This window comes from Accipiter gentilis, chromosome 24 (genome assembly GCF_929443795.1).
Source record: "Accipiter gentilis chromosome 24, bAccGen1.1, whole genome shotgun sequence".
In the NCBI taxonomy this organism is placed as follows: Eukaryota; Metazoa; Chordata; class Aves; order Accipitriformes; family Accipitridae; genus Astur; species Astur gentilis.
This window is the reverse complement of record NC_064903.1, coordinates 23,104,982-23,231,240: the sequence shown is the minus strand read 5'-3', so window position 1 is coordinate 23,231,240 and position 126,259 is coordinate 23,104,982. Positions and strand designations below refer to the sequence as shown.

Below are 126,259 nucleotides of genomic sequence, written 5' to 3'. Positions count from 1 at the left end.
CAGCTGAAGGACTGGCATTTATACTGTTTATTTAGAAATATACAGAGAAGAAGAAAACCTGCCCAGCATGCTGCAAACCTTCATTTGTTTCCGAACAAGCACACCCCCACCAGCGTGTGCTCAGCTCAGACAGAGCTGTGACACAGGTAGGACTGATGCAGATCCCAAACACAACCTTCTGTGCAGACCTTCCTGAAGCCACCCCCCAAAACCAAAGTGGAAAAAATTGGCCTCAGAACTCTCTGCTGAGCTGGCCCTGAGCTATTACAGACTTGGAAGAAGTGAGCCCTACCTCAGGGGTCATGCCAAGATGCCTGTTCCCTGCACCCTATATTTCTGTATCAGAATTGGACCTGTTTGTATAGAGTGTTTTTCCCTAACCGTGGAAATGAGACAGACAGTTTTGCCTTAAACAACAACAAAAAACCCAGACCCTGAATTGTGCAGTCAGACCAACAAAACAAGGCTTAATGTCCATAGTCTGCAAACTCCTGCAGTTTGGCCACCTGAAGCAGCAAACCACTGCCTGTACCAGCACTGGCGCTTCACACACAAGTGCTTCCATGGGCTCCACCTTCAGGGCTGAGTGCTGACAACATAGTTCTCGCCCTCCAAAAACTCAACACTTAAATCTAGCAGTGGGAAGGAGGCAGCTGGGCATTACTCCACTGTGAATATCCAGGTGTGCTGGGTTTCTCTTCAGGTGGCCAGTCATCCTACCATGGCCACGTGGTGCTAAACCACAGCCAACACATTCGATTTCATGTTACAGCTCTTGAGAACAGCTGTGCAATTATTTCAAAACATCAAGAATTCAGTTTACAGGTAATGTCAGCAGTTCCCTTTGGTCTTTGAAGCTCTGATGCACATTTCAAGTGAGAACTGAGGTTAGGATACCTGGCTGGTACAGGGCCCAGGGCCATTTCCGAGTACACTCCCAGCTGCCTTCCCCAGTTGTCCTAAGTGTCACTGGGATGACTCATCAGACACCGTGACAAACAAAACCACAGAGTATGCCATCTCAAAGTAAAACTTTAGAACATGAAACATCTTTTTCTTTCAGCTTTCATAAACAATAAAAACATGGGATACATTGGTTAGTTGGCTTGAATGCTTCTATTTAATTAAGAAGTAGAGGAGGTAGAGCTTGAAGTCATAGATTCATAGAAACATTTAGGTTGGAAAAGACCTTCAAGATCATCGAGTCCAACCGTTAACCATGCCCACTAAACCATGTCCTGAAGTACCCTGTCCACTCACTTTAATATCTCCAGAGATGGCGACTCAACCACTTACCTGGGCAGCCCATTCCAATGTTTGACAACCCTCTCAGTAAAAATTTTTATCCTAACATCTAACCTAAATCTCCCTTGCCTCAACTTGAGGCCATTCCCTCTTGTCCTATCTCCAGCCACCTGACAGAAGAGACCAACACACACCTCACTACAACCTCCTTTCAAGTAGTTGTAGAGAACGATAAGGTCTCCCCTCAGCCTCCTCTTCTCTAGACTAAACAGCCCCAGTTCCCTCAGCCGCTCCTCATAAGACTTGTGCTCCAGGCCCCTCACCAACTTGGTTGCCCTTCTCTGAACATGCTCCAGCAACTCAATGTCTTTCCTGTAGTGAGGAGCCCAAAACTGAACACAGGACTCAAGGTGCGGCCTCACCAGTGCCCAGTACAGGGGAACAGCCACCTCCCTATTCCTGCTGGCCACACTATTTCTGATACAGGCCAGGATGCGATTGGCCTTCTTGGCCACCTGGGCACACTGCTCCCATGACCCCAGGGGAATGGAGGATGCAAGGAACAACAGAGATGAAAAGGGGACATGCAGACAACTGGGAGAAGGACATGAGGGGGCAAGATGGGCTTGGACAAATAAAAAGAGGTAAAGCGGAAAGAAAGCTATAAGGACTAGAGGGAAGGCGAGAGCTAGAGAGCAGACATAATGGGGCAGAAGAGGGAGGTGATGTAGGACAGATAGGAAAGAAAAACCCAGAATGTAAAGCATGAAACGGGAAGATAAGTTAAACCAGCATGAGTCACTTTTTTATAGCTCCCCATCTATCATGTGCTGAAACTGCCTCTCTCAGGCACTACAAAGAAAAGGGTAGAGACTCCTAAGTCAAGCAGCACTGATGTCATCAACCCCTACACCAAAGTTTCCCAGCCCAAAAAGGATCCACACCACCAGCTCATCCTGTTTTTTCTACAGAAATGAGTATGTTAGTGTAAGAAGTCAGGAAGAACACACACATCATTGCTACCGCCAAGAAAGCCAGCAAGGTACAACTGCTTTGAGACCCGCCCCCCCCATGCCATGATACTACTGGGCTAAGAGGGCATGCAATTGCCTCCTCACCACTATATGCACATAAACAATAATTCCTAAATAATTACCAGGCACAAGACAGTGAGATTCCTTAACAGCTTTCTGTTGAGCAGAATTTGTTATTACTACAAGTTGACTTTACAACACCCCTTCCCATCAAACTGATCAAGGCCTCAGACTCCCTGTGGTGAGTGCTCCACAGAGCTTACAGATTACCCTGGAAGGCAACTATTATTAATTTACTATACGAGTTGCTCAGAAATCACCCAGGACCAAGGCACCTTCTTTGCTCAGCACCTGACACCAGTTTCTGCAGAAAGCCTTTTTCTGGAGACTTGCTGGAACCCCTTTGCTGTGCAGCAGCACAAGCCCTATCCTAACTGCAAACAGATCTCCATCCTGGACCTGTTAGGAGAGCTCTGATAACCAAAGATGGGTGGGTGACTTGACACCCCCACTCAAACTGCATCCTCCTTGCAGCTCTCCAAGATCTCTGAAGCACCCAGAGGGCTGTTTGTATAGTGGGAGGGCTGCTCTCTAGCACCCAGCTCCTGCCGGTCCCCATCTCCAAGGTTTTCTTGCTGCCTTTTCAGTAGGTGAGAAGTCATAATTTCACTGGTACTGTTTGAAGACAGACCAGATTCCAATTTCACAAATCCCTCCCCACTGTGTGTGCTGCAGTCTTCAGATAAGATGTGCACCAATCCTAGATTTGGAAAAATAGGGATTTTCAGGGATATGTCTTGTGTTTTACTGCAAATCACATAAGCTCCTGTTCTCTGTGTCCACTGTCATATTTAATTTGCAGATTATATAGTTACATGAAAAATTAACATCAAGACTTAGAAATCAGGAGAACTGTTTCTGAGACCCCTTTTAGCAATGCCAATAAGTTTTTGGCGAGTTTCAGTTAATTCTTCTTTCCCACCAATGAGACCTGGAAGTTGGCCAAAGCTACGTGGGAGCACTGATGCTTTGTATAGCTATGTGGGAGCACTGATGCTTTGTTTGTCTTAATTCCCAGAACGCACAAGTGACTTGTCTCCTCTCCCGATCATCCTGCTGCAGGAACGCCATGTCAATACTCTCCACAGGAAACGTCTGGGAATGACTTGTAGTTTTGCACTTACTGCCATTAGGACTAGGGCCTCTTCAATTAACCTATTCAGGGTTGAAACTGCTTTGATAAGACTTGCTTCCAACATCCTTGGGTCTTCAGGACTTGGGGTGCCTCTCCCAAAGACAGTATAGACCATGCACAAATTCCTGCTTTTTTTTCCCCCCCAAAAAAAGGGCTATCCCCAAAGGATAGCCCTCAGAACTCTGCTGGCCTCTCCCTTTTTTAAGGTAGGCTTTGTAAAAGTCTGACCCTTGAAGGTGGTAAAGGATGCTTCTCAATTTTACACATCTAATTATTTGAGTTCTGTGTACAAGGAGAGCATTCTCCAATGATTGCATCCACATGGTCAGTTCTTCTCTGGCACTCAGAAAAGTGAGAATATACTCTTTTATTCTCTGCCTTTGCGCATGAGCAGCTATCCAAGGCACAAGCCCTGTGCAATAGATGGGTTCCCTCTGCATCTCTTTGAGCTTCCCTACTCCACAGAAGACATCCACAAGCTTCCTTTTCATGAATAGGCTCTTAATTAGACTAGGGTTTTGACATATTTTAAATCCAGTAACAGTTTGTTTTCCCACACTTCTGCTAGAAAGCATTATTTATTCATACAGTTAGGTACATATATGCATTCAGCAAGAAAATTCTCACTTTTAAGCCTTGAATTCCACATGCTTGCTGCCTTCTGCCTCTTATTTCAGTCATCTTCAATTCTAGCTCCACATCTGGCTTGTGCATTTATATCTTCTTTACAGTAAGCAAGTGTTTGGCTTTCCTGAGGGCAGTGCAGCCACACCTTTGGAGTGCAGTCCAGTACTGCCCAGTTTTGTAGCTTGGTAAAGTTAACCAAGAGCCTAATGAAGCTATTAAAGAGAGCAAGGGCCTGCGGAAATAGCAAGTTTCTCAAAATTTTCTTGTCCCTGTTCTCCACTGGTTAGAAACAGACTAATTCACAACTTAAGCCATCTATGTTCCAGACAGCAGCTCCTTTTTCTTTTCAAAAATTAAAAGAAGCCTATTTACAGCAGGTCTGTGTTGCTCAGATGTCTCTGAGCTAAGCAGTACAATAGGTCTGTTCTGCTCCATGTCAGGATTTACCTGGTCTCCAGTTAAACTTAAGCCTCAGGTCAGCCCAGCAGCCTGCTCCAGAGCATCTCTTACAGACCAGAGAAGCCCTTACAGACTGCCCACACCATTAGTAGTTCCAGAAAGCTTGAAAGAGTAAATACAAGGTGCTTCCAAATTACTTAATTTGATTGCCTGGCCTGCCAGACCAAAAAAGTTGTCCCACACAAGGGAATAGGCATAGATGGTTTCGGTTGCTACAAAAATAGAGAAAAGAACTATTTCTTATGTTTTTCTTGTGTGAAGTTCTCCTTGTATCACAGACAAAACTGTTATATACGTCAAACATAACAAGAGACATCAAATCAGATGGCGCATCAAGGACAGAGAGGTGCAGAAACTGTGAAGCATTTAGTGAAGAACACAAATATAGTTGTAAGAAATTACCTTTTAGGGAAAAGTCATCTAACAAAATTAGGGTAGTGTCTAATTAGTGTCTGTATTAGAGGTTGTTAGTTTAAGCCTGGTCCTAGATCATACCCTGAAATGCAGTAATGGTAAAAGATAAGCAACATGAAACAATCAAGGCTACAAAGTCTGTATGCAAATCTGCTTAATGACAACCAGAAACCTGATCTGGGCCAGTCCCATTACAGAGCCCCAGCAACACCGGAGGGCAGCAGTGGGACACAAAAGGGAGGTGTAATTAGAAGCTCACAAGAATCGGTAAAATACGTCAGCATGAGAGTTGCCTTCCATAAATTCATCTACTGACAGAGAAAATTGAGGGATTTTTTGAGGAAAAAGATGTTGCCACCCACATGACCCCCATAAGTAGAAGAAAGATAAGGAAAGAAGAAATTCATAAGCACCCTTCAAAAACAGCTAAAAAAAAATAAATCTAAAAGCTGCTTATCCAAGCTGGCCTGAGACACTCCAAATCCTCATGGCGTATGTTCACAGCAAGAATTTCTCCCCCTACAACTGCTTCTGAAGGTCGTCTTCCTCAGAGCTGCCTTTTTATTCCAACAGATTCCTTTGATGAAATGTTTGTTACTCCAATGCCAGAAATTTCTTTTCCCTTTGCACTGACCCGAGGCTAGAGATTGACCAATCAATAAAATCCCCAAACTTGTGTTATCTACACAAGAGAAGCACCATCTTCCACAAACTCCATTGTGATTCAAAGGAATAGGACACAGCACCACGAGAAAATTCAGCAATATTAGGAATAAGGGCAGAACTGAAAGGAGAAGAAAAAGGAATGGAGTGCCGTTTTATAAAGGAAAGGAAGATGAGATATTTAGGCTTGGGGGAATAAACACTTCTTTCATCTCTTACAAACTACAGTAAAGGAAAGGATTAGAAGTTTGTATTCAGTCATTTTCAAAATTAAATATTGTAACTAGTGCTTAAAGCATGTACTGCCATCACGCGTTCAGAAAGAAAAACACAAGGTGAGAAGGAACCAACCTAAGCAGCTTAGAGGGGAGGGTGAGAACACCGCTGCTTTGCAAACCATCACATAATAACATCAGCTACTCCTAGGCATTACTGTTCGGTTCCGATATACTGCTCCAAGCAGCTTAGCTCAGTTGCCCAAATAAGCTCTAAAATACACCTGTAGAAATAATGTTTCTTCCTGACAACACTGCATATACTTTTTTTCTGTGTACTTACTGGCATGCAACAAAACAGTCCCCTCAAATCAGGCAAAAGGATGGTGAGAGTAGGAGAAAAAAAACCCACAACACCAAAACAGAGCTAATTTAAATCAAACTATTCAACCAGCTCGTCACACAAACCTGCCCTCTCCTGCCTTTCCCATCCTGGTTGAGACCTGGGGACGAGGCTCAGGTGGGGAGCAAACCCCAGCTATGCATGTTTTCTAGCTTTCCTCCCACTGCCCCCACCTTCCATCCTTGCCACGAGAAATTGCCATGGATTATCAAATCAGTCTCCGACCTGCAGTTCAGAGTCACCCATTGGCAATAACACTCAGTATTGTGATGGCAGAGCCACCATTCTGCAGGCAGCGGTATGCAAATGCTGGAAATTAGCAGCGTGAGACTCTTGCAATACAAGTACCAAGTAAACATTCTGATGACTTTCCTTACTAATCCTGATCCAGAGTGTTGACACCCGCAGAGGGAACTTGGTCATTATAGCAGATTTTTCAAACAATTCTAAAAGGCTTATTGCAACAAGATGGACAACCAAGTATCTGTTACCCAAGAAGGCCAAACTACTGATATCTTCATAATGGCATAGTTGATCAGGAATATTGCTAGCAGAGACAACGTGAAAGACCCTCACCTTCCCATGAAAAGCTGATGTGAAACTGGCCAACCTTCAAAGCAGACACAGATGAAGTGGTTGAAACGAGAAAAAAAAATAATCCACCTGTTAAAGTGTAAACCTAGGCCAAGTAATTTCTCCTTTGAGGTTTACAAGAACAAAGCTCTTCTTGCTCCCCACTTTCACACCTCTTAGAAAGTCATTTAATTCCAAATTGAAAGCACTGGTGCTTTACTTGGACCCACCATAATGTCACTCTGCCAGATGGCAGGTTTTCTTTTTCCTTTTCTAATGAAGCACAGACACAGTCCTGAGCAACTCTGAGCACTGACCCAGCTCAGTTCCATCCTGTTGCTCTACTCATGCACATGTTCAAGTGCTTTTGCAGTTTACCAGAAACTTAAAGGACAAGATCAGCTGGCATGGCTCTTTCCAGGAAAGCAGGAGCTAAATGTCAGCAACCAAAAATATTTTTTTGTAACAAAGCTAGATGTTCAAGATAGAAGTCTGGGAGATGACTTGTGACAGTGATGTTTGGAGAGAGGTCAATTATTTATTAACATCAACTAATTGTTAAGGATTCTTTTGAGAAGGTGTCTCCATTCCTTAAACAACCCAACAGAAAAAAGCTGAAGCATATGAAAACCCTAATGAAGATATGGCCATTGTTTGCTGCTTTCCACACACATTAGGCTGTCGAGTCATGAATTTCCAACAAGTTTAAGTGATGTGACAGCTATAGCAATATCAGATGACAGATACAATCTCTATGCTATCTCCTGCGATTAAAAAGGATCAAGTGGCAAGCTTGGAAAAGTAGAGTAAGGACTACACTGAACTGGAGCAGGCATCTGGCTGTCCTGATGTTGTAACTCAGACGAAGGGAGGTGGGCCAGAAGCACCGGAGGGGATCACTTTGCACATTGCACAGCATCGGCAAAGATTTTCTATTTGTGAGATTATCCAGAGATGAGGTGTAGAGGGAGAACAGAAGCGAATGAAGGACAGAGTCTGATAGGAAACCTAAAAAAAGTCAGGGAGGAAGATGTATTCTGAAAAAAAGGACTAGAGACCTATCAGGAAAACCAGGAGACTATGGAGTTCTCGACAAAAGACAGAACTCTGGATTTGGGATTAACACAGAGAAGCAGAATTGCCAAGTACACCACCACAATTTCTGAGAAAGAAATCACATGTACACTGGAGAAAGGCAATGGCATTCTTGCCAGCTATACATGTAACCAGAGGAAGGGTGTGGGATGAAAGGCAGAGCCTGGAGTTGTCAGGCTGGACCATGCAACACAATGAAGGAGCAAAAATGCAAGATGAATCATTGAAGTCACAAAGGGCAAGAGGAGGAGACTGCAAAGGGAAGACAAGAAACATGAGCTGACATTGGAGAATTTGGCCAAGTGAAGATCCCCATCAACAACAAGGAGGTGGAGAAGAAGAGAAAGGGTGTGGGGTGCACAGAGGTGTGTGAAAGTGGGGTGGGAGGCAGAAGCAAGGGAAGTGAAAAGGGACACTGTCAAAGGCAGGAGCAGTGCCTGGAGGACCGACATATGAGGAGGCTGTGAGGGATGGAGACTATTCTAGAGACAGAAAAGGAAAAGCTAGGGGAGGAGTAATGAAAATTAAGCAGGAAATTAATTAAATGACAGCCAGGTTGGCAGAAATAGTAGTGGAAACAAGCATAGGAGATGTAAAGATAAAAAAGGTGATCTGCCTGCATAAGAAAAAGTCTCCAGAACTGAGAAGGACAAGGAGACAAAAGTACTGGTGAGAAAGAGAAAGCAATGAGAACAGAGAGGGGATTTTATGAGTGTGGATGGAGGGAGGATAGGAGAAAAAGCCAGATGAGAGGAGGAAAGCAGAAAGTCAGGACATCTTTACTGTCAGGAGAGTTACACAGAGGGCAGAAGCGATGCCCAGGGCTGTTAGGCTTGTGCGGACAGATAAAAATCAGAAGTGTTTCTGGGTTCAGTTAACGGAAACCAGCACTGAGACGTGACGAGGGGTGCCAGAAGGGACAGGACCACCAGCAGCCCTCACCACAGACACCCAGCTGCTTCCTCTCCACCACAGGGCTCTGCCAAGATGACGGCACTGGCTCTGCCCCAACAGAGCTTCTCCCCTCACGGGAGCAGGGCCGCTGCCAGCTTATGGCAGCGTGAAGCCGAAACGCTCTGCGCTGGTGCTTACAGCACCTGCAGGGAAGCATGGCTGGCTGCGGCCGGAGGGGTCATGGCGCCTGCTTGCCCACCCCTGGCACCTCGGGGAGGGCGAGTGACATGGCTCTGTGCTTCTCTGTTATCGCTTCTTTAGTCCATCCTACACAGGAGAAAAAATGCACACCAAAAAAAAGAAAAAAAAAACCAGCGTAAACACCCTGAGGAGGATATCTGATGAAGACCAAGTGCTTGCCACAGCACCCGCTCTGTGAGGCAACAACCCACGGGTTCCCTCACGCATCCTGCACGGCCTCAAGGCGCTGTCACAACTCCCAGGGCCAAGAGATGCCCAAGAGCAAACCATCCCGGGATGGCGTCCTGCTCCTGGATGTGCGCAGAAAGCGACGGCGATTCACCTCTCGCTGCTGGAGGCAGCCCCTCTGCCGCCATTTCCTCTGTCTCCACAGCTAACGGCACCGCGGGGCCTTCCTTGGCCGCCATTTCCTGTGAGGCATCCTCAGGGACAGGGGGGATGCGCTGCGCCAGCAACAGGCGAGATTTTGTTATTGGTGCCCATCTAGCTATATATATATGTACATATATATTTTTTTTTTAAGTAAAAAAACCAGCAGCTGCACAGAGTAAGAAACAAGGGGGGAATGAAGTAACAGGAAGATGAAGCGCTTGCTGAGGTGAAACTTCGCTTAAAGCCTTCAGGCGCGTTATTTACTGCTAAAATAAAGTTCGGTTTAATGGAAGTGTCTGTCAGACCAGAAGTGGTCGAAGTGCTTTTTATCAAAACGTTGTAAGGTTCTTTGAAACAAAGAAATATCTTTTCCTCATTTCAAGTTTTCTCAGTAACAGGGAAACAGTCTTCTGCTTTCCCAACACCTACAGGATTTTTTTCACTCTTGTTTTCGTTTCAGCCAGAAAACATTTAAAGCTCATTTTAAATTACCTTAAGTGTTTTTTAGAAGTCAACATTTTCTTGTATTGCTCTACATACATTGTATTTCCAACTCCATATCCCTAGACTTCTGCACAAACAATTCAAGACAGGGCCCAACCTTTAATAACACCACATTTTCAATGTTTTATATGTACAAATTCCTTCATTTCATTGTGTTTCAGTAGTAGATACCTTACAGCCTGGGGCAAATAAATGCTTACAGAAATTTTACTATCTAAAGTGGAACTGAAGCTTATTGTTACAAACAGTCACATAATTAGGTTAAAAGGGACATAAATCTTCACAAAGTCAAGTTCCTTCCTGCTCTGAAGGCACATTTTCAGCAAGGCAAAGTAAATTTAGCCAGATCTTGAAGCTGAAAAATAAACTTAAAATAGCAAGTAAGCCCCAGAAGCTAATAAGTCATAGTTATAAAATCATTTACCCTGTAAATACGGTTGTCTGAAATTGAAATAAACTCCAAGCCATGACTGCCAGAGAGCAAGAAATGGGTCACAGAACCTGGCAGGGAAGAAGGGGGACTACATGGCCCCATTACCAGTGGTTTCACAGTTGAAAGGAAGAAAAAGCATTTCAGCAGCTGGAAAGGCACTAGGTTGAAGGAAAAGGGGCCCCAGCTCCTGCTTTGACCTTTGTGCCAGGTGTGCCAAGCTAGATCCAAAAAGGATTTTGGCAGCTCACGTAAGTGACATTTGGGAGCTTAAATCCCAAGCTGACACGCTACAGTTTCTCATACTTTTATCTGAACTCTGTAGGGCATGTCTGATCCCAACCTTTTCATAGCTCCAGATACTGGGCATGGGACACAACTTGCATAATCTTAGGTGCTAATTAGTCATCTTGACTTCCCTTTAGTCACTGGAGAAAAATAGGCACTTAAATGGCAACATTTGACTTCTTCTAGAATAGGTATCTAAAACAATCACACCCTAACCATACCCATTTCTTCTTGGTAAATAAAGGAGGAGCCCGGCAGGAGTAGCTCACAGCATAGTGGTCACTTGTGCCCCAGCAAGGTCCCTACAGACTCTCCGGAGAGGCTGAACCCAACAGACATCCTCTGTTTATACCCTCCCAATAGCAAGAGCTATCAGATCTCCAACACAGGCAGCCTTTTCTTTAGGAATAAAAGCAAAAAACGGTCCCTGGACTCAGTGCTCCTTATGAGCAGGCTGCTGCAGATCCCACTTTAAGATGCTTTACTTTTCCCTGGGAACACATGGGAAGCACCAACACCGTATCAAGTTCCACATCCATTCCAAACCCTAAAATTAGCCACTATAACACTGACCTTGAAGCCTGCAAGCCCTTTATTTGCAAGGAAGCAGCTATTCAGGCATTCTCAGGAAGTTATGTACAAGCTCAGGCTAAACAGTCAGGGAGCACAAGGGCGGCTGCTCCTTAAGACAGGGACTTGGGAGCCAAGGGTGATCCCAGCACAGGCAGTGTCCTCACCCACTGGCTAGGGCCCACCCAGGAGCAGGCAGCTCATCCCACCAGCAGTCCCAGTCAGGTCCAGTGTCCATCCAGGCAGGAGCAAAGGGAAACAGAAGCAGTGCTGGAGACCAGGCTGCAACACAGCTCTAAAGCCTCCCCTCCAAGAGCCAGAGTCAAAGCCCAGGCTGGAAACAAACTACAACGTGCACCCAGGGGTCCAGCCCAGAGACAAGTTACCTGCATGCCTGAGGTCCATCCCAGAGGCAGGGGCAGAGACAAGCACACCTGCACTGAGGCACCCTGAGCTTAAAATGGTGCTGTGGGCAGGGGCAGAGGAGCCCCAGGTGAGGCTGCTCAGGGCCATTAGGAGGTATTGAGGCTAGCAAAGATTTAGTAGCTGGATGTAGCAGCTGCCTTAACATGACTGCTATGAGATTGTTGTCTGTGGAGCCCTGCAGCCTTCCAGACTTTTCTGCAATAAGACACTGAGTCACTCTCCCACCAGCTTCCTTTCAGCAGCCCCTAAAAAACCTTCTTCCTTCTCCAGTAAACCTTCTTCCTTCTCCAGCCCTGTCTGCACGGTAGAGGCCTCTTTCCTCTCTTCGCCACTGCTGTAACTGCTGAATGCAGCGTGGGAATGTGCTCTCCTGAATCCAGGATTGATCTTTTCCCCTCGGCAGGTCTCTGCTGGCCTCCTCCGAGCACAAAGACAGGACGTGCCTGGTGATGGTCTTCCCTTCCCATCCATCCTGCTCTGTTGTAGACCCTGCGTGCCCTGCCTGCCCCACGACTCCGTGGGAGGACCCTGCAGAAACAGAGAGAGGCTCCGAGAAGCATGAATTGCCACTGCAGAAGCCATCGGCCACAGCTTTGGCAGAGGCCCTAGGTGATGGGAGCAGCCTTGTCTGATGTGATAAAAGAAAACCAATACAGCTGTCAGGCAACGTGCACCGAACAGGAACAGCCTCCTGCTGCGCTGTACCCAGAGTGCTCGTTGCAATTCTATATCCATCTGCCTTTGCCCACATTACCGCTTTCAGAGTCTTTTCCAGGACTGCTTAGAAAAAAGATCTAGACAAAGTGCCACACCAGCAAGTAAATAGAAAGGATGGCACAACCTGAAAGCCAGCGCCAGTGACTGTGAAGTTTGGGGTAGCAAGCACAGAAATAAGGAGAGCTATCAGTCCTGTGATGCGAGACGCGTGTGCTAATGGCACAGTGGCTGCCTCACTCTCTAGATGGAACAGTGAAAGGATTGATGCTGCTGTTTCCAAAGGGAGTGATTTGAGACTGCCACGGTCTGTTGGACGCATTCTAGTCTTTAGGAAGGCTAAAAGGCCCTAAAAGCTGCAAGGATCTTTTTGGAGGGCTGTGGGCTGGCCAGCTGGTTTGGCATGGTTGCATCCATTAGCAAAGCTGCAGTACGAATGAACCTCTGCACACGGAGATGTCTCATTAGGACAGGCAGCTATAAAGGCAGAAGCAAATGAACACTGACTCAAAGCCCTCTGGATAAAGGGACCGAGACCAACATGAGAAGTCAGAAGCTTTTTGTCTTAGCCCTTGCTATTTCTTGGTCACCTTTCTGTGAAACAGAGCTAATACCACTGCCTTTACTAGTAGGCTGAACACCTTAAAGGCCACAAGGCGCTCAAATAATTAACCAGGGAAGTTATACAAATACACAAACATTCGTCTATGCTTCACCTCATAGCTCGGGGGCCTTCAGACCTGCTGACTAGGGAACTAATAACAGTTTGGCCACAGCTGTACGAAACAGTGTGGGCTATGAAGCTGCCCACAAGGCTGCATAAATACCCAGACAGTTCATGCAACGAACTGTGCTATTACAGCCACGCTGCTCAGTGCTGGAGCGAAACGGTCTGAGGGTAAAGCATTCTGCAGCAACTGCAGCACAGGGAGACGTGGGGATTTGTGCACCATGGGATTATCCAACAGGCCAGAGTTGGATTTGGATTCCGGTCGGGGCAGTCACACTTCAGTCAAAGAAATCAGGACAAGCAGTGGGGAGTACAGGACAAATTTATGCAAGAGGACAGACAGTTCCCAAGCATGCCACTCCAAAGTGAAAATTTCATGAATGAATGTGAAACCTCAGTGAATTCAGCCAAGTCAATGCTGCATGTCATCCAGCTGCATGGCCAGTGTTCCAGTATTAGCAGCCTTTTGCCCAAGTTTACTCTCTTGCTGAGAAAAGGGCTGTAAAAAAAGCATTTTTTCCTCAAAGCTTTCTTTGGTGACCTACCTGGGGGAATCTTTTGATTGTCTTCCCTGGTAATCAGCTTTCCGTCAGCAAGCACACTCCCGAACACTCAAGCTGAGGTTGAACAAAGGACTTGGGATTCTTAAAAGTGGTTTTAGTAAGACAGAGGTACCAAAACTGCAGTCACAGGCAGCCAGAAGTGCCCTGGATGTGCCCAAGTGCTTCAGACACTTTGCATTTCCACTTGTGCTACAGAAGGTGCCTGGAATTGTGCCACCCACCTGGAGCTCTGCTGCCCAGAGCTGTTCAACACCAAACTCCTGCCTCAAACTGGCATGAATCCAGGAAAAAGCTATTCCAACTCGTGTCACCCAGTCCCTGTGCTCAAGGCACACTTACACTGACAGGATCAGGCTCCTCACAAGGTGCAGTTGCAGGGGTGCTTAAAATAAACAAACCGAAACCAAATGCCTGGCAGTTGCGGTGGTGCTACTGCTGTCCTTTGTAATTTCCACGTGGCTGGAGGAGCCGCTCGGCTCAGTGCTGGCATTCAAGGTGGGTTCCCACCCATGTCAAGGTGGGTTCCCACCTCAAGGGAGACTGCCCTAACTACCGCACTTGTCAATTAATCCTTGTAAAAAGGAAGGGTGCCTTTCCACCCTTCCTTTCTCAGCTCTTCCACCTGTGCAGCCAAGATTCAAGACTCACTGAGCCAAAAGAGGGAGGGAAAGGTCATGTACCCATCGGCTCAGCTCCTCCTCTGAGCTCCCTGCTTGCAGCACTCGCCCCTCTTTCTCGGAGCCTACCTCTCCCAGTGCTGGAAGAGAAACCCCTGAGCTGCATACAAGCCTCTGCAGTGGCTTAAATGTCCAAACATCAGGCGTGGGAGTGCTTATTGTTCAAGGATATGCAGATTCAGTGGGTCTAGCCCCAACATATACGAGCAGAAAGCTCGTACTGCTCTGAGCCAGTTTCAGATGGAAGTTATATATAGCCTTGTCTGAAGAAGTAGCTATGAGATGAAAGGAAGCTGAGTTTGGGGCTTAAACACGTAGTTTTTAAAATACAGCTGTAATGGAAGAGGCTGCTAAGCTATGTGCGATGAGTTCACACCTTAATGTGAAAACGGTCATGTTTAAACAGCACCATGATAGGATTTTAATGCCCTCTCTCCATCTTCTGGTAATCTTTTCTCAACGGAGAGGATTGAATGAGGACAGAAAAACGACGAGTTCCCTCAGCTGCAGAGCTCCTCTTACTTCTGCAACGGCTCTAATCTCTGTTTTAGGAAGCAAAAATATATTTTGTTGCCATCACTCATTCACTCCTCACAAGAACAGGATTAATTACTTTTACCAGTTTTAACAAGAAATCATACTGCCAGCAAATAATGAACATTTCCTGCTTGCACTTTTGGCCTGACTCCATGTGAAATCAGTTCTGTTTCTCTCTCGCTGCTCTGCAGTGCCTATTCTACAGTTCAAAGGTGTCTGTGCCTGACACCATCTCAGTGCCAGACTGTATGTGGTCAGTCTCCCTTCCTCCTCCTGCAAGGTAGTCCATGGACTGCTCAGGACATGCTTATCCCTTTCTGTTTCCTACACCTCTCCCATGGCACCATCCTTCAGGGCACAGGCACTTCTTACTTGCCTGAGTTGTCTAAACACGCACCAGCCAGAGCACAGCTGCAGTAAGAGTGGTTAAACACTGCTCAGCCCTTGCGATAGCCCTCACATGCTCTCGCCGGAATTTCCCTCCTGCTCTAATACACGCTGTCTCACTGCTGCACACACTGTGGAAGGCATCTCTCTCCTTCCTCCGAAGCATCTGTTAAGACTGCTGACGAAAGCCAGGATATTGCTCTGATGAAGTCTGATGTCTTTTGCTCTGCCGCAATCTAATAAATACATGTTAATAGAGCTAACTTGAAATCCCTGATATGGTGACTGTTCAGTGCTTCTTCCAGACATTAGTTCTCTTTCCAGTTAGAAAGTAAGAAAGAAAAAAAAAGGCATCACCATAGCTGATCTTTGAACCTTGTCACCATTATTCAATTGAGTAAAAGTCTCACATCACTGTGCATGTCTTGACCACAAACCATTGGCTTCTTTTTTTTTTTCTAACTGCACAATTGTTCTCAGAAAAAATGATTGCGCCATGAATTTGTGAGATGCAGCTATCCAAGACGATGTATTTTGTCATTTACTGTGGCTAAAAATGTTTTTTTTACCTAGATGCAAAGATGCTGAGACGTCCTGGGAAAAGTGGAGATGGGGTTGACATTGATGGGGAAGAGGAACCTGAGAATTACTAACAGATCTGGGAAACATCTGTATTCTGCTTAGCAAGAATAAACAGGAAAAAAAAACCCAAACCCAAAGTGTTTTATGAAAGCTCAGCAAGCCAAAAAAACCCCCACCAAAAACAAAAAAAACCCCACAAACAAAAAACCCCAAACCCAATAACCCAGCCTGAAATGAGAAATTGTAGAGTCCAGCTCTAGTCCAAAGGCAGCTATAATTTCTCAGTCAGAGCACAATCCAAACTTCAGTTAGCTATTGCTTGATTAGCTATGGCTTCATTCTTCCAGTGATTTCAGGGAGGAGGGAAAATAAGGAACTTTGCTTTTAGTCTGAAATTAGACTTTTTAAGAAGCCAATTCAGAACTTTTTCTCTCTTTGACTATTCATTGGGATGTTCTACACTTGGAGCCCCCCAGACCATAATCTTCAGTTTCTCAACAGGTTTTAAAGACAGAGGCATTATCCCAATCTCAGCCCTAGAAATGATGTGGAAAGTTTGCATGGGATTTTGCCAGTTAAAGCTTGGATTTAAGCCCTTACAAATAGGTAGGAGTCGTGGTACTGGTTCAAGGGGAGTGCAACTGCTGGTTGCACTTTCACTCTCCAAGTACAACTGTAATATAGGGGGAAAAATAAATTTAGACTGACTCAAAGGCAACAAATGTTCCTTCTTCTAGCTCATTAATCCTATATGTGATCATATATAGTTAGAAACATCAACTTAGAGTCAAATCCCTTAAGGCAACTGATACCCCAGCTTCAGAAATACCATTTAAGTAATCGGTAGTTTGATACAATCCACATTATGGATAGAAAACTAAATAGGTGAGAAGCTAAAAAAAGTGAGAAAAAAGGTAAGAAAAATAAGATGTAGCTTAACCATTGTGTCACCCCAGAATCTGAAGGATGCTTTCTGCTTGAAACATGGCAAAACCACAGAATGCTGCAGGCGTAATTAAGATACCGTTGTGTTGCATTTCCTCCCCAGGTGTCAGAGGAAAACAGTGACTGACGAGTGAAAGACAAATTTGAAAGAGAAAATAGAAAAAAGGGGACAACCTAAATACAGAGATGCTGGAGAAATCGTCAAAAGGAGAAGTAGTGACTGAAAAAACCAACAGGGCCAGTGAATTATCATTGCCAAGGAAACCTTGACTCCTCTGTCCAAATGAACTGCCTGTAATAGTAAAGACTTGCTCATTCCTTCCAACACATAGCTAGTTTTAACAGTCCTCATGGGATGCAAGCAAGGGACAGCATTCTCCAAAATGGGAAGCAGGCCCCAGGTCCGACATGCAGTCCCGCTGGCTCCTGCTCTGCTCCCTCCCACCAGTTGCAGAAGACCAAATCCACCTTTCTGTGGGATGCCACAGCTCGTTTCCAGGCCTCTTCCCAGCTCTCCTTTGCCTATTTGCCTAGAACTTGCTGTACTGTAGGCCTTCAACTGTAGCTCTGTCCATACCCACAGGAAGGCACAAACTTGGCGTTCATAATTGGTTGTGTTCGTCTTCAGTGGAGTCCTCTAAGCACAGTAAGGCACTTAGTGCAAGAATGATAGCTTACAAAATTCTTTATAAGCAAAAAAAACCCCAAACCTCCAAACAGATTATGCTTAGCTAATGTTTCTCAGGAAGGGCTGAGATAAAGCTGCTCTATCTACATGTACATACATCCCTGAGACTCTGCTTTTGGGCAGGGAAATTAAACCAGCTCCCAAGACTTTACCCTGCTCTGTTAGCATGGAAAGTAGTGATAGGAGCAAAACCTTCTCGTGACTGTTCATTGTTCCAATGAACCAGTGAAATCCTTGTTGCAGATGCTTTGAGCAAACAGCCAGTGCTGTTTCTGATCTTAATGAAATGATAAAATGATTGTTTCATGAGCCTGTTTTCTCCCATGAATCATTCTCCTTGTAGTCCTTTACCAGACAGGAGCTACCCAAAGTAGACCTGAAATACGACTTTTGCTGTTGATCTCTTTGTGCTAGTCGTTGATGTCATCGAACTCATTTTTTGTCTCTGAACAGGTTTACATCTTGATACCTAGGCACATGCCTAGCCCTGTGTTCATGCTCCTAAGACACCTTGTTTGTCCTACATGGCACGTGACAGGCCTTTTACCGCACCAATCCATCATGATGTTGTCAGCTCTGCACAATTTCTGGGGATGCAGACACCTGCTAACCTCCCTTGGGAAATATCCCATTTGTAGCACAGTCTTGTCCTACAGAGCATACATAGAAGGTGTTTCCATTGCAGTCCCACTGTTCTCTGTTCCCGTATCTCTTAGCCCTTCTGCACCCTCTTGGCCTCTTAGTAAAGAGGTCTGGACGCTGGGGATCACTTTCCAGCCTGGATTCCTGGCCTGCCAGCAGCACGTACAGCTGCTTGGGCCTCAGCCCACACACTGCTGGCTGCACGCACTTGATTATTACTTTGAAGAACGGCCAATGAAGTTGCGAAGGATTTCATCTTCCTTCAGCTGCAGTTGGCTTTGGTTTAGGGCAAAAGATATGAAAGGGACTTACAGGGGATTAGCTTTAGTGCCAAGCCCCTACCAGTACTTCAGTATGTTGAGTTTAGTTGACTTGCTTTGACTTTTGCTCTTGTATAGTTCTGTCTGTGCACCAGTCTCACTTGTATATGTTAGCAGTCTGACCTCATTCTTGTCAGGTTGTTCCTAGTTTTTAAATTTGATTAAGTTCTTGGTTTGCTGAAACCTTTGCTGCTGTCTACCCAGATGAAGTGAAAGAGGAAGCACAGCCTTATGAAGCAAATGTGATGAAGAACATGAGTGGAAGTTGCTCATATTTATTAGGAGGGTGTTTTCCAGTCTTGGGAATCCCCCGTGGAGTGGATTTCATTGCTTTTTGTGTTCCAGTTCACATGAAAATGCTTGCCCTTCACTTTGCAGGCATCGTGCGCAGAGTGCAGCAACCTGTAACATCACAGACGATATTTGAGACATTGGCACACCAATGGCTTTTGAAGCAGCCTCATGTTCCCCCTGGCCTCCCTGGTGCCCCCTTCTCTGCCCCTCCACATGTGTGCAATCACGACGTGTGCTCCTATGCTGATAAGCAATGTTGCATAACGGGTGGGAACTCCTTCAGTCTGCTGAGAGGAAGTACTGCAAACATGTAAATACCTGAACTCAGAACCGTGGATCTTCCCACACCAGTTTCATGAGCTTTCCCCTGCTGACCCAGGCACTACCGCACTTAACAGTTACCGTATCTGCTGGCTTAGGCAGGAGGGTGAGCTGAGGGCATGGGAATGCTGCAAGGGTTCCAATACAGGTTGAAAATCTCATTTCCTGAAAGCCAGCTATTATATTTCAGGTAGGTTCCCAATGGCAACAACCTGAGGATGTACAAGTTCACACCACTATCGCAGACTTTCATTACCCTTACTCTCATAATTGGCTTGCCAATACAAGAGGGGTTAGTCACCAGCATGTAAGAGTTGACATCACTCTAGCAGATAGTTTCTAAGCTGATTTTGGTTCCCTTAGTATGATGATCTGACACTAGAAGACCCTTACACAGAGAGCCCTAAAGGCTGTTAATTGTATAACCTTTACATTTAGTTGGATCTCACCGGATTGTGCCAGTCTTTCTCCTCCAGGAACACTGCGTGTAAAGGATGTGCTCAATACACTGTGCAGATAAGAAAAAGGAATCACTTGTGCGGGCTTGCAGCAGCTGCTACAGGGTTACTCACGGCTATATAGACCCCCTTGGAAAGAGAACTTTTTCAAGCCTCTTGGACAAACTGGGCAAAGAAATTAAAGTCACCACCAACAAAAATAAGCACGCATTCCCCCCCAGGTCCCTCCCCCACAAAATTTTCTTTTATCTGCTCCAGAAGGCCATAGATTACTGGATTCTGTGTGTCAAGGGATTCTGAACTGTAAAGAATGGCAAAGAAGTTTTAGCAAAGACAACCGATGAAGCTATTTTTAGTATTAGCTGCATGGAAAAGACTTCTCAGAGGCGATGGTGTGTTAAGAGTAGAAGACATATTTCCTCCTTTTTAGTTTCTGCTGAAAAGCAGAACTTTGGAAGTAAATAACAATAACAAAAGAGCAATGGTTCTGATGGGTAAGTACTTGCGGCTGGTATTGGCAAGCCCCTAATCTCCCATGAGAAAATCTTCTCAGAGTTTCACCGAGTTCCAGAGATTCAAGGTGCTCAGCTGGTCTGAATAAAATCTGGGGTGAGCTTCCAAGGTTTTGGGCACCCCAGACTCCAAAACATTCTAAGATTTCCTTTCTCTTTCTGCTGTCAGAGAGGAATATTTTTATTACTGTAGAAACACTTGGATATGAATGTTTTCAGCTCATTGTCTATTCACAGTTTCAAGAGCCCACGGAAGGGAGGGACTGTCGTGGGATGTAGTCAGTGATGAACTAAGACAGAACTAGCAGGGTTCTCTATTAGGAAATGCTCCTGTTTTGAATTAAAAACCTATCTATTTCAAACAGAATCTGCCTCTCTTTTGGGCAAAAGTAATGTGTGCATCTGTACTAGGACCAGAGGAAATTATTAACAACGTGTTTTAACTATGTTATGTAACTGTAGCTCTGCAACAGCAAAAGAGTCACTAATGAGCAATAATATTTCAGTTGCCATAAAAATGCAGGCAGGTAATTAGAAATGATTTCTCACAGTACACCGAGGTTTTACCTTTTCAATATACCTGCTTTTTCTTTTCTTTTTTTTTTTTTTTTTTTTTTTTCAAGGGAAAAAATGATTACCATCTGGGGGCCCAAATACATAGATAAAAGTACAGAATTCTGAAATGTTTGCCATTCTGTGTTCCTCTTTTTGTTATGATTTATAGCATGTGAGAGGATTTTAGAATAAACAACACATTTATGTACTTTAATCTGCATATATGCTTTCCACTTTCTATCATAAGTCATTGTACTCCTTTAAATAAGCCCATATAGTTCTCCATAAGAAGACAGACCATCAGGATACAAATATTTACTTTCTGTTTGTCATAGTACAACTTTTGACCAAACTCATATAACTTTTTGGCAGTATCTTTCACTGAATATCTGCTTTTCCGTACTATGAAGGCTTGGCTCAACAACAAAATAAATTTGCTCTCCATACTACGACATGATAACTCTTAAGTCTTTATTTCAGGCAAACATTAATAATTATATATTAGTGACACTAATAATTCAGACATGTAATTGTTTTTCCCCTGGTTCCTGCTAAGGGGCTGTAATTTGTTTCATTAGAGCTTGATTTTTTTCCTCCTGTGACTCCTTCCCTTGAACATGTGGAAAACACACATATCTGAAAGAACTGCTTCAAATATTCTGTGAGCTAAAAGGCATTGATGCTGTTACTGCCGGCAAGACACATAGTCGCAACCTAATTTTGGATTCTGGAAAAGAACTCAGAACGGAAACAGAAGCATGAAAAAGGCACAGTAACACGTTTCTACATGTGTTCATTCTCGCACGTTGAAACAAGCTTCCTAGCAGACAAACAGGCAAATTTGGACTTTTTTTTTTTTTTTCCTGCATTAAAGCCATGAGAGCGTGTATTGCTCAATTATTCATTAACTAACGGCGGCAGCGCTGGCACTGGCACGCCACGGCAGCTAACGTCAGGCTGCTGCTGCGGTCAAACCCCCACGCTTCCCACACCGGCAGGTAGGCTCTGCCGACGGCAGCCTGGGGCATCCTCTTACCGGGGAGCTGGCTCCACACGGGCTTCTCGTCTCTACCGTGGAGGACACAAAAGTCACGCTGCAGACCACCCCGGGCTGAACTCCACAAGTAACCAACCCAGAACGACACAAATATAGCTGAGGTCAAGCCCCTTCTCTGAACGCCAGGAAATGCTGCCCATGCTGTTTTGCAGGAGCCAAGCTCTCCTCTAATACAGGTAATTATGGTAGCGAATATTTCTGGCAAGCTCATTATTCTGGTAAGCAAAAAACAAGAGTGGGAACAGCCTTTGGCATCTTATGCAAAAAAAAATTTTTACCTACAGAATCAGGACAAATAGATCTATAGGGAAAGTACATCTGTAACCAGTGTAACTGTCTGAAAAATCCCTAGAGTGAGTTCAGTTTTATCAGCAGAAAAAATCCACTTCCTCACTCCCTGCCTGCAGGATAACTGATACGCAATACTGGCAAGCAAGGTTCAAATCCTCCAGACTGGCGATGCCAAAGTCCTCTTCCAGTACCAAGGGTGCTTGGTCCTGGACAGGTCACAGAAGTTTTTTGAATGTATGTAATCTTCTAGCTGAGTCTCACGAAAGTCCAGGCAGCAAACATCCACATTCAGATATGAAAAATGTTATTCCCACTTTGCAACTGGGTAAACTGAAGCACAAAGAAATTCGGCAGAACTATTCTGCAGGTTTTATATGACTTGTGCCTTTAAATCTCTGTCTTGTTCCTACACTTACTGTATAACAATCTGCCCTAAACCAGGCTGCCAGAACAATTTATGTGCATGAGTATAGAGCAGCAACAGTAGCTGCATCTCTTCTGTAAGTAGACCTGTTCTTAAGCATACAGTGTATTTTCACAAGCACCCTTTTTTATTGTTACAGTTTACTTTTGTAACTGCGATGCTTCACCTACCGACAGGTACAAGCACAGCTATGATTAACTTCATCTCTCCTTTCTACAAGGATTGTGGCTTTTGCTCAAATCACTCAGGTCTATTAGTGACAACTGAGTGGGGATGAAAGCGTTACAGATGGAAGTTCATGCAGACAAGAGAGCATCTGCGGAAGAGTTGATAACGTTTGTTTTCCAGAAATGCTAGTCGGGTCAATCAGTGAACTGTTTCTGAATTGCTGTTTCCAAATGAGGCTCTGCTTAGCTTGCCAGGCTATGGAGTATCGTGCTGTGATTTAATGTTAAAGACAACTTTGTGGTTGAATAAATTCCAGCAAATATGTTCCCATTGCTGATGAACAACTTAAAAAATCAGCTAAACAGGATGTACTGATAAACACTGCAACATCGGCCAAAAGCTCACTATTTCTTTTCGTGAAGCCCATATAAATAATTTTAAAATAAACATCTGACAGTCTCCCAACTTCTACCAACGTCCTTTGACAATTCATGGAAATAGGAATGTCTGTAAAGCACAGCGCTGCATTTTGGGGGGGTGTTCATTGTGAGGCATTCTTATTTGAATCAGAGCCACTAGGTTTGGGTTTCTGAGGTTTCTGAGCAGTCAGACATCAATGTCTATGTTGTCTCCAAGACAGGCAGTAGCTGCAGTGATGTTCTACTTCACACACTTAAACCATGGCAGAGCAGAGAGTTAAACTGCTGAGCTACAGGGACAGTCGTGTACTGAAAGCCAGAGGCCGACCCAGAAGAGGCAAAGCAGGGCAGATTCCCGGTGGCTTTCTGAAAATCCAGACAATTAGATCCCCTAAGGGGGTAAGGTCCTAGCCTCACTAATGCATCTACCCCCCCGGGATAAGGGTGAGGCTGGATTTCACCCCGTTGCTTGAAACAATTTAAGAAGTGCCACTGTTTGACATTGCTGGCAGGGAACTCCAGCAAGCGTAAACTGAGCTGCCTGCTTATTTAGTTCAAGAGAAATGTCAACCAAGGCTCAGGCGAGTGCTATAAAAAGCCGTTGGGAAGTTGGACTTCATCAGCAAGAGGACTTAGCACTAGGTGAAACAGAGCAACCACCAGCCGAGGCTCACGCACGGCTATGACCGACCACAGCCCCGCCATCAGGAGGTAAGAGCAAAGCCGAACTTCGCAGGGAGGAGCAAGCAGAAACCTCAGATGTGTTTCCATGGTCAGCTCGGAGCTCTGCTTGAAGAGGAAGAAGAGTGGGAGAGGAGGAAGGGGTGCCCTGCACGGAGCAGCACCCAGCTCCGCTCAGGACCTTCTCCCCCAGCAGCCCCGGGGGGGTGCCAAGCCATCGCGGCGGGAGAGAAAACCACCGAGGACGAAGGCACGTGAACCTGATTTTGGGACAACCCCGCGTATGCCCGGCCGGGACTCAGCTCAGCAGGGCTGGGAACCCAGCGCGCGAGTCCCCCCGATGCAGGTGGGGGCTGCGAGCCAGCAGCAGCCGCAGCAGGCAGCCGCAGGCAAAGCAGCACCTTGCAGCACCCCGTGATGTCATTCAGGTCGCCGTGCACATGTAAACACCACGGCTGGCGCGGTGCAGCCAGGACACTCCACTTCCTCCCACCAGCACAGTTGCGCTTAGCTGGGTTTCTGCCTGAAAAGGTAAGGCTGCTTTTAAGCTCTCTCTTTGCGACCTAGAACCCTGGTTCACGAGCCTATGCTGTTTCTTACGAAAAAAAGTTGAGCTCCTCGGGCTTTTTCTTAGGGGTTGGCTCTTGCCGGGAGGAGATTTGTGGCACTTTTGAGGCTTGAAAAAACCAGCAGCCCTCCTTGCACGCCAATCCTCTGTATGAACACATGGAGGAGTTGAAACAGCGGCTGCATGAAGTTGCTGTTGCTAGAGAAAGCAAAATGCTAGAGCGTGGGCAATTAGTGGGTCTCCAACTGTTCTCCAGTGTCATTGCTAGGTACAATTTCCTTCTTTTGCCTGATTTCTCAGGGAACATCTTTTATTTTAAAATCATACTTGACAGTAAGGGAAACTTGCAAATCTGTTTTTTCTAACGGTGATTTATATTACCATAAAAAAAATCCACATGCCGCCTGTCTTTGTGGCATCCAATGCTCTTTGACTGAATTGCAACAGTAGGAAATTAATTAATATTAGTCAGTGGGACACAATATGGCAAAAATAGCAAGATTGCTTGGGCTTGTTTTTCTTAACGAGAACCCTGAGGCAGTTTTAATTCATAATTCAGACTGCAGTCACTGGTCTGGATTAACACTTAACTTACTTCAGGGACTGAAGCTTTTAAACTCTACTTTGTAAAAGGTGGTTTACTGATGGGCTTGTATTCACTTGCACCGGCAGCTCACCTCTGACGGGAGCACGGCAATATAGCGCATATGCAATTTGGCACTTACAGACAGGATTCATAGTGGGTGGCTCCTGAATCTGAAATTTCTTAAAGTAAATCAAAAGGGAACCGCACCAAAGGTGAGTCAGTATGTCAAATCTGGCTTCCCGCACATTTATGTAGGAGAGGACTTCAGCAGCAGGCTGGAGCAGTAGGATGTGTGAAGTAAGAGTGTGATTTTTGTTCAAGGGCATGTTTTCTGGGTCAAGTGAAAGTGCTGGGAGCCTGGCTCCAGTGCAAACATCACCAGCCAGGGGAACTGCATCCATGATGGAAGTCCATCCGTGGGACAGCCCTCGTCAGCCTGGAGCAAGAGCTCCAAGAGGGCTGCCGGGCATCCTGCTGCGTGTGCGTGTCCTGCTTCTTCAGCTGCCGGAGCTGCAGAAGTGAGAATTAGTTTAGTGTTGCAAAACGAAAACATCTCATCACAACAGATCAAACAACCCCGATCTGCTCTTTTATTGTGGAAGAAGAAACCCAGAAAAAGTACCCTTAACTGTAGAACTTTCCACTTCTGACTGCAGAGGTTTCATACCGAAGTGTGAGTGCAATAGCGTGAGACATTCACGGCCATGCAATGAGGGCAGAGTGTAGAGGCATTTGTGTCTTAATCAAATCAATTAACCTGTCTGCTGATGGGCATGCCAGAAAGATCCAGGACTCTGGAACGATATTTCTGTGCTTCTCAGTCCTGTCAAGATGAACATCTTTTTCCTAGAAATGCCATGTTTAGCTTCCAAACATCCAGCTACAAGTAATGATGTGCATACTTCATTATGTCCTTACTGCAACAGCCTCAGAAATACAGACTCTATTTAAAATGTAAAAAACAGTAGTTAGATAAAAGTCTATTTATTTAGTACAATTTTTTTTTTTTAATTTCATATTCTGAAAACAATGTTGCAGTAGGAGCTGTCTCCCTGCAATATGTAAATAAGCATCAATAAAATCTGATGGAGATTTTCAGCCTTCTACCTTTGCTGTACACACATCATGCAGCAAATGACTCTGCTTTCTTTACAGCTTTGGAGGCTAATTTCGGACATTCAGTGGTATCTCTGTGTGCCTGCTTTTGTGCACAGGTGGGAAGATAAGGAGACAGTGTGGGATTAAGCTTCAGTCTGAACAAGTGGGAGGAAGGGCTGAAATGCAATCATTTTGTAGTCCCCTGTGCATATGCCTGGGTGCATTTTGTCCAAAGAGATGGTTTAATCTCATTATATTTTTATGACACTGTAATGAAGTCATTTATTCTCAGAAAGTGCCCTGTTCTCATGAGCCAGCAGGCATCACCCATGTATGTGTTAATTGTATTAATGCTTTTGCACTGCCAGCCAGGTCATCCTGCTCAGTCCACTTCATTATAAACGGCCTGACCCCAAGTTCATTGAATGCAAAGGAGAGGCTTTTCCTGACTCCGCGGACCGTACCTTTCCTGTTCGTCAATCACGGTGTAACATTTGCTCGGGGTGGTGGGGATGGGACGTCACCTGCATTTCCACAGGTTGGGTTTTATCACCTTTTGGCTCCAAGGTTCAAAGCGGCTCCCTGACCTCCATCAAAATGCAGCTTTTCAGGTGTCTTCTGCCTGTAAATACCAGCAATATAAGGACTACTCCTGGGGCCATTTTTTTTCCTAGTATCAGTTATTCAGCACCACGAGAGTTTTTCAATTTGGGATCACCCTAGAAAATAGCAACATGAACTCATGAGACCATAGTCACACCACCGCCTCTGCCTCCTGCCACTCAGACAGCCCTAGTCCCTGGGGGACAGAAAAATATTTTAAAGAGGAGGGCAAAGAAACGAAATCTTGATTAACTCTGACACCTTGTGGACAATTAGCAGATGAAGATAAAGGCTGCTGGGGGAAATCTCTCCTTGCTTTGGGCTCCACCATGGTCTCAGGCACGCTGCAGCCTTTGCAGCCCAGCGCTGTGCTCGTCTGGGTGCCTGGGCACAGTTTGCTGCAATCAGAAAGTAAAGGGTGATTTCTGGTATCAAGCATGTGCATTCAGTATCAACTTTGTGTTACAGCATACGCATCCTCGACACGTCGGTTTACCCTAAATGGCTCCATTCAGAGGCCAGTTTGAGTCAGCAGCCTGAACTTGATTATTCTGATTGCTGACGTTGAGGTTCAGTCCTTAGCTGTCACATGAAATGTAAATAAGGGCTAACTGTAGCTAGGGACCTCAGTAAGCAAACTGACTGTTATGACTCATTGGAACTGAAGAACACAGGTCCATTGGCCAGCATTTAAATATAAGTGTGTCCTTAAAGTAGAACATTTTGCAAATGTACCTGATCCTCCATGATTTCAATGGCCATTTAGCACTTGTGTTTTGGAGGGGCACCAGGCAGTCAGCCTAACCTTGACATCCAAGGGAAACCAGGCAGCTAGTAACTTTCAAAGTGGCTCTTTAATGGCTTCTTGGGAAAGTGGGAGGTCACCTGAAGGGACAGAAATTGGGTGTAGTGAGCGGTGCTCTTACCGGAGGCAAGGGCAGCAGACAACATGTCCAGCTAGAGCTGCAGATGAACCAGATGGAAAGAGAACACAAACCTCCAGAGCACCAGAAATTCACAGCCCTCTCAAGAAATGGGATGGAACCCCAATTTACCTCTCTGAGAAGCAATGCCCTGACCGAACACCCCAGTGCTCAACTCCATGCCCTGTCCACTCCCTGCCTCAGTGTCCTTAGGAGCACCAGAAAGGAGAGTGGGAGGCCTCCAGTGTTGCTTCTCAGACCATTGCATTCAACGTTGCTTATCTCCTCTCCTCGTGGAGTTAAGGGCATGGGCCAGATGCATCTTTCCCCCTTGTTTCCAGCACCCTTTGAGCCTCTTCCCTCCTCATGGGCACGTTATGGCCTCGTGATAGGAGCAAGGCTGTGGTGTCCTGGGATGGGGACAGTTGGGGACCCCCACAACAGAGCACAGCATCTCGTCTCAGAGCTGCCCTGGGGTGAGGGTTACTGGGAGCGAATGGCAGACTGGAGGGATTGTGCTGGAGGGAAAAAACCAGCCTGGGAGGTACATGTACTCGTGCCATCTTGGTGAAGGAAGGGGATTAGAGAGAGAGTTTCTTGACTGCAGCACTTCTTTGATGTTTGGTGCAACTGAAGGATGTAGCCCAGCTGCTAAAGCGAGGGTGTTGCAGGAGATAAACATGCAGACCTTGCTTTTTGAAGACTGTGAGAAAATGAAAGACAAGTTTAAAATGAAAAGCAAGAAAGTTGGCGGCAGCATCTGTCTGGGGAGCCTGCAGGAGCAGTGGTTAGGTGGAGCTGCTCACCGTCAGCATCAGCCAGAGCCACTGCACCCGCGGTGAGGGTGGCCCGTGGCCCGTGCTGGGACCTTGCCACATTTGGGCATTTCTGGGGCCTGAATTACAACCCTTCCATTGCAGCCTTGAACAGTGTCTGTATGAGCTGCCAAGTCCAAGTACCGCAACGATTAACAAGCTGAAAAAACAGCTATTTGTGTTCTTTGTCACTTGAGAGCTCTAAGTGCTACTCTTTTTTTGTAACATGAAGGAAAAAAACATTAGTAACAGGGTACGAGTTACTAATATCTACCTACAGAGACTTTTTCTGGCAAATGCCCCTTGCCAGTGGTGCAGGAAATGAGTCAGAAGGAATGAATCAGTGTCTGCAGTGCCACATGAAATAGGAAGCTGATATTCAATTTTAACTGTTACATTAGACAAGGAGGGAATTGCTGTAATGAGAATTATAATGTTATGGGGAAATACCTGATAAAACCAACTGGCCTTACTGAAGACAAGTCCCAGTTACAAAAGCTGACAAAAGAAAAGATGGCCCAACAGTTCAACATGTGACATATTGCCATCCCTACTCATCTGAATCAAAGGAGAGGCAGAAATTGGAAGTATCTAAAAAGCAATTTATCTGATGGAAAAAAGTATTAAACTGAGGCTGTTGGGGTGATGAGAAATGGAAGTTGGTGATCTGATTAGGTCTCTGCCTGTTACATTAGCTTAAACACACTGCACCACTGACTGCATTTATAACAGTCAAACTTTTCAAGCCCACTCCCTGCTACCCTTTTCCACATGGCCTGTCCCCCTCATGCCAGAGAAAGTGGGTACATGAGGTCCACCGATGGGGTCAGGAGACATGCCACCTGCCCAATGCCTAATGTATAACTTAACAGCAGGTGTGATTCGGTGGTTGGCACCCACATTTTGATCGTTGAGCCACGTGGTTGCTCACGCACAGAAGCTGGGCTATGGCACATCTTTCCTCCACGTATTCCTCCCCTGCTACCCAGAGACCAAACCACAGACAATCTCAAGGAGATGGCCAAAAGGATAGGCAGCTTCTCCTGCTCCTCTATTAGCAGTATGGCACAGCTTCACCCGTGCTTATGGCACTCGGACAGCCCAGCAAGGAGATTGACACGACAGGAATGGTCCCTCACGCCTGCATGAATAGTCTCTGAAAGGGCAGCTTTGAAGAAGATAGCAGGTTGGTTTATACAGAAGACATTTCCAAACCTCTACTTTGCACTGAATAGCCAAATAGGAAATGCAAATGTGAATATTGACAACTCTTGCAGTGCCTTTGCCTTTACAGCCCCTGTTTTTGTTCTCTGCAGGAATGACCCACCCACCCTATACCACGACAGATGTCTCCAGCAGCCCAGTCATGACGCAGAGCAACCAGACCTGCTCCAGTCACAATATAACGTTCAAAAACAGCCTGTACGCAACCACGTACACCATCATATTCATCCCCGGCCTCCTGGCAAACAGCGCTGCCTTATGGGTCTTGTGCCGCTTCATCAGCAAGAAGAACAAAGCCGTCATCTTCATGATCAACCTGGCCATGGCCGACCTGGCTCATGTCCTTGCGCTGCCACTGCGAATATACTATTATATTAACTCCACGTGGCCTTTTGGGAGATTCCTTTGCTTACTGTGTTTCTACCTGAAGTACCTCAACATGTACGCCAGCATTTGTTTCCTCACCTGCATTAGCATTCAGAGGTATTTTTTCCTGTATCAGCCGTTCAAAGCCAAGGACTGGAAGCGGCGGTACGACGTAGCCATCAGCACCGCGGTGTGGCTCTTCGTTGGGGTGGCATGCTTGCCGTTCCCCATCATGCGCAGCTACGGCCTGGCCAAAAACACGAATACCTGCTTTGCAGACCTTCAAGTCCGGCAGATCGACAGCAAGGTGGCCACCGTGCTGATGACAGGCACGGCAGAGCTCTTTGGGTTCATCGGCCCACTCATCATTATTTTATTCTGTACTTGGAAAACAAAAGACTCTCTTCGGGGCTTCCAGATACCTCTGCAAAATAGCAGCGAGAGGCAGAAGGCTTTAAGGATGGTTTCCATGTGTGCCATTGTGTTCTGCGTGTGTTTTGCACCATACCACATCAACTTCTTTTTCTACATGTTGGTGAAAGAAAACGTCATTACAGACTGCTTCCTGAGTACCATTACACTCTATACCCAACCCTTTTGCTTAAGTCTTGCGAGCCTGGACTGCTGTTTGGATCCAATCCTGTATTTCTTTATGACTTCAGAGTTTCAGGACCAGATATCAAGGCACAGCAGCATGGTCATCAGGAGTCGGCTCATGAGCAAAGAGAGCGCCTCATCAATTAAGGAATGACAAGAAAGCCAGCTTAAAAGAATGAAGATATTTCACATGAAATCTGAAACTGTTCTGTGATACCCAGTTACCAACTCTTTTGTGGAAGATCCTGCGAGTTTATTCAGGGGAGTTTGTGGCAGTGGAAATCTGTCGATATATAGAACTCTGTTTAAGACCGATGTGTTGGAAGCTGATGAGCGACCCAACTGGCATGACTACACCTACCGCTGTGCCACCCACACCTGACCTAGCTGGACTAGAAAATTTACAGGAGGGAGTGACAAAGCTTTTGCTAGGAAATGGTGGAAACGTCCCAGGAGCTTTTCTTCTATTTTCCCACCTCCATGGCTCTATGATCAAGCCAAAGACAATCCCACATCTATACACTGACATTCGCTGTAGTGTCTTCTCTGCTAAAAACAGACAACACATACAAGAACCTGAAAATGGCCAGTAACAATAAATGGCAGTTTTGGTCTCCGCACTCAGGGCTGCAGACACGTGAAGGTTGGCAGCTTGCTTCACCACAGCAATCCCGGCTTGCCGTGGCCCACGCATCCCACTGGTCACCACGCTTTCCTCTGCTTCACCTTTCCCGCACTCCCCCTCCCACAGTTCATTTTCCCCCCCTCACCCAGCCCTAAGTCTGCTCCTTAATTGCTGACACATCCCGTAACTTGCACCTACAGCTGGTGCAAGACCCTCTAAGACAAATTCTCCCAACGGCTCCTCAAACACTCCCGAGAGTGGGACCTGCCCCTGGTGTGAGTGACTTTCTTCCCCTCCAAGCTGCCCCCATTGGCACTGGGGGGGGCATCAGCACAGGGTCTTTGCCTTTGGACCCTGAGGCGCAGGACCACTGGGAGCGTGCCGCAGGCTGGGCACGGCCGGATTCGGCACCGGCATGGGTGGATTTGTCGATGCTGGGGGTATTGCTCAGGTCCTCGCTCTCTTCTGCATGTGGCTTCTTCGGCCCAGAGGTATCTGCGATGGATCTGCCCCACAAAACCTTGGCTCAATGGGTTCAACTGACACATCTTTTAAAAAAGAGAGGTGTCCTTGCCAAGGTGTTTTCACTTTATAATCGGCTATGAAGATATGAAAAGCAGTGACAAGAAAGGATGCCATTTACCCCTTATTTTAAATTAGTGACAGCTCTTTGGCCAAGTTCACCAACTTTGTGTAACTTCAAGGGTATCCTCGTGATACCTGGGGATTGTTTTGGCTGAACACAGGCACTGATTTATTGCCTTTGAAAACCTGTGTTTTTTCAAAAGGAATTCTCAGTAACCACCAGCATCTTACATGTTGCTACAAAAATAGAGGAAATACCAGAAACATTTACTAAGTGTATTTTAAATCTAACTACTCAATTCCACGTAATTACATTTTAACTCAGCCAAAAATTTTCTGCATATTATGTTTTCCTACTTGACTGTTTTACAATAAAATGGGAAAAAGCAAACAATAGCCAGGTTGAAATCACCATTGCGCTGGAGTTCCTCTAAAAGGCAGCAAAGTCATAATGATTAAATAGAGTAAACTCTCATAGTTCTCCTCGCATTTGTGAGAAGATGATTATGGGCCACAGTACATGAACTTGATCTTACATATAGATAAGTGAAAATACCAAAATATGCCTATCTGAAGGAAGTAACTGTCACAGAGAGGTATTATTGCAGGCTTCTCATTTTCTGGTGAGAAAGCTGCAGAGTAGACAAACAGTCCATCTCCCACTGAAGTCAATGGAAATGTTTTCCCAGATTAAACTAGCAGTTCATTATGCCAACGATATACATACATGTTTACACACTGCAAGGTGTCCCTCTAAAAATGTGAGCAGAGGTTGATGCTCAGGTACACAGTTAAGCACGCATAATGATTTTTTTTGTCAATTTAGCAGTTTTTTCTTAAGCTAGACACTGTGTAATATTGCCAGTGAAGGAGACTTTAGTTTCAATGGTTATTTTGAGGATTTTTATGGACCTTGACCAGCTAGCATGTGACTGGGAGCTGTTTACAGGGATTTCTTTCTCATACAACTCTTCATTTTTCAGGTGAAACCAAGCTGAAGGCGCTGTTATGGTAACTATGTAGCTTGTCCTACATTTTTCTTTCAAAAAACTGATGCTTAAAAAATAAACGCATTTTTGCAAACATAAGCTGATTTTTTTCTAGGTATAAGTGTTAACTATAACTGAATGGGATCAGTTCCTCCTTGAATCAAAGAGTTCAAGTGATGGAGTGCATTGACTTTTATTATTCTTAAACAGATTGCTCGCTTGTCTACAGAAAGGTTTTCACCCCACTCTAATATGACTGCTGTTTATTTGTTATTATTATTTTTTTAAACTAAAACACTTATATTGGATTTAGAGGTATTTTGGGGAGAGAGAGGTCCTCTGTGGGAATAGCTGTGCTGCAGATTGTGTGTGACGCATGACTGCTTTCATCCTTACGTGCAGGCAGGACCGCAGAAACCATCTCTCTATCTCATCCAACAATCATGCTGCAGATCCAAATCTATTCGGCTTAAAAAAAGCACTCACCATTTACAAGATGACTGGTAAAGCAGAAATTGGTAACTATAGTCCCCTACATACTGAAAGTTATAATGTGGACCTGGCAGGGGAATATCTGCTCCAGCATCTGAATGTCCGAAGAGTGATGGTGGTTCTCCCAACCTTAACATTAACAATTAATTTGCTGGATGCATGAGAGATAACATTTCCCGTCACTGTGACGGCATCCCCAAGCACCTCGGCTGCTCACACTCCCCCCCGTCTTCTTGCCTCACTTGCCCTCTGAACTCCCTTAGACTCCCCCAAACTGTCCTTTTTCTATACTGCAGCCCCAGCCTATGAGGAAAAGTCACACACTCAACGCTTTCAGCCTTTCAAGTCAAATCGCTTTGACGTGCAGGAGGTTAGACAGCTTGGTCTAACGTTCTCTTCTGGCATGTGGGAAAGCATACTGGTTTTGGCTGGGATAGAGTTAAATTGGCTGTGTGGTGCTTAGATGCCAGGTGGGGTTAAACCATGACGCAAAGTTTGCCGAGATGGTCATGATGGTGAGCTAGCCTAGAGAGCAACAATTCAAAGCAAAAAAAGAGATCAAGGAAAACTTGGAATTTTCTGAAAGCACGTAGAAAGTCAAAGACCATCAGTTTGGCCTCCACAAACCTGCAGGTGAAACTCAAAGCCTTTAGTTCGAGTCCTCCAAAACCTCAGCAGTGTGTGTCAGGAGAAGAATAGATGAATCCAGCCTTACTGCCGAGGTCAACAGCATTTCGGCTGCCTTCATGGCTGGGAGGTGCTGGATCCGACACAAGACCTGGGGCTGCAGGTTTTGGCTTTGCCTGCCAGCACTCTCACACTTTCAAAGGCACAACGTGCCCAGCTCCAGTTCCTGTAATTCACCCCGTTTCCTGTGACCAATAAAGATGTTTATTATTTTGACAAAAGGAAATATAATTTCATGATACTGCTCCTGAATTATCTCTTGTGCTGGTCCCACTGCCCAGACTCACCAGCTATAAAAAGAAGACATCTTCAACCTTCTTGGGCAGACACAAAAAAAGGTCTTTCAAGAGAGATGCCACAGAAAGGCAGAAGTTAACCAAGTCAAGAGGCTGGGTACAGCTTTACCTATTTGTGAAGGATGGATCTGAAGGGCTCCGCTGGCACCTGGTGCCGGAGTCACCCTACATCAAGCTTCACCCTGATGGGAACTGCTCAGGGTGGAAACATGGTGAGGTCTCCAAGCCACCTACACTGACAGCAGTGCACGTCCCCCGACGGCACGGCCCTGGGCAAAACCGCGGCATGACATATTCTTCTCTAGCACGAGCCGTTCGCCTGTTAGCAAAAGAAAATGTGTTTCTTTGCAGTGCCAGCAAAAAACCATCCCATCTGAAACTGGTATCAGAGGTCTGGTAATTCCTCTCCTGCTTGAGAAAGGGCCCTCCTGCGCTTGACAGCGAACGCATTTGGAAAGAAACCCCATGGGATTTAATGTCTTTCTGCAGCCTCAGGTTCCGAGCTGCAGGATCTTGCAAGTACCTCAGCTTCATTTTCTTTCCTTAAATGAAACTACCAGCGCTCTATGCAGAGAAAAAACAAAATATGCTGTAAATGCAGGATAACAGCTCAACAACTAGGAGACAGCTCAAAAACATGAAAACCCTTCATTGCATTTAACAGATTTCAGGGCTATGGCTGGTGCATTTTGACCAAAAATGCTGGGTCTATGGCTTACACAAGGGCTTAGCCTGAAAAGGTAGGGAGCGACCGACAATTATTTGCTGTAAAAATAAGTCAAAGCTTCCTAAAAACGCTGCCGCTGTAGAGACCGCTGTGCAGTGGCAAGAAAAACTATGTGTCACAGGGCACCAGGGACTCTCCCAGCCCCACGGGCTGTGGCCGACAGCTCCGGTCAAGCCACAGCAAGTCTCTGTACAAGGGGGAGTTGCTTTGTGTGAATGAGGTCTCCTCCTCCTCCTGAATGGCCCACTGTTTTTCATACATCCTTCAGGTGCATCCTGTCAGATATTTCTAAATGCTGAGTACTTAAAGAGGTGCTGATCATATACATTTGGCCTTCTGCCCACAGGATACCAGGCTAAAGGTGAAGGTGACCTTTATCTGGAGGCCTTAGATAAAGTCTCACAGTTATTTAAAAATTCCTTTGTGTCATCTGCCTTTGAAAATATAACATTGCATAGAGTAAAATGCACGTTTAGTAGCCGTAACGAGCCAGAAGAGCAAAAATGCTAAACAAAAATATGCATTCCATTGAAAGAAGAATGGAGAGGTTGATTAATATATGTTAAAGGAAGAGTCTTGAGGCTTGTCAATCTGCCAGCCTTTCATGACCAGGAGGGTTGTGATCTTCTGCAAAAGTGTTCCAAAATTCTGATGAGCAGAGGAAGGACTCGACATGGCTATGAACCCCAAAGTATAAGTCTGACCCTCGCTATGGTCTGACACCCACTGACCTCTCCTTCCCCAGCAGCCCTGCCATAAACACGTACCTAAAAATAAGGCTCAGAGATAGCTGGATAGGGCGCTGGGTATGTGCTGTGGACACAGAAGTAGGATGTCCTAGGGAGGATATCCTGATAAAACAGCCACTTCACTTTGGGGTAAACCTTTACCCTCCGGAGAGGGATGGGGCACAGCGCCAGCCCCCCTTCTGCAAATTTGTGAATGTTTTGCAAATACATCGGTGCTGTTCTTTCTTCTAAGGATCAGCATCAGCTGCTGAAAAAGTTGCACAAGAAGAAAACCTGGACTGATAAGCAGCTCTCACCTTCCAAATCACATTGCTGTCAGCTGAGATGAGAAACATGGGGCTTCACGGGCACTTATTTGCTAGCAGGCTATGTTTATGTGATGGATAAGCAAGCGGTAATGAAGAAGTCCATAGATATGTCTTTAAAGGCTGGTACATAAACTGTATATAAACTGGTCTTGCCTTTGCCTTCAGGAGGATGTTGATTACAGATTTGAGTAACTGCATCTCCACTGACCACAGGACACTTCAGGTCAAGGATCCTTTTCTCCATTCTCTACACGACCGTGGTGAAGCACCACTTCACAGCACGGGGCGCACTCAGGTCCCGTGGTCAGCGTCGCTGCCAGCGCGGAGAAACCCTGGCAATCGCCCAGCCGGTGGGCTCAGCTGCTGTGGGGAAAGATGCACACTTGATCCCAGACCCTGAGCTGGTGACTTACTCTACAATTAAAGGTTATAATAACTTCCTTCTTTCATTTCTCTTCCACAGTCATGTTTCTGTTAATATAGCAGGGTCATAGGACCAATTACAGAAAATAGATGAGTAGAGCAACAATAGTTCTATTTATACATTACCTACAGTAGGAAAGATGCCAACAGCCATATTATCTTCGCAAGCCCTGGGCCACAAGATGTGACACTGTATATCAAGTAAAACTGTTCAGCTGGAAATGAGGCAGCTCATAATAAGTTACACTACAATATATGCCTGCCAGTTTTCAGCAGTTCAGAAGGAAGAAGGTCATGCTTAGCAAGCAGTAAAAGAACAAAAAATTATATATATGTGTGTGTATATATATATGCAAAAGGAATTAAAGGAGGCAAAAAAAAAAAGAAACTGGGAATGATGCATATTATGGTTTTTTTTAAACAATAGTATTTTGGGAAAATCTCCACCTTAAACCATCATATTTCACAAATAAAGTCCAAACCCTTAGCTTTAGCCTATAGCCTTGATAGTCTGAGGCTAACCAACCTCCCAAGAAAATGAAGGAAAATTACTACCTTCCAATAGCTTACACTGGCAGTTTTCAGTTTTCCTTTAGCAAGCACTTACTGGAAGGGTTTTGCTTCTGTATTTTATAGTTTTTAGCAAGCAAACGGCAAGTGACTGTGGATAAAAGCAGAAGCAGCTCAACTGAAGGACAGTGTCACCTAACACACTTCTGTGCAGAAAAAAGGAAAGAAATCCGTATCCAAGGTCTTCATTGCATGGCAGTTGGATCTAACGACGTCATCGCCTTCCAGTTGTTTTAACGTCATTAGCTGTATACGTTTTCTGTGGTGAAGAGAAACAAAATACAGGATTTCCTGTTCTGCAGCCACTGTACTGGGCTGCAGATGCCGGCAGGATTCCAGCTCTCCAAAAACATGTGGAAGTTTAACGAGGAGTAGCTGGGACTGGGATTGCTGTGAAAATCCGTAGGAAATAAAAGCAGAAGGCTCACTCCTCCTGCTCTCTAGCATGGATGTCACCCCCCGAAGGATGGGAGTCATAGGAAGGTAAGCTTGATTTCTGCTGCGTGTTTTCTTCAGTAGATTGAAGCTATCGCAGTTCTGAGCAGTGTTATCACTTTTTTTTTCAGTTGTTCTTCAAGAGATTTTATCAGGCAGAAGCTGGTGCACATCCTCAGCACTTTGACTGTGCCCATATATTTCTGTCTCGCTCGGCTCCACGGGGTGGGTGAGCGGAGCTCTGTGCATCCGAGCAGACTGCTGTGTGTGGCAGTCCGCAGAGAAAGCCTGTTTTACCCCAAAAACTTCAATTTTGCCACGACTGACAGAAGCTGCCATAACCGATCAGCTCTGTTTACAGGTTTCCTATTAGTGCCTAGATTAAACAACCATAATTAATGCTTAAAACACAAGTGCTAGAAAGCCCCTGCTACTTCAAATCAGGAGCTTACTTCAAGCCAAAAGTGGATATTTTTTATTTTTTTTTTTTTCTTTTTTCCTAGACTGCTTTTCCTGCCAGCATCCCAGGCTTGAGCAGGGTTGTAGGGAGGCAGCTCTGCCCCAGTCCCCCAGCTCCGGGGCTCCTGAAGCCGGGGGCTCACCCCAGCGGCGCCTGGAGGGCAGCTTTAGCCTGGTTTGTCCAACCAACCCATGGAAAAGATGAGGGCCAGTTTGCCAGTGAATCTGGGAGTAGTAAATGCAATACCGCAGCAATGTAGGGCTGGGTGGGGTGCACAGTGATTCAGAGTAGCCAGGCAATTTCCAATAACGACAGCCACATACGCCTCCAGGAACAGATACTGCTAATATTCTCAGAAAAAGAAACGCGGGTCTTTTAATAGCTGCCTTAACCTCCTAATTAATTGCAAAGTTACTTGATGTTTAATGAATTGCAGCGTTACATCCACAACCAGTGGTCTTACTCCTTTGGCAGTGACACTGGTCACCCCTCTGTAATTTCAAGCATGCAACTGGGTAAAAATCAACTTTGCTGCTTAAAAAAAAGCGCCGACCCCCCCCCCGCTCCTACCCTTGTATAAATCCACATGTGGATGAAATAGGAAAACAATCAAGGAATGGCAGGGAGTATTTCGTACAAGCTTTATAAAGTTGCTGAACAAAGCCCATGGGAGAATCTGCCCTGACACCGGCAGCAAAACACGGGGGGAGCTGGAGGGGCTTGGGGCAAGGCGCAGGCGGGAGGGAAGGCGAAAACTGAAAAACAATAATAAATAAGAAATTTGACCCTTTCAGGAAGCGTTGTAGGGAATGAGCACTGGCCTGAAGCCAGACCAGCGGGGGCTCAGCCAGGAGCTCCCTGCTGCTTTCTTGCCAGGTGCCCTGACAAGCGCTGTCACCTCAAAACCAAAAATGTCAGCTACCAGGAGTGACATCTGGCCCTCCCGCTGAGAAATCTCCTAGGGAAAGCCAAAAAGTGGAGAAAACTGGCAAGGAGGGTCCCCACGGTCATGCCTGCAGGGACAAGGTTTAGGATTTGGGCTGAGATGCATGGCAGGGAGGAGAGGACAGGAGAGGGATATGGGGCACCCTGTAATCCTTTTCACAAACCCAGAGCGGCAAGTGCCACTGCTTTCACTGGAAGGCTGTGACAAGAGCTGGGAATAGCCGCATTCCCCACACTCCCTGGCAGTTTTCCCTCCCTATTTTTTGCAGAGATGGGAAGACAAGGTGTCCTGCCACCGCTTTTCCCAGGTTGAACAGACACGGTGCCAAGGGCACCGGCTAAGCACGAGCCCCCCGTGGGTTTTCAGGCAGGTGAGGTGCACACGGGGATGCTGCGGGGACCAAAGGGTTTCATCTCCCACTGTCCCCTCGTGACAGATATCCCCATTCCCCTGCCTTGTCCCTGCTTTGTGGAAAAGTCAGAAACATCCAACCCAGGGCTACTGGCTCAAGCCCCATCAGCTGCCAAAAGGTGCACTAGCCCAGCAGCCTGCCTGCAGCCAGGGTTTCACATCAGCCTTGGTTTTTGGGGTTGGTTTTTTTTTTTTTTTTTGCAGCCAAACCCTAGAGAAATAAAAAACGGGAAAGGCAGTTTGGCAAGGGCTCAGTTCAGAAAGCAGGGCGTAAGCACCGCACGTGCGCAGAAATGGGGGTAAATGCACTGACCCTTCCTTCTCGCATCAGAGGTGTGGGCAGCCAGCCAAGAGGCTGCTGGCTCTATTTTATATATATGTAACTGTATATAGATGCGCTATATATGTTTATATAAATATATAACCTTCCTCCTGTATCTGAAAACGTGGCAACCCCTCTGAAGAGCTGCCTAGGTGAGGAAGAACAGGGCAGATGAGCCTTCACCCTGTGCCTCAAAGCAATGCTAGTCTCTGCGCAGAAATCCAGTCCCCGCTGCAAGCGATTAGCTTTTAGAAATCCATCCCTGTGGCAAACGCCAGGCTCAGGGCTGCGGGAAACAGCACCACTGGCTGCTTTTTAATTAAATACCACTGTTGAAGGGCTCGGTGGTAACAGTAAGAGGTGCTCGGGGCTCTGCCAGATTAGGCTCTGGTCTCCTGGAAGGGAAAAGCAGGCTGCCTGACACCTTGCAGGCAGCTACAGGCTCCATTTCCAAGGGGAAAATTGCACTGTTTTGTTGCAGATGATGCTACAGGCCCTTGGTTTGTAACCTGCTGCTGCTGAATTGCCTCTTCCCGAAAGAACAGACCGTTTCCTCACGGGCTCTGCTCGCGAATGGCAAAATCCATCACCCCTCCGGAGAGCTGCACGAGTACCTGTGAACTCCCCGTGACCCACTAATATCCTCAGCGCTGGCTGGATGAGGTGAAATGGGTAAATGGATGAAAAGGATTTCTACTCTAACTAAAAGACAGATGTATTCTTCTTCTTTCATGTCCTGAACTGTTGCTGGAGGATAATTTCTGTTGCTACAACACGATGCCTGCACAATGTGCCATGAGTGCCGGAATTGAGTTAGCAGGACTGGCAGAGCAACTGGCATGTGTTCGACCAGCTATTAGTTTATAAATCCAGCCTTAAATCTGGAGCCAGAGCTCCGATAGATCTGTCTGCACCTCTCCCACTGGCCTCTGCTCAGGTCAGCTGCCTGCCAGCACCATCGTTTGCTGATGCTATTTATTGCCCTCACTGACGATTTGCATTGGATCTTTACATAGATCTGAAAAGACAGTGTCTAGATCCATTTAAAGTCCCTATTTATTTACAGTCTCACTGAAATTGCTTGTAGACATATCAGTGAGCACCAATGTGATGGGAGTTTGACAGAAAACTATATGCAAAAGTGATTCCGAAAAACCCCAGGGAGCTGCAGAAGCTCTCTGGCATTAGCAATAAAGAGATTAATGCTACAGAGCTCGACTGAAATGTCACTGTAATTGTGGCATCGCCTTAGGGGGTGGCAGAGTATGAAACCCTGCAGAGCATATCTGACAGGAGCTGCGTGGAAGATCCCAGGATCGCTGCCTGTAAGCAGGGTCTGGCTCTGCACCCTTCCCAACACACACACACACACCAACTTGCACATACACGCTGTGCACACACCTCCACAGAACTTACTCTTCTGTGCTGAAGTGCATTTACTCCATGTGGGGAAATACTGGAGAGTTTTTGGCTTTACAGCATCTGGTTTTACTCCCTACAGGAACCGTCCACCCACCTTGATCGCCCCATGAGCAAAGAGACTCAGGTGAGATGGAGAGCAACGTGTCCTCCGGGAACTGTACCGATCCCCAGATGTCCTTCCAGTCCACCCTGTACGCAACCACGTACACCATCATATTCATCCCCGGCCTCCTGGCAAACAGCGCTGCCTTATGGGTCTTGTGTCGCTTCATCAGCAAGAAGAGCAAAGCCGTCATCTTCATGATCAACCTGGCCGTGGCCGACCTGGCTCACGTCCTCTCGCTGCCCTTACGGATGTATTACTACATAAACCACACGTGGCCGTTTGGAAGTTTTCTTTGCCAGGTTTGCTTCTACTTGAAATATCTCAACATGTACGCCAGCATTTGCTTCCTCACCTGCATCAGCATCCAGCGGTACCTCTTCCTCCTCCATCCCTTCAAAGCCAAGGACTGGAAGCAGCGGTACGACGCAGCCATCAGCGCTGCCGTCTGGCTCTTCGTCGGGGCAGCGTGCCTACCGCTGCTCATAGTGAGGAGCCCAGCCTTGTCCAACAGCACAAACACGTGCTTCTCAGACCTGGGGGTGAAGCAGCTGAGCCCAGGAGCCTCCATTGCGCTGGTGACGGTAGCGGAGCTGTTTGGGTTTGTCATCCCCTTCGGCATCATCGCCTGCTGCACTTGGAAGATGTGGCAGTCGCTGCGGGAGTGTCCAACGCAGCTGCAAAACACTAGCGAGAAGCAGAAGGCTTTGCGCATGGTCTTGATGTGCGCGGCCGTCTTCTTCATCTGCTTCACCCCCTACCACATCAACTTCCCGTTCTTCATGATGGTGATAGAGAACATCATCCAGGACTGTGCCGTCCACAGGAGCACGCTCCGCTTCCACCCTGTCTCCCTCTGCCTGGCCAGCCTTAACTGCTGCCTGGATCCGGTCCTCTACTACTTCATGACCTCCGAGTTCCAGGACCAGCTGCTGCACCACAGCTGTGCTGCCCTGCGGGCTTGCTTCACGCGCCACAGGAGCAGGCTCTCCATCACCGAAACCAGCCACGACATTCGTATGAAGAGGAGAAATCTGCCGCGCTTTAAGTTTTGGTCTCTTCCCAAGTTCTTCGGCCGAATAAACAGCATGGAAATCCCCCCCATGCCACCCGACGAGCTTCTGCTGGAGTCCATCTCCTGAAACATAAGCCATTTCTGTCCATGTACGTGCTTCTTATAGCTTGAGTGAAGATTGCGTTAGGTCTCCAGATAAGTCTTGAATTACCCTTGTGTGCAACAGATGCCAGGATCTGACCTAAAGGGACATCTCGATGCAAAAAGACTGGCTGGTTCTGTTCTTGCTGCTGGGGACTGTTTGCCTTACAGCGTTCTCCATCATGATGTTGTTAAAATACCCCAAACAGCTGTCACTGATGCCCATACTTCTCCTGTGCTGAACTGCAGCTGGGTTCAGGTCCCTCGCATTCCTGTTGTTTCAGTGCTTCTACATATTTGTCATTTTTGAAAGTCCTTCCGAATGCTTAGGTGTAAGCCTGCGGCTCGGCCTCAGCACGGCTCAGGCAGGCACCACCAGGGGAGTTTCAGCTCCAACCACAGCTACCTGTTGCCCATGATGACTTACAGCCTCTGACACACTCGTGTGAGGCTCTAGATCGGGACAGTTAGTTATCTCCATGTAAACTGAACCTATTTCCACCGCAAAAGTCAATCATCTGGACCTAAGCTAGCCTAATCCGGACTGCAAGACTGTAACTTTACCAACATATATCAAGCAAAAAGTATTAACCTATATCCACATCAGTGTTAAAGGGAGTTTTCAAATGAACTGGGCTCAGCTCACACTACTGAAAAAGGTACCCAGAGCTGAGCAAGGAGTCTGCTTGGCTCCTGGGAGCTGCGGGATGCTCAACTGATTATGAGGGGATGAACTCTTGGAAAACAGACTGTGACTGGATATGCCACAAGCAAAGAGGAAAGATGAAGGACATCTCCCAGGGCACATTTACTCACAGAGACCCGGCACAAGCAGCAGAAGGGAGGACTAGTATTTGGCCTTGCCTTGTGTTATTAGGAGTCTTGTGTTATTTGGCATTTTGCCAAAGCCTGTGGTTGCAGATTAAGATGTTATCCAAGCCTCTCGGTTTTGCTTTAAAAAAAAAATCAGAAAAGGTCCCAGCCCTCACTAGGTACCGAGAAAAGTTTACAAAACTGACCAAAGTGCATCCTTAAAGCTTCAAACTCGGGAGGAAATAAAATGATCTCAACACATATTTTACTATCATGGGTATTATTTTAAGTGCTTGTAAATAGTCTCATTATGCACCGTGTCTGCTCTCAGAGCAACGGTAAAATCTGCAGAGGGGGGACCCCAGTTTGGGGCTCCGAGAGGTCCCATTGCCACCACAGCCCCTCGCACCGTGGCCAGCATGTGGACTGCGAGGTTTCCTCCTTGTGGGCTAACACATCGATGACGGCAATGCCAAAAAACCCTCGGGGAATTATATAAGTAAACGTAGGCAGAGGGGTTTGATAGAAAACAGCTTTGCCGATGATTGGATGCACATTTCCAACCCATACAGCATTTCTGGGAAGCACAGAGTGGGCAGTGGTTTACCCTTGCGTTGCCAAGGCCACTCTTAGAAAGATTAGGGGAGATCCAGACAACCTGGAGGGATTTGCTTTGGTACTTAGTGTGCCAGAGATGGGCAGAAAACATGCTGCCCTGCAGCTCACTGTCCCAAATCTCCTCTTCCTCTCAAAAAAACCCAAACAAAAGCCAAAAAAACCCAACCAACAAAATGACACGTTTTCCTTGTTTGCTTGGGGGCAGGAGGGAAAAAAAAAAAAAAAAAAGACTTTTCAGGGCTGAAAAAAACTGGCACAAACCCAGCAACCTGTGCAGGCAAAACAGGAAACCCAAGCAAAACTCACCGATGCCGTGGCTGGCAAGACCTGGTTCCAGGCAGCTGCCACAGACACAAGTCACACCACCAGCACCTTAACCAGGACTGTGGTTTTAGCCTGTAAGTGTCTTTCGGGAATGGTATAACCCTGAGTAGCTGGGGTGGACATCCAGGTAGCCCTCAATAACCACAGCTAGATATTTATAAGTCCTGCTGACTGACTGCATAGCCCGTATTTTGGCTCTGACCTTACTGGCAGCACCAGCTCCAGGTTTCCCAGTAGTCTCAGTTACCACTGAGACTTTGCCAGCTTGTTTTCAGATTGCACAGCTTTTCTGAAGTTTGTGCAATGCAGCTTCCCCCTTCCAAAAAAAAAAAAAAAAAACAAAACAGGAAAGAGAAAGCAAACCAAAAGCTCTCACTAATCCGTCACGTGAAAATACAACAGCAACCCTTACTCAGGCTGCCTCTGCCGCCCCTCGGGCTTGTCTGCACCACAGGTTGCGTTAGAAATACAGCAGAAAAATCCCTTTCTGGGTTAGATGCACTGGATAGCAAGGATTTTTGCTAGGTTTTATGCAAACCAGACCCTGAGGAAATATCCTTTTCCAGTGCAGACTGGTACTTTTGCCCTTCAGAGGCCACAAGACGCCTGCCAACCCTCCTGTTTTATCACAGTCCACCAAGTTCCACTACTACAAACACCCTGGCTGGGCACTGGGACCCAAACTGCAGGGATTTAGGGTCAGCAGCAGCTCTGTCACCTGGATACTGCTTCAAGGGGGGACACACAGACAGACAGGGATGCTGCTGGTCCCTGGTGCAGAGATGCAAGAGCTGGGGGGGATTATTGGGGGCAGCAGGTCAGAGCAGGCTGGGGGATGTCTGGCTCTACAGTGTCCCCAAGAAGATTTAGATAAAGAGCTGCTGCATTGAGGATTTGCTTTGCTGAGGCCAAGGTGTGAGCTAACTTCTTACAAGGGAAAAACCTCAAGTTGAAGAGAAGGGGGAGGAAGGGACTGGGAGCTGATGGGGGGGGGGGGGGGAGGGCAGGGTAAATTAAGATTTAGAAATCCTGAAAAGGATTTCTTTCTCAAAGCCATTACCTGTGGGCATTAAACCTTTTATTCACATGGCAAAATCAGCCAGTAATAACCCCAGTGCAGTGCTTTAGCCTTGTTAATTTTCAGGTAAGGGAAATTTCCAGGTCATTCCAGACCCTGGCCATGCTCCTGCAAGCATGTCCAGTGGCAATAGCACCAAGAACACATCCCTTACGCAGGGCACTCGTGGTCCCACGTACCACCCTCAGCTCTCCATATGGATAAATCCATGGCACGATGCTCTGGGATCGGTGTGCCAGGTGGCCTCAGCCAGCCCGAGAGCTCGGACCGATAAGACGCTGGTGACTCTTTTGGCTGCGATAATTTCCTCCCCAGCAAGGCACGCTGGCAGGAGGTTCTGCTCCAGAACCACCCTCGCAGGAAGGGCGAGATGCTGCAGTGGCAGGGAGAGCAAAGCAGGCAGCTCAGCCAGCCCTCCGCCGGCACCGACGACATCCACATATCCTGAGTTTTTCACATGCAATTAATTATTCTATATGGCTTAATCCTTTATGATTGGCTTTGACTAGAACTGCTTAGTTGCTTTTACATATGTGTGTCCATCCATGTACACATATACCCCTGCACACGTACTACACTAAAATTACGCAGTACTTGAGAATATCCATTTAGACGTCTCTTGTGCGCAACACTTTCTAAGGCACTACAAGGAGGGAGGGAAGGTTGCTTTTCTCTTTGCTAAAAATATCTCTTTCCTCCCTCCGTGACCACATGCTTCCAGTCCAGCCCCAGTAAAGTGACTTTGCCTCTGGAAAACCACTCAGCCTCAGCTCTCGGCAGAGCTAGCACCACCTACCCAGTAGCAAAACTCAGACTCTGATGATTTTTGGCACAGTGCTAATAGCCAGCACTGCTGGCAACGAGCTGCTTCTCCATCCACCCACCTCATGCCGAAGAGAGGGGAAAGCACTGCCCCTGGCAAAGGAGCAAACACAACAACTTCAACTCCAAGTGCAATCTAAACGTACAGAAAGCAAATATTGCTGCTTGAAACCAAGCTGAGCCAGGAAGCACTTTTCCAGACAGTCATGATTTCATCAGACCCAAGTCCAATTTTTCAGATCCACGGGCTCAGCCAGCAACACCCTCCATAGCCCAAGTCACTGGTGGTCAAGAGGACCGCACCATTTTAGAGACCCTGGGACGTCTGTCAGTCCCTCCTGCGCTGCAGGGTCCTGTTCAGGGCACAAGGGAAAGGGTTTGGGCAACTCTGTGTCCATGTCGCAGCTGCATTCAACACCGAGTTAACTCTCCTCCAAGAAATAGTCAAATCCTCTAACCTCGCAGCAGTCAGCAAGTCCTTTCCAGCAGGAATTGCCACACCAATCGCTCAGTCCTCCTCCTCTAAACAGGGGATTTTTTTGTTTGTTTTTTAAAGAAAATTTCCCTGCTGTAGGCGGATAGGGCAGGCACCAAGGCTAGGGAGGAAAATCCAGAACTTTTCAGCCCCAGGCACAGTGAAAGCAGCACGGCTGCATCCCTGGCTGCGTGCGAGCCCTGCTGATGCTGGGAGCTGCGGGCAAGAGCCCAGCGCACCCGTGGGCAGCGGGGCCAGGGTCCTGCGCCTGCTCTCCCTCTGCAAACACGCTCCTGCCCACTGCCTGCCCTTCCCCGAGCTCCTCGAGGTCATCACCAAGCAAAACATCACCAGCCATGTGCAGAGAAAAGACAGACATGCAACCTATTCTCAGGAATTATTTCTATTCTAGACCGTCAGTGCAGACCAGAAAGAGCTTAGCTGTTTTTGAGGATCTCCTACAAGGTCGTGAAGCACAAGCTTAGAGGAACTGAAAATTTCTGATTTTTATAAAGTAAAAAAAGTATAAGATAAAATATAAGTAATTTCAGAGAAAAATACAAACATTAGAAAAATTTTATCTTATACTGTAAAATAATTGCTTTGTGTTTTGGTGCCCAGCTTCAAGTTCTCCCGATTTTTGGTGGCTTCAAATACGGCAGGTTTGGGAAGGGTCCGGCCAGTGCTGCCACTGTGCACCCCATGCCAGGGGCACGACTCAGAGACTGGCATTTGGCTGCTGGAAAAGGCGAGCAGGGGAAGGCACCCTCGGGTTCCCACCCACGCACCCCGAGAAGAGGCTGAGCTGGCGCTGCCGTACGCGAGACCTCCTGGAGTGACGGGAAACGGGATGGATGCCGGCTGTGTGCAGAGCACGGCACCAGCAAAACAGGATATGGTTATGCTCCGAAAGGTGTTTTTGAAACAAAAAGTCTATCCGTACAGTAAGTACATGCGCTGCCCCAAGCGCAGGCTATGCTTTCTTATAAATAGGCTGGCTTCTGCGGAAATGAAAGCGCAAAACTGAGCATCACGTTTGATTGGGAAAAGGAAAGGACAACATCTTCAGAGCCCAGGTGCTGGTCAGCCACGGGGGTTTGGTACAGCCCTTATTCATGGGACTGGCCTCGATTTTGCTGTCTATTAAAGCGGTGTCCAAACCATCCCCCTCAGCCCCACGGTCCCTGTGGGAGTCAGAGGGGTGCCAGGGTCATGCAGGGAAAGGCTGGCCAGGCAGGGGCAGAGCCTGGGGACTGCCAGGTTTTACATCATGGTTTTTGTTGTGGTTTTTTTTTTTTTAATAAAAGGTTTTTCTTTAAGTCACTACAGTGAAAACGCTTTATGAAGTGTCAGAGTGCATGGCAGAGGCAGCTGCCAGGAGGCACTGGCAAGCACAGGGAAAGTTTTGCATCCCAGATCCCATTGCAGTTACAGAAACACTCCAGGACTAATGTGAACTGAGCCAGCATCCTCCACCGAGGTCTCAGCACATCTCCCAGGAGACTCTGCAACAAGCCCCGTTTAAGCAATAAACCCCAAACCTCCACTGCTTTTAGTCCAAAAGCATCAGCAGATTAATCCATCCCAAGGGGACAACTCTGCAGCAAAGATCCCACAGTGCTGAAAGCTCTAGCTCCCCCACAAGATTAATTAAGGCACATTAAGTAATCAGCAGGCTTCAAAAAAAAGGCTAGAAGCTTTAACTAGTAGGAGTATTAGCTGCTGAAACAGGCAAGCACCCACGTGTTTCGGGAGCTACAAGCTGCAAAGCCCCAGCAAGGAGCTGTGCCACCGCAGGGGTGACAAACCTGGCACACTCTATAAAAGCCCACAATGTGCCCAAGGGATTAATTTCCTATAAACCACAATGAAAAAGTAGATAGGGCTACGAAACCCTGCTATAAGCTGGAATTGTTATATGAGTAAATCAATAATGCTTTAAAGGAGTAGGTGTCCCTGAGACCCTGGTACCTGCTGCGACCATGGGAGGCTGCGGTGGGGACACCGCAGTGGACTGCACTGCCTGGCCCCTGCAGCCCCTTCTGCAGAGCTGCAACCCTCTCCCCAAATCATCCTGCAAAATAAGTCCGGTTCTCCTGAGCAGACATGCCAGAAGAATGAATAAATGCAACTTTAAAAGTTGCAAATAATTTCAGATTGAATTGCTACAGAAAGGGTTAAAAAAGTCACTTTTTCAAAATAACCAATTGAATCAAGAATCCTCGATCCCTCTTGATCTTAAGAAGAAAGATTTTTTTTTACTACTTCTTGAGCTAGAGGCCCCAGATGGATAACTACAGAAGCACTACTTTTCAAAATCATAAAGTCACCGAGCCATGGCCAGCACCGCCCTCTGCTGATAGCCATTGCCTGCTGAGCACCCACTGGGTGCTGAGCCTGGGAGCCGCTGTGGCTCAGGAGCACGGTGATGGGCGACACCGCTTCGTGGCACAAGCATTCATTTGTAAGAGAAGAGTCCTCGGCTCTGGCCCTGGTTTGCTCCGCATGAGCTGTGGAAATCCACTGAATAAGAAAATAATGACCGTGGAGAACCTCCTGGTTTTGGGGAAGCCCAAACCGGACCACGATCAGGTTCAATGTGACTTTCTGAAGCCCCCCCAAAGTACCGGGTACAGGGACCACCAGCATAGGGGTAAAAACATCCAGATGAGAGCGAAGAACCTTTCCCAGAAAACTGGAACAAGGAGAGGAAAATAATTGCTGAAGCATCTCGCTTCGTCAGCCTCGTTAGCTCGGTGTCCTTAGCAGAAGGGGACTCTACAGGCAGGCGCTTGCCCGTGGGACCCCGTACCGCTCTAGCTGGGTGCTGCCGGGATGTCGAGCCCCCCCGGACCCCCCAGCACCAGCAGCGGGTGAGGCTGCTGTCACCCCGGCAGCCTCGCGGCAAACAGCCGTTGCCGTGCCACGCCGGCAGTTTCCAAAACACCCCGAAACCAACAGCGCCTTTACATATATAGAGAGATATATATAGAAATATATATATAACCACAAAAAAAGAAAGAAAAAGGGTCAGGTCCAGCTCAGACCCACAGGCGGGAGGAGCAGCACGGCCGGGGAGGGCCCCGCTCCCCTCCTGCGCGGGCGCAGGCTGCTGCTCCCGGCAGTTGCACTTTTGCTTTGCACGTCGAGAGGGGTGGGAACCGCTGCCAGCACCCGCGGGGTCACACCGGAGCAGCCAGCCGAGAGGGCAAAGGTAGGACCGTTATTCTTTTATCCCCGGTTATTTTTGGTTTAGGCTAATGGGTTTAAATCGTCCTTTTTTTGAATATTGCTACATAGACTTGGTGCCTCTTCTTAGTCGCGCTGGGAGTGCCGAGAGGGGATGGGGACACCCGACCTAGAGGCAGGAGGGTGCAGTGTTAACGACCGACCCCCGTGAATCTCCAAAAGTAAATGAGTAGAAGCAAAGAGATGCAGGCTAAGCCCAGGTGTGGGTGAGGAGCCAGTATCTCCATTGATCAGAAGAGTGAGCTCCTAGAAGTGCTCATGAGATGCTCTGCGTATCCGAGGGAGAGGAAGGGTACGGCTGAAGCCAGAACAGCCAGCCGTGAAGTTTCAAACCGTATTTCTATTACGGTTACATGAGTATCGAGAAGCTGCGTTTAGGAGTAACGCTAATTGCGGCAGTTCTTAACCTTTGCAAAACCCACAGCTGCTTGTGAAGCAGACTTTTTGAGGCCATACAGCCCCATCTCCACAAGCACAGGGATACTCATTACTCCGGGTCTCACTTGGGTTCATCTCGCTGTATTTGTCCAATGGATTTTCTTAAACGGTCTGTTCCTTACAAGAGGCAGTATGCTGACTTTCCACTGGCAATTTTCCACTGAACTGCAAGAACACGGGGAGGGAGGAGGAGGAGGAGGAGGCAGGGTCATCTGTGCCACCACCACCACTGCTCACAGCCCGGGGAGTGCAGGCACACGGCTCCACGTCCCTGGGGGGCATGCGCTGACCGTTTGGGTGGAAAACGGGCAGCTTTGGTGCTTGTAAGCATGCACATCTACTAGGGACATCAGGGTGTGCCAGGAAGGGAGAAGAGGGGTGGGGGATTAGGCTAATACACAACACTGCTGCTCCGGGTTTATTTTCCCTTTTTAACCGGGATAAATATTAAGAAGGGAGGACAAGAGCTTTCGCAAAGGATTAAAAGGCAAAAGCAGCATATTTCACACGGCATTAAACTGGAGCATTTATTTTTTCCTGCATATTCTTGGAATTTACCCAGCCAAAATCCCCCTGGTGTCCCCAGCTGCCTGCCCGCCTGACTCACCGCACACCAGCACGCAGCCGGCCCCCCACCACCGCAGCCCAGTCCCTCTTCCCAGTGAGCTCCCCCGGGGCTCCAGCCCCACAGCCCCTTCCCAAAATTTCAGTGCCAGAGGAGGAATCTCCCTCAAGCAGATGCTGGCAGCTCTGCCGCTTCTCCCAGCGTGGACACGGGCGGAAAGGCAGGGAGCAAGGGCAAGGCAGAGAGTAGGCATCCCAGGGAAACACTCTGTTACCTTAATGATGAGCAAATGAGAAATTAATGAAAGAACAAATAGAAAGCAAGCTTTTCATTCAGCTGTGCCAATGCCCCACAGTCCTAACCTGTAAAATCTTGGCCGTTTCACTGCTTTTTTCCCCTGGAACAAACATTCACCACCTTTAGTGACTCACATTTCAGGTAACCACAGAAATTGGATGGGATGAACAGGCACTTGCCCTGGTACTCCGCAACTGAGTCAAAATGACAAAGCTGCTCTCATCCGTATTGCTTTGCGAGCACAGCATTAGCAAATATATTACAGCAACTCAGAGCATGCCTGGTGTGAGGTGCAGAACAGATGCTGGGCGAGGGGAGAGATGCTCTGGAAACCGCTGGTACCCGGACTGGGGCACCCAGGCAGGGGCTCAGGGTTCCCACTGGGTCAGGACAAGCACAGCAAAACACAGGAGGCCCTGAGGATGCCTAATAAAAACCCCTGTGGCCTCTGTGGGCAGATGCCACCATAGAGAAAATAAAAGAGAGAAATCTGCACAGTTAGCACAGCAAGAGGCAACATTGCTCCTATGGAAGAAGATATAAATCCCAAATATCTACCAGACAACTGCTTCAAGGGAGAAAAGCCTTTATCCTCCCCTGACATTTTTTACAGAACTAAAAAGCAATCCTACGCAATGGTCAGTTTATATTTCTATCATTTCTATTTTCAGTTAATACCTATTAATTACTACTAACAGTAGTTATCTCTGCCAAAATAGGACAGCAGCACTTCAGATGACAGACAAAACAAGCGGTTACTGGGAGAAGCCCAGGACACTGGTGCCCTGCTCCGGTCCCTGAGCCAGCTCCCATATCCCCACATCCCCAGGGAACACCCAGGGAGGGACAGAGCCACTATCACACCGCCTCTTCTTGAGCACATTCAGCAGGAAACTAAATTTCTATTTGAAATTACCCCTGTACACATTCTCCTTTTATTTTAGGCCACAAAGGAAGAAGAAAAATAGAAGAGAGGTCCTGGTCAGCAGCACAGCCAAGCCTCCTCCCAAAAGGGTAAGTCAGCAGATGACACCAGGGTGCCCAGGGCAGCACCAACTACTCCTCTGCCCACATCACCTCTGCCGCAGGCTTTCCATGTTTTTACAGCATAAATACCAGCCCCACACCAAACAAGGGGTGCTTAACGCATCCACTGCTCACCTGGGCCAGCAGCAGTCCTTGCAAGAATGGTGTTGGGTGGCAGGATCCAGCCAGACCGATCTCATACCCTGGTTCTGGGAAGGAACAGGAGGTGTTGGGCAGCATCCCAGATTCCCTAAGGACCTAAACTCCAAGAAGGGACCAGGCATGAAGCTGCAGCAGGGCCAGCACCCACAAACAGTACCTAGCCACAGGCTGTTTTCCCCTAAGCTGGTTTAAGAGCCTCTCCTCCTCTGAGCTGGGTTTTAAGAGCTGCTGTGGCTTTGCTTCCTGGGGTAAAACCCACAGGATTTGCTAACGAGGATCCTGGGTTCACCTGGGCAGTTATAACCATCCTCAGGTGAGGGGGCTTGATTACCCATGGAGGGTGTAATGGGTGGAAGTGACTGCTCCCGCATCCCCAGCTCCTGCGCTTGTTCACATGGAGCATATGGATATATGGCTGCCCTTCAGCATATGGAAAATACTTTACACAACACTTTAACAAGTGTTAACAAGCCCTGGCTATAAAGGCTGGCTACAAAACTTACCTGGTGTTTCTGACTCATTAAGCACAAAGGAGAAATCTTCACGTAGTGCCCTGACGTGGCTGACTGTGAGGTCTCCTTGGCAAAATAGGGGGAGGGGAAAAAACATTCAGGGGAAGAAGGAAGCCGTGGCTAGGGAGAGTCTCGCACCTACTGCCCCAGCTAGCCCCCTGCGCTGAGGGGAAGCGAGTGCAGAGCATGAGAAACAGAATTTCCTCTTTCTGGAGCTTTTTTTAGCATCCTGCTGTTTTTACATAGCACATTTGGCTGAACTTCGCGATGTTACTGCTCGGGATTTCCAAAGTGCAGTTTCTCACATTGCAGCGTTTTTTATCCCCGCTCCGAGGGTGGCTGCTCTCCCAGGGGTGTTTCTGGGGGCTCTGGGCAAGCACCCTCGCTGCTCCCCAGCTTTACCTGGGCTTTCTGGGACCCCTCATGCTGTGGGTTTGGAGCCCCAGGGAGAGATGGAAGGTGCTGCAAGTATTTCTCTGCCCCTGGGCTGGGCTGGAGGGAGCGGAGGATGGTGTTGCAGGAAAGTTGCTGTGCGGTGGGGACGGGGAAATGTAGGCACTGGGGTGGGCCGCAGGAAAAATGCTGGTGTGCACGTGTGTGTGCATGTGTGCCTGGACTGGGCTGCGGACAGATGGGCTGGGAATGCACCTTGTCCTTCCCTTCGTGTGTCTCGTGGCCCAGCGATGGAGGTGGGGTGGATTTACCCACCCTGGAATGCAGCCAGAGGGAAAGGAGCATGATTCAGCCTCCCTGACTGGGTGATAGGAGCCCCTGGGCAAGAGATGAGAGGAAAGACAAGCTTGTTTAAAAAAACATAAAATTTTAAAAAGTCACTGGAAGGAAGAGCTGGGTGATGTGGGTTTAGGGCTTTAACTTGCAAACGCCCCCGTAGATGCTCCCCAGCCTGGCGTAGCCCTGCCCGAGCAGCGTTCACAGCAGCGGTGCCAGCCGGGCACATGTGCATCTGCAGGAGCGGGACATCGCGTGGGCAGAGAGCGATGGCACCGCGAAGTCACCCGAGCTCCTCGCTGCTGGCGCTTCAGACCAAACTTTAGGCAAAGAAGTTGAGACGTTCTGAGTGAAAAGAAGTGAAAATCCAGCCGAGGCAAAGCTGTGCAGCTCCTCACAAGCCACCCTTGCTCTGCCAGGCAGGCTGCTCACGTCCTAGGGGACATGGTACCTGGGAAGCCAAGAGGAATAGAGGAGCTCTCCGGGAGTGAGAGGATGCACCCGCTCACCGGTGTCCCGGTCCCGCTGTCTGGGCACAGCCCAGGGACCTACAACGCGGTTGTTTTGCTCGGACACCCTGGCAGGATCAGGACCTGGATGGGAAGCCTGGACACATCATGCTGAGGAATTTGCTGTAACAGTAAAGATGGGCACATCTTCACAGGGCCTCACCATCCCCATGGAAAACCAACATGAGAGCATCCCTCCCATCCTCTCTAAGTCCCAGTCCCCACTAAGCAGCTCTGGCTGCTTTCCCAGTGCAGCCTGCTCTGCCTGTACCTATACTCAGCATTTTTTCAAGCCCAGCAAGGCAATTTCTGACCACTCGGGGAGGATGTACTGGTTTTGGCCACATGGTTTGGCTCCATCCCGGTACAGAGGAGAAGGGAGGAATCCATCCAAAGCAGACACTGCTGTCAGGGAGCCCCAGAGGGGTTAACCAGCTGTCGAGGGCGAGTTCTGAAGCCCAGGGAACCCCAAGACATGACAGGTACTGCCAAAATCCAGACACACCCACAATCCCCTCCCAGTTACTCGTGCCAGTCAAGCGCCAGCAAATGGAAACTGAACCCCTTGGCCCAAGTTACCCACCAGTGACAAGTAGGTGAGTACCAATTAGTTTTCCTGCACGATGAAGAGATTACTTACACTTCTAGAATTAGTTGTGCAGGCTTGTGCATCGGAAGTTGGGTGAAGAATTAATAAAAGAATTGGAAAGTCTTTGAACAGAAGGCTAATTAACTCTACGGCTTATTAATCATCGCTGCTGAAGTTTAACGGGATTATTTCACAAGCCATTTTGCTCTACTGGTTGTGTTAGATGCTGGCTCCCTGGAAGAAAGGAAGACATCTCAGTCTCATTGGAGTCGTTACTCAATGGTATGCAAGAGAAACTACACAAACAGATGCAGAAAAGCTGCCCCCCGAACTGTTTCCTTTTGCCGAAGATCATCTGTTTCCACTCAAAGCTACTTCAAAGTTTTGGTGCAATCACACTGGCAAGTGTTGAACATTGGCTTCATTAATAAATGTTCACATTTTAATGCCTACACCTCAAAGCACAGGAAAAAACATCAGAGATTACAGCAGGATATAATTTTGCCTTTATAAATGTGCCTTTGGCATCTTGGTTGGTACCTACAAAATTTTCCCACTTAGACCTCCAGGTTAATTCTTCATGCTGAAGCAAAAGGCAAACCTGAGAGAGTTCGGACAGAGATCTGAATTTCCTCTGTATTTATCAGATCTGGTTGGGGTTTTTTTTGTCTAACAGATTCAGATAATATCAGCTGCTTACCATGCGAACAATTTTAAAATAAAGTCCACCTACAGTCACCTTAGTGACGATATCTAGTATTTCCAACAGCCACAGCAGTCACATGTGCAAGATGGGTAAATGAAAGGCTTAGAAAAAGCAGTTCTAAGAAAGTAAAATTTAAAATCATGCATGTAGTTCTGCAGCAAAAAGTGTTTAATAAGTGGGCCAGTTGTCCCTGCTTGCATGCAAGTATGTTTTATATTCTATTTATGAAAGATAAATGAAAAAGTAGACCCCAGTTCAGTGAAAGCCGCTGACTTGGGACTTCCACTCCGTGCTGCAGCAGCAGCGGCTGCACCGGTTGAAAATGTTTGTATCTCAGGTGTGTATGTCAGGCTCATTTATATAAGGAACAGATTTCGCTGCCGTCTTCTTGGCTGTCTGGAGCCATGGGGCGGGTGGGAAGTTTCTGCAGGGCTTTCCTGGGAAGACCAGGAGAGTGTTAAACTCATGAGTGCTGTATGAGGTGAGAGTATCCCTCTGCCCGCGGCCGGGCAGCAAGGAGGGATGCAGGCACGGTGCTCGCCAGAGCATCTCTGCACTGCCCGCACGCTCGGGCATGGGGCAACCAACACAACCAGAGGCAAAGAGAGATTCGGATGGAAAAGCTGAAGCTGGGAAAGATGCAGCTGCAGAAACCTGGCAGCAAGTTAAACAGGCACCGTGACTGGGAGTGGCTTCTGCTTGCTGATACAGCACAGGAGGCTGTTTTGTAGCAGCAGTTAAACATATTTTCTATTTATTCCTCAGTGGTTTTACTCCTTCCTTCACTGGCCAAGGCATGGCACTTGTTAGGCAGGAGAAGAGCTGACCGCCACAGATGCAACCGGCAGCAGGTTTCTGCTAGAGAGATGCTCCTACCGCTCTTGCAAGCTTTCCTGTACGTTTTGATTTGTAAGACCCGTGTCTCCCCACGGTGTTATAACTGCACCTTTCTGTCTTTCAGCTGCGGGGCCACATCAGTTGTCAAACTCCTGCGTTGAGAGAAGTGGCTGAAATGCCACCTGAAAGGTGACAGCGGTGCAGCTCCAGTGACAAACTCTTGACTGCTTTGGCACACGACGATGCATTTCTCGGTGTGGATGCCCTCCCTGTCAATCCTGCAAGCAACTAGAGAAAGGTCTGGTAACTTCTGACAAAGAGCATGAGCAAAGCACACGACCAGGACTTTCATTAACTCACTCACCCCATAACCAAGCTCCTCCCCAGACTGGACACGATGATCTGGTAACCAAAGCCTCACACATGGATGCCAGGGCTGAACCTTTTTATTTAAGCACCGACAACCTGGTTGCAGGACGCAAGTGAGGAACATGTTATCATGCTGGGGCTGAGCACGGATCTGGAGCACAACCATGACAAACGGTTCGACCTGCACCGAAACAGACCTCAAGCCCTACTATGCTATTACGTACACTTTCATCCTGATCCCTGGACTGATAGGAAACACGTTAGCTTTGTGGGTCTTTTATGGGTACATGAAAGAGACTAAAAGGGCCGTAATATTTATGATCAATTTAGCCATTGCCGACCTATCGCAGGTTTTGTCCTTGCCCCTGAGGATTTTCTACTACTTGACCGGGACGTGGGAATTTGGAGGAGGTCTCTGCATGCTTTGCTTCTACCTGAAGTACGTCAATATGTATGCAAGCATCTACTTCTTGGTTTGCATCAGCGTAAGACGATATTTGTTTCTTATGCACCCATTCAAATTCAGTGACTGCAAACGCATCTGTGATGTGTATATCAGCATCGTTGGGTGGGTCGTGGTCTGCATTGGCTGTTTGCCTTTCCCGCTTCTCAGACTTCACCAGGATGCTAAAAACACCTGTTTTGTGGACCTCCCTGTAAAGGAAGTTGACCTTCCCATCTCCATTGCAATGATGACCATAGGTGAATTGGTGGGGTTCGTAACACCCCTACTTATCATCCTATACTGCTCATGGAAGACTATCTTATCACTAAAAGAACAAAATTCTGCTTCACATGACCTCGGGGAGAAAAAAAAGGCTTTAAAGATGATTCTCACCTGCGCTCTGGTATTTCTGATTTGCTTTGCACCTTATCATATCAGCTTTCCACTAGATTTCTTTGTCAAAACCAAAAAGATTAAAAACGGGTGCGTCCAAAAGGTGATCTCGGTGTTTCACGTTGTAGCGTTGTGCCTTGCCAGCTTGAACTCCTGCGTGGACCCAGTCATCTACTACTTTACTACAGATGAGTTCAGGAGACGCCTTTCCAGGCAGGATTTGCATGACAGCATTCAGCTCCACAACCTCAGTTACGTGAGGAAGCATTCCAGAGATGTGCTCAGGGAGGACGCCATGGACTACTAGCGCTGGCCTTCCCCAAACGGTTGCCAGGACTTCAAATGTTCACTATATTTTGGGGTTTGGCCCAATTTTTTTTCCGCCAGGACACTGAGAACGATGACTTAGACAAGCTGATTTCAGTGAGGGTTGGAAAAAAACAAACAAACCACTCCAAAAACCCAAACCTGACCAAAAATATGTTGATTTAATACTTTGGTTGCAAATTTTCTCTGAATATAAATAACACCATGTAATCCCCAGAGGCCCTATTTCTAAGCTGAGCAGCCAGAAGCAGGTAGCTTTGGCAGTGGGAGGATGTGGACCCGTGGCCAGAGGTGATGCTGTGCCCCATTGTCACTGGTGGGGCCATTACCCAGCCGTGTCCTGGTCACGCACCCCGGCTTCAGCAAGAGGCAGCAAAGATTTTGGGGTCTTGCTATTTTATTTCTGAAGCAAAAGACTATCCAGCTGTGACTAATTTCTACAGAGAGTGCCAAGAGCCTGCCTCAAGCCATGTTGACCACGGAGCAAGGAGCATAAGATGGCCCCAAAGGACTTGTCATTTAAATAATTAACCAAGCCTCCATTTTGGGGTGTAGCAAATGACATACCCCCAAATCACAAAGTCATTGAAGCGTCCAGACACTATTTTTCTACCATCAGTTCCCATTTCTGGCTTGAAAGCCGTATGGTTTGAAGCCATATGGCTGCCTTGGATTAGTTTTAGCCACGGGGCCATGCTTCAAGGGTATTTATTCAGGCTAGACGTCAATCAAGCCTTTCAGGTTCTCTTTTCACCAAAGATGGGGCAGATTATTTCCCTTTCACTGATAACTGACCCTGCGCCATCACATCTACTCTTTATTAACAGCAGCGTGATTAAAACACTGTCAGAAGAACCAAGCCTTTCTGAAGTTTACTGTAATGAGAACTCACTATAATAAGCAGAGGCAAAGGTGCCACCCAATAGGCTACGAGAGATTTTTAAGAAAGGCTCAAATGTGGATGCATTTTTAAGAATAATTTTTTTACAATCAAACAACAGAAGCTTTGGGCTTTACTGGTATTTCATTTGCACCTTCTTGTAAAATTTATTTTTCTGTGAACATATGAAATGTTACATTTTGAAATGTAAAAATACTGTGATGGTATGAGGTTTTATTTAATGCAAATGTGGTTTTATAGATTTAATTTATAAAAAAAATTATATATTTTGTAGAAAAATGATGTGAATCCCAGAGAGTGTTGGAACACAGAAAGACTTTTTTTCTTTTTAAAAACTCTTCTATATAATAAAACAATACTCCACCACCTCATCCCTACAGGAGTCTGAGCCAGTGTGTCTGTACCTGAGTGTTGTTGGCTGAGTAAGCACTGCTAATTCATGGAAACCACAAAGCACATTGTAATTTGTTCACAGCAATGAAAAAATATTTATTTTTTTATTTCCTATTGTATACAATAAAAAAATCCCTTTTTAAAAAAAGTTTTAAATATAATTCTCTCCCCTCTGTAACTGCCTGCATCACCAATAAACGCTTACACGGACCAACGCGTGGCAGCACTTGGAATGCTGACACCTCTCGAGCACCTGCAGAACATTTTAGATGCCTTTTCAAAATTATTTTAACCTCCTTTTTGCACTGGGGAGAAAAGCAAAATGCTGGCTTGCAAAGAGACAAAACACACTGCTGCAAACTGCAGCAGCGCATCTGCCCCCCCCCATGAGAGGTTTACCAAGACAACGGGAATTCCTATAGCTGAAGGCCAGCACCGGCACAAGCCCATCACCGTCCTTTCTGGCCACTGTCCCCCATGCCCAGCCATGTGGGAGGTGAGCAGGATGGCCCTGTACAATCCCCCAGAGCTACTTTTAGCTTCCGAGGGAAAAAGATGCTACACAAAATGGTGCCAGAAGTTCAGAAATCGTTCAATGAGAAAAACCTCAATAAGGTTTTTTTTCAAGTAGAAAATACTGTGGGTGCAACACGAGCCATTTCCCCTGCTGCCATAGCAATGTGGTTTATTCATATTAGTATTAACGGTCTCTTTTTACAGGAAGTTGGTGTAATAGTCGTGGTAGCTCACATAAGCCGAATTCAGGAGAGACTTGCCTGCCCACCCCCTGCCATGGCACCTCTGCTCCAGGTGGGATTTGCTCAAGCCACGCTCTCCATGGCAGAGGTCTCACAAGCCCTTGGCTGATGTTGCCACGGACATCTGGAGAATCAAAGTATTACTTAGATTAACAGAAGGTGTATTTTCATGCCCTTTTGATGGCTCGGGACCGTGATACCAGCCCACACTCCAGCCCTGGTGCAATCACACACCAGCAGAGAGATGCTCTGCTGCGTTTCTGCCACCCAAGCGAGCCTCAAGTGAGGATGGCACATGGCACACAGGAGGTTTGGAGAAGATGAGGGATGCCCGCTGCAGCAGCCTGGAAAATTGCTGTCTGATCACTTTTCTGCCTGGCTTTGAGCTCTGTGCTAGGCAAGACCCAATTCTTCATCTGGACTTAAGCTCTGCCTGCAGTTCCCTGTTAGCCTGTTCAGAAGCTGATATTCTCACAGAAATCTTTTCTCCAGAAATCCTTTTAAATAATAAATCCAGTCTGCAGCACTGGATTGGGAATCTGAATGAGAATCTAATAGAGAAAAAAAACCAAACCGAAATATCTCCTTTATTCTGCATGAAGTATTTCTTCTGGTCGCTCAAGAAGCACCTCTCCCCCAAGAGAGCTGTTACTGCCGAAAAGCAAAGCACTGAGGTCTCTGCCAACAACCTCACCAGGTGGAGTTTGTGCTGAAGTGACAAGTGGTTTTTCGACACAGAGTTAGGTTTAATTTGTGCTAGGCCAAAAGAAAAGGTATTGTGGCAACAGCGTAGACCCAGGGGAAATCTCAGGGGATGCTTGGGGACCTTAGGCTGTTCAGAAGCAGCATCAAGTTTTTTTGGGAAGTCTTATTTATACACGAAACAAGGCGAACGAGGAGAGTTCTGGGTGGAAACAGAGCTCTCGGCGTGTTTCCGAATGCCACACATCGCAGCCCCCCCCCCCCCCCCCCCCCCCGTTTCCATTGACTCCCACACAGCCACACGCCTCCAAACCCACACGCCGTGGAAAGTGCAAGCGCCGCCTGCAACAGCTGCAGACGATTTCATCACACCTCGGGCTTCGTTTATGTCACTGTCATCACGAGGAGAGACATGACAGGTTTTTTTGGTTTGGTGTTTTTTTTTTGTTTTTTTTTTTTTTTTTTCACTTTGAGACTTAAGCTGCCATCGAAGTGGGAGAGCACGCGTCTGCCCTTCTTCCTGTTCTCTTCTCTAGTCCTTCACAAGATGGTCACATCAAGCCAGATCAGAAACGGCTGAAGCGGCTCATTTGCTGCTGATGGTGGGCTTGGGGAGAGCATTGAAATGCCGGGCTGTGGGCAGCAATCCTGCCCGGGTAACAGCTGTCTTCAACCGCTGGTTGTGAGGCTTCCTGCAGCTGCGCTGAAAGCATCACTCTCCAGAGCCATGAAAAGCTCTTTTCCAACCTGCTTGACCAACACACACCTGAACCCCCCAATCCCTTAAATCCAGTGGCAATGAATTCCCCATTTTGGTTACGTGTACACTGCTTGGAAACATACCACTGTTGCTTTGAGCTGGCCACCTGATAACGTCGTTCGGCGTCCCTTCCTCTTGCACCACGAGCAGACGGTTCCCTTTTCACCTCCTCTGCACAACTCGTGTCCCGGTGGAGTTGAGGTCTTACCCACACTCGGGACCCGCAGCCACCTCTTGCCCCTCCGGCTGCCACCCCGAGGTGGGAGCAGGATGATGTGCTGATGGCCACAGCATGGGTCCCCTGACATTTCCAATGTCTTCATCTCCTCTGCCATCACCAGCCACTGCCCGTGAGCTATCCACATAACTCAAAAGATCTCCTTTCTGTGTGAAAAGGGCTGATTTCCAGCTCCTCTTGACTAAGCAGAATTCTTCCCCCTTACACATCTTTTATCAGCACTAGATTTTATTTGCTATTTTGTCATTTGGTTGCTCAGTGTCCTGAGAAGACTCCCCATTTCTCTGTAACCGGTGTTAGATTTTCCTGCTCCAGTTAAGGCTGCATGAGCAGCAAACTTTAACACTTTTTACTTCACTGTTTACTTCCTTTTTCACTTTGGTGTTAGAGGTTAAAAATTAGTATTGCCCCCAGTGTCACCAGAAAAGCTCACTGGCCATAAAGGTGCACAGAGCACCAAACTCAGTGCTGCTGGACACCACTCCTCAGACCTCAGTAACTAAAAAAAACCACCCACCCACCCAAAAAAACCCACCCGAAATAAACCAAAAAACCACAGCGAGTGATCCACATACAAGTCAGCCCCATCCAGTACAAAAACAAAAAGACAAAAACTTGTCAGAGATGGTTTGATAAATGCCCTGACAAAAAGAGAGCAGATAAGCTGGGGCTGTCTGGACAGTGCCCGGTTCACACTACCAGTGAAGAGGAGCTTCAGCATTTGCGCTGATAAACTGAGCTTTGTGTAAGTGCAATCTATATGATATACATTAGTGGCCAACAGATCTGATTTTGAAAAGACATCCATTTACTTAAAGCCATCAAGAACAAAATAATAGTGATAAACCACCAGAACACATCTGCAGCTGCTGTTTTGGCACCACCACTTGCCACTGTAATGAGTTTGTTGGGACCAGCAACTACCATCAGGTTAACCTGCTTCAGTCACCTTTCTCTCTAACACAGTGATTTGCACTTCAGAATTTAACTGCATTGGTAACACAGCTGAAAGAAATAGAGAGGAAGACTCTCTGAATTTCTCAAAATTAGAAGAAAAATATGCCACAAAGAATAATATTTGGGAAACTTGGGGAGAAAACATGACATTCCAGTTGAAACAAGCAGTCAGAGGTACAGGGATCTTTGTTTTGCTTATCATCGGTTCTTTCCTCCAGTGTTTCTTTAGTGTTTTCTCCTGTGTTAAAGACTCATCCACAGTCTCTCAATACTGACAAATTACCCCCAACACCTTTTTATTTTTCTCCTACTTTTTACATTGTTCCTTACCTCCTGAGATTGAACTCCATGCAAAGACTCCGGCTGACACCAGCAGGCTCATTAATTTCCATTAATAAAAACACTGACCTTCCCAGGAGGAAACAGGGATGGACACCACCCTATTTTTGGATTAGGTCAGCTGATGCGAGGGGATGGCCTCGGTGCAGTCTCCTGAAGGCTCAACCCTTGCCCAAGGGTCTGTTCCACCAGAGCCAGTGCAACCACGAGAAAGCAGCAAGAGAAATGTCCTTTCTCATCGTGCTTCCAGTAGCTACAAGGGGAATAACTGCACAGCTTGTTGGCCTGGCAGGCTCCTAAGCCTTGCACTGCATTTAGGAATAATCTCTGGCTGTAACAGAGACTGCTTTTGGGCATCAATATATCTTCTTTCAGGACTGTCATCATCCTTCTCTTCCTCAGAGAGCAACCTTGAGCCAAGAGAAGGAGGTGCCTGATCCAGGGTCAGGCACATCCATCCGATACACTAAAGGCTAGATTTAATGTAGGACTAGGGTTTCTAACAATCCAGCATCAATTCAATCTCTCTGGGAGGAGTGCACCCTGGTCCTAAAACATGGGGAAGGGGTAAGGCTGTCACTGCACCTCCCTATAAGTATAGTCCTTGCCTAAGAAGGAAGAAAAATGGTTAAAAACTCTCCTTAATTTAAGAGAGGATTTGAATCCCCATTTCCTCTACTACGAAAATGCCCTTGGCTAGTCTGTATGAGGATAGTCTCTGCTCCTCCATCAAAGCAGTGGGAGAAAAAAACAGAAGAGATTGGAGCCCAGTAGGCAGGTCCTGGGTATGAGGAACAGACACGAACGTGACTTTTGGTGGTTAGTGCCGTCTCCTCGAAGGGGAAGACCTGGGTGCTTGTTCCTGCTTCGAGCTCTATTTCTGTATCTTACGTCAAACCAAGATGGGATACACTCCATAAACATCCCAGCTGCTGGGAGGGCTTAGGTGGAGGTTTTTTGGTGGCATTTAGCACTCCACTTCAAGGGATCTCCATCCTGTCCATATGTGGGTGACAATTGAGCAATGGCTACTTCTGAGAAAGCGAGTCCAGCAACATGCGCAAATGTCCCCAAAGCCTGTTTCAGCATGAGTTAGACCTCAAAAAGAATCCTCATCCCACTCAGAGCCAGTGCTCTGTCTGGGCATACACAGAGGTGCCAACATAAAGCTAAAAAGAGGGGAAAAACCAAAGCCTCTTGGAGGTTAGGTACTGCCATGGTCAGCAAGTGGTTGAGCTACAATTGACAAGATTATATTTTTTGATGCCAGTCTGCTGAAGTAGCCTTCCACACTCACTTTTTTTCCCCCTATGTAGAATTTGGGGCGGGGGGGGGAAGAAAAACCAGAACAACCAACAAAGATAGGATGAACACAAATGATGTAACCAATTGTCATAACATATTGCAAGAATTAACAAACCTCTTTAACTGACCTGCCTACCTATTTTCCCAGTGGGCTCAACAGTGGTGTAAGAAAAGAGTATCTTGGTGGGGCTCCAGCTAAGTGAAGGTCATGGCTTTTACCAACTGCAATGTGCAGCTGCCAGCGGTCTGCTCCGAGCATCCCACAGCCAGCTTCACCTCCCTGCTCGCCCTCCCACGAGTTCCAAGGGGAAAAACTCTTTTATAAAGTTGCAAATCCACCCAAACTCTTGTCTTGGCTGACTAGTTTTTCTAATCTGCTGTCAGCATGTTTATCAGTCCTGTGATTCAGTACCATTATCTTGCACGAACTCCACTATTATGTGACATTGTCGATATTTAAAGAAACGGTAACTCCTTGTGGTCTGACAGAGGTCTGCACAGCTAGAGAGAAAGTTCCCAGGAGACCTATGTAAAACAGAAGCTAAAATTCATACAGCTTTGAGTTTCTAGTTTAATGACAGGTTTCTTATTTAAGTGAATTAATGCTAACCATCAAAGCCCCACATCCCAGGCTGTTCCAGTTGGCTAACACTCCATAAAACCCAGAGCAGCACCATCACAAGCCCAAAGACAACAGCAGCACCACTGCCCACACTGGTACGGTGCTGTTCCTGTGAGTTTCTTCACCCAAAGTTTCTCCCTCTGGGCTTGTTTGCCCCCGGCTGACCCAGCCCAGGCATCTCCCAGGAGACATCAAACCCCTGGTGGCATCTAGCTCAAAAGTTCTTTTGCTGCTTCCTGGTTCAGTGGGATCTTCTACAGCAGCCACCAGCTTGGGACAGGGCCATGTTCTCCCTTTAGGGCAGCAAAGGAGGTATTTACCCTCCAGCCCCCCATTATGTTAATATACTTCGAGAAAGCCATGGTCTATGACAGGCTACAGGGGTCAAGCTGGCCACAGGACAGGGGTGTCCTTAAAAATATTGCTACAAATTCTAGGAAATCTCTTACAACCAAGCAAGTCCATCAGTTCCCTTTTATCAGTAAAAGGGATGTGGCATAGTTCCTCCTGGGAGCAGATCACCCCTCCGTGCCTCGGCCCCTGGGTGCTCTCCCCACCGGGGCCAGCCGCACCACGCTGCGCTTCTGCCCATCACGCGTGAAGGATGCAACTGCTGGAGCTGCCACGGATGGGGAAGCAGGACGGTTTGGCGTGGGGCAAATAATCCCACTACTCACTGGGATACAAGACAGTGCCGAACAACAGCCTCGCTTCCCATGGGTGCACAACCCTCTGCAGCCATGTAATGTGGGCAATGCTCCAGAGCACTTATTTTTAAGATCTTCTCTCATTACCCAAGAGCACTTTGGCGACTGGTCGAAACCCCCAAGCTCAGCATAAGGGAAGATTGTTTCTCAACATCAAAATCCCTTTGGAGATACACCCGCTGCCCAGGCAGCACTGCCAGCACCCAACAGCACGTCACTAAAGCCAACCTGACACCAAACTAGTCAGATATTTAGAAGTTGAAAAGAAATAAAAAAACCTGACTGTAAACTATAGAAATAAGCAGGCTGAATATGGTACACAAGCACTGAACTAAACACAGAAGAAATCCCAGATTCAAGCCCCACTGATGACTTTGTTACTGATGGGTTTTGCCTTCAGGTGTTTGTTGCACCACAGCACATCCATGCATTTCTGAAGCTCACACTGAATCGTATTTGGCAACTGGAAGGTATTCCTATACTGGCTCAACACCAGGTCTAAGACCAGCGCGGGGCCAAAACACACACAGCTCAGTGCCGAGCCCTCAGGTGCTGGCGGTTAGCATTTGCAAGGGCCTCATGAGGGTGAGTTTGCCTCCATTTGCATCAAACAAAGTAAGTAGCCCTTGGTAGAAATACTGGATAGGGGATCACAACACTGTCTGCTCAAAGGCAAAAGGATGAATGCAAAAGCAACGCTGCAAGGCTGAGATTTTACACCTTCGAAGAACACGTCCATGCTCCTCAGGGCAACAGCCACAACCAGCACCACCTCTTCTATGTGGAATGGTGTGCGAGAGCAACGGGGCAAACCAGGTCCCCTCCAACCACCTCCCCTATGAAGGGGTGATGCTCTTCTGTAGGAGACAGGGGCCCAGCCTCAGAGCACAGGCACCAACTCACCCAGACATTAGTGTTCTGTTGTAAATCCCAGCTTTGCAGCAAGGACCCATCTTTCCTTTGTAGCACTAGAGGGTTTTTGGCAAGTGGTTTTTGTTTGGTTGTTTTTAAAAAACAGTAAATGAAAACGTAGAAGAGGAGGAAAATCAAATGATGCTGAGAAATAAAAAGAGTTTTGTAGACGGAAACCATTAGCTCCATTAAGAAACGACAAATACCGCGAGTCTGCAAAAAGATAAATGCACATACCCAGTATATCTGCAAATAGGGTATTTATAGAAGAAATACAAAAGTTGTTGAGATCTGGAGCTCACTTCTTTCTCCTACACTCAAGGCACTCAGCCAGAAACTCTGGCTTCCCTCTAGTTAACATGAGTCATTTCCCTACTGAAAATCAAGGGTCTTAATCTATGGTGAAAATTGGGCCTCTGAAGTACACCAGCAGTCAGCAATTATAGGTACAAGCTCTCCTCAAGCCATATACACATCTACTTCCTAGCCACCTCCACCCACGCAAACCTTTACCAATACAAAACACTTTCGGACAGATAGTAATGTAAGGAGACTGTGTCTTTGGAACATCGTTCCCACTTCTCAGGCATCCAGATACCCACCTGACTGAGAGGTGGTTTGTGACCTGTCAAGAGCAGGAACACTGAAGCTTTGACAAGAGCAGAAAGAACTCAGACATCAGGGAAAGCAGCTTATACTGCAGCATAGATGTACCAGATAAGCAGAAATGCTTTCATTTCTTTTCAGACTACAAACTTATGTGAAAAGCCAGCAGCTACAGCTCAGCTCACAACCACAGAAGTGCTATCATTTACTTTGTGTCAAAGTCTGATTCCCCCCCCAGCATTTTTTTATTTTTTTACCATGATGTGAGAAGGCAAAGCTGTAACTGCTTCCAACTTCACACTGGGCAATGAGGCACACTGGTAAGGGTAGGGTAGCCTGAATGGTGGCTTCTACGTCCCTTTTCTTTTTCTAAGCATTAAGGATTAACGACTGAAAGTGGCTGAGAATGTGAGATGACAAAGAAGCTACGATCGCAAGTGCAGAGAAACCAAAGTACTGAATTGCTTACTGTCAGGTGAGAGTGCACGTTTACCACTGGTATTGCCATCCCAGAGAACCAAAAACCCCTACACATCCCTTTCCTCCCCAGGGATTTTTGATCATCAAGTGGAAACTGTAGGTTTACCTATCCATGGATCTATTCCTGATGAATCCCACATGCCGGCCCTCTCATTCTAGAATACAAGCACCTGGTTCCACTCCAACAAAGTATTAGGTTTGTAGGAAGCTCCTTGTTCCACAGTCAGGTGTCCACACACAGCCTTAACCCAGAACAGCTTCAAACATCAACAAGTCCTAAACTGGAACAGCTCATGAGAACCTGAATGCTTCTGTAATAGACACGCAACCTCTACATTCACAGTCAGAATGACTTTTAAGATAGTAAATTCACTTTCACATTTGTTAATGAAGAACTCGGAGGTGTCACAGGACAGAGAAAAAAATACGCTTAAGTAAACAAAATAGTTGAACTATAAGAAATAATTTCCTTTGGAGGTGGAGTGCTAGGTGGAGAGTCTTTAATTATTCTCAAGGCAGGAAATACACCCATTCATATTGCCTACATAATATCACAAATATATACACATAATGAAGAAATAATTTTAATGAAATAATGTGACTGTAATTATACATATTATAATTATTTTGGTTGCAGTCTCGAAGCTTCAATCAGTGCTAGCATTTGGGCTCTGTGCCATAGCTGGCAGCCAAGCCATCCCCCACACGGCTTAAAATTAGGACAGTCAAAGCAGCTTTAATCCTTCCAAGCCCAACCTCGAGCTCAGACTTCCCAGAGCGGTAATTCAGCCGCATGGCTAGCTACTGTGCCACTGCAGAGGCTTTGTGGACTGCCTTTTTCTGGCCCTACAAATGTTCTCTTCTGTTCTAGGCTTCGGGGGTTTTTTAGCTTAGGGCATGTTAGGAGAATGCAAGATGAAATGCAGCAGATCAGGGAAGTGGTAGGGTGGAAGAGGCTGTCTTTAGTTAAACATCATAATGTTTTTCTTTCTTTCTAGCCTTCCTGAGTAGTTCAGAGAAGACCAAGAAACAAAAGCATCAACCTACAAAATCTAAAGCTGACAGCTGCTCGATCATTAACAAGGGGACTGCCCAATTCAGCCCATCCTGCTGCAAGCAGAGCTGAAGCAGTCGGGGAAGAACAAATCCCAGACATAGAAGCATGATTTAAAAATAGTAAACCAGAATTTTTCGCAGGGAAATTCAGAGACAATTTCAGTGCTCTGACATTTCTGCCATCATTCACCATAAACTTTGCTGAGCACATCTGTATTTTTGGTGGCTTTCCCTGTAATGCCAGGAACTAATGAAGTCCACAGAAGTCAGTCCAGTCTTGCTGGAGTCCTAGCAGGCTCTTTATCTTCCATGCATCTGCATACATACACTGCAACTTTTGCTGTGGGTGTGAGGTGAGAGTTTTTCACTACCATACTAAGCATGGCTGTGCTGCAACAGTCCACAGTACAGAGTTGAGCTTATTATGAAAAATGTCTCACTTTTAGACAACCAGTTTATCAAGTCTGAGGTACTAAAGCTCTATTTCATACCAGGTTGAGGCCTTAGTATGTCTTTCAAAGGTCTCCACACTGTCCCCGTTTTTTCTTCCCTGGATCTTCACCTCCACACTGTCCCCATTTTTTCTTCCCTGGATCTTCATCTCAAGGTATTCATATATGCAAATAACAGTTTAATTCCTACGAATTTTTACAAAGTCAGACTGGAGGAAACTCTAAGTTCCAGTGTAGACTAGCACCTACTCTAATGGAAGTTTCTATCACATACACAACACCATCAGCAGCCCACATCTTACCAGTCACACTCAGACAAAAAGCCATCAGGCTTCTGCAAACGTCAACAGCATCTCCTCCAAGCAATAAATTCAAGTTTGTTCTTAACTGTAATTTTTCTTATGTTTCTTTCTAATTAGAGTATTTAAACTTGAAAAAAAACCTCACATGTAACGCTGGAAGAAGAATCATCCAAAGTGCTGGACTGTCAGCTTAACGTTCATAAAGGTATTTAAAACTTATATCTAAAATATACTGTGTCAGAAAAATAACCTGCAAGCTAGCATAAAAATAATTTGTCAATAAGCAAGTGCACAGATACTGCTGATTGTCCTGTGCACACCGGTTGCTTTTTCAGTAAGCACACCTGTAAACAGAAGCTACTACAGCAAATAAGTTCACATTTACATCTTGGTAGTGTTATCCCTTCAGTTACCACACCCATGTTTGAAGCACAGTCTTACTCAGATATCTAATAGGGTTTTACACAGGTTACAGTTGTATTACAAAAATGTTCTATACTATAGATAAAAACTAAGCAAAGACACTGAACACCACCTAGAGGAAGCTTTCCTCAAACCATTTTTAGGTTTAATTTTGGCAAAATACCCGAAAACCTGTATGTTAGAATAAATACACCAAGTTTTTATCGGTTACACATACTTTACACCCAAGCGCTGGCTGCCTGTGCCATCTACTGGTGCAAAGGACTCCTGTGGCTCACGCCCTCTTCTCCTGCTTCCTACAGAGCAGCTGAACACAGGAGCTACTCAAACTGAGAGACAGCATTAGAAGATCCCAGGAGTACTAGCTGTTTTCATAGAAGCAACCTTAAAACTGCAGTCCTTTGACACAAATGCCTGCCCCCAGCATAAAATGATTAGGGACAGATAATAAGCCTAGCACACCACACACATGACTGAAACTTCAGCTACTTTCTCAATGCAAGAGCACCAAGCAGGTAAGAACAATCTGTTCCTTTGAACAGATCCTGGCTTATTGCCTAGAACATCTAATAAGCTCTTAAGGAACTGACTTCGTTTCTTCTAAAATCTTTACCAGACAAAGGTAAAAGGCTGAAACAGTTTCAATCTGGAAGCATGTCTAGCATTCCTGTTACATGTCTTAAGGCAGCCAGCAGGTTAAAGGCTTATACAGCGAGAGCCATCCACTGCACAGTCACTCAGAGCTAGAAGGAAGAATTCATATTTTTTGTTTTCAGGAAAGTCAAACCTCAACACTGCAAGCAGATGCTTCTTGCACTCTGCAACTAACACGTTTCCAAACCCTTCCACTCAAGACTACCAAAACAAACAAGACAGCCAACCCACCCCAGTTATCCTCTCAGACAATCAGGAGGAGGAGGAAATCACGATGATGGTAACTTGCCCAAGCACATGCAAGTCTGTAGCTGGACTTTGTCAGTGCAGCTACTTCCCCCAGTAACACATACCTGTTTCAGTAAAGCATACCTGACTCTCAGTGACAATAATTAAGAGCCTTCTACAGCATTCCATTTCAGAAAATTTAAGTACATAGTGAAATACTGTCCTACACTTACTATTCTAGAGCCAAGCAGACCAAAGCTCTACTTTTGGGACACATCCTCTGCATTGCCTCACCATACACCTCGGGAGAAGAGCTGCATTAGTTTCCAAGACAAGGCAGTAGAATCCCCTACTGCCCAGGAGCTGTGCTCTACTCCCTTCCTCTGCACAGTTTCATGAACAATGACTGAGAGCAGCTACTCCTATAGTCACTTCTCACTTCCCAGTTCTTAGCACAGAAAGCCCGCTTACTCTTTTAATGCCAGCTGTATAGTCCAAGTCACTTTCCAGGAAAGCCAGAAAGGTTCAGTACACACTTTAGCTCTCTGAGGACCAGTCAAAGAAATTTCACCACAGCACTCTCATAATTCTGAGCTTAAAGTTCAGCAAAGCTCATGGGTAAATACTGAAAGGTGTTACAGTAAGTCGTTAATTAACCCTCTGCTGCCTTGGTCTATTAAAGAGACTTCTCTGTATATTTATGGCAGTGTTAATAAGACAAGCAAACCTTTAATCACCAGCCTGATCAACACCACTGTTCAAATGGATGACTTACAGAATGCATCTTCCCTTCGCTATAACCACAACTGACTGCCCACATGCCAGGAACTCCGCTCAGTGGGTTCAGTTTATAGCACTAAACATCACTGAGAATTGCCCCTTGGGGTATCAAGTCTGAAGCAAGATGTCTTTTCTTCCCTCTGTTGCTCACGTTCATTTTGCGCCACAAAGCATTTCCACAACAACAGGAAGAGGAAATTGGGCTTCACCAGCTGAAAAAGAGGTGAGGGTAAGAGGGGACAGCACTGCATGCTGCCCCAGGCCTATAACCATCACTTCTCCCACATGGGCCATATACCAGCATACTGCACTCTTGCCTCTGAGCACCATGAAGTCACACAAACACCAAAGTTTTAGAGAAACATTTATTATAGGGTTGCAGAATTTATGCCAATATAAAGTCCCTTAATAAAACTCTCAAGTTCATCAACTGCAGGACACTAACTCTTCATTATCTTTATACTGCAGCTTTCAAAAAAAGGAACAATGCTCTGACTGCAGTAGTAACGCTACTTGCTCATAAAAAGTTGATCTAAAAAGTTTATATAAGCCAGAGTAGTTTAAGTTTACAACTACAGTCACATTCACAAGTGAGCTATACCAGAACAGATTCTTGAAATAGGAAGTTACAGGATAAACAAATCCATAACCAAAAATACTGACAAGCTTTAAGAGCAACTCTATCTGAATCTAACAACTAAATAGCACAAAACCAAACAAAGGTAGAAGAATTAAACATAAGCTCGGGGAAGGTTCCAAATATACATACAAATTCAATACAGTAATTGCACAAAATGAAATAGGGTAGTGTTAAAGGTTTATGATCACTGAGGTTGGATTTTACATGCTTCACACATGGTAGTTAAAATAAACCTTTAATGATACACATCAGAAGGTTTTTTAGCCAGGATACGGAGTGCAGAGCTATTCTACAGAACTACGCAAGATGTGCAAACCACAGATTATTAATATTAATCATTCTGTGAAAGTTAAGGTGAACAGAATTGGTTCCAGCCAAGGAATTGGTTAACATTTTTATATATATATATATTTTTCTGCCATTCCCAGATTACACTAAATCAAACACATTCAACGGATAAACTGATATTAACCTTCTAAAAAAACCTTACTCAAATTTAAGTTTTACATGAGATAACTAAAAAGTTATACCAAGGATCAAAGAAAGCTGAAATGGTGACTTTGTCTTTTGAAATACAAGCAGTACACAGAAAATGCATAAGGCTTTTGATTATCACTGCACATTTTAATTTAAGAAGTCAATGTCTAATGCTCAGACTTCTCAATAAAGGTGTGAACTAGTCACCTCCCATCCAACACCCTTCACTGTTGACAGATCTTTGTTTCAACAACGAAAGAGTTTTCAAAGTGTCTGATTGAATGACAGTTCTCCACTGAACGTTTCTGCAGACCTGGGGACGAGAGAAGGTGAGAGCCTAAGTAAAGCAGATCTATAACCCAGCAGCAAGTATTTACAGGTTTTGTATCATTATGAACAGCAGCAAGATACAATCATTCAGTACATAGTGTTTCTACAGCCATGAATTGCCACTAGAGCTTGATTTCAGTTTGTTTTCTATCAGAAAGCCTCCCTCATTTTCAGAATGGTAACAAGAGAGGGGGCCACATACAACACGGGACAAACCAAGCAAGCTTTTTTTAAAAAATAGTATCCCTGCCACCATTTTAGTGACAGAAGAGACAACAATAAATAGATCAATAGATAGATAAAAGTTTCTCATAGCCCTTCCTAAACACAAAGAAAATGAAAAGCAAAGCAGATTGAAATTACAGGGAAAGAGTTTAAAAACTCAAAAAGGGTGCAGAAAAAAGCCCTAGTTCTTTATCAGCACTTCTCCCCACCCAGAGTGTGCTTCTATAGAGCAGTCTTCACCTTGATGGGAGCCCTGTGAGGATTTGCCACTCAACTGATGATCTTACTGAAGTTTTTCCTAACACTATTAATGTGATTTTCTCTATTTTGGGACATGCCAGCATTGGATCTGGACACAGGCAGTTTACCTCTATCAGCTGTGACTCTTTACTAGGAGACAAGAATGTAGTAGTCCTACCATCAAAGACAAGCTGCTCAACTAAAGCACCTCAATATACAGCAATTAGAGAAGAAATATTTATAGCTCGTTTAATAAGCAGAGAATTGTTCAGAGCAAGCAAGAGAAGCTCTCCACTGAAGTCTAGAAGCACTAGCTCTTAAAGAAACCCAGCAGGGCACTGCTTTAGTTTATAAACACTTAAAATACAGGCTGTCCTTATCTTAATGCCTGTACAAGCTAAGAAGTTTCCAATGGCTATCTAACTGAGTATGTAATTGAACAGTCAGGATGACCTGTCCAGTTTCTCACATGCCTTCAGTTACAACTCCAGGGAACTGCTGCAGAACCTGAGGTCAGTTTGGTCTAACAGATGAACCCATGAACTCTACAAAATATGAGCACCAATGCAACACCAGCTAAACAAGACGACTTCTCCACTGATGTTACAGGAGTCTATCCATTTTAGTCTAATTATTTATGTGCGCATGGCTTGTACACGCTAGAAGAAAGGCATGCTAGAAATCTGATCTGGAAGTCGAGACAAGCCTTGTCCCCGAACAATTTTCTCCTCAGCAGCAGTCTTCCATTTGACTAGATTCCCTGCCCACCTCCCCCACAAGGGCAAACAAGGTTAGTTGCAGAACAGAAACTGTACCAAGAAGCATTATCTATTTACTAGTATCCTTCTGTGCAAATATTCTGTAAAGTCTTGCTATGCAGCAATGTGAACAACATGCTATAGGAAAGCGATTTATAAACACTCTTCGCAGTATTGTCTGTACAGTATTGTACAGTCTTTCATTCACAGCAGCAGTCAGTCTAGACTTGTTCAGAAAAGCATCTTCGCAACATCTAAGAGACACGTGCCTCTCCCTTCCATAAAGGCAACATTTACTGTTTCTTCGCATGCCCTACACCGTTAGCTACACAGGCCCAGTTTTATGCTCCCACATACAAAGCCTTCCATCTAGCAACAGGATGTAGTCTCTAGCAAACAGCAGATGTGGCTCCTGATGCTGCTAGCTGTAACTGGGCTGAGGAAACTCTTGCCTAAGAGCTTGGCAGGAAAACCAGAGCAGAGAGTTCTGACAAACCAAACGTTTGCATTCTGAAAGGCTGTAACTGACAAAGGATTAGTTCACTATGTGTTTGGTGAGAGCAACAAACTATGAAATGCTTTGAGAACTACAGTGAACTAAATTTCATAGGATCAGATTTCTGTACTCCAGACCTCCTTCCAGTATGTCAAACCACCGACACCTCAAATTCAATCCTTTTCACAGAATGGCAGGGGGGTGGCATGAGCAGACAGGCAAAGAAACAGAGCCCAGAAGTTCCCATGAGGTGTTCTTCCTCTTCTAGAGAGGAAGTCTGGGATGTCCAGAGCTAGTTGTTAATTTTTATTTTTTTTCCAGAGCAAGTGGACTTGTAGATAATGCTTTTACTTGGTGCTCCTGTAACTCAGTTTTAGATAGGACAGCGATAGACTAAGCTGCACCTACAGAGACTCATATTATCAGATGATTGTATGAATTCTGGGGCCAAACTAACCTGCAAGTTTGACCAAAAGATGGAACATAAAATAGGCTTAAGCTCAAACTTGGTTTGGACATGTAACCTCTAATTCCATAACTGAAACTCTCTCTCTCACCATGTTCGAATGAAATGTTGGCTACATACTTGAAAGTAGGGAAAAATACCCATCGGTTCTATGAATAGTCTCAGCTCATGTTGAACACTCACAGATTTCTAAGTCTAAAAACTCCAAAGGTTTAAGTTATTTACCCCTTCCCTACTGGAACAATAGATTTGTTTTTTACTGAAGGGAACTTACCTATTATCTGGTCTCTGCGCTGAAGTCTGAATGTCTCTTTTCCAACACAGAGTTGGTAGATGAAGATACCCAAATCAGACACATTATCTATCTCCTCTGTAACCACCATTTCTTCACGGACTAGGTAGGTCTGAGGCAAGTAAGAGCCAGTCTAAAAGAGAAAAAAACCCTTGAGATACAGTATTCTGCTAACAATGGACAAACATCCCTATGTGTTACTCTTTGCTTTGGAAGGGCTTCAAGCACTAGATTTCAACTTTCCTCCTTTTTAATACTAAGATATGCTAGTCTTAAACAGCTGTATAACAGAGAAGTTAAAAACTGACAAAGGCTATTTCAAACAGTTGCAGTTACATCAAAACAAAGCACAGTTACCCTTAACATTGCTCACCTCACATGAAGCAAACAAATAGAACCAGTTCAAGTTTATTTGTGTGCAACACAAAGTTTGCAGTTAAAAGAGGAGAAACAAAGTATTATGAATTTTTCCATGTTTCAGGCAATGTATTTCTAATACAAAAAACCCAAACCAACAGCAGTGCAACATACAAAAGTTAAGTCTTCACCAGAAGATCACAGCACTATTGAAACAACTTCCCACCCTTCATGACCAACTCCTAAAAATAGGGGCAGGGAGACACACTCAAAGTTCATTTCCATGAAGGTTAAAAAAAAAAAAAAAGAGAAAAAACCAAAACAAGCTAAACTAGATCAGGTGACCTCTAGCACTAGGTGTAGAGGACTCAATGACTTTTGAAAAAAGTACATTAGACACACAATAGCTCAGTATCGCATTTAATTTGGAAGTAGCAGCAAGCTCTATCAACTTGACCCATAAGTCATCTTGCAAAAATACCAGTTTTAGTCACTGAAGAGTCAAAATGCTTGCAGTGAGCTCATAACTACAGTGCAAATAAAGCAGAAGAACAAGTTAGCATTGCTCTTTTCATTAAAGCTCTCATGGGGCAAGGGAGCTTTCCGGTAGTAACTTTCAGGTTTAGGCTTTCAATGATACTTGGAGCTTTATCAAATTCCTTCATAATAGCTAAATTTAACCTTATTTGCTAGTTGCTTTCAGCTTTCATAAAGCTAGGTATTAATACGAGCATTAAGCATGAATCTACTCAACATAATATACACTGACAGCTGGCCTTAACTTCAGTACATTGACTGAGCCAGGGGGATTATGTACTTTGATGGCAAGAGGACTGTTCTAGCAAGAGACTGTAGTTCAGGAGCAACACCCAGCATTCTTATCAAAAGCAATCTTGTCAGCATAACTAAACAGTAAAGTTTCCACATACCGCCAGTTTTGCGAAGAGATCCATCAAATTCCTTGGCGGCATAACTATGGATGTGTTCAGCGGAATCACATAGCAGTTACCCAGTTGCAAGTCAAGGTACGCTGTCAAAAGCTGTTTTGAAAACAATTTTTCAGTTAATTAAACGTGCCCTTTGATTATTAGGACACAGTTCTACAAGGACTAAGAAGAAAGCTCAAAAAGCTGGAGTTCATGTGCAGCTAGTATCAAAGCAATGCACTCAGGAACTGTCTAGCGTAAAAACTTAGCTATTACCGCTTCTGGAAACACAGTGGTTATAGCTATGATTTACATCAGGACTTCTGTACAGCAGTGAGAGCTGACTATAAAAGCAGTTTCTATCATAATTCTAGATGAGTACAGTTTGTATTAATACAGAGCAAGTATTTGGCAGTATGCTCTCATAACTGAACAAGTCTAATTAAGCACAGTGCAAGCAAAAGGTATCCAACTGCTGATAAGCAATCATTCCCTGTAAATAGTTCTTCAGACAAAGTACTTGTCTCTAGAAAGTCACATCAGCATTACCAAAGAGTGCAAGAACTGCAGACACTAGAATTATCAAGTTATCTACTTGTTTTATTATGACTTTGCATAGCACTTAGCCAGAATCATCTGAAGTTCTTAAGTTGCCTGAATCCTTTAAGTTATAGCCAAGATTCTGTCAAGACAACACAGATCAAAGCTGCAAATACTGCAAACACAGGTAGCACAGCTTGGCTCTGTGGCATTCCATGCTACTGTTAAAGGCAGAATGTACAGAGGTCAGTTCTAGTCTTTACTGTGATCCTATCTGCATTGCCAAGGTTTGATTTACAAGCAACCTGCGACAGCTTTTACAGCTGACTAAGGATAACCATTAATACTATCGACGCACCTTTAATAAAAAAGTCAAATTAAAACCATCCTCTCATCTTTGCTTTAGAGAAACTACATGCAACTAGCAAAGCATTTTCAAGTTCCAGGTTTCAGCCACCTGAAGTGATTTTTCAATTCACTTATCCAAGGCCCACACTTATTTGGAATTCTATGTTTTGCTCTAACACAGTCTGGCAGAATCTTAAGACTGAATCCTCAGTTTCCCCATTTCTCAACTCAGATTTACACTGTTCTCCTACCCTCACTTTCATTTATGTAGAATTCTTGACCAACTAGCAAGTGTCACTTCCAGACATCCGACGGGCAATAATATTTAAAGTTGCACAGCACTGAGATGTATTGTTCTGAGAAACAATCCAGTTAGAGTCACTGTGAGTATGAACTCCTCTAACATTCTTGTAACTTCTGCAAGGGGGGAGTGTTAAGTCTACTATGATAGTGTTAAAAGGGTCAGATTTCCCACACTTAAACCCACCCCAAAGAGAAGCTTGCATTGACAGTAACCTTTAAAGGTATCTCAAGAATTAAAACCCTGGAGCTGTTACGATTACCATCTGCACCACAGTTTCCCAATGAGCAATAAGACTAGTTATTTCTTATGGCTTCACATATACTCACCCTATCAAAGTCATGAACGATTGCTGCCGGATCACTGTCTGAGAACTTTGGAACAGGTACATCAATGATGGCTATGTTATCATCTTCTCGAATGTCAGCTTCTTCAGCAATAGGGAGGAAATAAGGTTCTACCGCACGATCACGATTTTCATTTTCAAAGTAACACATTTCACCACGGTACACCTTATGCTGAAAGTAAGGGCAAGGCTAGTTATTTTTATAGCAAATGTCGCTTTAAAACTCTATTTCTAACTCTCATGCTATAACAAAGCACAGGTCTGTCACACCTGGAGATTTTATAAAGGACATAGCGGTCTTCATGTCCCAGTTATTGAAGGCTTTCTATTACAGTACTAATCTATTTATAATTACACTTTTTTTATTCAGTGATGCTTAAAGAAAAAGGAACTTGCACACTACCTTAGGCATGAAGTACTTGTAGATGCAGGCTCCACCGACAACAACTCCTGCCAAGATGAACGCTAGACCCAGCAGAGTCAACAGACATCTTCCAGATGAGTTTTCACCTCCATGTGTGGCAACTTCTGGATCCTTTAAGTAAAGAGGGATGAGAACTTAGAAAGCATAGCTGCTCTGAATTTAAATTAAGCTGTTACACACTGCTTCACTTTGGCCTACCATCTTCCATTTCTTCTACGTGTGCAGTGAGAATGGTAAGCCAAGCATCATATAATAAGAAAACACTTACATGAAATACTACTGCATCATATAAAGATCAGTTTTCAAACACCATCGAAAGAGGACATATTCTCAGAGGATGCTTTCTAGACAAACCATTACCCAGAAACTATTTGAGGTGCAAGAAATTTAAATAACTGTAACAAAATACACAGTGCTGCACCTGCAATACAGTACAAGGAAAGCAAGCTTTGTAGAGCAAGCTCATTTTAAGGTACACAATGTTTTCAGGCCTCTTCCCAAAAGCCTATTTCCTATCCTCCTCTTGCTATCACAGCTAGCTTAAGATAACTTTTCCTTACAAACCTAGACTAACAGAAAAACTGAAGATGCAATTTTGTCTATTAGCTGTGGAATAGAGATTCGACAGGAGTCACACATTCAGGTTTTAGAACTTGTAATATGCACAAGCGAAGTCCACTATTAAAGAGAACCACTCATCAGCTTAAATGCAGCTTCAAATTATGCCAAATAAACATAAGTCCCTGTAGTACATCCTACCTTGCAGCTTCAAAACACTCTCTCCTCCACCCAAGTCCCAGGGAAGTTTTTCTCCTAGCAGCCTGAAGCTTACCTCTTTAGTTCAGTGACTTGTTCCCCCCCACTCCGCAGTGTTCTCTCAAACAGAAGATGACTGCATCCAAAGGCAAGTACTATCACCACCATGTAACATGGTGATGAGTTGTGTGACACCAATTGCAAAGTTAGTGGTGGTGTCTGAATGCCAAGTTTAACACTCAGGAGTTCTTTCAGTACCTTTCTAGGCTTCCAGGTGAAAGGCTCACACAAGCCAAGTTGAGAGAAGATTAGCAAAAATACTGCCAAATACTAAACAATCAGAAAAGACATTCCCTAATCCATATATCTGGTCAAGTACATCCCTTTAATGATTCAAGACTCCAGAATTTAGCAGCTCACTTTCAAGACCTGCTCTTTATACTGGTCAGGAAGAAAAACTGGATTTCACAGCAAAAGATCTTTTCCTTCATATTGTTCCTAGAGTCAGTAGCTAGATTTAGCACAGCAGCTTCCACGGCCTTTCTTTATTTGGGTCCCACTATTTGCACTCCTGAAGAACATAAATATATTAAGTGACCTGTGATCACAACAAGCCACAGTATTATTACAAAGGCTGCACATATTTCCATGCTCAGCAAGATGTAGCAGTGTAAAAGTCAAATGCATCAGCTATGCGAGTACTGAAACAAAAAACAAGCTCTTTTGCGAAAGTCAATACTCCTACATTCCACTCTCGCATCCTCCAAACAGAAAAATGTTGGTTCAGCAAGACATAAGCCACTACAATTGGCTAGTTAAGCATTTGTCAATAAAAAAGCAAAAAACCAAACATAACTAGTTTCAAGTCAGAATTATGCCACATTTATATGCCATTATGTGAAAACAATCCTTCACCACTAACTGGCTTTTAAGATCAAGACCAATTCTGACGTCTTCATATCCTGCCACCTTCATCTACACCTTTCAGTAACTTACTCATCTAGCCTATTATTACTTGAACACAACAGTCCGCAGCAGGCGTTCTACAGACATCCTAGGGCTTGGATGATGTCAACAAGTAATTAGCTACACTTGCACTACACATTTCAAACAAAGCAAAGGTATTTATCTTTTAAGAAGCAATGCAGGCAGCCTGAATCTGAGAAGAGTTGACAGCGCTGATAAGAGAACACAATAGCATGACTTCACTCCATAGGTTACAAAGCCTCTGCTGAAAAATAATAAAAGTCATAAAAAACCTGCAAAGAAAATGCAGTTCTAAACTGTGCAGTAACAAGCATAGCAAACTAGGAGTAAGAGAGGAGAAGAAAAATCACTTGTGTTAACATCTGCAGCTAGCTCAAGAGATACTGTTGACACAGTCAGCTCCAACGAATCTGCAGGGAGAATATTCTGCAAGCTCAAGTGTTTTGTGTGGATATTCTAGGGGACTTTAATTGTGCTGTTTCAGCCAACATTAGCCATTAAGATTGTTTGCGCTGCACAAATAATCCAGCAAAAGGAGACATTAACAAGCACTAGAACAAGTTTGTCTTGGAGTAAAATTGTGAACCTGATGTTTCCGTGCAACTCTAAGCCCTGAAGTCAGAGTGAAGAGTTGTTAAAAAAAACCACATCCACATGTGCAAACATGGAGAATACTGTGACAGGTATAACAAAACAGCAGGAGTAGCTTCTACATCAAGAAGAGCAGCTGTCATGAGAGGAGAAGCAAGGGTGTAAGTGTATATTAGAACTATTATGTTCAGAACTTGCATGGTAGAGGGCCAGTAAAAATATTAACACATTGCCTTGGGAATAGCTGATGAGTTTGTCCTCTGAGGAACTGGACGGACTAATGACGTTTTCAAAATTTGAATTAGTCCTCTATCTACCTTGTTTCGCTGCTTTCTCCCCCTCCTCTTGATCTAGTAATTCGGCGCTACTGTATTAACTGTGCACGCATACCACTCCTCCAGCTCAAAAGAGTCCACTAAGCAATAACACCACTCTGCACCCCTTCCCCTGTCAAAGGGAGGCTATTTCAGGTGAGGCAGAGGCTCCCTGGTCTGAAAGGCAAGCTGCTTTCCTGATTACAGCTTAGAAGAAAGGCGGGGGGGGTGGGGGGGGGGAAAGACCCTAGAGTCCAACTCCACAAGTTTTGTTGTTGGCTTTTTAAATTTTCTTACTCCCTGATTACAGATAAACTCAGTGCATCCCATATTCCTCCTCTAGAGCTACTGGTTTATTTATTTATTTACCTAGACGCTGATCTTCTTCATCTGACTAAAAACGTCACCAGCTAAGCAAGATATCTTCAACATAAAGCGTCCCACGGATTTGGAAAGTTCAATTCAAGTCAGCGACACGGCAACCCATTAGGAAGGAAAAGCCAACCACAGAGTACTTGCCTGGGTTTCTATTTAAAACCCTTTATGGCAGGTTTCTTAAATTAAGCTAGACATACCAGCAGCCCAGACACCTCACCACAGCGCCGTTCTCCAACTCGCTGCCTACGAGAGTTCCAGAGCAGCAGCGAGCCGAGGATGAGCCCTAACCCACTTTGTTTGCCTAGAAGACGCTGCTGCAAACCTGCTCTTCCCTGGGGCGGGGACGGACACACGGGACAGACAACCAGGCTGCGGCCGAGGACACGGCACTTTGCCTGCGCCTTTCCCCAGCTTGGCCGCGGCTCCGGGACGGAGCCGAGCCCCGGAGCTCGCCAGGGCGTAGGATTCACCCACCGGCGACCTACGCAGCTTTAAAACCCCGTCAGGAAACACGGCCCTGGCAGCGGTTCAGCTCCGAGATAAACACCCGGGCCTACCCCCCTGCGTGCGGGCCCGAAGCCGACCCGGCTCTATCACGCCAGCCCGCAGCTCGGCACCGCCCGCGGCCTCCCGAGAGGCAGCCGGGTTGGGAAAATGGCTGTGCCGAGGGCACCGCAAACCGCCGCGACGCGCTCCGGCCCTCTCACACCCGCACGGCCCGGCGGGCGCCCCCTCACCGCGGCGGCCCTGAGGGAAGCGACCTCCCCCTCGCACCACCACCCCGGGGCAAAAACCGCCGAGCTGCCTCCCCCACGCTGGAAAGCTGCCCCAGCGCCGAAGGGAGCGGCGGGGGAGAACCGCCAAGCGCGCCGGAGGCTCCACAAACTGCCGGCTGCCTTCCCCCGACCCGCAGCCTCTGCGAGAAGATGGCGGCGGCGGCGGCTTCCCCCCCCCCCGCCCCGCTTCTCCCCGCCGCCGTCCCTCGGCCTCCCTCCTCCCGACAACGGAGATACCCCGCTCCCCGCACCTTATCGGCCACCAGCGCTTCGGCGGCCTCCTTCTTCGGCTCGTCCTTCTGGGCGAAGGGAGAGTTAAAGGCGATCTTCACCATGACGCCGTTACCTCGCACCGCCGCCTCCCTGCTGAAGAGCCTCCGGGCGGCTGGGCGGGGAAAGCTGAACTGGCCACGCCCCTCCTTCCCGCTTCGCCCCGCCCCGCCTCACCGCCGAGCACCGCCCGGCGGGCAGGGGAGGGAAGAGCGCCCCCTGCAGGCCGGGCACCTCACAGGGGCTCGTCCCGGGAAAAAAGGCGGGAAGAGACCCCGGCGGGTGAACGGCAAAGCCTGACGGTGTTCCCGGCGTTGGGAGGTTGAGCAGGGTGCCGGCGTCCCATCTCAGCCCTAAAAGCCTCCTCAGAACGCGACGCCGAAGCAGAAATTTAATGACATTAACAGCGGGGCGGAGTACCCGACCCCGAAAGGGAGACGTGCTGTAAACTGCTTGGGGGTGACCGAAACTTGTCCTTTTCTCCTCATGTTTGTGTGGAGGATGGCACCCTGCAAGAGGGGGTAAGGTCCTCGGAGCTGCCGGGGAAACGCCACCGCCTGTCCTCGGTGCTGAGGCCGGGCCCTTGCGCAGGCCTTGCTGGAGCGGCCTTTATCCTCATGGAGCTTTCTAGAAACACCACGGCTGTCCCTGTTAGGGGCTATGCAGCTGCACGGGGAGCTTCACAGGCAAGGGCAGGGACCAAACTCCCACCTTAAAAGACCTGCATCCTAAAAGCAGCCTAAAACCTGGGAGAGGCTGGCTGTGCCACGTTCAGTGTGCCACGGGAATGGGGATATTTTTAGTCAATCTACCTCCCTTCTCTTGTGAAATACGGCCTAAGGGATTTTTAACAGCCAAGGAGGCAGACAAGGCATCATCGTTCATTTCATGTCTCCAAAGGGGGAGAAGAATAAAAGGCTTCATGTATGAGACTGTCTGAAACCATCTTCTCCTTCATATGGATGAAAGTCTGTGTCCGTCTCACTGGAATTTGACTTTACGGCTCTAGAAAGAAATCTGGTTTGAATCTGGTGCCTACACCATTGAACTCTTCCTCACAGACTGCTGTAATTAAACAGAACTGAACACTATGCAAATATTGCAATAAGTAATTCTTCTAAGTGTAAACAAAATGCAGCGTGTATTCCAGCATTCAAAGCATGTTCCTGTTACTCTACAGATGCAATACTACTGTAATTTCCTTTCAAGATCATAGTTTTGATGTTGCTCCCTTTCATGTTAATAAGAATTTTGACTCTGACTTCAGTCGGAGAAGAGCAAAGACTTTTATGTTTATTTGACCTGACTTTGCCTAGTAACAGAAAACACTTTTACCTCATTTTACCAAGAAACCAGCGAAAAATTAATTTTCGTACTTCCTAGCTTTAGCATGTTAGGAATCAGTTAAGCCATACAGTCATCAAAGTCCCTGAAACACAGATTTAAAAAATGATGAAGTATGCTTCCTGTATCTGTACTCTACAACCTGTCAGTTTATAAATTATATGAATAATTTAAAGTACCTTAATCTAGTATCATTACTTTGTGCTTAAAGAAATTGACTTTGTCTTCCAATTACCCAACACCTTTACTTGAAAAAGAACACAGAAATAAAACTGAAATAGACCCTTGCTATTTATCAAGACTAGTCTCTGTACATCCCAGCTCGCTCACTGTCTATGTTCTTCGATCTGTTGCAAGGGATGGACACAGCTTGAAATATTGTGCTCAGAGAAAAATTAAAAAATATAAGTCTTTTTGACATTTGTCTGCACTCACTGAATTTGCAAAACTGGAACTCTCATCAGATGTCATGATTTTTTTCTTTGTGCATTTCTATTTGTAGCATCTGTGACAATCTTTTATCTTAACATGTTCAAAACTTATTTAAAATGTGCAGTGTCCAGGAGAAAGTAATTCCAGTATCATCAAACATTTTTTCCTATCCTTACACACCTGATAATAACTGTCAATTCAGTCAGTAACTACTCCTTCCAAATAAAGCTCCTCCTACAATAGTCTGGCTGTGTTTTGCAGAGCAGTTGCAATCTGAAGTACTGGGTCTGGGAAGACAAATTCCATCCTCAGATGCACAGCCATAAGAAAATTCAGCTTTTTTTACCATCCTGAAATCATCAGGCTGTTCAACTGAATAAATATTAGAGATCTCCATGGGTGACTCCAGCACTTCACTTCTAAAATGCTTTTGCATCATCCTTTTAGTACTGGCCTAGTTTTCTTTCAGACTTTTGTGTATGTTGGCTGCAGTTTACGCCTGGAAATCCCAAGACATCTAAACAAGTAATATCACTTACTCTTTTGAATTCCGTAATATTTCTGATGTTCCTTTCTACTGAAATACCCTGGGTTTAGTTTACTGGTATTTATTCCGAGATCATCTTTATCACCTTGAAAGGCAAGAGATTATCCCCTTATCCTTAATTATCCTCTTAATCCTTCTGGTGTTTGTAATGTTAAAGCAACGCTGCTTAAAAAATTAACAAATACACGGACTAGATTTTTCTAGAGGCCAGAGGAATTTGGCCAAAAATGTGAACTGGTATGCCATAGTGGCTATGCTTCTGTTACCTTTAAGCTTACTCACAAAGAGAAGCTAACTGTATTTCTTAAGAATGACTTTAAACAACCAACACCTCCCTCCTTAGTGGTAGTGATGATGTGAGTAGCCCAGACAGTCTAAGAATATTAAAGAACAAGGTTTGTAAGGTGAGGTGGTATCTTTTATTAGACTAATCATTGGTTCAGCAGATAATGCCACTTGAAGCGTCTTTTTGAGCAATTCTGCATAGCACTAAACCTAATTTTTACTGTGTAGGAATTTTTTAACTATTCTAGTGTACTGTTTTAAAAACTCAGACTTTAAAATACATTCACGTTTAGTCTATCTCTCTCCTCCTCTTGTGTATGCCAGGAGAATACTTCCTTACCTTTGGGGAACAATAAGATATTTTATTTGTCCAAGTTTGTAAAGTATTCTCAGACTTTGAAGTAGAAGGTACTACGTATGTGCATAATCTTCAGTTGTGTGTGTTCTTCGAGTTCAAACAACGCTATGATCAGGAGGGCTGGCAAGACATGTAAGCACATGCTTTACATTTCAATGGTCACTGACAGCTTAATGTTAAGCATGTCTTTAAGTTTGTTAGACCTGAATCCACCTAGATAGGTAAGTACTGAAGTGCATATTCACTTAGCATGAACTTCATGTTCTCACTGCACATTGCACAAGTTCACAGGTCCAAGGGTTGTCCCCTACACAGAACATTATACATGCACAGAGCATTGCACAGTTGAGCCCCAGCCCAGACTCGAGGTAGCACGTGTAAAGAAACAATAATTACTACATGTAATTAATAACAGTTTTAAATATACACTATATCTATCAATTGATTTTTTTTATGAGTAGCATAATGACTGAAAGAAGGACAACAAAAGGTAAACAGTTAAGTATGTCATGTCGGACTGTTAAAAATGAAACAGAAACTACGAACTTCCTCCTTTACAAATGGAGACCTTCTCCAAGTTTGATGGTTTATGTTTATCCAGATGTCTGAAGTTCTACATTTTGCCTCCAGTCCTTTTCCACCTCTTTGCTGAGGATTCCTCCTTCATCATCTCCTCAGCCCGTTTTCCCTCACTTTCTGGCTCTGATGCTCACTGCCTCCATTTCTCCTCTAACCAGTGACCCTGGGACCTCTTTTGCATTTCTCTACCTTGCTCTTGTTTATAAGGCTGTTGATAAGGAACCTATCCATATTTCAGACTATGTAGCTGTCATGCTGAGAGCTGCCAATATAAACTTTTGCAGAGGAAGGTTTTTCCCACTGGGCTGAGATTAATTCGGGCCCTTGACTGAGGATCTCTGTTTCTGGACAGCAAATGCTGTCCAGTGCTGCCTGGCGTGCTTTACTTCACTGCAGCAGTATTAAATTAATATCTGTGGCAAAAAAAAAAAGTATGCATTACTCACTTCTACTGATTGTCTTGTTACAAAGTACTGTAACAGAAATATTAGTTAAATGGAAAATAGCCTATTTACATTCAGGGGAAAGTCATGAGTCCATTTTCTCTGCAGTGACAAACTGTGGAAGTGATGAGCAGAAAAGTGAACTTGAAAGAGACACAGACGAAGAGGAGATTACCGATTAAGCAACAGCGTCAAGAGCACATCCTCTAATGGCTGTGCTCAGACCGATGTTGAAGAGGACTCGCTGCCCACACAGCCATTGCCTCACGGAACAGAATTCCACAAGAAATTCCAGTCCTCCAGAAAATCTGCCGAGCAAGCAGCACACCCAGAATGATCAGCAACCCCAAACGATTAAAGGGCCAAATTCACCTCTGTGTAACTGCAGTGAGGCAAGCAGAATTACACTAGAGATATATTAGGAACCCAGAGTCTTGGCAGGTCTAAAAAAGCCTTGCTAAACACTACTATTAGAGGAAAAACAATAAACACTCATAGCTCAAACTGCCGTCTACTGAACTGACCAAATATGCATTTTTGGACACAGATTAATGTTTACCTTGGCATTTAGGGGTATCATCTCAGGTTCCCCCTTTTTCCTTTCAGGCACGCTTCCCCCCAAAACCACCCTTATGGATGGCATGCCGCAGCAATTCTCCCTCTGGCAAGGTGTCCTGGCCGAGGCTCAGTTCGCTCCCCTGCTCTGCAGCACGGTTCGGCACGTTCCCCTGCCTGGGGCTGCCGTAGGCGAGGACCCCGGGGCTGAGCAAGAACCGTGGGCTGACCAGGGGCTGTTGCTGGTTAGACACCCTAAATGGGAAAGCGCTGGGGTTAACCTCACCCATCCATCCTTGGAATTTTGTCTGTGTCCTAATCTCTACTTGCTAGCAGGAGTTGCGGGGTGGTGTCCCAGCCAGCCTGCTAGAATGCAGCACGGCAGAGCCCACACCTACACCTGAGACTGAGCAGACATTGCTGCAATGGCCAGCCTCATACCAACGGCAGCCAAACAACCCAGTGCCGACCCTGCTTGTGAGCACAGTCATCATTGGAATTTAGTTTAACGATGAGCGTGGACATGGGTACATCTTGCTTGGCTATGCTGTCTGAAACTGTGCTGAGCTCGACGTGTGCTCGCCTACAAATGCAGTTAAGCCCGAGCTGTACGTACACTGCGGCTGTGTGAAGATGTTCCCAGATCAACAGAGCTGTGTTGGCAGAGATCCCTAATGTACTGTCAAAACTGTGCGTTGACTGGTGTAGCTTGTTTGACTTGTTATGTGTGGGTTTACTTTGCAACGTGTTGATATGGCCGTGCACACAGGGACAGCTCTTTTCTGGCTTAATGAAAATAGTACCTATCCAGACGATACTCCTGAACTACATAAATGATTGCTGTGTAGGCACATTGCCAGTTTCACATCGATTAAGTCTTCCAGTGAAGACAAGGTTCCAAAAAAAGCCAAGGAAACAAGAGCTCTGGTTTGTTCTCATGGTTTACATCCATGTGTGTTGCACGCACACGACTTGTGTATAGAGTAGCTGTATCTGTTAATATGACATTAGTAAAGGCCTTATAGCTAGACAACATTCCAGCTGGAGAGTTTTCTTATTTACAAGATGATGTAATCAGGCACCCAGCCTGAGCACTGCATTGAGAAGCTATAGGAGGTTTTGCAGCTGGGGTGAAAAATCACAGGTGAATCTTTCAAGGGCTTTAGCGGAGTTTTGTTAATCATGCAGAGGATTTATCAGAATTGGAACTGATAGTATCTAGTTAGTAAAAATTATATCTATAATGCAATTATAGGACACCTTTCCTGCAAATAGCACCCTACTTTCTGTCACTTTTCTGTCTAAATAAGAGCAAGTATGTATTTCAGATATCATAACAATATAACTAATTTTTAAGAACTTTAAAGAACAAAATATTTTCTTATATCACCTTACCTACCAAACTTCAGTCCATCAGTGCTAACAGAAATCAACCTCATACTTGCCTTTGAGTAAGAACGCACTATCAATTTTTGCAGCCAGCTGAACTGCCCTTTCGCTTTCTATTACCTAATGAAATAATACGAACTTTCAAAAAAGAAGCAGTGATGGAGAATGAACCTGCCTGCACCCTCATCTACTCCTATGGGCATTTTTTTAGAATACAGGTGTCCCTTTTCATCTGTGTGAAGCCTATACTGTCAAAAATAGAAATACCGCAGAACACCTGTCCTAACAGCAGCTTGGAGTACAAATATTGTCAGTTAAACAGATTTGTTGCTTTTTTCTGCAGATTGTCAGAGAAGTTGTGCAAGGGGTGCAGATTTTCTGTTAAGGAGCAGAGGAAGTGATAGCGGTATCCTGTTACGGCATTTTGCTGTGAGCAAAGGGACTGAGAGCTCCGAGAAGCAAAGCCTCAACAAAGTTGCTGTGTCTGCTTCTGGGTGAAGATGAAAGCTGGTTCTGTAAGACGCAGAGCCCTGCTTGCGTTTCCTCTTTGCAATGCAGAGAGGAAGAAGCCTGTGATGGTACACACACAAACACACACATGCAAGTTTATGGTGCAGGGAGGAAGAAACACGATCACACACATGCACCCTCATATAGACACAAGCACATACTTACACAAAGTTAATACATAGATGAAATAGTATGTTGTCAAAACAGATCCTAACAAGTTTGTTAATTTTTTAAAATGTATTTGTTTTGAGAAGATGGCTTTTGATTTTAAGAAAAAGTAAATCTACTGTCTACACCATTTTTACAGACTAGAGGTTTTGCTGCAGAAGGTGTTTTCTGTTCATATGATAGATACTACATCATGATACAGGAAATAACTTGCTATACTTTATTTTCCTGTTCCAAGAAATCCTTTCATACTGAGGAGACACCTGGTGATATTAGAAGTCTTTGATGGGACACCATGTGATGCTATTTTTGAATATTTTGGCTTTCCAGCAGACAACAGAGTGAATAGCATTTGCGTTTTGAAGGAGTGGAATTAAGAAATTCCCTAAAAAATGGTACTTTTCTTCTTCTATTGTACTCTTGTATGAAGCTCCCTGGTTCAGAAAGAAAGTCCTTTTAAGGAAAGCAATTCAGGATATATTGAAATCTCACCAAGTGAATGTCAAAGACATGTGCATCGGCCTGAATTTAAGTTCACAGAAACTTGGAAATGTTTGTTGGAAAAGAATTCTGTTGTTTTTTTAGTCCAACCTCCCACTCAGTGTAGGACTATCACCAACATTAGATCGGGTTTTGTGTAGCTGAACCTTGGAAAAACACTAAGGATGGAGACTCCCCAACCTGCCTGGGTAACCCAGTCCAGTACTACACTACCTGCCTACTGATTTTTTCACCCTAATGTCCAGCCTGTGTCTCCCAAGCCACAATCTGTGGCCATTACACCTTGTTTCTATCTTCTGGCACTGCTGACAGGAGTTTGATTTTGGCATTTCTGCAACTGCCCTTCACTGGGTCCTCTCTGGTGTCTCTATGTCCTTCTGAAGCTCCAGGAGAGCCCTGCACCTATTGCGGTAAAGCTGAATGCAGCCTTCAGGTCTCGCCAAGTAGAAGGGGGTAATAAGTTTCCCTCCTCCTAATGTAGCCCGGTATGGGGTTTGCTTTACCGAAGACAAGAGCACGCTGTTGGCTCATGATCAGCCTGGCATCTGCTGTAATCCGCAGGTCCTTCCCAGCAAGGCTGCTCCTCACCCAGCAGCTTCCCAGCTGGTATCAGGGCAGGGACTTTTCCTGGCTCACGGGCAGGACCTGGCACTTTTCCCAGCCGTAACTCGTGGGTTTCTGCTAGACCAGAGGTTACCCACATCCCTTTGGGCTGAGGCTCTGCTGCTCTTTGCATCACCCACTCTGCCAGGCCACCACTAAATGTGTCTAATCATCTGCTCCCTCTCACTAGATCATGTCTGTTCTCAAGCACAACACTTATTCTGCTCATAGATAACAAACCTCCCCAGGGCCATTTTTGAGCCTGCGGCAAGGCTATTTAGGTGTTATATATTAATGCAATACGCACTTTAGTCAGACCAGTCACTCAATAATGCAATATTACCTTATCACTTAGCAGTGGACACAGTGATGAAGTAAAATGGTGTGAGTTTCTGGTTCATATAATTAGTACTAAAAAAAAAAAAAAAGGTAATCAACTGTATCATGGACTGATTGGAATATTTACACCCAAAATCCTGTGTTGGGATGCTGGTAGGACACAGCTCTCAGTCAGAGCTCTGGGGATGAGTGGGAATAGGTTTGGGACACAGAGGAGGGGTGGCTGCTCTAGTACCTGGCCTCCAAGTGGGGCAGTGTGGGCTCTGCTCCTTGACACCATTTCCATTCCTTTCATAACTTCAGATCTGGCTGTTCCTCTGCTATGCAACTGAGTGTATAGCATGAAGAGTTTCCAGGAATGTGGCTCTTTCGTCCAAGTAAAGAAATCTCTGTTCTTCTGCAATTTAGAAATTTCTTAAATTTTTAGTAGCTTTTTCTAAGTGTCAATCATTTTTGTGCTTAGACCCATTTCTTGGAGGTGGCAATGCAGTCACCCTAAAGGAAGAACTGTGCTGAGGGAGCAGTGTGTTTACTTCCACTTCTCTAAGGATTGCATCACAGAGAAATACAGTTCTCAACAGTTATGGTGCAATGTTTCATATTTTGGTAATGTTCGGATAAAGTAGGAACCAAATTATGGTCCAGCTTCATGCAACGATAATCTCAAAATCCATGTGTTGGGAATTCACACAGGATCATTTTCCCAAAGGCCTAAAGACTCTTCACAGACTTTTCCTTGGGATTTCTAATATTCTCCAAAGAAAATAGAGCTGCTTCCACTGTTTGCAGCCTGCTGCTCTTGCTGCTGTGTGAAGTGGCATCCACATGCCTGTTATGCTCAGCAAGAAAATTAGTTCAGTCTCAGCACTACTAGAGTTTCCCATGGGGCTGTCAGGAGAATGATGACCTTATTTCTAAGTTATTTTCTTCTACTTCTTCCCAAGCGAATATTCCCATTAGTGAAGGACATGGTCTCCCCTACTGTGTCCCCCTTACTCTGTGTCACATGCTGGAGGCCTGGAGATGATGCCATCTTGAATCCAAAGTTAACCCTGTGACAAGTGTGATCACCACTCTCCTGAAATTTAATTACTTTAATTCAGCAGAGTTGGATGGTGTTTTCTGATAGGAAAAGATGCCACTGAAATTAATGACAGCATTAGAAATTCTTCCACTTATATCCTGTATAACCTCCTGGGAATAATAAATATGCAGAATATAACAAATAGGTATGTCTTTGGAATTGCTTGCTGAGAGCATTACTTCAGTTTCTTGGATGAGCTGCTTTTTCACCTTAATTAGCAGAACCGTGTCTGGTTCGTTTCAAGACTTATTGAAAATTAATATTAGCTGGGGCCACTTTCTGTTCAATTACTGTACTGAGAGGATAAGGTGCAGCCTCAGTCCTGTTTTCCATCATGCAGAATTTGGAAATGGTCATTCCACTAAAGATATTGCATAGATTTTTGGTTTTGTAAAAAAATTACCCACCATGTTTTAATTAGTCTGAACAGCAAGACAGGAGGGGCTGGGAAAGTGCTGGGCATGGGAAAGAGCTGGGGAGGCAAGAAGAGAAAGTGGCACAAGAGGGAAAGTGGTGCAGGGCAGCACTAGGGGAAGGGGGAATGAAGTATTGCTATAACATAAAATCCAGTGTTCTTTGGAAATATTCTACCCGTCAGATATCTGTTCTGACCCTCGGTGCGAGTTATTGCAGCCATCCAGCAGCATTGGACTGAGGGTGGTTTCGGAGCCCTGTTTATGCTCAGTGTATCCTCAGTGTACTCAAGTTGAGCACATCACTGTCTCCTTGAGTCCCTGCCTTACTCAGGGTGCACTGACATCTGCAATTAGAAAACAGATAAAGGGAAACAAATTATTTACCATGCCTGAAAGCGAAAGTTTGGGTACAGGTACAACTGACTCATTATTGACAACTATTTTTTTGTTTTGTAAAAAGGAGCTGGCACAAGAAGCCACATGGAAGGGTGTTGGCTTTTTATCTAAAAAAGACAAGACCTCTCCGAGGGTGGAGCTCCCAGGAGAGGGATTGCCCAACGCCTGGACCTGCTGCAGGGCAGGGGAGGCAGCTGCCTGCAGGAAGCCTGCCTGGTCCTGCCTCTGCCGCGGCTGCCTCTCGCAGCGTAACCAGGCTCCTGAGCTTGTGCTCTTGGCTAGTGACGGGCATGGCGTCTTCCACACGAAATACTGGCCGGGTAAATTTGGTCGCTCCTTGGCAGGGCGACAGGCAGCGGTCATCCTACAGTTTTGCTGAAAGGATGACAGCAGGCTGAGTTGCGAATTTTGGGGTAGGGAAACACGGTATTGGCTTGACCGTGGCAACGGATGTGCTGATCCAGCACCTCATGCTCTGCGCTCAGACCGTAGCAAGCAGCCAGTGTTCAGGCCTTTGGTGCTCCGCTCTGATCTCGAGATAAGGTGATGCTAAGGGTGAAATTCAGGAGGGACACCTGAACTGGACCATTCCTTTGGGATCCATGCACAAAAGGAGAGAGGAGGCCAGAGAGATGAGGATGCCAAGAAGGCCATCGACACTTCAGTGTTGTCCTCTACTGCCCAGGATCTGGCGGATGAGCTATCTGAGACTGTGGGCAGCTGTGGCCCGATCCTGCTCACCTTACCGAGGAAGGGAGTCCCCACAAAACAGGGCAGCACCCCCTTCTTACAGTAAGCCAAGCAGGCCCTGCCTCCCAGCGAAGACCAGAATGGGGGGATTATTCATCAGCTTATTATCTACTCAACAACATTTGCCACTCTGCCTTCCCCTCACTGAATTTAGGCATTTCCTTGTCGCTCCCAAACATAAAAAGGCGCCCAGAGAGCACAGCAAGCCTTATCGGCTCCCTGCCCTCTGCCGAACTGAGTTGGATTCAAAAGCTGGTTCTTCCTCCTCCAACTCTTCTTGCTGGCCCAGGTCCCTGCAGGGGTAGGGAACGCTGGAGCCATGCAACTATCACTCTCAGGAGTGATGCCCAAACACAGAAGATGTTTTTTTTTCTTGTAAAACCCACTTTCAGATACTTTTCTGGAGCTCAAATGACCTCAGAGGAAAATCCAAACCTCACTTTTTTTCCCATTTTTTCTGCAATAACTTCAACAAGAAAAAAAAAAACCCAACCCACCAGAAAAGCACTGTACAAAACAAAAAGGCTGAAGGGAAGTGAAATCAAAAGAGAAATGAAATTTATACATGCAGGCTTTATATTTTGGAGAAGTGCCTGTTGACAAAGGTCAGGGAGGAAGACACTGCTGGCATGGCTGTCTCTCTTAAATTCTGACGCTGATATCAAATGCTGGAACGCAGTAAAATATTTACATTGATAATTTTCTATCACCCTTCCTAAATAACTGTGGGATATATAACTAGGGGATTTTGCAGAAGTAAAATTGAACCAGAAGGTGAATGAGAAGAAAAAACAAGCCTACTGCCTCCCAAACATCTTTCTTTTATCTGTATTCATGCCTCAGCTTTTCCACAAAGTGCTCTTTCTTCTACCATCTCACTCCCTCCCAGAATATCGCATGGTATTGGAGTATGATTTCTTACTGTAGAAGAAAAGCCGCATTGTTCAACATCTTCCTCGACTGAGTTATGCCAGAGTGGCACCTATTTTGGCACAGTCTTCATAGTTTCCTCATATCTGACTAATAAGAGATGATGAAAAATATGATTCATTAAAACAGCACAGATAATCATCTGAGAAAATTAAACATGCATCTTTAAATGTGGCTTAATTTTCTTAAATAGCAGTCAAACCTCAAACAAATGGTTTAATCTCAAGGCTCCATCTTGTGGCAAAGTAAGGCAAATTCACTTACTGTGAAATTAATATTTGCCCTTCCTTTATTTCCACTGGTTCTTCTGTAATAACCTCACGATGCCGTAATGCTGCGGACAGGTACATCGAGCCTAACTCAGGTGGGAACAGAAGGGGAGGCGGTGCCAGGCACAGGGAATGTGTTTCTTGCCGTTTGAGTAATATTAAATCTGTACGCATTTACATTAGGTACATGTGCATTTCCTAACCTACTCCCATAACGTGTGTTGATGAAGGGGGCTGCTCACTCCTGTATAGGATAAGTTCAGTTTAATACCTTTGAAAGCCTAGAGCAGTAGACGGAGCTGTGATAGTTATGAAATATCCCACTTATCCTGACCTTCTGTGTATCTGTGTCTAATATGATTGTTCTTGAGTGCATTTGTATGAAAAATCTCTTGCAAAAATGTAGGATTTGGCATTCAGTTTTGGCTGGCGTTTCTGGTCTGGCCTGGTTAAGTCCTTCATTTAGAATTGCATCAACGGTGCAAAGCAAAGCAGAATTTTTGTTGTTATTACTATGAATGATTTTTGATCAGTTAGCAGAAATTCTTATTAAAAAGCTGGTTTACAAGGGGGAAGGTATAACCAGCCAGCGAAGCACTGCAGCCCAACCAGGGTGGGCATCACCTTGCTCACACCCAGAGCCCTTTGGCCACTCTCTCTGCTGTTAAACTGCTGCCTTATTTCTTAAAAACGCTGTGCCTGGTGCCATGCCCCTCGCCTGGGAGCAGGAGCTGGGCAGCCCTGCCTTCGCCAGATAAAGCACGGGCTTTCCGTTGGGCGGCCGGGGAGGAAGGAGGACCGCTGCCTTATCTTCCTTCCTCCAGCACCGTGCAAGAGTGCGTCATCTTTTTCTTTTTTTTTTTTTTTTTTATTGTCTAAATATAAAGTAAGGCTTGTTTTTAGCATGCAGGAGCTGGCGAGCTTCCCGGAGCACGTCTGGGGCAGGAGTGGCAGGCGGCCATGGGTGCTCCCTGCCTGCTCGTCCACCCCAGCCGGCCAAGGAGCCCTGGGACCTCCTGGCTGTGCCGTGTGGGACCTGAGGGTAAAACTCCTCGGTTGGGCTGTCCTGGCTGCTAGTTTTATCCTGGGAAAATTCTTATTTCTCTTTCATGATACAGGGAGCAAGGCATCATCTCCCAAATCATATCTCGGGCACCCACATGGCATATTTAGCTGGTAACAGCTTCTGGCGTGGTTGTGAGTTGGGCACGAACTCTCAGACCCTCCTGCCTTTCCGTGCCCACCTAAAAGTGTGTCAGGGAGTGCGCAGGCGGCAGCAGCTGCTGCCTTTGCTAGACATGTGGAGAACTATTGCAATTTGCGGGGGTAATTGTACCGATTCAGAAGCATTTAACAAACTGCAATATCGTTCTGCTCTATGCCTTTTTATTTTTTCCTGTTCCAGCTACAATGTCAAGTAACTAATGAATGCAACATGATGTGGTATTAGGTTTAAAGCAGTATTTTCCTGTTGCTGTTCCTTACATGTTGGTCGCACCCTTAATGATCTTCATAGGAAATATTTACTTTGAGGACTTTGGTTCTAAGTATGCCAAGTGATCAAAACCAGGCAAGGCATGGTTTGCTTTCATATGACTTCAGTTTTTCCTGGAAAGAAACAGGAACAAAAAACCCCCTGACTTTCAAAATTAATGCAAATCAGCTTGAAAATCATCTTGTCCTGATAAATGAACACTCCATTCTTTCTCAGTCAATCTAATATTAACTTTTATGGGAGTAGAAACTCAAGGAAGAATAAACACTGGGGAAAAGTGAGATCTGTAATGGTGGGGCTGGTAGTGTCTGGCAAGTGTTAATGTATAGCATACATATGGGTGTTGTAGATGTATCCTTGCAGCTACCCATTTCGGGCTATTCTGAAACTCGGGTCTTGGCACTGAGAAAGGAGAAATAACTATCCATGCAAAGTTTTCTTCTTAGTGCAGTCCCCAGGTTTAATATCCTCGAGCCTTTTTTAAGTAAGCAAGGGAGCAGCAGTCTCATGCATTTGATATTGCTTAAGGTGGAAGATTGCCCCACCACTTGTTACTACTTCTGTTGCTTCACCCAAATTTCTTACAGACTGAATTGCAAAGAAAACCATGCCCATGTGAAGGTGTGTGTAATATACGCTTACACTGCTGTGTGATGTAGCCTCTTCGTGTACCATAGAGGCCGAAGGAATATGACTTTGTCAGGCCAGAGACTTCTACCCATTGCAAACCCTTGATGCCGCATGGCCCGGGAAGCAGGGAAGACTCCTTCATCACCCTGTCATCAGTCTGGGACTAAACAGGGGTAGAAATGCTTGGACAATTTTCTCTTACTTTATTTGTATGTTTTTCTTTGCAGGTCTTGGTTTATTAAGCCAAATACCTTGGAAACCCTAAGTCAATTGTGCAAAAGCAGGGGTTGCCATAAGAAATCTCTTAGAAATTACCTAAAATGACTTTTTTTACATCAAAAATGTCACATGTGAAGGTCTAATAACTGGAATGAGGAGCAGGGGACATGCACAGCTTGCATTACTGACACGGCTCAGCTGCCACTGCTCTCCAGACCCACTGGCCTTGCCCAAGTGTCCTGGCATGGGCAGGGAAGGGGTGGCACAGGCCTGCTCATCTAAAAACACTACGGAGTTGGTTTTTTTTCTCACTTTTTAAAAAATTGGTTTTGTTCCTTTTGCCCAGGCCCCCAGGTCTTTCCTTTGGACTCCATCCTGCTGCCGCTCACCACGCATCCACATTTACACAGCCAGACAGATCACAGCAACTCTCCTGGGTCAGCTGCCAACAACAAACACAGTTTCTGGCAGTATGAGGAAAAATCCTGTCTTTTTACCCTGGAAATACTGCATATGCTATTCTGTTTGGGTCATTGCTTGGCATTTGTGCATAAATGTTTAATGACTTTTTTTAAAAAAACAAAAGGAAATCCTTATGCAAAAAAGCCTTCATCATTGTGGACTTATGTTTGAGGGATTTGTATTAGAAAAGAAAAGTAAACTATAAAGCATGGATATTTTAATTATTCCAGCCTAAGAGCTATGAATTTGAAACTGCAGAGTTAAGGTTAGACATGACAAAGTAAGAAACAGCTGAGTTGCCAGGAGATCCCTCAAGTGCTTCGTGATACTGTCATGAGCATGGAAAACACCTTGTGTCTCTTCAGGGTCATCTTAACAATTTTTAAGCCATGCGACTGGAAAGGACGGCAGCTTCATGCGGTTTTGGGGTACGCTCGGAACACCTTGGGTTCCCAGAGCCCAACTTGCTCTGGCTGAGTGGATCACAGTGCCCCATCTAGGGAGGCAGAGACGAAACCCCCCCCTACTCTTATAGCTAACCTTCAGGTACCATTAAAAAAGATTTAATGTTATTACTTTGTGGTGGTTTTGGAGTGAAGCTCTCAGCCCTCGGACTTCTGCTCTGTCAGCCTGCTCTGTCTTGCGCTTTCCTGTGGGAATTGCAGATAAAACACTTTTTAGCTAAAACTGCAGCATTGCAGCATCTCTTTCCTGTTAGCCCAGCCTCCTGCCCTTGTACATTTTTTCCCTACAGATATTCCAGACAAAACTCATGGTCCTGTCCAGACAACTGCCCTAAAGACAGGTGAGCATGCCATGCACCTGCATATACACTTCCAAAATTATCATTTGCATCACATTTTGCAGCTTTTTAGGCAGTCATGGCAGTGGCTTGGCTCTCTGGGGCAGCGGCTCAGAGGGATGAACTCGACATGGTGTGTTGTGCGTGTGCCAAGGCAGTGTGGGTACCTCTGGCCTTTCTTAGCCCATAAAATATCTGGCCTATTGCTTAAAAACCTTTAAAGATGCTTAATTACCTTTTATTTTCCCAACATCTAATTCAGATGCTGATGTTCCTTTGCTCTCACAGTATCTGGTAACAGATGGGACATGGATGAATCCCATCTGGAGTTGGTCCAGGTGATGCTGGGGAGGAGAGGCTCGGAGGAAGCCAGAGGAACGTACACAGTGTCCTTGCAGTGTGAGCGTGGCCGTTGCCTGTCCTGGGAGGTGATAACCTCGGATTCCTTTTGGCTTCATTGGCACTAATCTCATTCACCCTCCAGCCTGGTAAGGAAAACTCACCGAACAAGGAGTCACAGTATTGGCTCTTTACTTTGGGGGATGAGCAAACTTTAAATGGCACTTCTCAGTTACAACTCATCCTTCAGTGAGTTTTCTGCCCTGTGGCTTATCTGTCTTCTTTACCTGCTGGTCCCCGCGTGGAGACATCTGCTATTTCTCTGTGCTGCATTGAGCCTTTTAAGAGATCCCCATGCTATTTGCAAAATAGTTTGCAGTTTAATTTTATTAGATTGTCAATAAACCGGCAGGGCATAATTACACACCAAAATTATCTAGACTTGAAAGCACGGCGATCACTCCCTTGTTCTCCGTGAGCTGTAACTTAATGCAAAACCCTCTGTCGTTTTCCATTTTCTAGTTCTTTCATTCATTCCTGCTGAGTAATTAAAAATGGCTTATAAATAAACACTGGGGATGATTTCCGAAATGTTCTGTATTTACTTGCAAGGCTGGTACTTCTGTCATTGGCCCACTTAAGTGATTTTGAAAGATTGTATACAGGTTCCTTTTACAATGTATTTGAAGTTTGTAATCCTGCTTAAATACACAAAAATAGGAAGGATTAACAAACTGCCACACTGAGGCCAAAAGAAGACAGAGCTAAAAGCAATCAAGGAGCAGCCTATCGGATACATGAAATAAATTGGGGGAAAAGTGGAAAACTGTCAACAAAAATAATATGTTATGGATCCTCAAGCCTTTGTGTTTATGCTAGAGGAAGCCTAAAATAATCTGTGGTTTCTGATGCTTGATTTAGTTTTCCACAAGCCTAATTAACACCAGATTAAGTTTGCTGCCACTATAGTTTATTGCTGAGACTGACAAATACTTGCTGTTTATTTGTTTTCTAAAAAAATGACTGGAGGCAATAACAGTATGACACAGCTAATAAGTTTGAAAACAATACTATAATATTCATTTTTATAAACTTAGTCTTTAGGAGAAACCCCCATGCCTTTCCATATTAAATTCTGGCCCTACAGTGCTTACGAAGGAAAAAATCCCATTGATTGAATGTCCCATTGATTTAAGGTATAGCCCTGTGAATTCAAGCTAAAAATTAAGCATGTGCTTAAGAGCTTTGCTGAGCAGAGATGGACTGTACCATATGTTTAAAATAACTCACATGCTCAGGGTCTTGGCCAGGTGTGGAGCAGCGGCTCTGCAGAGCAGAGCTGAGCAAAGCAATGACTTACAGATAGAAAATCCAGCACCATGTGCATCAACCCGTAATATGGATGTTTTCTATGAAAAACATACTGGAATGGCATCAGCCATTATATGACTCTGTTGATACAAATGTCACAACATCAGGATTGAACCTGATTCCCAGAAATCCCAGAATACTGGTAACCACCTAGGTGAAATCGCAAATCTGCAATCATTTATTTATGCAGGCAACTTTGCTCATCCAGGATGACCCACTAAAATCACTGGGATTTCAGATGCAAGTAAAGTTCCTTGCATGGTAAGTGTGTGCAGAGGGATGCCTTGGCATGTGAGAGCCACGGGTGCAGCTCCTCAGCCTGCAGGTACAGGCTATTTATGCCAAAACCTGGCAAACAAACTTTCTGCCACATTCTTTGGCGATCATCGTTGGAAACACACACTCCGATGGCCTCATTGTGGCCCCTTCTGGACCCGAACCAAGCCAAAAGTCACAGAAGCTGGCAAAAACAGACCTTAAAAATTTACCTAAATCCTTGCAAACCTTGTAGCAAGTCTGGATTGGGCACAGATCGAGATCTGGGCAGAAAGTTGATGTTTTACAGGGCTGCTCACCTTGATTCATATTTTTCATTCACTACATGTCAGCAGAACAAGAATATTTCATGAAAATATAGAAGCAAAGAGCCAGTTGGTACTTTTTCTTTCCTTTCTCTCCCTGACATTGTGGAGGAAAGCTGTCACTGAAGCCCTGGTGCTCAGGTGTGGGATTCACACCTCTGCCACCTTGGGTAAGTCACTCCATCTCTCCATGTCCCATTCCTTCATTAAAAAAATGTGGAAAATCTTTCTGTGTGTCAGAGAGGTGGCATGGGGTAGTCAAATCCATGTCTGGGATGTGCCCTGTTTCTCCAGTAATTAGGTACATAATGAATCTGATCTCTCTAGCCTGCTGAATGCATTTTATTAAGCTCCTTAATGTGTGGTATTACCTGACCTGGCTTGAGGAGTTGTCTCCATTCCCTCCATGCTGATGGAGAAACACAGTGCTGGTGTCCCAGGTCCTCAGTAATTCAGTTCTCAACATCAGCGTTGGCCTGGGACCAGGGTGGTGAAAATGCTCAGGTTTTGCCTCGTGAGAGGCTAGCAGCTCCCCAACGTCACCTCCATCCTCCTTGTTTGTCTTTGCACCTTTGAGAAACTTCAACTGGTGTTTTCTCACTTTTTTTTCCCCCCAAAGCACTGCTGTCATGCTTTCACCAAAATGACACAGCAGCTCACACCCAAAGTGCAAATGGAAAAAAAAATAATCTGTAGTTTTCTATAAAGTAGCATGGCCAGATTTTCCATTATTCAATCCAAGTTTCTTTGAAATAAGTCTCAGAATGCTTCTCCTGAAGCTACAGCACGTGGAGTGCACTGACCGTGTACCATCACCTTTTGCTCAGACAAATCCACTTAGAAACGAGTACCCAGTATGGGACTAAGGAGAGAAGTGGGGAACAGGGAGCCCTAAGGAGGGAAAAGCAAATGGCAAGTTGGCAGACCTCAGGCACTGGGCATCATTTAAAGCCTTCCTGGGGATGCTGAGCTCCAGGTCTGAGTCGGTGGTACCCCGTCAGGAGATCTGATGCTTTTTGGGGGCTGCACTGGGCTCCTGGCAGACCCTCAGCCTCTAAAGAAGTCATCCAGGTCGAGGAAACAGATTATATCTGTATGACTAAAATGTGGGCGTAGATGAGGATGAACAAATTTGCATTTTCACTGCAAGTCAGAGCCGACATAGTCACGAGGTTTTCATCCTTGAGTCTTCATCTGCTCCCAAAGCAAAGGCCAAAATATCCTTGTCTTCATGCTGACCTGAACCCGGACTATTTTTGGAAAGGCTGAACAGATAATGTTACTGTTTAGTGATAGAGCCGGCGGCTCAGCTGGGAGATAAACAGAAAGTCATTAGCTGGCGCAAATGTCTGACGATAAAGGGCAAATGTCAGGATTTAGTGGCTTTCTGCTCTTTTCCGCTCTGTATTATAAATCACCGATGGCAGCAGCTCACCTGAGCGTGACGCTGGCTGAGAGGAATCCACCCGCCAAGGGAGAGCTCACACCTTTCTTCCTGGCCATGAGAAATGGAGGTGACGCCTCTGAGCATCCCGCATCTGCACCCTCAGGGACCCGTGGTCCCACCTGCACGATGCCTCTTGAGCGTATCTTAAAGCTAGTGCTGTTGTCTGAAATTCACCTTTTAAAGGATTTCTTTTGCAACAACCATTGCAGCCCCCTACTCCAAATTGCTCTGCAGAGCTCTGATTCACACCAGTGTCAGGGGCAGCCTCGGGCTCGCTCTGAAGCCACTGTCCTGCCAGCAGCCACCCTGTACAGAAAAGGACAGGACTTAAAGGAATTGCACTGAAATGGAAGAAAAATACTGAAGATTTCTTTTCTTCTAACATTCAGTTAGCATCAGGCTAAAAACCTCACTGAAAAAGCTATCACTTTATTTAAGGTGTACTTGGGGAACAGCTATTACAGCGCTGCAGTTTATCATGCCCCATAATATTGTTAATTTTGCTATGAAGTGAGTAAGACAGGCCTGGGCTGTAGAGCCATTTGGATTTAATAATACACTTCCATACCTTCTTAGCCCAGATTTCTCAACCAACTGTGCAAGGATTTATCGTTTGCTAACTGTAAGTGAATTACTACAGAGTAACACAAGCCTGGGTTGAATGCAGAGGAGGAATGATGTCTTTCATATGGCCGGGGAAAGCCCACAACAGGCTGGGGCTGGGGCTACATCCGCAGGTGGCTCCAGCTGCAGGGGACACCATTTCCTTCAAGGCAAGAAAAAAAAGCCTTGAGAAGACTTTTTCAGGGTGTTTAAATCATAATTTTTTCTTACAGGAGATGTGCCAGAGCCCAGCTCTGCCAGTCACATTGCGAGGAGCTGGGGCTGCGTGGCACTGGGTATGCCGGCCGTGCCTGCCTGCTTGCTGCCCGCAGCAATCCATCGTCTCTCCCCAAACCCTTTTTGGGGCAGTAGATGGGGCAGACGGCATCGCCCAGGGGTTGGAGGCTACGATCAGCCTCAGCAGTTTCCTTCATTGCCAAAGACTGCTGCAAAGGCAAACATCGTCATGCGAAATGCAACTGTAACTTGCATTAAAAAAGGAAAGTGATTATTTGGAAATGTCTTTCAGAGAGAAAATGCCTGATGTCCTGAGCAGATGGCCACAGAGCTTTTTTTCTTGAATATATTCTCTAACAGCGTGGTAGATGCTGAATTATTCTGCTCTTTACCCTCTCTCTTGGCTCCTCAGCTGCTCTCTGTGGCTCACTCATCATGTAACAGCAATTCTCCTCCTTTCCAGAAGCCACATCATGTAACGGAGCAAAAAAACCACACAGCCTCCTCCTGCTTCTTGCATAAGTAGCTGCAAAGCTGGGGCAGCCCTGCTGCAGCTGCGGACCGCAGGAGGGTACAAGTAGGACCAAGCCCCACCAAAGCACCACGTGTTTTGCAAACCCAAGCTCCTATAGCTGCCTCTGCTAAATATTTCGGTTGTGCTTATTCGCCACGTTCAGAAATGAGTAGCTGAGCCATATAACAGAATTAGAGGGTGTTTCCCTGGGCTTTGGATGCACGCGTGTGTTTTAAATCCCATCCCCACCTGCCACGGAGGACAGGGCTGCTTGGGGTGGGGATGAGTCCCTGCTGGTGTCACAGGGGGGTTCAGTTTTGGGGGGATGACAGCGTTTGGGCACGGTGCAGTGATGTTGCTTTGCTGGGCCACCACTGGCAATTTTAAGCGCTCGGCATCCCCGCCTGCTCCCCAGGGCAGAGTGAGAAGAGGTGTCATATTCGAGTTATTAGTAGGTACCTCTTCAGGCTGCCCAGTCCTCTTTCCTAACCTGATATGTGCATTATTTACGGGCAACTGCCTCCTTGCTATCACTTCATCAGCTGCGCAGCTGCAGCCCCAACGAAGCATCCCCATCCCTCCCCTTCCCTCCTCTCCCCGCCGTCCCGCGGACACCTCTGCCACTCAACAGGATTTGCTGAAATAGGGATGGCTTAAGTCCTCTTATAAAGCAGGCAGAGCAGCAGAGAAGGTAACTGGGATGTTCTCAGGCTCGGCAGGATCAGAGCCCGGCAGGGAGAGGAAACCTCCCTGCCGATCCATTAGCTATATTTTAATACACATTGTGGGGACCTCAGCGGGAACGCAGCTGACAAAAGCCGGTCTGCCCTTCTGCATCCAGACTCTGCAAATGGCCTTTAATTTCAGACCAGAGCCTCAGAGCTGCCCTTCTCCTGCCTTGCTTTGGCTTTGTCTCCCCTCCAGGCAAAGCAAAGCCTGGAGAAGCCCGACCTCGTCTTCTCCCACGTGGGGCTCTGGCATGTAACTACGGAGTGGCCACTCTTTTCTCCCACATTTTCTGAAAACAGCCACCGAGATGCGACCCGACACCGGGATCCCATATGCTTCTGTTATTTCCAAGCATGAGTCAACCGGACCCGATGGCAGTTTTATCACTCAGCTAGCTAATTCTGTGTTGTCACTGGTCAGCTGCACCATGCCATTGCTTCTGCCTCCTCAGCCTGACCAAAACCTTCAAAAATGGAGTGAATAATCAATAGCATTTTGGGGGTCACCTTTCCAGGTGGCTCATGAGCTTCCTGGGATTCCTGAGCTGTTTCACAACTGCTGGGACTCTCCATGTTCTCACAAATAATAATTACACCCAGGAACTGCAAAGCACAGAACAGAGAAGTCTTTTGCTTTGGTGCAAGCCGCTGCAAATCTCTACATTTACTAAGCAGCTTTTTTCTCCTTTCCTCCTTTCCCCACTTCCCTCAATCCCCCGTTGCCTCTCCCCGCTGCCGCAGAGCTCGGTGTGCTCTCCCTCGGGGTCTACATGGCAGATGATCCGCTTTTTCGGGTCCTTCCAGAAAGGAAACTTTGGCCACTGAGTCAGCAGAGAGGTCTTTCTGAGCTCGGCGCCTGGGAGCCCCGCAGCAGTGGGCTGCAGCCCCTCGTCTCCTCGAGGTCGTGACCATCGTGGTTGTGGCAGAGGTCAGGGTGCCCACCCTGGTTGCTCCCCCCCGTCATCGGCAAAGCTCACCCCACGCTGGTGGCTTGTGCCAGGGCTTTACCACGAGGTGGTTTTAAGGTAAAGGAGATTTGGTGGATATTCAGCTAAAGCCTAAATCCAGGTCAAAGTTGCTTTCTTCTGCTAATCCGTCTCGGTCTTTATTGGTGGACCACAGAGTCTGAGAGCAGGTAACTCAGATTTTCGTGAGCATCAGGAGATCAGCTGCGCCTCGGATAAAAATTGCGTGTTGCAAAGCGGCACATTTTATGGGACGTCACGTACAGTTCCTTCGTACAGATCTTCCAACCTAATGTCACTTGTTGCCTGCCATCCATTGTACAGAACAATCCTTATGCTTAAAATTTCTGTTAATTGCCATGGAAATTTGATAATTTCATCCTAAAGGAGAGTTGAGGAAAACTCAGGAAGAGCTCCGATTACTGAAAACTGGAAAAAATTAATCTTGATTAAAGCACTTCCCCCATGAAAATAAGGACCTCCTGAACTTTGCAGAGAGCTGATTGCTCAGAAGCTGTTCTTCAGGCAATGTCGAACTGTACTTCTGCCAGTTTTTCCTGCAACATTTTAATAAAAGAATCTAGCCATCACAAGACAGAAAAAAAAATATCTTTAGAGGTGTAATTTAGTGGGCTATTGGCTAGACCTTGCTTCAGTTCCCTTCTAAAGGAAAGTGCCAAAATATGCATATTACCCTCCAAACTCATAATGGCTGTAAAAATGCCTGTCAACTGTCAGCACCCATAGAGTTTCTCACATGAAAAAATAGGACTTGAGCATCAAAAAGTTTTTGCCAGCACCAACCAAAGGAGCAAAAGAGAAAATGGATGGTGTTTATTTGGCATTTTTTAAACGAGGAGGCAGAAGTCCTTCTCAGAAGATCAGCATAGTACAGACTTCTGTGTCTTCTGGCAGGTCGATTCCCTCTAATGTAAGAGACGATTGGGATAGGAAGTGCTACAAGTCTGCTCCGTAGTGTTTAAGCACACCTGAAGTTTGCATTTAAAACCAAAGTGTTTATTTTTTTTTATTTTTATTTCTTTAATGAAGTATTTTTCTTATTTCCTTTAAGGCATACATTTGCCTAGCACTTTACAGAGTACGTGTGATGGTGGCTCTCCCCCATGCATGCAGTGTCCTTGTAGTGTCCAAACTTTTACACCTGGGACGACGATCCGGAGGAACGCGCCTGTGTATTCTTACTCTTGCCTACCCCATCCCCACCCACGCTGTCATACTTGGCACTACAGATGCTTACAATTATCTGCAGATGCAGAATGTGAATGCAGATTTTGTGGTTACAATTTGTACCCCCTAAAATTGTCCTTTTGAAGACTCGTCTCTGAGTTTCTCCGGGCTTTCAACACTCTATTTATTTAGCAATTGACTTGCAGCGTAAGAGAGCAAACATCACCCTTGCTCCCCAATCCCCCTCAGCAAAGATTTATTGCATTATTATGCAGAAATGTGCCAGATTTGCTGGGAGGGAGAGGACGTGCCTGGCTGAAGAAACTTCAAGGTCAGTTTGCCCTCAGATTAAGGACGGACCTGCCCTGGTCCTCCCAACCCACGGAGAGGACCTGAGAACACAGCAGATCAGTAGCTGCTTTTCTCAGATAGCCTAGGGACCTCTCCCAAGCCAGGATAGTTAAATCAGGAAATTATTCCACCTCTTTGGGAGCTGTTTCTGCAGAGAGCTCCACGCTGCTGTGAAGTCTTTCCATGTGGATTTTGCTGCAAGACCCTGTTGCTTCTCCTCCTTCCAGCTGCTTTGGAGACCAGAACAAAACGATGGAGAAAAGCATGTACAAAGCAGCAGAAGCCCACTTCCACAGCTGAAATTGCTACTGGAAGTGAGCATCGATGTAAAACCCAGCACCCCACGTGCTCCAGACCCCAGCTGGACCAGTGATGGGGTTCATTTTGGTCTGTTCTGGGTGGGATGTGAATTTTGTTGCCGGGTCATTGTCTGCCATTGTTTCATGGGAGATGCGCTTGCATCCTGCTGCTCAGCAGAGCCCAACGTTTCTCAAGAATGTGTTACGACTTATGGTATGGATCCTCACAGCACAACCCTGCTTTTAGCTGCAGGGACTTGAGAAGGGTTTGAAAAAAACCTGTGTGCTCCCTCTGATGTGGATGAAGCACCAGCAGAAAACCATGCAAAGCTCCCAATGAAACCACCCCGTCAGCCAGGACTGCTCAGATGGTGTCAAGTCACTGCTGCAGAAAATGGAAATAACTGAAAAAGTGAAGGATTAGTCCAAGGAGGCACATGTCCAGAGTGGGAAACACTATGCGAGGTCTTGGCAGCTACCAGCTTGCACTCATGGCAGCCCTTCCTCCAGCAACTTAGCACAATGACCTGGTTCCTATTAAAGAGATGTTTAAAAGACAAGATAAAACCCAACTGCTGCCTACCCTAGGCGGTTCCCATTATCCAACTCATCCTTCACCTCTACAGCTTGTATCCTTCTGGGTTGGGCTGGTTTCCCATGGGACCATTGGTGGTGGAGTGTGGAGGAACAGAGAGAAACCTCGAGCTCCCTGGGGCTCACCTGCCCCACGAGCAGAGCACAGCCTCCTTTAGGACTGCTGCCAGGATTTGGGGTGGATGGGTGAGCGGCACCGTTCAACCTGAGCTACTTCAGTCCAAGTCCAAGCTGCTTTCATTCATGTTTTCCAATTGTGCCACAAGAAGGGGAACACGGATGCCGGGGTGATGGGGAACTGAGGCACAATGGGAACTGGGAGCAGCTTTAGTTTAAACGTGGTGTTCATACTCATCGAAAGTGATCACAAAACATGAAAAGCTAGAAGAACTGCTGGCCTTTCCTGCCCCATCAGACCTCAATCTGAAGCTGTTGGAGGGCGAGTAGAAACAAAACCACACTTCAACAGTTACATTACCCCCAAAGAGTTGCCATTTTCTTGTCAGTCACAAAATATCTGCATTTTAAAAGTTTTTCCCTCATTCAGCTGGGATCCGTCCTCTGCCCTGGCTGTCGGCGCAGGTCCAGCCCCCGGTCTGAAACCCTTCCTTGGTCCCAGCCCAATGGAGGCTTTGTGGTACCTTTAAAGCAATGAAAGTAGAAGGAAAGCAGAAATCCTTGGGCCACCTGGCCAAAGCAACGAAAACAGAAGGAAAGCAGAAATCCATGGGCCACCTGGCCAAGATCCATACCTGAGGTGCACAGCCATCCAAAGATCCTCACAGATTTCCTTGCCCCAGGGTAAACTTGATGCCATGAGTCTGTATTTTCCTTTGTGTAACATTTTGCGCAGAGATACCCGAAGTGGGTGCCAGCAGGCTGGATCTCCACCAAACTGGGCTGCGTACACGCATGTTTGTGTCCATGTCTGCATTTGGACATGGTCTGCATTAGATAAAGACCCCACACACCAAAATGCAATAGATGAGAAATGATTCCCTGCAGCATCAGGTCTTCTTGCCTGAGGTTTGATACATCTAAGTGCAGGTTTTCACCCTCCTTTAGCACGCTGTTGAAGAAGGTGGGCACGGGTGAAAGGGACATGTCTGCAGGGGAACACTGGGCCCTTCTAGACCCCTTCTGCAGGAGCTCTGTGTCTCCCTTTCAGCTACCTCTTTCAACATATTTCCCCCCAGATACCACAAATCACAAACGCAGTCCAGTCCATCCCCCCTTCAAGTCCATGACATTGCTCGTGGTCCACACTGTGGTCCTCAGTGGTGGCTCAAGATGTCCCATCCCCTCCTTTCCACCCGTGTCCTCCACCGTGCCAGGGGGTCCACTGGTCCCACTGCACGCCAGAAGGACGTCTCCGAGGGGCCAGTGCTCCAGCCACGGCCACTTCCCCTGGGCTTCATTATTTCATCGACAGCAGTCAATATCTCCCTGCCTAGGAATGTATTTACTTATAGGCACATAAGTAATTCATTTATAAAATTGAATTATCTGACTAGGGAGATTGTGTGTTTTGATTGTGTAGCAGTACTTCTGAAACCGACTTAAAATTGATAAAAGCCAGATGGAAAGCGGAAACAGTCCATTTCATGACTCTTTAAACGTTTAAGTTGGTTAACCCTTGTACTGCACAATTTTTGAAGTTGGGGTGTAGTGTGGAAGCAATTTGTTGGTGAGTTCTCAGGATGCAAAGTGGGCTGTAAGTGCTCTCCGGGTTGTGTGCCGAGGGGGAAAAAGGAGTCTTTGCAAGGACTCTTAGTAGGAAAAAATACTTCCAAGAGAGATGTTTCATCTTGGGAGTTGCTACAGCCAGAAGAATTTCTAAGAGAATGGGGCAAAATCCCAACTAAAGGATGTTTGGGTCCAGGGAAGGTTCCCGAGGGTGTGGGATGAGCAGTAAATCACCCAGGCAGCCCGGCTGGGGCTCGCATAGGGAATTGGGGACGGCAAAGCCCCACCGGACCCTCCCAGCTCTGCTGCAACTCCCTCCAGTATTACAGACATCCAGGAGGCAGCATGGAAATAAAATTGCCGAGAAGCTGACCAGAAACAGGAGCGAAGTCAGCCCGTCTGCTTCCCTCTGCATGCGAATGGACAGCAGAGGCCATGAACGGGAGTTTATTTTGTTTTAACTACGGTTCAATCGTCAGAGAAACGAGGAAGAGAGGAGGGACACGAGGAATAACTTTGAGGGCACGAGTCCAGCCCAGGTGGTTTGTGCTGTGAAGACTCACCAGTGCATAAGAGTGGAGCAAACCCGCAAACTCACTTTATTTCTCTCTTCTGTCACTTTTATTGTTTGTGTTGGTTTTTTTTTTAATATTCTATCCCCGTTTGCCATGGGAGCATATTCTCCCGTGCAGGGCTGGATGCCGCCGTGGGCTGGAGCAGAGACCGCGTACGGCATAAATTCCCGTCTTGGCCGAGCAGGACATCCCTAAACCCAAACCTTTCTAAAATATCTACCAGTGCAATTAAAAACCTGCCTCAAATTCCCTAACAATTAAAGAAGAACATGACGCGACCGGCCCGTCTTTTGTATCTGCAGCTGAAGGGAGGGAGGCGGATGCCGGGGCACATCTGCATCGAATCCCCGCTCTGTCTCTGTTAGCAATAACCTCCGCAGGTGCTGGGGGTTGTGTTGTCTTCGCCGCTTACTGCATCACCATATACACGCCAGATCTCTTCCCTCCGTGAGAAGTCTCTTAAATTAAATTGCCTTTAATTGGTTTACAGTTCTGCTTCTGCCGCGTTCGCATATTGGAAAATGGAAAGCTCTCCAGACCGAAATACTTTACGATCTTGGTTTCCATTTCGTTAATATTTTCCAAGCTGGTTTCCTGTTTTCCTGTTGCCAAAAACACACATCGGCAAAGAGTAAAATAATTCACATACCAAGCATTTGAAACAATTGTTTCTGCCCAGAAATTACTGAAAACCTGATACTTTTTTTATCAGCAGACCCCGCTGTGATCCTTGCTCTCCCAGCAGATGGATTTTTATCACCATTTATTGGTGCGGGGAGGAAGCCCGACGCTCACGTGCCTCCCCAGGTTTTGGGTCCATACCTCAAATACCAGGGTCTGCTTCACTTTGTGAAACAATATTTTTCAGACCCCGGCAGAAGTGGGTGTTCTATTCTCATCAGTTAAAAAATATTTCGTCGTAGAGCAAAAATAACAGGGAAGCTGTTAAAGGGCAGGCAAAGGGCTCCGGGATTGGAAAATTTCACTCTGTCTAGAGTTACTCCTTTCAGGGCTCAATTCAGTAGAAAAAAAATTTGTGGTATTGTGAAAGGCCATGAAAGGAAAAACCTTTTTACTGGGGCACAAAGCCAAGGCAACTTAGCAGGCTTGCACATCCTGACAATTTTCTATGTACTTAAGCTATTAAGCTGCCTGTGCCCCGACCGTTCCTTCCCCGCAGCTCCGGAGATGCAAACGTGGGAGTTAAGAGCTTGAAGTTTTGAAGAGCTGATGATTAAAACCTAGAGGAACTCTTACAATAGTTCCACTGGGATTTTTTTCCTGCAGTGGGAACCCCGGGGAGACGCTGGTGGAGCATCCCGGGCTGCCGGGACGAGCGGCTCATGGGGTATTGACTACCTGGTGAATAAATAGCAACATGAATTTCTCTGTATCAGGCTGGTTCATGTCAGGGATTTGACAAATGGCAACATTTTCTATTAGTTTAAATTTATTTTTAAATATAGGAGAAAAAGGAAATTATTTACATTTCCTCGAGAGTGGCCATTTTATGAAACATGAGCCAGCTTTCAAGGAAAACATGAAAAAAGGAGAGGGTGAATTTTGACAGTACATGGAAATACTGTATTTTGTCAATTTAGCTTGGGGTTGAGTGCTTCGGAGAGGGCAGAAGTAAATTGCCCTCCCTGCCTGCCCTGCCCCTGGGCACGGGGAGTTGGATCGACAAAGAAAACAAAAAAGAGGAAACTATAAGTTTACAAACCCGTGGTCCTCGGATCGCCTTTCTCTGCGCAGCTCCAATCGGTTTTGCAGGGGTTTTGCAGTGGGCGAAACAAGCCCTCCCAGGGCAGGAGAAGAGCCGTCTGCAGCCTACAGAAAATAAAATAAAAGTATTAAATTAAAAAAAGGAAGGAGCAAGTGATGGGGTTTGCCGGTCAGTGTCCACCTCTGACAGAGCCTCAAAATGTAAGATGAGGATAGGTGACTGATTTGGGACAAAGATAACCGAAAACTGATGTGGCTTCACCTCCTCCAGCCTATTGCAATAATCAATACAACTTTAGAGGAAAAGGTAGAGAAAATCCAGGCTGATCCTATGGTGTTTTCATTTTAAATTTTCTTTGAGTGATTAAATTTAATAAAGTTAATTCTAATTTACACTGGCAAACTCAGAATCAGGAAGAAAAAGACCTAAAATAAGGATGGGGGGAGGGAGAAAAGCAGAATCACTTTAATTAAAAAGAGAAGAATTGGCCAAAAAGCTCCTACAACATGAATGTATTTTTAGGAAAAATCTCGGAAATAATGATAACCATTTTTATCACTTAACCCTCCAAGCACTTATTGTTGATATAATTTGATGAACAAGTCATTATATCCCAATATTGCAGCTTAACATAAAAAACCAATAAAAGTCGCTGATGTTTAAAAAAAGGACAGGCAATTTAAACCCCCAAACATTTCAGGGAATTTTGATTGAGCGAATGAGGGAGGAGGAGGGTGAGAAATGAGCCGCCCGCTCTCCCAGCCTCATCCAAGCTCCGTCGGCCGGTTCCAGGTCAGGCCCTCGATCACTGACCCCGCATTCACTCCCTTTGTCTTATATGAAACCGAATAGGGTAAAGAGTGCCGAATGCGAAATAATGGATTGGAGTATTTTAATGTACAGCAGAAGCCGTGATATAAATCCATCCCTAAGAGCTGAGAGCAGGGGCACTCCAGCGAGCATCGCTCGTGGTCACTGTGGTTTAACTCACTCTCCCGTTAGCATCATACAGTCCTTGTAAAAGTACTAAATCACTCACTTTGGAAATTAAATCGGGACTATTTTCCCTGTGATTTTCTATTACATGGCTTAAAATACATGATTTAAGAGGGATACCTTACTATCAATTGTTTTATAAAATGTGAATTAAATAATAGCTGGAGTTAAATAAGCCTAGGTAGTCGCCAGCTCTTAGGGGTAAATATTTCACCTTCGTACTTCAGGAACAGTAAATAATTTTCTGTATTTTCCAGTAAAACTTTTCAGCACAGAAACTGCAAAGAAGCAAGCCCAGCCCAAGGTCTGTCCCTGCTGCCCGTCACCCTGAGAACTTCTCTTCTTCTGCAGAACTGAATTGACAGCAGCGGTCCCATCCTAACCCCATGCCAGCAATGGCAATGGCACTGCTGAGAATCATTTTGTTTAAATTTAAAACTTGCAGGTCTACTTATTAAGGCACTGTGTCCCAGGCATATGAAATAATTTCTATATAGAAAAAAAAAAAAAGAGAGAAAATTAATTTCCTTCACCCTGCTCGAGTTTCAGAGGAAATTCCATGTTATCACTCTAGAGAGCACCCAGAAAAGAAAACAGGGAGAAAGAAATCTTTTTTTCCGATCATTAAAAATAACTGCGGCGCTGCTTCCTCTCAGCTGAGCAGGACGGACTGCACATGCTGTCTTTGGGATTCACTAGAAAACAGGATTCACTAGAAAACAGGAAAACAGGAAAATTATTTTATATTTCCATCCACTGCCCTGTCTCTCCAGTCCCCTGCCTGCGTGCCTGTGCCAGGGAGCACTCATGTTAAAATTCACAAGCAGTGAATGTCGCAAGAAAATGGGGCCACAGACCAAGTTCCAGATCCAGCAGAAGGTTTGTGATGCTGCAGGGAAATTGTCTTCTTGCAGGACTGGGAGGCTAAAGAAAAGCACGGTCTTGCCTCAAGATGGCAGACAGGAGACTTGGATCTCAGCTGCGATGTTTTAAATAAACGTGTGATAAAACCACCTCGACTGTCCCAAAATGTGGGTGCTGCTGGCACCACCCAACAGCCTGGTGTCAGCACCCCTAAACCCCAGCACTAGCACCCCCAAGCACCGGTGTCAGCACCCCAAAACCTTGGTGTCAACACCCCCAAACCCTGATATCAGCATCCCCATTCCCATGCCAGCATCCCGCCAACCGGAGCTGGTGCTGATGGAACTGCGGCCGTCACCGGTCCGGCGCAGCAGCCGGTGGTCCCGGCACCCATTGCCACCCCCGGCAGTATTAACGAACGTGATGACGAGGGGTGAGCTCCCAGCAAAGACCCACTGGAAGCAGGACGTGGGCAGGACGTGGGCAAGAGGCTGGATCCATCCCGGATCCATCCCGGGAACGGGGAGATGGCACCAGCCTTGCTAGGTCCTCTCTTGATGGCCGGGAGCAACACCGACCGGCGCGGAGAGCCCTGACATCGGCCGGTGATGCGCTTTGTTCCAAAGATAAATATTATCTCGATGAAGTGATGAGTTTATTTAGCGGAGTAATATACAAGATTGAATTCCTGGTGCAAAATATTGCCAAAATATGCTGATTTTGGCCCAAATGAAAGGAAGCTTCTTTTCCCACTTACCTGCCACCCACCCTTCCCTCCCCAAAAATGTTGTTCGTGCAGGAAAAAACTCAATCAAGAAGAATGACGTTGAGTCATTCAAACCGCTTAGTTTTGGCTACACACAAATTGCCTGCTTTTGCTTCAGTTTAACCATGCATGCTTTATACTTTTATTATCAAAAAAGCAAGTTTCCACCCCAGTTTGTGTGGCCAAGAGCCAACGGCTCGGGGGACGCTTGGCACATCGCACGACTCCAGCACAGCTTCCCCCTGAATTTTGGCCCCTGCAACGCCGCTCACGGAAAGGTGACTGCCTGTGGACGTGTGCACAGCTCTTTACATCAGCATTTTTAGCATTTTTCTGGGTTTCCATTATTTTGTTTATTGCTGTGGGATCATTATAGGTATTTATTGTGCTATAAAGTGTATTCAGAAAGCCTTATGGGCTGAAGACAAGCTGCAGGGTGAGCGTGTTGGAGGGTTCAGTGCAACCTCTACTGTGAGTCAAAAGAGAGGAAAGGTGTTTGCTGAACAGATGTGGCTTATCCCCGTGCACGGACCCCACTGCTGTATCGCACACCTCACCCTTCCCTACCCACCAGTTAGAAAGGGGCGACGTGCAAGATGCAAAGGAGAACTCACCGATGTATTGCTTACTATTTGCAACTGAAGTTCTCTTTTAAAGTAGTCTAAAGCACTGAAGAACAGCTGTAGTTTCACGTGATGACGACCATTTTCTGCCATCTTCCAGGAAACCAAGACCTGGGTGCTGACATTCAACATCAAGCCACGGTAGGAAGAGGAATGAATTAATCTTGCATCGGGGGACCCCATTATAAGCCCTTAAAAGCATCTTTCACCCAGGCCCTGGTGACAAATGAAGGAGGCAGAGCTGCTTTTCACAGGGCGGCTTATGCAGGAGGGTATCTCAGAGATGCCACCGCTGGGAGCGAAGCCTGGTGCCCAGGCAAAATTCGGTCACATCTGCACAAGTGCTTCCCAAGGAAGCAAATTGCACATGACAAGTATCCAACTACAGTTTATAGCTAGAAAAAAATGGCAAAATAAACATCTACTCTGCATGAAGGGCTCTCTTCAAGTCTCAGAAACCGTAAATTGAGCAGGATGATGAGCGTTGGCTTCCGGGTGTCCAAAAACCTAACGCGGAGCTCTTTGGGAGTCGATTTGGTGACAGAGGATGGAGGAATTGCTAATCCGCACTCATCCCACGTCTCCTTGCATTTGAAGATACAGCCTCGGAGTGTTATATCATTTGTTATTAATAACATCCATCGTACGCACCCAAACTGCATCTCATTTCATGCGTCCAACTGTTTGGGCATCGTGTGCCACGGACCATATGGGCCTCGTTTGAAACCCCTCCGAATCGCAGGGGTCCATGTGCAACTGATAAAAGCCAATTTGGGGTGGATGGGAGGGGGGGGCACCGCTCTCCAGGCAAATCCAAGAAGGACGCCCTATATGTTTTCTAAGTGCTAAACCCAAGGGAAATTACTTCATCAAAACCCGATCCAGACCACAGTAATGAAGACTGTGATGTAGCCAGTGTTCAACCATGTTGACTTTACAGTACTGGAATTAATCCATCTGCATTGCAGCTCGGTGAAATCATTTCCAGCCCGTAGCGGCTCCGGGGCTGACTTCATCCTTGCAGCCCCAGATGCAGAACCCTCGGAGTCGGGGGAATTACGGAAAGGACCGAAAGGCCGTTCTCCGCGCACGGTGACGGCTGTCTGCCTTCATGGGGATGTCAAATTTGTCTTAGGGACGATCAGGACCCCACAGCTCCGTGAGGCTTTTCGGTGGCCGTGCACGGCGTTCCGCTCATCTGCTTCCATCGCTGTGCTTCCCGCAGGGCTGGAGACAGGGGGATTTGCTGCTTCGCTCTCTCTCGATGAGATTATTCAATTTTAACCCCTATAAAAATCCCCGGTAATCTTACCGTGACCGTGGGTTATTCAGGGTGCAAATTCAGCCCGATGCTATCGGCTGTGTCTTGTGCTTCCTTGAAAAGGTGCTGTGCAAGCACAGGGGGCTTTCCCCGCTGCAGTAAGTCCCAGCTGCCATCATCACGGCAGTCTTTTTATCTTTTAAAAATAGACATTCTGGATGTTTTTGTGCTATTTGCACCAGAAAAATGCAAACGATGGGATGCCCTGGCTGCCAGTGCCCTCCCGGGAGCTCGTCCCAGCTCACGGAGCATCTCTCCAGAGCGTGAGCTGGGAGAAGCTGAGAAAAGCAGAATTCCCTCCAGGTCTGTACATGCAATTCACTGCCCACCCCCATTTCTCTTCCTTTTCCTTCATTCCGTACTTTTTTATTAACATTTTCTCAGTAAAAATGCAATCGCCTTTTTCTTGGTAGTTGCTACCACGCACAAGCACCTTTGCTTTCTGTGAAAATCAGGAGCTTCTACAAAGTGAAAAACACCACAAACTCCCTGATTTTGGTGGGGTTTCTTCATCAAATCAAACCGAAACCCCACGGGGACGGATGCCGACTCGCCGGGAGGGCGGTTGAAATCCCCAAGCTCTCCCTTGTGCCGTGGCTGCTGCCGGGGGCCGGTGGGGGGGTGATGCCCCAGGGACCCCCAGGAGCTTCCACCGCTGGGGTTTGTCCGGCAAGAGGGTCCCCAGGTCAGGGAGATCTTTGCCTAAGCCTGATATACCGCTCGTGCCTCTGCAACGCAGGGAAATTAAGGGCAATTCATTGATGCTCAGCTTCCCGAGGAGCTTCCTGAGCTGTTTAAACTCTCTGTGAAAGCAGGATTTTAAAACATATATAAAGGTAAATGCCTTAAGTAAGTGAGAGGACTCTGGATGGTGTAGGGTCCCGTGGGTGCTGAGGTGCAGGGGCAGGGGATGCCACCTTCATCAGGCTGAGGGAAGGCTACAGGGTTTAGGAAAAGTGCAAAATGTGAGTACATCCAAAAGGATTTATCAATCCTTGTATTCTTGCTGGGCTTTTTTGCTGTCTTACCTAACCCCTGTCATGTAATTTAATTAAGTTTGTTTAATTTATTTTTTAAAAAAATGCATGTGGGACTAGTAAACTTAATTAAAAAGAAACATTGTTAAGCAGCCTGATACAGCTATAATTTGATTTAAAGTACTGGATGATACCAACATTATAAATGTAAACCGATATGCCTTTTTTAAAAAAAAAAAAAAGATCTAAATGGAATTTAAAATACTTCTTCATTTGCAGTGGGCTTTTTGAGCTGGGGTTAATTGCAAAGGCTTTCTTCCTCCTGTTCTGTGGCTGTAGGGCTTTTTTCAAGTGGGGTAAGAAATATTTCATCCTCAAACAAATTACTGCTGGATCATTTGTGCTTTGTGTTCTGCATACGAGCCAGGTTTCGATACCTTTGTTCATGTAATGCAAAATCCCGACTGCCCAGAAATCAGTGCCAGAGCTCCCACTGATTTCAAAGGTACTGGGACAGTAGGGTTAATTTAGATATTTTTTTTCTGGAGTAATCTCCCAGATTTCAGAGGAGAAGTTTCCACCCGACATGAGCCAAAGAGGTAGGAGTTGTCATCAGAACCTGTTTGTAACGCTATTATAAATGTTACATGTAATGCAATGCGATCCAACACACAGTATTGCATGGTAAGCCTTGCATTCACGTCTTTTTCTGATGCTTTTTGCTATTTAAATCTAAGCAAGCCCATCTCCTCGCACTCAGCAGCTCTCAGGATCAGAAGCTGGATTCGGCGGATGCTTCAGACACTGTGAGTCTCCCACACAGTAAAGCCTGGATATCCTGTATTGCCCCCGTCAAATCCTTCCGAAACCTCCCTGCTAGGGTCGGGCCAGGGATTCGCACTCTAAGAGAGAGCAAATACTTAGGAAGCCTGAAAACTGTCTCCAGTGTCCCGGCAGGCAGTGCCGGGGTCGGGTACCGGTTTCCTTTGCTGCCTCTAAACCTCCACCGAAGGATGGAGCTGGGTGTAAGGGCAGATGCTGAACGACACCAACTTTCCTCCTCACCCATCAGCCCTTTGCAAAACTATTTGCTAATTTGATACGAGAGCGAAAAGGCTTTTTTTCCCCAGCAGCGAGGTTATTTTGTACGAGTTGCTGGTTTTAACCTTTTCTCTGAATTATTTGCAGAAACATTCAAGACAGGCCGGGAGGTGGCTGGATGGTGGGAACCACGACTTTACTCCCTTGATAATCACTGGAACCGGTTCTTGGCTTTACCATCTGCATCTTTCCGGAGCTGGACAAATCTAAGGGTGCAAAGGTTGCACCAGTGCAAGTTATGCACAAACTGCCAACAGAAGAGAACAAATCAAAGGCAAATTAGTGAACAAATGATTAATGGTGGGACTATCACTAAGTATATTTTGTAGTTTGCTTTCCTAAGCTGTGGATGTAACTGTTCTGATGACATGAGGCAGTAGACTTACAGGCAGCCTTAAATAAGATCCACTTATTTTAATAGAAAAAGTTAATCCACATAAAAATCTTAATTGAAAAGATTGCAGACATTATACTTTCCCCTTGATTTTTTTTGCCAGGTTTTTTTGCCTTTAATAATAAACAACAATCGTATTTTCCCATCCTTGCTTTTAAAACTCCAGCAGGAGGGGAGGAGGACCTGGCCGACAGAGGCAGAGGAAAAGCCGAGATGCAAGAGAAGGGAAACAAACTGCCGAAAGTGAAAAATATCATTTTCCTGCAACCACACTTGATTGCAGTGATCTGAGATGCAATTGCAGGCACAGAGGCCAAGCCAGAAAGCATTACAGGTTTTTAATGTAACTTTCTTTCTTTAAACGTAAAACTTCACATAACTTTATGACCAAGAAACTGTCCGAGAGCTTCCTGCAGCAGCGTCGGCTCCAGCGTGTATGAAATCCCAGCATGAGGTTTGCAGGTTTGTTGGTAGTAGAAGTTATTTAATATTATCTGTCGAATGGAGTCCTTGATAAATGAAGGCTTTTCTTTTTGTCTCGCAAATTATTCCCAATGTGGTCCTGATTTTTGTGAAAGTAAACAAACAGATAGTTTTCAACCTAGGGTTTGTTCGCACATACAATAACCACCAGAATTTGCCGGCTGGTTTGTGAGAGCAGCCGCCTTCCCCAGAACAGGCAATAAACCCTGCGGCCCCACAGCCGAGCCCAGTGACCGAGTCACAGACCTGATACCCCTTTTTCTATCGTTCAACTCTATTTGCCAGCTGTAGAGACAAGACTTTTTTTGTATTATTTTTTTATTAATCCTTCTACTTGCATTTTATTGTTGCTATAAATTACAGGGGAAAAAAAATCCCAGTGCTGTATTTTGAATATTTATTCCCTACAATTTGCTGGAGTACAGATACACTCCTTATCTCATGGCTATAGCCTGCATTATAACAGTTAGGGGATAACACACTTTTTGGTCCTCTTACCTCCAAACTCCAGCTGCCCGGACAGGGTAATACAAACCACATTGAGCCAGGCCAGGCAGTGCCACAGTAGGGATGGCTGCGTGTCTGCAAGCGGCCTCAAAGCCGTGGCTGGTCTTTCAGATGGGGAAACGATCTCTCCGAGGCAACTGGGATTCATCATCCACAGCTAATTGAGCCCTGGTGGGAGCTACCCCATAAGCGGGAGGCTTCCCATCTGCAGGCTTTCTCCATCGGGCAGAGAGCGCTGGCAGCATCTCCTGATCCCATCTCCGGATGGGATGCTCCTGCTCCGAGCATCGCTCGCCCCCGAGATGCTCGGAGATCGGCCGTGGCTCTCCTGCAGCTCCCCGCTGGTCCCTACCCCACGGCTCCGCTCTGCCCAAGCGCTGGGTAGTGCCAGATGAGCGATGCTAACAACACCCGTCATGAAAATACATTAAATAACAGACTCGAGTTCTTCCCTGCCCTCCAACGACAAAGCAGTGCTTTCACGGCTCCTCAGCGGTTCACTGGTTTTGCTGCTTCTGGGGTAGGTCGGGATGGGGAATTGGAGGATGTGCAGAGCAGAAGCACTTGGTATCCTCAGTGCTGAGCTTTATCATGTTTTTCAGTGAACTGGATTAATTCTGTTCAATACGGAAGTGCTTTAAGTTTGTGGAATGCGGGACAATAAAAGCGAGCAGATGCATGAACGTAGGCAAAAATCCAGAAAGAAAACAACAGTCCATCTCCCTACATCTTATAGAAACTCCCCTGCCCCTACACGTGCAATCTGCTGCGAGGTCTGCCAGTCCCAGGAGGAAGAGAAAACAGAGGGAAGAGTGAAGTCCAAATACATGGGAGCCCACGGGGTGACCCCCGAGGGGCTGCGGCTTTGGGCCGGCACTGGTCCAGCTCCTGCCACGCTGCACCGGGCACTGGAGCATCTCCTGTGATCATCGGCTCTGGGGATCCTTCATGGGGCTTTGGTGCTCTGACAAAAATAGGAGAGGTTTCAAGGCCGCTCATCGTCAGAGGCACAGGGCATGGTTTATGTTCTGGGACTAGATGCATTTTTAAAGGGTTTTTTTCAAGCCAAACTGCTTTTTCTGGCAGCGTAGGAGCCGTCCAACCTTCTGCCTTTGGTGGCCCTACTGTAGGAGAAGTGAAACCTGCCCCGTTGCTTGGTTTAATGCCAGGCTCGGTCCTAAGCCTTCAAACATGGGATTGCTAATGAATTACCAATTATATTTCAATGTAAAATGTCCACCAGGTTCCCCACAGTGCACTTCTGCAGATGGAAGGGCTCTTTACTCCAGTAACTAATGGGCACAGACAGAATTGAGCAGCACTGAAAGGTAATATCACCCCCAAATACAACCAGATGTGCAAAAAATACACAACTTTTCAGTGGATAAAACTAGCTGCAGAGCCAAAATCAGACTCAGCTGCTAGTTCCAGGTCTTGAGGGTTAGGAAGAGGCAAATTTTTTGTGCGTGAGCTATAATCATAACTCAGCCTTCTGGCCAAGACTGGCAGGGCAGAGTATTAATGAAGGCAGATGCTCCAGACCAAGGTCCTGATTCGAGGATTCCCAGGGCCGTGGTGCCCAGAGGCACGGCGGTTATGAGGATTTCACGGCTCCTACTGGTGTCTCTTCTACCTCCTGACAAGGCTTCTCAGTGACATTATCTCCATACTTCGAATTTTAAATTGCACCTTATCTAAAAAAAAATACACAAGGCAAGGAGCTAAGATCACTGCATTGCACATAACGAGGAAACCTATTCTTGTCCCCTCCAAATCTTCCCCTTCTCCAACGAAGGATGGAAAAACTCTTTGCAGATCATAGCAACCCTGGCCCGAGCGGAGAATTTTACCTTTCAGACAGGAAGATCTTTCCTCTAGCACCTACAGGCTTGACTTGCTTTGATCCTGGAGACCTTCGCTAGAAAACAGTAGCTGGTAAGCACCGGTCCACGTCCACGATGGCTTCGGTGAACCCCAAGAGTGTGCACGGAGTCTCGGAGCTGGGACGGAGCAAGATGGAGAAACGCCACGGGAATGGTGCTGGGTGAGGGTGGCAGACCCCAGGGAAGGGCTCAGGGAGCCCAACCATGGGATGGAGCACCAGGAGTCCAGGAGGGGATGCTCCTCGTGAGCCAAGAGCCCTGGTCCCTGCTGAAAGCCAACGGATGCTCAACCGGAGCAACTTCCACCCCGAGCCGCAGCTCTCCCACAAGCTTTCCCCATCTCTACCTTGTTTTTGCATTACTCAAGGACAGAGCTTGTTTTTCAGAGCAAATCCCCTGCTAATGTTGCTGGGATTTGAATTTATGGCCACGGGAGGCGTTGAGCCACCAAGCCAGATGGTTATTTGCTAATTTTGATGGTTTGGAGTGGTTTTTGGATCTCAACAGAACTGTCTGCATTTGCAAACAAGAGAAAGCCATAGGTTGAACTGTTTCATATATTTAATCATTGCATGGTTTTCTTCTTCCCTTATTGAAAAAGATCGTTTGATTTTCGGCTGTATAATTTACAGTCCACAGCCTGTGACCCAGTGCAGCCAGAAGGAAACTTTGGAAAGGGAGATAATACCATGGAGACAGATTTTCCTCTTCTCTGAGCTGAAATTCCTCATGAAGCTGAAGCTTCTTGACCAGTTCAGCTAACGCTGATTCTCTCCTGCTCCAGCAACACTAGCCATAGACAGACTTCTTTGACAGACTTCATATAGCAACGACCTCTACATTAACATGCACGGATTGCATTTACCCATTTTCCACAACTCGGCGCTATTGGGTGGCAAGTCAATCACATTTATTTATTACTCTAAAATTAAAACCAGAAAATAACACCCATCATTCCTAAGGGGGTACTTGAAAAAGCAGAGTTTCACCCAGCTTTGCACGGAGGGTTCATGCGTTTTTAATTTCAAGCACAAAGAATATATAGCTTGGTTGGGGGAGTGACATCACCCTCCGTAGAAAATTTCATGTGATTCTTTTTCTTGTTTTTAAAGCTATTATTTTACATATCTGCCGACAGATATTTGTATTGGCAGATCTTATGAAATATTAAGATTGTATCTTTGCTGTTTAATTTCCAAAGTCACTTCCTAACCAAAGTGCAAGCTAACAACTCAAAACCATACTGGTTCTTCGAAGATGAGTGAAAGCTTCCTTGCAACCCTTTTGATTTATTGTCCTTCTCCCCAGCGCATCACCCCTTCCAAGCTTCTATTCTCATCCCTCTATGTTTGCATTTAAGGCAATAATTAGCCGCAATAACTGAGGATAGAATAGCAAAACAAAGCTGAGTTTCACTGCAGCCGGTCGATCTCTCCCAGGTGTGGGCTCGGTTTAAGCCCAGAGGTTGCGTTTATCTTTCCAGGCAGGGAAGGATGGAAAAGTCTCAAACCTGCCTTGGGGCCAACTCCTCCAGCAAAGTGCTGGTGGTGCAGAGACGGCAGCGGTGGAAAGAAATCGGTCAAACCCAAACAGTTGGAAAAGCACTTTGCCGGTACCCAGGCAGATGGATCTATGATGCTGCTGGGGGCACCGAAGGTAAGGGAGGGGTGGTTATTGCAGCCTGTTAAAAGAGGCGCAGTCTTCACCCCGGTAGCGATGCCCATTCCTTCAGGTGGGTTTTGCGAGCTCAACCTTCTTTGGGACACATGTTGTTGGTACTGTGGACCCCCGTCCTCCCTGGCCCCAAATCTTGGCGATCGCGGGAGACTTTGGCCCATTTTTGCTTTCAGAGCAGAAGATCGAGGCCATCAGAGGACCTTCCCCCTGTGCACCAGCACCAAGGAGATGTCTCAAGGGATCCGGTTACTATTTAAAGTGAACCAAACCAGGCTATAGGCTGTATTTTGTAAAAATAACGTCACCCTCCTCTTTAAAGGGGCTTTTTGCACTCAGATTGCTGCCTGTGAAAGGGCTTGCTGCTGGCAAAGCCCAGCTTGGGCTTCCCAAGACCCCGGGATGCTCCATGGCTGGACCCTGCCTGGCCCCAGCACCGAGGAGGGGGGAGCGCAGGAAACACGGCCCCCGGTCTGCCCGGCTTCGCTCCTGCCCGGGAATATAGAATAACTCAATATCAGCTTCCCCATAACTATTTTAATTTCACTTCTCCTGTGTGGTTTCCCTGGCAGCTAAACCGAGAACTCTGGCTTTTCCCTCCCTATACTCCACCGGTGGGAAGAGCGGGGGTGACCCTGGGGACAGGGGGTCCCACAGACCACAGGGCTCACCCTCTCTTCCCCCGGAGTTCTTCCCCACGGTAAAGCCAGGCAGGATACATTTTAGTGCCGTTCTAAAGGTTTTCTGCTTTGTCTGTGTGGTTAATTTTGCTCTCTCTAAATCCCCTATTATTACACATTCTTTAAGTATTTTCTTTAAGTATTATGAGAAAAGTTCAACACGGCAGGAATTTTTTCCCTTTGCATAGAGGGGGGGAAGGGGCCATGTCTTGGTCTTATTTCTGGGCTCTGGAGAAGTCATGACGAAGAAAAAGTGGTGGGAAAGCTGCTCGGTGGGATGGCCAGCCTGGCAGGGGCTTCTCGGGTGGAGGTGGTTGGAGAAGGGATGGAGCAGCTTCTCCTCGCTCTCGCACGACCACCAGCCAAAAGCCAGGAGCCAGGCTAGGAACGACGACCCTAAAAATGTTCCTCGCAGCACAGAGCCAAGAAATCTTGCTTTTCCAGAAAAGATTTTGAGGTTGCAGGGAGATACCTGACAGAAGCCCGCGTTACGCAGCCCCAGCCACGCCGGCGGTCCCGGGAAAGCTCTCGACGGGGCATGCAACTGCAGCCAGAGCTGCTGGATGGAAGTCCTCGTGGTGGCACGTCACATCTTGGTCCTAGAGATGCGCACGACGGTCTCCTCCTTACCCCACGGGCAAGTGAACATTCCTGACCCTCCCTCGACTTCCCGGGCTGTGGTGGGGAACACCACCGACCCTTCTCTCATCATGAAGTGATCCGAGGGCCCTAATTTGATTTAACTCTCCCCAAATGCTGTCGATATTGTTTTTACTTTACTGAATCATTTCCTTAAAGTTTAATCCTATTCCCTGTGCAGCCTTTTGGGGGGCTTATGTATAAAATAACATAACAGAGATTTATTTTAATATAGCTTTAACTAATTCAGCGCACGTGGCGGTGAAGGACCTCCTTAGGAGGTCACCCAACCGAGAGACTTCAAGACCGGCTGTCCACCACCGTGAGCTGGCCGGTTCTTCCCTGGACCTGCCATTTTTGCCATGAAATTAATTTGGGTTGTTCCTGAGAGCACGGACGGGCTGAACCGTGCCATCACCTCCTGCTTCGGACATCGCGAGCTCGGCCCGGAGGTGCCGCAGCCCAACGGGGGACGGAGAGCGCTCGCTATCGCACTGCGCTTGGGTATAAGAGCAGAGGTTTTTCAAAGTTCATTATGGGCAAAATAAGGTGGAGAATGAAATTGAAGCTTTGCTGTGGGACTGGACATTTGAGAATGCAAGGGAAAACAATCGCCTAAGTGCTGTTATAAGCTACTCTGGGTGTTTTCTGCCAAGATTTGCTTAGTCTTCAGGAGTTTCTATTTAAAAGATTGGTTTTTATGAAAAAGAAATATTTGTTAATGTGTTAATAAGCAATTAGTCAATGACTCATATGAAGTGGTAGTTACATCTATAAAAATTAAAGCTGAATATTGCAAATTCCAGTTCCCACAGAACCCAAACCAGCGGTATTTCAGCCCACAGAAGGGTTATTCAGCTGACAGACACATCCACTCCAGTCACAGCATTTAGAAACTGTTTTATTGTAGCTTTAACATACTCCCACAGCAAATCTTCCACCCCTTTCTTGTGTTGATAGCAGCGGCTTTTTGTGGCACACTGTATCATCCATAAGTTTATTTTTTTTCTTCCAAGGAAATGATAGTATTTGCATGTCGGAATATTAGATGTTAGCTTGCATTTCTTCAGTGTGAGGTTTATCTCTATTAGATTTCAGGCAGCACGTACATTTATATTTACGACATGACAAGCAAATAGGCTGGGATCTGAAAAAATTATTTACTAGTAACAGCAAAGTTGGGAGGCGGAAAAAATACAAACTGGACTGTGAGTCCTGGAATAAAAATTAGTAGCCTGTGCAAACGTGGTTAAATCAATCCTAAAGTACATTTTTACCGGAGAGGAAAGATTTTGAAAGGGAAGATGTGAGGGCAGATGCGGTTGGTGCCACCAAGGCCGAGGAGGGGAGAGCACACGGGGACAAGGGACCGGCCTGGGCTTTGCTGCTTTGCTGGCTCCGGCTGCGTCTCTGCAAGAGGAGAAGAATTACACCACCCGAAAAAATTGCTTAGAGTGCAGCCCACGTTACATACACCCAGCGGGGAAAAGAGATGCACCCACACCCACTTGTAGCCTTGAGTGCACGTCGCCTAATTAAACACTGGTGAAGCAATCGCTGCGGCTGTGTTATGGGAGTCAGGGCTTGTTTAGTGGTATATGACGATGCAGTGCTGCATCTTTCTGTTAGAAACTGCGGGTTTGGAAACCATGGTTTTTTCCCAAATGCTAAAAAAAAAAAAATAAAAATTTTCTCACTAACAATTTGTGAAGCAGAGAACAAACAATGCTTCGAGTTTATCTGTTAGAACCGACAATGTCCTAGCACCAAATTTATAACTGCAGGCTTATATGAATCTAGACATATCAGGTGGAGATATAAAAGGGAAAAGTACTAGATGCATAACTGAGTGCAGGTGATATTAAAATATTACTTCTAGCCACAAGTCAGGTTTGGTTTGCTTTGGGGTTTGTTTTGGTTTGTTTTGGTAAATGCGAAGTAAATCTTGGCAAAACTGAGCGCAGCTTGAACACAGTTAAATCTCCTAAAGTCTGCCCCTAAAGTGGTCAGGAAAGACTGTGTTTGGAAGTTACCTGTGCACTTTAACAGATTAATGGACAGTATTAAAAGATCATTTTCAAGTTAAGCAAACATTTCTGGCATATTGTATAACACATGCTTTAAAATTAAGTTAGTTATTCTGAACTTTATGCCAAATGATTATTTGTTCAATTTTCTGGTGACGGTAATACGTGACATACCATCACATAATTTGGTAAAGACAATAAGATTACAAAGCCCAAGAAGGGTCTGAGTCAGTCTTTGACAGATTAAAGCTCTCCAAGTCCCCTGAAAACCCTTCTCTGACATATTAATTTGACCTAAACCCTCAAAATGTTCCTGATTATATCATCTCAACTGGGCTTTATTTTTGTTTTATTTTTCATTGTAGGAAATTAAAAAGGGTTGGTTGATCCCCGGCCAAG

At 46.0% G+C, this 126,259-nt stretch overlaps 4 protein-coding genes across 8 annotated transcripts; 3 read left to right on the top strand and 1 right to left on the bottom strand.

The window, feature by feature from the left end:
- Nucleotides 1–23,756: 23,756 nt before the first annotated feature.
- Nucleotides 23,757–32,689, top strand: LOC126050333 (putative P2Y purinoceptor 10). 2 transcript variants are annotated; one of them, XR_007509511.1, is made up of 3 exons: nt 23,757–24,164; nt 29,543–32,139; nt 32,607–32,689. XR_007509511.1 is itself a non-coding variant. In XM_049828097.1 (2 exons), the coding sequence occupies exon 2, from the start codon at nt 29,545–29,547 to the stop codon at nt 30,565–30,567; it is 1,023 nt and encodes a 340-aa protein (XP_049684054.1). In that variant the 5' UTR covers nt 23,757–24,164; nt 29,543–29,544; the 3' UTR covers nt 30,568–32,681. The 2 variants fall into 2 exon arrangements, 1 of the variants encoding a protein (XP_049684054.1); XM_049828097.1 differs by having other exon boundaries at nt 29,543–32,681.
- A 4,509-nt stretch (nt 32,690–37,198) lies between these two features.
- Nucleotides 37,199–43,182, top strand: LOC126050250 (putative P2Y purinoceptor 10). Its single transcript, XM_049827886.1, has 3 exons — nt 37,199–37,347; nt 39,920–40,110; nt 40,940–43,182. The coding sequence occupies exon 3, from the start codon at nt 40,990–40,992 to the stop codon at nt 42,103–42,105; it is 1,116 nt and encodes a 371-aa protein (XP_049683843.1). The 5' UTR covers nt 37,199–37,347; nt 39,920–40,110; nt 40,940–40,989; the 3' UTR covers nt 42,106–43,182.
- Nucleotides 43,183–47,551: 4,369 nt separating this feature from the next.
- Nucleotides 47,552–58,957, top strand: GPR174 (G protein-coupled receptor 174). Of its 4 annotated transcripts, none has more exons than XM_049827887.1 (3): nt 47,552–49,463; nt 51,743–51,812; nt 55,993–58,957. In XM_049827887.1, exon 3 carries the CDS (start codon nt 56,402–56,404, stop codon nt 57,380–57,382), a length of 981 nt encoding a protein of 326 aa, XP_049683844.1. In that variant the 5' UTR covers nt 47,552–49,463; nt 51,743–51,812; nt 55,993–56,401; the 3' UTR covers nt 57,383–58,957. The 4 variants fall into 4 exon arrangements, with proteins under 4 accessions (XP_049683844.1, XP_049683846.1, XP_049683847.1 ...); XM_049827889.1 differs by lacking the exon at nt 51,743–51,812 and adding an exon at nt 49,550–51,436; XM_049827890.1 differs by lacking the exon at nt 51,743–51,812.
- A 12,367-nt stretch (nt 58,958–71,324) lies between these two features.
- Nucleotides 71,325–82,355, bottom strand: ITM2A (integral membrane protein 2A). Its single transcript, XM_049827597.1, has 6 exons — nt 82,197–82,355; nt 78,123–78,254; nt 77,703–77,891; nt 76,188–76,298; nt 74,884–75,034; nt 71,325–72,407 (listed from the first exon to the last, which is right to left on the bottom strand). The coding sequence occupies exons 1-6, from the start codon at nt 82,278–82,280 to the stop codon at nt 72,319–72,321; spliced, it is 756 nt and encodes a 251-aa protein (XP_049683554.1). The 5' UTR covers nt 82,281–82,355; the 3' UTR covers nt 71,325–72,318.
- Between the last annotated feature and the right edge of the window lie 43,904 nt (nt 82,356–126,259).

Coding starts and splice junctions, on each gene's coding strand:
- LOC126050333 (XM_049828097.1), top strand. CDS start 29,545: ATGACCCACCCACCCTATACCACGACAGATGTCTCCAGCAGCCCAGTC.
- ITM2A (XM_049827597.1), bottom strand. CDS start 82,280: ATGGTGAAGATCGCCTTTAACTCTCCCTTCGCCCAGAAGGACGAGCCG. Junction 77,892..78,122: donor ACAAGTACTTCATGCCTAAG/GTAGTGTGCAAG, acceptor CCTTACTTTCAG/CATAAGGTGTACCGTGGTGA. Junction 75,035..76,187: donor ATCTCTTCGCAAAACTGGCG/GTATGTGGAAAC, acceptor TTTCTCTTTTAG/ACTGGCTCTTACTTGCCTCA.
- LOC126050250 (XM_049827886.1), top strand. CDS start 40,990: ATGGAGAGCAACGTGTCCTCCGGGAACTGTACCGATCCCCAGATGTCC.
- GPR174 (XM_049827890.1), top strand. CDS start 56,402: ATGACAAACGGTTCGACCTGCACCGAAACAGACCTCAAGCCCTACTAT.